Source organism: Jaculus jaculus, chromosome 16 (assembly GCF_020740685.1).
Source record: "Jaculus jaculus isolate mJacJac1 chromosome 16, mJacJac1.mat.Y.cur, whole genome shotgun sequence".
Taxonomy (NCBI): domain Eukaryota; kingdom Metazoa; phylum Chordata; class Mammalia; order Rodentia; family Dipodidae; genus Jaculus; species Jaculus jaculus.
The window spans coordinates 63,552,450-63,696,628 of record NC_059117.1 but is presented as its reverse complement, the minus strand read 5'-3'; positions in this window follow the sequence as shown (position 1 = coordinate 63,696,628).

Genomic DNA, 144,179 nt, shown 5'->3' with positions numbered 1-144,179 from the left:
TTGCCTTTTCAATAAACCACTCTACCAGGCCCAGCCCGTTGTCTATTCTTTTCATGCAAGCATTGGACCCACCTTGTTTCCAGAGTACCCCTCCTTTCCCTTGGCTTTCCCGCGACCTCCCTGTCCCTCAATCCTTCACTTCCACCAAAACGGTGAGCTGCACCTTATTTGGGATGTATTAAGTCCATCCTTTATTGTGTGTGTGTGTGTGTGTGTGTGTGTGTGTGTGTGTGTGTCCAACTCCACATTTCATTCAGAGCAGCCATTTCTGAAATATGCTTACTGGGATGTCCTTACAAGAAGCCCTCGTGCCTGAGAGGCAGAGATATCTGTAAACAGAATGTGTTGGCTAAATGTAACTGCTCCCAGAAGGTACACACAACACACTCGTGCGCGCGCGCACGCACACACACACACACACACACACACACACACACCTGACAATTCTCAAATTTTCATGTATTTCAGTCATAATTTAATTTCTTCCAATTAATTTCCTACTTTTCTCTTCCCTCCATAATCCCCTTTCTACTGAACCCCCTTGATGATTCATTTTTGTTATCAAAATGAGCTATTATTCTTTTCCTTTCCATTGCTAAATGTGTTACCTGGGCTCCCAAAGTCCCTGTATCTGCAATCAATGCAGCTTTTATGACTGTCGATCAGGAATCCCAGCCTTTCACCTGGCTGCCAACGCCAGCAGCAAGCTGGAAATAATCAACAGACAAAAAGGAGGTGGGCACAACAACAGGTGTCTCATGGGAATTCCGTAGGTGGTAAGGGTCACCCCTTTAATGTAGGAGCAGAAATTGATTTTTGGAACACATTTTGTTTCTAGAAATTCATGAAACCATCCCTGAGAGATCTGCCCAACACAGATAGGTATAGCTGCCTCTCACAATACTCCTGCAAGTGTGCTACAGCAGCCCGTGTCCATACAGTCCTCCACTTCACAATGGGCACAGTGTGGGGGAAGTGCTTGGATGCGTGCGGCTTAGATGGGTGGACAAGGTGCTCTAATGGTCACACCCACACTGACTCAACAGCAGTCATGAAGTGTGAAAATCATGCAGGTGAAACTCACAGAGCCTCCATTTTCTCCTCTGTAACATGAACACTCACTGTTTGTTTATTTGTTTGTTTTCTTTTATTTTTCAAGGACAAATTAGTATAGGCAGAGACATGAGCTGTACTTGGTTCTTGTAACCATGCATGACTATTAGCAGCTATTTCTAGTACTGTGAGCAGTGGCCTCAGCCCTTGCCAGCAAGCATTTGGTGGTCAGCTAGAGAAGTTTGATCACAGTACATCTTGCAGACTAATCCTGAATGTAATGCCCATAGCTACATACAAAATCTAATGACCATCATTTAGGTGATGAATCAATAACATGTATCTAGTCTCTGAATATTTTACATAGTGTGCATCAAGGAACAGAAATGATAAACCAAAATGTATGCCATTGCATTTACCCTTTGTTATTTTATCTTGTTGATTGCAGCCTGTCATCACTTTGAATCATGAGTCTGTCATGCCTGAGTCCTTCTGTCCCTCCACCCCTGCCTAGACAAGACAGCTACAAATCTACCTAGTACAAGTTACAATTAGCTGCTTTAAGCTGCTTGCAGAAACTTCACACCCAGAGGTCCTCAGTACTCCATACACACTTCCCACCCATCAGTCCTCAGTACTCCACACACACTTCCCACCCAGCGGTCCTCAGTACTCCACACACACTTCCCACCCAGAGGTCCTCAGTACTCCATACACACTTCCCACCCATCAGTCCTCAGTACTCCACACACACTTCCCACCCTGCAGTCCTCAGTACTCCATACAGTGGTATCATGTGCCCTGGGCACTGGATAGGTTCCAGTGAAGAGGAGAGGCATGCCACACAGACCCTGGCCACATGTCTACGATGCAATAAGCAGCTTCCCGAAGCCTGATGGAAGACAATGCTGCAGAACCAGACAAGCCATGCCATCCATAGTCCCAGGAGCAAGAGACAAATGCCCCTTCAAGCGAGCCACTGGTTTTTCAGGTGGTTTGTGACTCAATGTCATCATGCCAATCTGATTAATACACTCTCCATTATAAGCAAGGACGTCATAGGCTGTTAATAAAATGCTGCTGAAACTGCAGACATGGGCTCCTGAGCTACTCTGTTATCCTCTGTCAGCAAGAACTTAGAAACCTACTTTAATACAGAGGCCATTAAAGATAGGGGGTGCACTAGACACCCCAGGACTTCATCACCAGGCAATGCAGTCCAGTGAGTACCAGCACTTGGCAAAATTTCCCCAGTGCTAACATTGCATAGCCAGGGTAGGAGGTGTGCAGGAGAAGAGTGTTTCTGGCAACAAAACGGCCATCATGTCCCTATCAGGCCACGTGCAATGGACATATGGGGGTGTCCCATACATCAACATCCACACCATTTCACCCGTTCTCCACCTCTCACTTGGTAGAGACAAAGCAGACGCAAAGGTCTGAGGCTTGACGTTGAGATATTAAGTCGCTAAGGTGATTCCCTAAGGGAAGATCAATCTAAGAGGAAATAGTGGCTGGTGACTCAGGCAGATGGAGAGGTCTTTTAATCTGGATGACTTTTTAAAGGCTGTACTTGAAGATACCTTTTTTTTTTTTTTTTAATTATGCTGCCTCCAACTTTAAAACCTGAGGGAGTGCTATTTCCTTTTTGAATAAACAGGCAGTTTACAAGTTTTTCCAACCCATTTAATCTCCTCTGGGTACACTCAGACTTGTCAGCTGAGCCTCCAAGTAATCACTTTAAATAATGTTGATTGGAAACATATAAAACCTGACATTAAGCCTTGACATACACAGGATGTTATCCCAGGAAAACTGGCTAGAAGGAGGTAAGATAGCCCTTAGTCAAGAAGACCAGCTGTGTTGCTCACAAGCTGGAAGGTTTGGAAATTACTTTGTCCCCCTTCCCTCATGTCTGCGGAACCACTGCAGAATGGAGTTTCCCACCAGGCTGAGAGGAGGATCCTGTGCTGGTTTGAATGCATGTCCCCCACAGACTCTGGAGTTTTATTAAAACTTATAACTTGGATCTCCAGCCACATGGCCGAAGGAGGTAGCAGTGAAGGTGGGTCTTGGGGTCCAGCCCAAAGGTGTGTTTGGGGGCAGATCTGAATTCCAGCCCAAAGGTATGCAGAGCAGTGTGAGCTCTGGCCGGGCCCCTCTGCTTGCTGACTGTTGGTGTTTGCTAAGTGATAGTGGTTTTCCTTCTCTGCTGGATTTTTGAATGAGAACCAGGTTCTTTTGCCATAGATGGAACTCTCCCCCCACCACCCGATCTGTAAACTGAAATAAACCACTTCTTCCCATAAGCTATGTCTGGTTTGGATGTGCATCCCAGCAATGTGAAGTTATCTACAAAAGATGCTAACTGAGAAAATCCACATGCCCGGCTCAAAATAATTTTTAACTAAAAAATAAAGATGCAAAACAGGGCTGGGGAGATGGCTCAGCATTATGACGTTTGCTTGCAAAGTCGAATGGCTAGGGGTCAATTCTGCAGTGCTCACATAAAGCCAGATGCACAAAGTGGCACTTGCATCTGGAGTTCATTTGCACTGGGTGGAAGGCCTGGAGCAACCATTCTGCTTCTTTTTTCTTTTGCCTCTGCTTGCAATTAAATAAATAAAAATAGTTTTCAAAAATGTTAAAGATGCAAAGCATATACCAGAGAACTCTCTCTTTATCCACACAATCCATGCCAAAGCCCCCCGCCTGAGCCCCCAGCCAGGCATGGTGGCACACACCTTTAATCCCAGCACTCGGGAGGCAGAAGCAGTAGGATTAATGTGAGTTCAAGGCCACCCTGAGACTACATAGTGAATTCCAGGTTAGTCTGAGCTAGAGTGAGATTCTACTTTGAAAAACCAAAAATAAAAACAAGTAAATAAATAAATACCCCCCCCACATGGGGCCCTGCAGTTTCCTATTAAAATAATCTACACACATACAAACACACACACACACACACACACACACACACACACACACACACACACACACACACCATGGCCTTAACCAACTCAATAGAAGACTGTGGGGATTAAGTCTGGATTCAGCTACACTTTAAATAACGTTTTAGCTTAAAAGTATGAATGATTCATGCCAAATACAGCTTAAAGTAAATATAATTTTCTGCTAAGATAAATTTTCCCATTGGAAATGCTGAATAAAAACCTCCATACAAGCTGTTGTGTGTATTCTTTTGCTGGTGAACCTCAGATCTGTTTTATGTTGGGTAACCCCACCCCTAACTAAGGAGCAAGGAGGCTGGTTGGGGGGCACTGCTGTTAGGCTTGGGGTGGGCCCTTCTGTGAGGCTGGGGTGGGCACTGCTGTTTACATGTCTATTCTCTGCTTTCATGTAGTGTGCATAGAGGAACTTTTGTTCATTACTGCTGTAAGTGCACAAAAATGTCTTTACTAAGCCAGGCTCCCTAGTACGGAGACTCATTTTAACATTTATTCCATTTACACTGAAAGAAATATAATAAAGATAATAATATAATAAAGATTACCATCTGTAATCCTAGTTCTTAGGGGTAGGAACAGGGGACCCCTGTGGCAAGCTGGCTGGCTGGACCAGCCAAAGCAGTGAGTTCTGGGCTTAAAGAAGAGACCTTGCCTCCATCAATAAGGTAGGAAGCAATTGAGGAAGACATCCAATGTGAATCTATGGCCTCTGCACGCATGGGCACACACGTGCACCTGCACACATGCATGTACCCACCTGCAGTTAAATTGCATTTCATTTCAATCTTAACAATAAAGAATAAAATTCCATTTACTTGGGACAATTACAGGGCACAAATACAATAAACTCTCTCTATATATATTTTTTTTCATTGTTTTCATATATATTTATATACTTATGTGTACATTCATGTTTCTTTACATAGATATAGATATATCTATGTATGCATAGCTGCATTAGGTTTATACATACATACATACATACATACATACATACATACATACATACATGAACTGGGGACCATCGCAGACCGTAATGGAATAAACTCAACATACATATGTGTCACAAAGTTGGTAAAGAATGTTTCACTTGTGAAATAATATACTAAGCACATTTGTTGCAATGTGTATTAGCTATTGATACTTCTACAAAATCCTGTAGTGCAGGGACTTTTCCCACTAGAATTTTGTTCCATAAGGAATATCTGGAAATGCTTAGGACTATTTCTGCCACAACCCAACAACAGTGGCAGGGTTGGGAGGGATGGGCTGCTCCTGGATAAAGGTCAGGATGCTCAGGATCTAATTGGTCCAATTGTCAGTAGTGTCACAAACAAATCAACATGGTCAGTCAAGAGCTGGAAGATGAGGCAGCCCTGTTGGATTTTGAGGGATCTGGCTGTGTGAGGAAGAGGTGATGATGAATGAGTGGAGGAAAAGATATGTCCTTCTTTAAGGAAGAGAGCAGCAGTGGCCCCTGGATCATATTCTCCTTTGGAAAGACCTGAAGAGCAAACTTTAAATATCCAACCAGGTGAGTCAATGAAGGATGCACAGGTCATTAGTGGCATAACATTGTCCAGGAAACTCTGAAAGATGGAAGGATTATGGAATAGGAGTGATAGGAAGAGAACACTGCATCTGGAAATAGGGCAGGACCTGGTCTTGGTAAGGGTCAAACAGGACAGAAGTAGCGGAGGAAGAAAATGTAGGTAACGTTCCTCCAACTTGCCTGCATAGCTGAGGTGGTTTGGATAGAAAATGTCCCCTGTAGGCTAATGTGTTTGAACGCTTGATCCCCAGCTGCTTGGCAAGCTTTTGGAAGCTGTCAGTAGTGGTACTCTGCTGGAGGAAGTATGCCACTGGGGGTGGGGCTTGAGGTAATGTAGCAGTGACCCCTGTGTTGTTCTCCCCCTCTCCTTCCCCCCTGCTGATGTGATGGCAAGATGTCAGCTTCCCTCTCAGGCCTGACATTCCTCTCCACCATCGTGAACTCTACCTTCTGAAACTACAAACTGTACTAAACCCTTTTCCTACCACTAGATGTTAGTGATCAGGCATTGTGTTCCAGCAATAACAAGGTTACCGATACAACAATTACCAGAGAGAATGTTCCATAGAAACTGGAATGTTCCATAGAAACTGCCTGTGTACCCTGTTTTCATACCAAATGGAGAGAGCCCACCGAGATAACGGAAATAAGAAAAACAGAGACCCGAGACCACACCTGGCCCATGAAAGAGACAACGTGAAACAAAGAAGTAATGGCCACCGGTGCCAGGAGTTGAGGGTATTGGGGCATCGTTTTCATCTGCCAGAAAATGAAACGAGACAAGAATCTGGGTTACAATGATAACATTTTTGGAAACGACCTTATTAATGATAGTGAAATCTTCACAATTAAATGTTAAGCAGCCGCTACCATTTATTATGGAAGGATGGGGCACGGTCTGGAAAGAGGCTCGCGACACAGCTTGTCTTGCTTTGTGTGTTTGTTCTAATCTGTTTGTGAGCAAGAGGCCTGCTGTGCTGCCCATGTGATCTCAAAGTCCTGGGCCCACGACTGGCTTGTCAGCTTTACTTTGAAACTCAAACAAGGTGAAGGGAAGAAAGGCAACAGTAAGTACACAAGGACGAAGCAGTTTGGGAATTACAAACACCTGGGAGTTAAATGTCATCTGGGAAAGGGATGGGACAAACCGTATCTTCCTCATACCAGCAAGATAGTGAGAACAAGATGCTTGGGTTGCAAATATAAGTGCACCCACACCCAATTCCCACTGGCCTTCAGACTGCTCTGCACAGCCTCGTCATGTCACTTGTCCTCTGGATTCTGGCTGAGTTCTCCCTGTGCTGGGATACAGGCCTGCCCAGAGCTCCAGTTTATGCCAAAGTCCAAGCTTCTATTGCTTCTGCTGTGAGACAGAAGTTTAGCCTTGGTGGAGCAGACGTTTGAAGGAAAAGCTGGAGCAGAAACTACTGTGAAAAGTGGGGATAATACTGGCCTTTACTCATTTGTTGTGTTTCCTGATTCCACAATGGTACTCCTACTTTCCCAATCTCAATGATTCTATACAAAAATAATTCTAACTTTTATGGCATGTGGTAGTTTGAATGCATACCTCCCCCCATAGACTCCGGTGTTTTATTATACTAAAGCCTGTCACTTGGGTTTCCAGCCGCCTGGCTGGAAGAGGAGTTAGTCACTGGGGACGCACCTGAACGCCAGCCCTGAGGTGTGCTGAGAGGCCAGAGCTCTCCAAGGTCCTGCTTGCTGCAGTTCCTGCTGTTATGTTTGGGGTTTTCTGGCGGTTTCGTTGTTTCTCCACTTGGATGGATGGAAGCAGCTTCTTCTACCACTGACAGAACTTCCCCTGGATCTGTAAGGGATTTGTTTATTATAATAAATCCCTTCCTCCCATAAACTTTGTCCGATTTGGATAGTCATCCAAGCAGTGTGGAGCTTCTACAACAGGGCTCTACCTTATATATTATTATTACATTATACTGTATTAATTATATTTATTATGTTAATTATATTATCTAGTCACTTGTTTTGCAATTCGTTTTAGACATATTTTTGTTGTTTATTTTGAGAGAGAGAGACAGACAGACAGAAAGTGAGTATGGGCATGCCAGGGTGTCTTGCCACACTGCAAATGAGCTTCAATGCATGTTTGCAAGTGCCACTTTGTGCATTTGGCTTTGCAGGAGTGCTGGGGATTCGAAGCCCAGGTCATCAAACTTACAAGCAGGCACCTTTAGCTACTGAACTATCTCCCCAGCTCCCATTATACAATTATTAAATTTGAGGGCTAGAAAAGACATGTATATGGATGTTCAGTGACCCATATTGCTTTCCCATATTTCTTGACTATGTTCCCTTCATAACCTTCATAGAGATTTAAAAACAACTGCATTTTGGAGGAGGTTCTGCTACGTGGTACTGAACTGAAGAATATAGTCAGATAGCAGGGATTTCACTTTTAGAAAGTTAATACTAATGTAAAGCCTATAAGCAAACAACGTCTGCAAACCCAGTCATAAGTGGCTGCTATACCATGAATCCAATTGTCATAGCATTTTGCAAACAGTTTTAACATTGCTTTGTAGAGAAAGACCAGGTACTCAGAGCACTTCCAGCTTCCCCATTTGCGACACGGTAGTTCACGTCCAGAGCTGAGGGTCCATGGGTAGCTGTGCCTTCTATAATCATGCTGTTGCATCATGGATGGCAGTCCCTGCTTTGCAGTTATTAGCTTCTAACCCTTCTTTGTAATCAGATCAACATACTTTTCTATTACAAGGCATCAAATCAGTAAGTCACCTGAAGGAAATATTTTCCTCTTTAGGCAATATACAATTAACCTACCAGCCTCAAAAGTCTTTGAAGTAAATTGCTTGAAGTTCACTCTCAAATTAAAATCTGTGCCACTTGTTAAGCATCTAGTATTGACTGATTAGTTTATATGTAGCAGCATGCAGCAATTGTGATTCAGACACTTATTTATACATATTTTCCCCTTTAAATTCCTTCCTGGTTAAAATTTAAGCCAAAAAATGAAAGCAAGGGCCATGATGAAATAGAGGATCAAATCCTGGTCTCGTCACCTTCGTTGAAATAATGTCCCTCATGTTGTGTGTCATTATGCCATTTACTGCATCAGTATAGCTTCCTGAATTCTTATCTGGAAGACACTGTAAAATTCTTAAAATAAAAGCAAACTATAATTTTGGAGATGAGTAAGGAAAACAGGATGAGAGGGGGAGTGTGAGATGACAGTGGGCAAGATCTGTCAGTTGCCATGATACCAGCTGTCCACTCGGGATTAAGTGTCGCAAGGAGGTGAACTTGGCTGTTGTTCACACTGTATCCACAACCCCTGGACCACCGATATTATTTACTTATTTGAGAGTGGAGGTAGTGGGAAGGATGGCACCCCAGGGCCTCTTGCCACTGCACATATACTCCAGAAACATGTACCATTTGTGACTTTGTGTGTGTGGCTTTACATGGGTACTGGGGGATCACACCCAGCCAGCAGGTTTGGTGAGAAAGTGCCTTTAATTCTCTAGCTCCCCCATTTCTATAGCTGAGCAGAAATATCCTAAAAGATGCACCACAACTTACATGGTTTGTTCTTAACTGAAAGTTATACCAATTTTATGCTCACCAAGTAACTTTCTCATTACTTAAGTCACTTTCCACAGGGAAACAGAAAATAGACTCTTGGAGACACTAGTTATCAGAAATCTGTATCACCCATTAGTCAATTAACACTGTGGCACCTAGTTTCACCAATCAGTTTCCCACAAGTTTTACTATATATTCAGAGTTCTCTAGTACCAGTCACGTTCCTGCATTTCTAATGGTTCAAAGCTAAAAGCTAAACCTTACCTGCCTCCACCCAGGCTCAGAAACTCTGTTAGAGACCTGATGCACACACCCAGCCAATCATTTTCCAGTTTCGGAGCACTGACTAATTTTCTACATAAAAGCATAGGCGCAACAGTCAATAGGAAGAAGAGAGTTAGGCAAACAACACAGTGTGCTCCAAACTAAAGAAGCAAAGCTTGGCTGGGGAAAATCTGGGTTGTAGACGGCCTGTGAAGCTTTGTCATTCCACATGTCTTTAAACTTATTGCTTACTACGTCTTGTTCACAAGTAAATACACTAGCTATATTTTTTTTTAGTGATCGGGGTTGAGAACGAACAAATATTATGTAGAACAGGGGGACAATAACATTTTAAGACTTTTTTTTTCTTTTTACATCCGGGCTTCTTATTAACTTAGCTCAGTGGATCTCAGAATAGATACTTCTCTCCTCATCTCTAGAATCTTGGTTTTTCTTTCCCACTAATCCATTTCATTCAACAGTGTCATTAGCCTGCAATCTATTAGATCAAAATTCTCAAAAAAAGTGTCTTCTATAGTTCCTTCCCTTTATATATAAAATCCATTCATCATGAAGTCTTATCAATTATTAAAATAATTTATACCCATCCGTACCTATTTCCTCTTCGAGCATACCAAAAGAAGGCCTTATGGAGATGTGTCGGAGCTTGCAGCAGCAATAATAGATCTTGTGCTGGACTGGTTTTATTCACTAAGGAAAATGTAAGTTCTCCAACTTGCAAGTTTGTGTGTTTTTCTTCTTACTTTGAGATGGGACCTGATAGTCAGGAAATCAGAACAAAGAGCCATCAGAACTAAGTGTAAGTAACAGGTCAGGTGACTTTTAGGAGTGTCATGACAGAATAAGTCTTTTGAAATCTCTGCAAGTGTAAATTACTCCTCCTCTTTGCAAACACTGTGTTGGGTATTTGTAGTGAGAAACCCACTCCAAGGTGGCTTACTCCCCTGCTGCTTGTTGGAAGCCTCTGCTCTTGGTTAGAGGCCTCTGCACGGGAGGATGAGCCTTCTCTTGGTATGTGACAAAGCAGAATGTCTTTTAGGATCTGCCCGTGGGACGCACACACCACGATTTCTGCATTCAGACTGAATCTCAGTACATGGTGTGAGTTCCCACCCATGGAGCAAGCCACATAGCCCATCTCAGAGAGCCATTGACTACCCCATTAGCCTGTGTACCACTGTTGTACTGGTGTGAGCATCTGCCCTGGCTGGCTGATTTTGTAGTTTGAGCGATTCACTGCTTATTTATTCTATTGGTGACTGTTGCAGTTCCCTTCATGTTGCTAGGACAAAGCACATGATCAAACACAGCTAGTAGGAGGCAAGTATTTATATTGGTTTACATTCTCAAGGGGAAACTTCACGAAGGCAGGGGGAAAGCATGGCATGAGCAGCGGCTGGACATCACGCCTGCCATGGCAGGTGGACAATAACTGCAGGAGAGTGAACAGATCTCTGACAAGGGGGCGCTGGCTATACCACTCCTAAAGCTGGCTATAACAAGCCACACCCCCTCTAGCAAGGCCCCCATCTCCCACATTGCCACCAGCTGAAGACCAAGCATTCATGAGTTTATGAGAGACATCTAATTTAAACTACCACAGTGATTTGTATCCCCTAGCAGCTCACATAGCTGCTCCATTTTTTTAGTAGGTAGGTTGATTTTTTTTATTGCTTAGCTTTTTGAGTTCTCTGTATAATCGAGATACAAAATCTCGGCAGTATATATAGTTGGCAAATATTTTCTCCCATTCTTTAGGTTGTCTATTGACTCTATTGATGGTTTGTTTATCTATATACTACCTGTTAGTTTCATGAGATCTTAATGGCCATGTGTCTGTCTAATTTCCTTGGCTACTGGCACCTTACTCAGAAAGTCCTTACTTTATGGCTATATCTTGGAGTGTTTGTCCTAGTTTCTCTTCTAGTTGATTTAGAGTTTCAGGTCTTATACTGAAAGGCTTGATCCATGTGGAGATGATTTTTGTGTAGAGTGAGAGAAGAGGGTCTAGATTCATTCTTCTGATAAGCAGTTATCAAATTTGTCTAGCACCATTTATTAAAAATGCTGACGTTCCGCCAGTATATATATATTGGCCTCTTTGCCAATGATCAGATGGCTGTAGTTTCATGGATCTCTGTGTTTGTTTTTGTGTCAGCACTATGTTCATGAAAGAGGTGTATGATACTTTTAATGTGTTCTTGGATTTGATTTGCAAAAGTTTTCTTGAGAATTTTTGCATCTAAATTCATCAGAGACTTTGGTCCATAATTTTTTTCTTTCGTCTCAGTCCAGTTTTGGCATTAGTGTGATGCTGGCTTCATAGAGTCAGAAAAAACCCTCTCTCTCAATTTGGTTAAATAACTTGAGAAGCAGTGGTTTTAGTTCTTCTATAATGGCTTGATAGAAGTCAGTATTGAATTTATCTTGGTCTGGACTTTATAAAATATTTTATTTATTTATTAGAGAGAGAAAGAGGCAGGTAGAGATATAGAGAGATAGAGAGAGAATGGGCATGTCAGGGCCTCTAGCTGCTGCAAACAAACTCAGACACATGTGCCACCTTGTGCAGCTAGCTTACATGGGTATGAGGGAATCAAACCTGGGTCCTCAGGCATCACAGCAAGTGCCTTAACTGCTAACCCATCTCTCTAGCCTTAAGCTTTGTTTTCTAAATTTGGCAGGTGTTTAAATATTACTTCAATCTTATTACATGTTATATAATTTAATTCTTATGAGGCTAGTTTTAGTAGATTATGAGTCAAAAAATCAATCCATTCTAGATTTTCCAATTTTGCTGAACTCATTGGTATTCAATAGCATGTTCTTCAATCTCCAAATGTTGATGGATTTTTCTGTTGTTAGTCTTATTGTTGATTTTTAATTTTTTGTGTTGTAGTCCAAAATAATACAGAGTTATGTCAATTTGCCTGAATTTGTAGAGACATGCTATATGTCTTCATTCATGCTGTTTTTGAGAGAAGTTTCCATGAGCTGCTGAGAATAGGTATTCTGTGGAGTTTGGATGGAATGCTCTGTGGATGTCTTTTAAGTCCATTGGATGTGTGGTGTTTGGCTCCATTGTTCTCTGTTTGCATGATCTATTGGTAATAGTGAAGTATAAAGTCACCCACTATTGTTGTGTTGGGATTTATTTCTGATTTAACATCTAGTAGATTTTCTCTTTAAAATTTGGTACACCCATGTTTGGTGCATATATGTGTATGACTGGAATATCCTCCTGTCAAATTCCTCCCTTGATGAGTACAAAGTGGCCTTCTTTATCTCTTTTGATTACATTTCGTTTAAAGTCTATTTTACCAGGCATTAGTATAAACACTTTGATTGTTTTCTGTTTCCATTTGCTTGGAATATCCTTTCCCATAATTTCACAGTAAGGTAGTCTCTATCTTTAATGGTAAAGTGGGTTTCTTGAAGACAGAAAATGAATAGATCCAGTTTCAGCCTGTCTATTGATTGGGATTTGAGTCCAGGTGTGAGTTAATCCATGGCAAGGTGAAGACTTTGTAGGGTTTGGTTTTTTTCTTGATCTTCTTGATCTTGATTTGCTTTCACAACAGTTCTAATTTTGATTTTTTTCCCCCCATTCTTGTAGCCTCTTTGAGAATGTTTGCTCTTCTCGTCAGTGTGAAACATTCTATCCAGTCTTCCCTATAGGGCTGCATTCACAGATTCATAAAGCTGGCTTTCTTCATGGAAGTGTTTTCTCACCTACTATGAAGAATGATTTTGACAGGTATAGTAATTCAGGTTTGGTGGCCATGGTCTTTCAAAAATTTAAATATTTTATTCCAAGCCCTTCTGGCTTTTAGAGTTTCCATTGCAAAATCAGAGATAATTCTGATGGGCTTAACTTTGTAAGTAAAGAGCTGTTTCTCCTTATAGCGTTTAGTATTCTTTCCTTGTTTTCTGTGTTTAGTGTTTTAAGTGTAAGTGATATGGGGATTTTCTTCTCTGGTTTTGTATGCTATTCTGTATGACTTCTGTACCTGCATGGAATTCTCTTTGGAAGATTCAGAAATTTTTCTCCTATAATTTTATTGAAGACATTCTCTATGCCCTTGGCGTATACCTCTTCCTCTTTTTATGCCTGTGATTTTAATGTTTAGTATGAACATGCTCTGTTCATACATTTATTGAATTTGTTGACTTTTGCCTCAATCAATTATTTCCTCTGCCTTGTCCTTGAGTTCTGATAGTCTGTCCTCCACATGATGTATCCTGTTGGTGAAGTTTCCTTGGGAGCCTTTTAAATGACATATTTCGGTTTTGTTTCCCATTAGGTTTTTCTTCAGTGTCTCCATCTCTTTAAAAAAAATTTGTTGTTTATTTGTATTTATTTATTTGAGAGTGACAGACAGACAGACAAAGAAAGAGGCAGGTAGAGAGAGGAGAAAGGGCGCACCAGGGCTTCTAGCCACTGCAAACAAACTTCAGATGCATGTGCCCCCTTGTGCATCTGGCTTAAGTGGGTTCTGGGGAATTAAGCCTCAAACCAGGGTCTGTAGGCTTCACAGGCAAGCACTTAACTGCTAAGCCATCTTTCCAACCCCTCCATCTCTTTATTGAGTTCCATTTTAATTTCTTAGTTTGACTTTCTCACTGTATCTTGGAATTCATTCCACTGTTCACTGAGTTCTGTTTTTAGTAGAGTCTCAGCCATTTCATTCAACCACATACTGAGTTCTTTTTGATTCTCTTCCATTTCATCCAGCCATTTGTTCATAGCATCATGAAGTTTTTGAGCATGCTTATTGTAGGTGGGTTTTGGAATCCTATGTCTGGAGTTTCCTCTAAGTGGTTTTCTTTGGAGGCTTCCACTCTAGGACTAGGCATTCTGGGCAGAGATAGCTTGCCTTGCTGTCTTGTGCTATCATTTTGGACTGGAGCTTACGGAGGTGAAGACAGTCCTTTTGTCTTGCCGAGAGTACAGCAGTCGTGTCTCATGGAGCTGGTGTCGAGTGGCCCATCAGCCTGGATCCATGTGGACATGGGGTAGCAGTCTATCTGCAGGTCTAGGAGGGGTGCACTGGCAGCTGAGCCAGTGCCTCCCTGCTCTTGTGGTCTCCCTGCAGGTCAGGTCTGGGGAGTCTGACCAGCTCAAGCTCGGGCTGAGGTCAGTAGCATATGGGTCTGATCTCCCATCTGTCAGAGTGGGGGCCAGGCTGAGTGGGGAGAGGGAGCATTGGCCTGAGCCCTGGGAGGCCTGCTCTGGGTCTGTGGCTGGTGGGTACAATCATTTCAGGTGTCCTTCCTCAGAGCCCACAGCTTTTCTTTTTAGCCTTTGCTTATTTTATGTCATTCAAATGTACATATTTGTTGGTTCATTTGTTTGTTTGTTTTTGACTCAGGGTCTCTCTCTAGCCTAGCCTTGAACTCACAGTGATCCTCCTACCTCAGCCTCCCAACTGCTGAGATTAAAGGCATGAGCCACCATACCTGGCGTCAAATGCACAAATTTTAAATGTGCGTCCAAATGAATCCTAACGGACACACCAACTGAAACATGTCTATCAAGCATGAAGTTTCCTTGCTCTTCCCAATCTGTTCTACCTCTGTGGAAGATGGGTGGAAAAAGAGTTTTCCGGATAACATTCGGGACACTGAGGTGCAGAGGACCTTTGTTTAAGAAGAGCTAAAGGTCTCACAGCTACTGAGTAGCAGGGTTGCAAGTTAACACTTGAATCGCCACACTTCTCATAGTCCTGTTTCCTGGAAGGTGAGCAGTGTGGCCACCTGTGGTATTTGCTCCCTGATGGTTGTTTGCCTGGACGTAAAGGTCATGTAAGTAGGACGACCCTGCACCCTTCAGTTAGCAGAGAGGTCTGGAGGTCTATACAGGGCATTCCACGTGGGATTGGCTCTCAGGGAGTTTTGTTGTCGTTTAAATAAGATAAACCTAGAGAAGTAGATATTCCCCTCGAAGATTTTCAAGTATGAATAAATCAAATGAGATTAGCTGAAATCCATGAAATTTTCACCTCTCCCCAATGCTGTAAGAGATCAGAGGTAAACTATTATCTCTTGTTGAATGACAGATTTCTAGTGTTGCTGTCTCCACTGATTTCAAACATGTCATTAAGATAACTATGGCAAATAGCAGCCAGGCATTAGCTGATAATAGCTCACTTTCATTTGGCCTGGAGAGATGCCAGGCATGGACAGTTATGGAACCTGAGGGGAATGCTCCTAGAAAGCTACTGGCTCCTGAAAAGGATCTCTTTCCAGCTACTCTCACTAGACAGCATGGAATGTCTGCCCTTAAAGACTCTGCCTTTCCATCCAGCAGTAGAGCTAAATTGCTCCGGAACCGTTCATATTCAGTAGGGGTGCCAGATGTAGCCTGGCAGAATGATGCCTCGGGCATGAAGATGATGGTTTATTAACTGAGTCTTAGCAGCTCTGAGACACTGACATGAGGTTGTGATGGTGGATCACAAACTGGAAACAAAAATAATTGTCCTAGCCAAGCTTCCACAGCCAGTGTGAAGCAGATAATTAAAGCAATCATTTGGCAAATTCAAGCCCCAAACATAGCAGAAGTTTCACGTAGGAACAATTGTGCTCCACTGTAGATCACTGGAAGTCTGTGTTATACAGTAACACTTGAATAGCTTTTCTGTGAGTCTTAATTTTAGTCATGAGAAAAAAACTCTTCTGATGATTTATAGCTTCAAGTAGCTTCTTCAAATTCAGCATCAAGGCTTAGAGAGATGGCTTAGCAATTAAGGCACTTGTGTGCAAAGCCAAAGAACCCAGGTTTGATTCCCCATGTCCTACATAAGCCAGATGCATAAGGTGGTTCATGTGTCTGGAGTTCATTTGCAGTGACTGGAAGCCCTGGTATGCCCATTCTCTCTCGTTCTCTTTCTGTCTCAAATAAATGAATATAAATAAAATTCAACATCAGGGATATGCTGATGATTTACCTTATATTCAAATTATATGTGTAAATAGTAACCTTCTGATGGACAGTAAAATAAAAAAAGCAGAAAACATATATGATCTTTGACATTAGACTAAGGCAAAATTCTCGAAGGGAATATTTTGAGTTTGTCTCAGTGCTAATGCAGTAGAAGGCTAGTTGCGAAGTAGCAGTCCTGGACTCTTGAGTAACAATGGATAAGTCATTGCAAAGAGTGGAGGTCATTCATCTGGATTCTGAGGGCCTGCTTAGATCCAGGACTCAACATGTCACCCAAATTAGTCTTTTATCTGCATGACTTCATTTTGAGGGACACTCTCTGTAAGGAGCAAATACAGAAGCAGCAATTACTGCTTGCTGCTTGATTTTACTAGACATCCCTGAGGGACACAAAGATCTGTTTCCTAAAAGTCCTGACAAGAGTCTTGAGATGACCCAGGTAATCCCTCTGAGCCACACATCGACCCCGTAGGAAAAGGATTCTGTTGCTATTTGTGCCCACCCTAAACACATCCAATGTGAAACAACATTGCAAGTTGATCTCAAAGAAAAATTGCAGCCAGGCATGGTAGTACACGCCTTTAATCCCACCACTCAGGAGGCAGTGGTAGGAGGATCATCAGGAGTTCAAGGCCACCCTGAGATGAAACTACATATGAATTCCAGGTCAGCCTGGGCTAGAGTGAGACCCTACTCCAAAAAAAAAAAAAAAAATTGGGGCTGGAGAGATGGCTCAGCGGTTAAGGTGCTTGTCTGCAAAGCCTAACAACCTGGGTTCAGTTCACCAGTAACCACATAAAGGCAGATGCATAAAGTAGTGCATGCATCTGCAATTCATTTGCAGCAGCTGGAGGCCCTGGCACACTTATTCTCTCTCTCTCTCTGTCTCTGTCTCTCCCCACCTTGCAAATAAATAAATAAAATATTTTTATAAAATTGAAAGTAGCAGTCACTGAATTTAGTGGGCCATCATTCATGGAATATATAGTAATCCAAATCCAACAAGTATTTATCTTCCCACATTTCATATTTTTGTCTTTTAAATTCAAAAAAAAGATTACTGGTTTAGCTTACCATGCAAGAATTTATGACCTAACAAGGAAATAATACTTAAAATAACAGAGTATCAAAGACAGATTGTAATCCTATGCAAGACTTCAGAATTTATCCGAGTGAATAATTAATGGTGATAGAATATAATTACTCTATGGCCGAACAATTCCACTTCTAGATATTATTCAAGAGAAACTGTGTGTTCTTAAAGACATGGGCAAAGAAATCCCCTGGACTTATAGAACTACAGATGAACAGGTAAATGGAATGTAGTATGCCCACACAATGGACTATTAAATGGGAACAGATGGAACTTTTACAAAGAATGGCCTCGGGGCTGGAGAGATAGCTTAGCAGTTAAGGTGCTTGCCTGCAAAGCCAAAGGACCTCAGTATGATTTCCCAGGACCCACATAAGCCAGATGCACAAGGGGGCACATACATCTGGAATTTGCTTGCGATGGCTGGAGGCCCTGATGCACCCATTCTCTCTCTCCCTCTCTCTGCCTCTTTCTCTCTCTCTCTCTCAAATAAATAAATAAATATATACTTAAAAAAAAAAGAATGGCCTTGCATAAATAACTGTAAGATCATTATGCTTAGAGATAGAAACCAGGCCAAAATAAAACATGCTGTATCATTTGATTCAAATTACTACATAAATTGAAGAGTCATCAGTAGTAACAGAAACCAGCTCAGAAACTACCTGGCCTCAAGCATAGGGAATTTCTTCAAAGCAATGAGGAAAGCTCTTGGATGTGTGGTAGTTTGAATTGGGTATCTCCCATAAATTTGTGTGTTTGGAATATATATTCCTCAGCTGGTGGCAATTTGTCAGGCAGAGCCTTGCTGGAGGAGGTATGTTTCTGAGGGTGGGCTTATGGGTGTAAGCGTCAGTTTCCACAATGCCAGAGTTCTGTTCTCTCTCCTGCTGCTGTTTTCTACCTGCCGTGGCAGAGGTGATGTCCAGCCTCTCCTCTCATCCTTACCTAGCCTTCGTGAGGCTTTCCTTCAAGAGTGTAATTCAAAATAAACCCTTTCTTTCCATCTGCTGACTGTGGTCAAATGTTTTATCCCAGTAATGCAAAAGAACTGCAACAGAGTGATACTTGAAGGCTACACAAGGTTACACAAGTGTTTACATATGCTAACACTCATCAAGCTTACATCCAAAATAAGAGCTTTTTCTCTCATACAAATTATACCACAATAAACTGATTAAGACCTAGCTAAGAGTGGGATAGTGTTAGAGTAATCAAGGAGGTAGTATCAGATTTTATCCTTAAAAATAGACATTGAGGGCCACAGAGACGGCTTAGAGGTTAAGGCATTTGCCTGATAAGCCCAAGGACCTTTGTTCAATTCCCCAGGACCCACATAACCTTGATACACAAGGTGGCACATGCATCTGGAGTTCATTTGCAGTGGCTGGAGACCCTGGTGAACCCATTCTCTCTCTCTCTAAATAATTGATTAAAAAAATTTTAAAACTTTAAAAAATAAAATAAATTAAAACCAGACATTGGTTATAGAATGAGAGATTGGTATATTAGCTGCTGTCATGTGTAACAAACCTGGGCTCAGAATCCAAACACATTCAGATATATCTTCATTGAGATTTCTCCTTGGCCTTTCTGGCAGGAAAGTGATTCAATATCCATCATATGCAACCCAAACACAAGCCTACTCTCCAATATCAAGCTACCATCAATCATGGGGTACAAGAGGGCCTACACCTATCAAACTCTCTATCAAAAAAGTAAGTGTTATCTCAATTTTATGGGTGCAAACTTACTCTCCATTGGAGAATCTGCTTCTCTTTTTCAGATAGATGCAGATCCTAAGGAGAGAGCCGCCCCAACATACCTCAAGAGGGGCCCAACTGAAACTAAGGACAACTGGTGAAACAAGCAAGGGTGATGTTTTCCTGTGAACCAGATACCAGCACAAAGGGGAAGGAGACCAACGCAGAGAAAAATCAACTCCTACCAAATCAGAGAGCCAAAGCCTCAGATGCCCCCAACACCTCAGCACTGAAGCAGACCAAAAATGAACCCAACGTGGCTCAGGGAAATCTTGCGGAAGAGGGGCGGAAAGAATGTCAGAGTCACATGTTGGGTCATGATTTGCAGAGACATTTATCATACCAAGAACTTTGGGCTAACTCCGCAATGCACGACCCATTTACATCAACAAGGAGGGTCCAATGGGAGGGGGTAGATCACAGATGAGCCTAAACAATGGTACCAAACTGCCTGTATTTGCTGAAAAGAAAACTAATAAATTAAATTAAAAAAAAAAAAACTGACCACAGGTTGGTTTCTGTTCTCAGCATAATGCTTTCCGAGTTGCCTGTGTTATACCTTCTCTGCTTTCAGAGTAGAGAGCAATATTCCATTGTATGGATATACCACAATTCACTTACCTATTCACCTGTCATTCCATAAACAAACTGCTTAAACATTCTTGTGCCAGTGTCTTTATGACCACGATTTCATTTGTCTTGAATATTCTCTTAGATAAATGCTATAAATAAAAGATAAAGCTGAAATCAAATGGATCTGAATAAAAAAGAAAATACATTAAAATTATGTATTGTAACAAGAGCTATATTAGATAACATTGAGTTAAGGAGATAGATACAGATAAATGATAGATGGTTGATAGATAGATGGATAGATAGATGATATGGAGGTAAATGATAAGTGGGATTAATTATACTAATTTTGGCAAGAGGTTTTGTCATAATCACAAGGTCATCTCACACACAGAGGCACGTATAGCAGGTAACATGCTGCCTGAATACTCCTTGATCAGAAAGATAAGAGGAAACAAGTTATACAATTATTTAAATATTTGACTTCAAATGTCATTTTAATATGGCAACAATGAGACAAATGGGGATATCTCTGAAATCTCCAAATATGAACTCAATCATTTCTCATTCCTCTTTAACCATGATAACTATAGTCATTCTACGTCATACCATAATCATTACATCATTAGGTCATAGTAAGATAAATTATGATGAAAAGGCAGAATGGAATGTGGGAGAGGAGAATTTTGAGTTTGTACATACAAGGAAGAACATTTTGGGAGACACACCAGGTACTGATCTGCAGCAAGCCAGCTGACTTGCTCACTACAGGCACATCATGAGACTCCATGCTGCTCACAGTCTGGTCCCTGGCAGTCAGCATGTCAGAGACAGAGTCTCAGGCTCTGCCCAAGATCTGATGATGAAGATGAGCACCTGCCAGTTTCTGCATATGACTGTTGTGCAAACCACGGCATTAAGCACCTGCTCCCTTGCTTCATGAAAGGATGCTCAGGCTGGGAGAAGAACATATTCGTCTGTTGCAAACTCATTTATACACTTTCAATTGATGACTCAGAAATTCTTTTAGGTTTTTGACATCTTTAAAAAAGCAATCAGGGCTGGAGAGATGGCTCAGAGGTTGAAAGGGCTTGACCGAAAAGCCAGACTGCCTGGGTTTGATTCCCCAGTACACACATAAAGTCAGGAACACAAAATGGCACATGCATTTGGAGTTTGTTTGCAGCAGGAAGGGGACTTGGTGCACCCATTCTCTGTCTTTCTCAATAAATGATTTCTTTTTCTCAAAAGCAATTAAAAGAAATAATGTGGGCAGCAGTAATGGTAGTCTGGCAGAATTTGAAAGTGCTAGGGCCTGTCTATCTATTGTCTACCTCTCTCCCTCCCTCTCTCTCTCTCTCTCTCTCTCTCTCTCTCTCTCTCTCTCTCTCTCTCCCTCTCTCTCTCTCTCTCTCTCTCCTCTGTCTCTGTCTCTCTCCCCAGATAGGCTGTATTCCAGTGGCTAAGGCTCTTGACTTCCTGTAGCAAGGCAAAGAAGACTTAAAGAATGTAGACAGGGAGTTAAAAAGGGTAAAAGGAAAAAATAGAAAAATACTCCTGAGAATGGAAGCATTTCCTATAAGAAAGTGGAGGTTGCTAGACCAGAGACTTGGTTCCACAGGCATCCAAAGAAGAAGAACAATGGTTGCAGACACAGAACCCAGAAAAGAAGGCAGGTTCAGTAGTGAGAATCTGTGAGCTGCTTCTCCAAGGGAGGGGCTTCGAGAGGGTGTAGTGCATTGTGTCATTAAGAGGGTAACTGTTCCCCACCTCTTCAGCATGCCTGTAGGTAGCAGGTGGGGCCCCCAGGGACCATCCAGAGGAAGTGTCTCTTCCCTTTCTGATGTTACCAGGAAGTGGGTTCTTTTTTCAGTAGCCTCTAAGCCTAATGTCTGTCTGCCCACAACATATCCCCTTCAAGGGCTAAGCCCCTAAAATCATTTAGAAAATGGGTGCTGACCCAATCTAGCTTCTCCAGGTTGAAGCAGAGCACAGAGAGGCTCCAAGATTGCATCTTCTGGCAATCCCCACTTTTATCTTGTAGGGCAGGCGGGCATCTAAGTTCACCTGGGCCTGTGTCCCTAACTGACTACCTGTAAAAGATATTGCCTTGCTCCTAATCTCTATCAGTGGTCACAAAAGTGAAGAAAGCAATGCATGGGAAGAGAGATGTTAAGTAGGGAACGGCTCTGGGGACGCTGGCTCTTCCATGCACATTCTCTGTGAGCGTGAGAGCAGGCTGTCCTTTGGAAGAGGGGTGTATTCCTGCAGGGAGAGACATCACGTGTGTGCACCCTCTACTGCCACACCCTCCCATGCCTGAGCTTCTACTCAGGGAAACCAAAGGGCTGCATGTGTCAGCTAGAAGTAAACAAGAGAGCCGCTGAAAGAAAGCCTGGTGGTTCTGTCGTGTGGAGGTCTAAGAATACGTTTAAAGGTTTGGGTTCCTTCCATATGGGGTCACGCGGGGAGACTTCCAAGGGATTTGCAAGTTAAAGGGAGCAGAGTTGAACAATATATAAAGTATGATTCCATTTTTAACAATAATACACATAATACAACATTGCACACCTGTCTTAGGCCAAGAACCAGAGAAGTATATACAAACCTTTTACTGTTGTTTCCTCTGGAGGGGAGCCAGGAGAGTTGATGATAAGAAAAGTGTGTGTGTGTGTGTGTGTGTGTGTGTGTGTGTGTGTGTGTATGTGTGTGTGCGTGCGCGCGTGCGTGTGCGTGTGTGTTGTTTGATTGAGTTTGCAAGAAAATACTTGGAGAAGGAAATATTAATATAAACTTGTGTTATTCTGTATTTTTTCACTGAAGCCTCTATAGAAAATGTTTTACTATGAAATTGATCTTTTTTTACTTAAAGTGAAGAATACCATCAGTAGGGCTATCCTTTTATGGGATATTGCCTGTTTGATTGTTTTTTTTTTAAAAAAAAAAAAACGTTCTAACATCTTTACGCCTAGAAATGGAAATCGTTGAAAAAATGTTTCACTATAAAATTCTTGACATTTTCTGAAAGCCTTAAAATCATTTATTGGTCATTTCCTGCCCCCAAGATGTTAAAACACTGTGTAAAGTTAGCTTTCCTCAGAACTTTTAACATTTTCCAGAAAGCATACTACTGGATATCTGACATGTGTTTCTTCTTCAGACCCCAGGATTGCATCTTTCCTACATTCCCTGGGGTACATGATCTGCCTCCTCCAAGTCTTTTACCCATTCCTACCCATTACCACAGGACAGCTTTTCCATAACTCTCTCTCCTTCCTTTTATGACCAGTTTTCCCTTCTCTATCTGATCACTATTCTATTTGTATTGTGAAAAAACATATCAACTTTCCTTCCCTCTTACTCTTCCAGAGCCCCATTCCACTTGTAACAAAAACCCAAGAGTCATTTAGACTTTCTTCTACTCTTTCTCAAAACACCAGGTCTGTTGATGAGGCCAGTGGCCTCCCAGGTAACTCAAGCCTCTGGTCTTTCCTCAGGCCATATGGCTGGATGTGTTCACAGTGTTTGTCATAGGGGTCACTTGGGTCACTTTCTCCACCAGTCTGCCAGGAGACCACTAGCTTCCTGGCTCCCTCCCACCTCTGTGGCCGCTCATCTTTCTTTCCCTGATTTTTCCAGTCTGTATCTGTTCTCCAAGTGTTAGAAATGTATATCATATACATACTTATCCCTAGGTTGAGTTAGGAACAGGCTTCAACAACTATTGACTGTGAATAAAGAAAGTGTAAGGTTCGGGTCTGACCAAGGCCACGGAAACCACTCTGAGGCAAAGATGGAAGCATTTATTCAGGAAAAGCACGAGCTTCCAGGACTGACTCTCAAGAGCGGAGCACAGCCCACCCGAGATTCCACACGTAGTGGGCTTTATAGGGCTCTTCAGCTGGGGGAAGGTGAGGGAGGGAAAAGTTGTTAAAGAAGGTTTCTTTAGGGGAGATATAAGATAGGCAGGATGTGACACCAGAACAGTGACCAGTGACTTACAAGAAACCATGACCTGGGGGCAGGGGCATCTTCGGGCAAGGAAGGGATAATGGCTGGGTGGCTCCTTGAGGAATGTGGATAGCCCACTTCCTTATGTCTCTATCAACACATGGTGACTCCATTTTTAGAGCCTGTCCCAACCTAAGAGGAGGAACTGTGTATTCAGAACTCAGGACTCAGCCTCACCCTTAGTGAGGGCTCTGGGTGATTGGACTTGCTTGGTGCTGATAACTGAAACAACCTCTCGTGAACACACCCAAGGGAAGTCATCTTTGGCCACTCTGCCATCCTGACATTCTCAAGGAGCCATAGGAGATTAAAGATTAGCACAGAGAATTAATTGCAAGAAGAAGGATGTGGTTCCAGCAAGGCATCTGGTGTTTGTTCCCGCCCTGAGGTCAAGAGGGCCTGAGAGTTGGTATCTGCTTCATACCTGGTGCTAACTGCAAAAATACTGCATTTGTAATCATGCTTGCTTGCTCTTGCTAAGGACATTTGTGGGTGGGGGTAGGCTAGGGGGGTTTTCAGATCATTGTAAAGGAATGTGGTTTTTGCCTGCAAACTGTCACTGTGAAGGTAGGATGGGGCTGCTCTCCTCTTTGCTGTGAGGGGACAGTCGCCAACCGGCTGAATAAAGACTCTCCTTTGTAATTTTTAGTTTGTTTGTTTTGGTTTTTCAAACTTAGGTCTTGCTCTAGCCCAGGCTGACCTAGAATTCACTCTGTATTCTCAGGGTGGCCTTGAACTCACAGCAATCCTCCTACCCCTGCCTCCCGAGTGCTAGGATTAAAGGCGTGCGCCACCACGCCCGGCTCTCCTTTATAATTTTTTATTCGGGTGGTCTTCTGTTCATTTCTGGTCTGGCACTTGCTATACAACCATATTAACCTCTAGTCCAATTGTTAGTGTCTGAGCAAGGCATGTGCCTTGAGGTGCAAATGCCTTGTTAGTGCACTGTTGAAATATCTTTTCCTTTATTTTTAGTTAAAACTTCATGGTACGAGCTCAGCACGCAGTTCTGTCAACAGCTGTAATTTTTTACAGTGTGGTCCATGACTTTGAATTAAGCATTCCCCAAAATGTGCCTATGATCCTTTCTAAGATTATGACTTCAAACCAGCGTGCTTAAAAATTGACCCACCTCTCTATGAATATGGATAAGCCTCCTCAATGAAACACCCGTGCCTCCTGCCTCGTGGACGGCCCAGCTCTGGAGATGACCGGTGACGGCTCCATCTCTGCTACGCTGCGCTTTGGCCGCACTTTCTTGTCTTCGACTTCGCCCTCGCCAAGATGTGAAACCAACACATTCTCTTGTGTATTCCTGACTGCCCGGGACCTGTCCAGGGCTCCCGGTGATGATTTCAAAGAAGAGCACCGATGGACAACTGTAGAACAGATGGAGGTCCTCTCACCTTTCTCATGAGGAATTAGTGTCCTCAACTAAGTGGCACCTGATTCGCTTTTGCATATGTTAGTGACCTGAAAATTAGCCTCCAAACATTTCTTAATAGCCTCCATTTGCATGTTCCTGGTATTCAGGGCAGTGCTGGGTACAGATTAGACTGCAAAGGCTTACAGAAAGTCTGTAGCTGAACCCCTGGGCCTCCTTTCTGCTGGCATGCTATGCCCACCGGTCACGGTCTGTGGGCAGGGCTCTAAGACAAAACGACAGAGATCAGAAAATTCGAGTTACCAGACAAAGTGTTCTTAGAGTCTTATCCTATATTATCTCTCAGATTCTTCCTGTGGCTTTAAATGCAAAGCCAATGACAAAAGTAAATAGCGGGCTGGAGAGATGGCTCAGCAGTTAAGGTGCTTGCCCGCATAGCCACCCAAGTTGGATTCGCCAGTACCCATGTAAAGCCAGATACACGAAGTGGCAGATGTATCTGGAGTTCATTTGCAGCAGCTGGAGGACTGGGTGTATGCTTTCTCACTCTCTCTCTCTTTCTCTCTCGCTGTCTGTCTCTCTACTTGAAAATGATTTTTTAAAAATACCAAAAAAAAAAAAAAAAAAGTAAATGATTGCTAAGAGACGGGGACAAGAGGAGGAGGGGAAAGGAAGAGCCTGCCCTGTGTTCTGTTCCTTATTTCTCTAGCTGCCAGGCCGAGCCCCGCCCAGCACGCTGAGTGACCTGGGGCTGCCTTAAATGTCCAGGTTAGCAGCCCCAGCTCTTTCCTTGTAACAGTCCTTTCACTGGGAGCTGTGCCTTTGTTCTTTGTGAAACTAGATCCAGTTAATTTGGAATCCTTAAAGTACTACACTGAAGAACACCTCAGGGCCTGAGACGAGGAATTATGACTTCCAGATGTTAGAGTTAAGAATGGTAATCTGAAGAAAAAAAAATTTAAAAAGCATAAAACAAACAAAACAAAACCTGTCCCTCTGCCTCAGTCCTTAAGAGGGTGTAGTGAATAGTGACAAAATGCAGCTGAGATTTTAGAGAAAGTAGGTTTCTGAGAAAAACAGCTTGAGGCCTTGAGAACAGAGTGATGCTCAAGAATTAGCAAGTCAATGAATTTCCCCGAGCTTTGAAAGGACAGGAAATATTTGTCTATTTGTCACCATGACAATAGGAGGACGGCACTAATTAAAATCCACATAGCCACCAATTCTGTTTTTTGATACATTCCACTGTTTGTCCGCTTCAGTTTATTTTGGAAGGTTTTTTTTTTTTTTTTTTTAATGTATATAAGGAAGGAAAACCTTGCCCTGAAATACCCACCAAACCAGCCCTGTTTTTAGATGCACTTCTTTTCCAGAACAGTTTCTTTCACCAGAAGCACAGGGAAGTGTGGCTTAGAGGCATTTGCAGAACACTTGGCACTGAGGGAGACCACATCTATCTAGTAATGAGCTTTCTCTGACCTGCTTTTCCCAGCCCATCGCAGGGAGCCATCACTCACCCTTCAATGCTGCTCTCTGATGAGTTTGCAAAGAAATATGCACAAATAAGTCACAAATGTCCACAAAGCTCCTTTTTCATACTTTCATCATCACCATTTTATTCTCTATGTAACAAGGGAAAAATCACTCAAAAGCATTGGCTAAAACCTGTGGAGAAGGCTCATTAGTGCTGAGGGAGGCTCATCATTTCTCATTTTGAGGATTTTGAACTAATTTGTGCAGAGCTACTTTTCTTTTGCATCCCTCAAGAATTTTCCTAATTAATCTGGGGAAAGAGGTGCTTCCAAGGAAGCAAATCAGTGTTTTAGGAAAAGCTGGTGTCACCTTGGTTCTCATAAATGACAGGAGAGATGAGCTGAGGCTAAAGTAACGAGAGCTCAAAATGAGGTTCCCTCAATTTTATCTTAGCTCTACCACAAGTGCCAATGCAGGACTGCTGAAATGAGCAACCTTTAAATCAAGGGCCTATTTTATCATTGCTTTTGGCATTTAGAATTCCTGTATTTTATTTCTGTACAGAAGTACAATGTTGCATAACATGGCATTTAAATATTTGGGCTTCCAAAAGTTCTCAAATTAAAAGATGAGTTTCTTTCTTCTAGAAACTAGAAAGCTATTATTTTGTAGAAAGCAAGCCACTTGCCCTGTCCGGTTTTAGCACCACGGAATGTGGTAACAACTCCTAACTCCCTAGAGACAAAGTGACACAGAAGCCAGAGGCAATTAGACTGGGTCATTTGCTATTCTAGAGCAGAATTTCTTATTCCAATAGGTGAGGTCCAAGAATCCAGATGCATACGTTGCTCTCTGATTTTCTCAGTGTTGGATGGAGAGTAACTCTGACCAGCCTGAGAAAGGAATCCCTTCCCCCTCCCCACCAAAGATCAAAGATAACATAGACCAGGGACTGGACGGTGAATGGGCAATTATCAAGTAGCTGGGTGACCTCTGGATGGCATGGCCATCATCGTGGGCTTCCAGCTACAGCCTCCAGAAAACCAAGATGCTGAACTCTGTAACTGCTATTGTCCCTTCTGGCTTGGAATTTCCTTGGGATGGCCTGTCAGGTTAGATTAAAGTACTGGTGCTTGCAGACTTATCAGCCCCATAATATTTAATGCAACTATGACAAAATGGTGGCAGCCTGGATCAAGAAAATACATATTTTAAATGTTAATTAAAGTGCTCAATTTACTAAAATTTTCACAGTTGTCATTTGTCATTTTTGTTTCCCAAGACTATATATACACCACATGAAAATAGTAGAATCAGAGTCTATTGTTTCATTATAGAAATGGTGCTTTTGTGACAATTTGCTATCTTTGTGGTCATTGAGAAGGAGTGTAGAATTGGCTGTTAGTGTCAAACTTTGACATTAATGAGAGCTTTTACTTAATAGCTTACAAACTCACTCTTTCCTTTCTATAGTCTTATAGGGACACAGGAGGAAATATTTTGGAGCTTAATGACAGTTTTCTAAAATTACAAGTGAACAAGGAGTCAATCTCCCCCCGCCCACAGCCATCTCTCTCACTACTGCAAATAACCCAAGAGCCCAGTGGGCAAAGGATAGTCTCTCAAGACTGATGACCTCCAAATCAGCTATTTAGAATTATCCGGGTTTCAGGTATTGACAGAGCTACATAGAGAGAATACCCATCCACCTTAAAAGGACTAAAGAGAGATGCATCTCCTTGGGCTATGCTGCTCTATCCTCTCCCCAGAAAGCCTTGCTGGGCCACCAACATTCCAATGCCTGGCATACCTTTGTTAACATGACAACCCCAAGAGAAGAACCTAAATGCCCTGAGCCTCAGTTTCCCCATGTGTATGGAATGTCTGTGTGTAATACCATGCAGAAATATTTAATAGAAAATTATAGTCTGCTCTGCTACAATGCATGACTTTATATGTGAATTATTTCGAGCATGGTTGCTAAATAAGAGAGCTGTGGCTGTGTAATTGAAAAGTCATGTTGATTTATGGACTTTATTTTGACAATAAACTTTTAAAATTTATTTATTTATTTATTATTCGAGAGAGAGAGAGTCATACAGAGAGCAGGGGGAATATGGGTGCACCCGAGGTTCTTGCAAACAAGCTCGAGACACACGAGTCACTTTGTCGACTCAGGAATTGAACCCAGGCCCTCAAGCTTTGCAAGCAAGGGCCTTTAACCACTGAACCATCTCCCCAGCCCACTAGTGAACTTTTTTTTTTCACTTTTCTGCATACTTTATTTGTTACAAACATACAATTTTTAAATATAGACTGTAAAACTCCATTTGCAAAAGTCTGCTATTGTAAGGAGTGCACTCCAGCAGCCACTAGTGAACTTCTTAATGAAAGAATGTTGAAGAGTGAGCAGATGAATGAATGTGATACTGACATTGATCCAGGGGGAGCTTATTTCTACAGAACCCCATGAGGACGAGACCTTGCTGATATCTTAAAGAATGGCCCTTTTTAAAAATCACATGATAGCACTGAGTAACCAATACAGTTAAATTTAGCAAGTCTCAGAGGATACAGTCGTGTATGTGAGTGTGAGTGTGAGTATGTGTGTGTGAGTGTGTGTGTGTTCATTAGCCTGCACTTGTGCTTTGTCTCACGTGTCAGCCTGGGGACTGTTGGTTGAACAGCTTCCCCTTATCGACCGCCTCTTTGTGCCTCCTTGCATCGAGTCCCCTTTACCTTCCTGTAAATACCAAATGACTATTACTTTACTTAAGCTCAGGTTTGAAATTAGGGTTGTTACTGCAGGCATTCCTGAGTTCAACAAGTGGTGAGTAGTGTTGAGTAGTCTTTGCCAAGTCTCCTTTCCCCACGCTGCTGCTGTTTTTAGAACTTAACTTTATTGAATGAGCATTTGTTTGTTTGCTTGTTTATTTGTTTTAAGTAGGGTCTTGGTCTAGCCCAGGCTGACCTGGAATTCACTATATAACCTCAGGGTGACCTCGAGCTCACGATGACCCCCCATCTCTGCCTCCCAACTGCTGGAATTGAAGGTGTGAGCCACCACGCCCGGCGTGAGTGAGCATTTTCCCTGTGCACGATCACATGGCAGTAGAAACACTGTGAAGCAGACATCACAGGTGAAGTGTTGGCATACCGCCCACATAAAGATTCTTTTTTTTTTTAATTTTTATTAACATTTTCCATGATTATAAAATATATCCCATGGTAATTCCCTCCCTCCCCACCCCCACACTTTCCCATTTGAAATTCCATTTTCAATCATATTACCTCCCCATTACAATCATTGTAATTACATATATACAATATCAACCTATTAAGTATCCTCCTCCCTTCCTTTCTCCACCCTTTATGTCTCCTTTTCAACTTACTGGCCTCTGCTACTAAGTACTTTCATTCTCACACAGAAGCCCAGTCATCTGTAGCTAGGATCCCCATATGAGGGAGAACATGTGGCGCTTGGCTTTCTGGGCCTGGGTTACCTGACTTAGTATAATACTTTCCAGGTCCATCCATTTTTCTGCAAATTTCATAACTTCATTTTTCTTTACCGCTGAGTAGAACTCCATTGTATAAATGTGCCACATCTTCATTATCCACTCATCTGTTGAGGGACATCTAGGCTGGTTCCATTTCCCAGCTATTATAAATTGAGCAGCAATAAACATGGTTGAGCACGTACTTCTAAGGAAATGAGATGAGTCCTTTGGATATATGCCTAGGAGTGCCACATAAAGATTCTTGATGGCTTAGTGGTTAAGCACTTGCCTGTGAAGCCTAAGGACCCCAGTTCGAGGCTTGATTCCCCAGGCCCACGTTAGCCAGATGTGCAAGGGGGCGCACGCATCTACAGTTCGTTTGCAGTGGCTGGAAGCCCTGGCACGCCCATTCTCTCTCTCTATCTGTTTCTTCCTCTCTCTGTCTGTCACTCTCAGATAAAATAAATAAATAAATAAATAAATAAATAAATAAATAAATAAACAAAAAAATTAAATAAAAGATTCTTAAATATCAATCTCTCTGCTTTTCCTTCAAGACAAATGAGGGGCTGAGGAGATAAGTGCGTGATGACTAGGGTGTGAGTCCCCAACACCCTTGTAAAGTGCCGGTCAGGGTGGCCGACCTGTAATCCCAGCGATCAGCAGGAAGAGGCCAGCGGTCCTCAGGGCAAGCTGGCTGACTAGTCTAGCCAAATAAATGTGCACTGGGACCAAGTAAGAGATCCCGCCTGAGGAAATACAGGGTAACCAGAAGAGGCACTCAGTGCCAGCCCTTGGCCTGCTCATGCTTGTGCCCACACATACAAGCACAGATGTACATGTACAAACACAGGAGCAAGAAAAGAAACCAAAGGCAGACGAGTGAATCCAATGAAATGTAGGGTCTCCCAGGGCTTTGCAGCGTAAGTCTACGGAACAAAGCATGCTTTATGCTAACAACATTTGGTGTAGCGTGCCCCAGGAATTACCCATAGCTGAATATGAAGAAATCACAAGGGAACCAGGGAGAGGGCTCTCTTGGTTAAAGGGCACTTGCTTGAAAAGCCTGCCAGCCTGAGCCAGGTACACAAAGTGGTGCATGCATCTGGAGCTCCTTTGCAGCAGTAAGAGGGCCCTAGCGCAATTATTTATTCTCATTCTCTTCCCATGCTGCCCTTAGCACCTCTGGCCAGCAGGGCGCTCCCCACACGCCTGTGGGTTTTCCTACTATACCAGTAGCTGCACTGAAAGCTCCTCCAGTAATGGGTCTGATTAACAAAAGCCTGAAGTTCTGGCGGAAACTTCATTCTCAGTGCTATTCCTTGGACTCTTATACATCACCCAGCAAGGGATCTCGGGTGGCTGGCAGAGGAACTGCAGTAGGGCCAGCACAAGTCACTGGACACCCACAGCCTGGACATCAGCGACCAAGACAGTTCCTGGCCTTGGCTCCAAGCACCCAAATCCAATTTACCTCTTCCACTATAGGTAGGAGCAGTATTGACACAGAGGACCACTGCTCAGTGTGACTAGTACACTCACTCCATGCAAAGCTGCTAAAATGACCTGAATGTCACTCCGTACTTTAGGGGAGAGGGTGTAACTTCTCTCCCATCCTCTTAGCCCACAATGACCTTTACAATACACCATGCTTCAGCCGGAAACACAGAACATAGCTTAGAAACAGTCTATTATCAAACAATATGCACTAACACTTAGTTCCCCTACATGGGTTAAAAGATGGAGAGACTATATTATTGTAATGCTGGTTTTCCTTCAAACAGAAACAAAAGCAGAGAGAAGAATTGGGGCATGACTGGGCTGTAGTGCACTTTCCTGAGCGTGTGTGAGGCCCTGGGTTCAAACATCCACCAGCACCGTACACGCAAAAGTAAAGGTATATTACAAATAGTGATTGTTAATATGTCCATGTCATTTCTGGTAGGATAAGGAAACCTCAAACTTAACGCAGGTTTCTGTTAATTATGTTAAAATCTGATGTTTGTGACCACTCTTTCAAGGTGTAAGGGTCTGGACAATGAATTGTTGTTATTGGTTTTTTGTTTGGTATTGTTTTTGTTTTATGAGGTAGGATCTCACATTAGTCCAGGCTGACCTGGAATTGTCTCAGGGTGGCCTTGAACTCACAGCAATCCTCCTACCTCTGCCTCCTGAATGCTGGGATTAAAGGCGTGAACCACCACACCCTGCTTCTGGACAATGTCATTATTTTTACCCCTCTTTCTTTCTTCATCTCCAAATGGTACTGTTCACCTTGTCAATTATTTTCTATTAAAAATGTGTTTATTTGTGAGAGAGGACAAAAGAGAGTGAGAGAGAAAGTAAGAGAGAGCATGGGCAAGCCAGAGCCTCCTGCAAATAAACTCCAATTGTGTGCACCACTTTGTGCCTCTGGCTATACCCAGGAGTTGGGAAATTGAACCCAGGCTGGCCGACTTAGCAGTCAAGTGCCTTTAACCACTGAGAAGTCTCTCAGACCTAATTTTCTTAATAAAGGCCTAAGTCCTAAGCAGCACAGTGAGGCACGTAGCCAGCATCTTGCTGCCTGCTTTACTCTTAGCCACAGAATGACCATGGAGTTTTCAGTGACAACATGACCAGAAAGGAAATTAGTGTCATTACCCTAACACAAATGGACTTCCAAAGAAATATTCATGCATTTACTCAGTCACTGTTTATGTAGTCCTACTGTGTGCTTGAATCTAGAGACATAATGGTAAACAACAAAAAATAAATAAATAAATAAGGAGCCTTGTTCACAGTGGGTTTATCACTGAGAAGGTAAGACCCAAAGTATTCAAGTAATCACAGTGGCAGAGACAGAAGCTCAGGCAGAGTCAGTGACAGAAATGCATGTAGTGTCAGATGCGAGGTAAGAAATGCTTTCTTTTCTTTCTTTCTTTTTTGTTTGCTTTTGTTTTTGTTTTGTGCAATGTAGGTTCTCACTCTAGCCCAGGCTGACCTGGAATTCACTATGTATTCTCAGGGTAGCCTCGAACTCACAGCGATCCTCCTACGTCTGCCTCCCCAGTGCTGGGATTAAAGGCACATGCCACCATGTCCAGCCTGGAGATGCTTTCTTGAAAGAGTAACTTGTGCTGACATCTCTAAGGAAATCTGGAACTCGCCAGGCCAGGGGTAAAGAAAAGCAACTAGCCGTACCAAAGTTATCTGGTAGGAAGCATACAGGGTTTGTCAGCCATGGCGAATATATTGGTCATGATTTCAGAGCAATGTGGTGTTCTGAGGAAGACCCAGGTCAGCATATGGAAACCATACTATGGAATGTTTGAAATCCCATGAACGATGTCAGCTTTCTCCAGATTGAGTGTTCTGGAGTTGTTGTAAACCATATCCACACAGGAATAATGGCTATACTGAGCAAGGGAGGTCAGTGAGGGAAAGGAAGGTTCCAGAAAGTCCTGTTAGTTTTCTGAAATACACAGTTAAGCTCTAACTTAGATGAGGAAGTCTGGAGTGACCGGGTTTGAGAATTGGTAACAATGAAAGTCACTTGGGGCTTGTCAAATTAACCACCTCAGGGCAACCTAGATAAGGAAATTAAGTTGATAAATAGGGCATGCAAGTCTGGGTTTTAAAGAATTCTTCACTGGAGATAGCTATTCAAAAGTTACATTTTTGGGTGATAATTGATATAATAAAAATAAACTACATTGTGGAGAAGAAATATATAGAACAAGAGAAAACCATCAGAGATGGCTTAGCAGTTAAGCCATTTTACTATGAAACTAAAGGACCCAGGTGTGATTCCCCAGACTCCACATAAGCCAGATGCCCATGGTAGTGCATTTGTCTGGAGTTCACTTGCAGTGGCTGAGGCTCTGATGCGCCTATTCTCTCTCTCCCCCCCCCTCTCTCTTTCTCATTCTCTCTCTCTCTCAAAATAAATAAACAAATAATTTTAAAAATTCAAGGAACAGGCTGAGGAAAGCCCCAGTGTCCTTCTACCAGTCTCAAAAGGTTGAATAAATAAACAAAAGCTTCGTTTTATCTCTCTTCATGTTCCATTCTAAGAACCAAGCAGCTTGGTTACCTGTTTAGAGCTCAGTGGCTCTTTCAGTCTTCCTGTTGCCTTCTCTGAACTTGAAAGCTTCCATATTTCATGGACAATACACCCATTGCATACCCGTGGGACTCTAACCATTCTCACATCCCTGTGGTGCTTTGCATGTGATGGCCCCACGCCTCAGGTGTTTGTGGTTAAGCTTCCTTGGTAGTCTCCACATACTGGAGCATTTGGGGGCGGAGCTCTGCTGGAGGAAGTGTGCCACCAAGAGCAGAACTTGGGGAAGAGGCCAGTTCTGTGCGTTCAGAGTCAGCTTGTGCTTGCTGGTGCATCTGGGAAGGACAGAAGGCAATCTTAGGTGAAAGTTGTGTAACTGTGAAATAATGTTCTGCCAGGAGGTAAAAGTTCCATACTACAATAGCCTGTCCCCAAAATAAGGGCATTTATCTGTGATAGTAAGGACTACTTAACCATGCCGATTTTTGCCCTGTACCCCAGTTCTTTCTCTATTTCAACCGATTTTTAAGCTCATGTCAGTACCCTGAAAATGGATCTGGGCTATGGAAAACAGACATTCTACCTTGTCATACTGAGAACAAGGAACCATGAGTAGCAAAAGCCAGGCAATTTTTATTTTAAATTTTTGAACCTGAAGGATTGGGCGCCAACCCCCAAACAAAAGGCAGGTGCACCCTCTGAATACAGAACACAGTTTTTTCACTTTTATAAGTGCAGACTCCTTGCTCCCTTTTTTCCCATTGCCTGGATTCTCAGGGAGTACAATATTCTCAGGTGTAACCCTCCCTGTGTCTCTCAGTTTCTTTTTATAATTTTTAAATGTTTATTTATTATTTGCAAGCAGAGAGAGAGAGAGAGAGAGAGAGAGAGAGAGAGAGAGAGAGAGAGAGAAGAAGAAGAAGAAGGAGGAGGAGGAGGAGGAGGAGGAGGAGGAGGAGGAGGAGGAGGAGAAGAAGAAGAAGAGAAGAAGGAGAAGAAGAAGATAACATGGGCATACCAGGGCCTCTTGCCACTGCAAATGAACTCCAAGTACACATGCCACTTTGTGCATCTTGCTTTATATGGGTACTGTAGAACTGAACCTGGGTCGTTAGGCTTTATAGGTACATGCCTTAACTGTTGAGCCATCTCTCCAACCTTTTAGTTTTTCTTTCCTTAACTTCCCTTAGACTCAGTTCCATATTCTAAGAACATGGGGTCCTATCTGTAGCTTGTGGATTAATGATTACAGATCATGCATGTGTTTGGTCATGTAACAAGCTGTCAGAAATTCTAAATTCTGGTGCTAGATAAAGGAATCTGGATGGAAGGGGAATTAGTGCTTCCTGCTTATTTCTTTCTACCGTTGTAGTTTATAAACACAAATCTTGTGTAAGACGCATTTTTTTGAAATCTTCTAGAAAAACTTATAAGCATTCATATTAGCAGAGACAACACAGAAAAGATAAAAAAATATTTGCATGCTAGGACTAACAAGTAAATGATCTAGTTTTTGACAAAGCTATGTCTAAGATCAAAATTATTTGGTAAGGCATTTTTATACAAAAAATGGACAAATATTTCTTCTTTCAGGCCAGTGGAATACTTTATCTGTTTCTCCTCTCAGTGTGTACATTGACTTCTCTGCTTTATATCATTACTCAACTCTTTACTTGATGAATGGGGAAAGTTGGCTGAGTTACCTATTGGGACTTTAAGAGCCAGGATCTTGACTCCAGATTTCCAGTGACACTTCCTCACCCTCTGTCTACATGCTTTCTGGGTGTGCCATCTCCCAGTGAGCTACTTGATCCTGACTATAGTCTCAGGAACCTCAGCGGTGCATTCCTTGCATGCTAGTCAGAGGTCGTAGGTGACACTTGAAGGTCAAGGGCCCTCAGTCACGGTGGACTTGCAAGCAGCAGATCATGAATCAGCAAAGTTTCCTACACTTATCTGGATTCAAGACTAAGGAACTCAGACACGAGCTGTTTCTTGAGTCAAAGAGTTTATTTAATGCCAGGTGAAAAATGGAAGGATCTACAGCAGAGGAAAGAGGCTGTGCAACCTGAAGAAGGGGGAAGGTGTTGGTTTTCAGGCTTCTCTGAGAAGGGGAGGGGACGTTGCACTGAGTGCTGTGGGCTGTGAAAGAACCGGGACTTTGGCCACATGATCATGGTCATGACAGGGATGTTACTTCTCTGGGTCTGGGATTTATGGCCACTTCTTAGTGTTCTCTGGAATTCCTGCAGAAACTCCTCCAGAGAAGTGGGGTTCAGATTGGCACATCTATAGCCTGGGCTACAGGTGATGGCTAGGAGGATCCGTTATTCTTCTCTAAACCCTGAGGTAGTAAGGCTTAGCAGTGAGGATTCAAAGACCCAGAAACATTTGGGAATGCCTCTTCTCACTGGGAAGAGGGGAAGAGAGGCAGCTTTCTTAGAATCTAACACCCTAGAGATTGCAAAGGCATTTATAGAACTGAAGCCAAAATGGGTTGCTTTCAATTTGAGTGATAAATTTGCTTACTTAAAAGTGGCTCTTGCTATTTGTGACCTTGCTTATAGGTTTCAGTGGGCTAGTACAGAGGTTCTATGCAGTTATCCTTCGAGGGCATCCAAAACGAAGCATGTGGGATTAAAAAGTGAGATATAAAAATACTTGCACACTCTTAGCTTTCAAACTGATTGCCCGGGGAAGCCAGACATTTCTCCAACCAAAATGAACCACTAAGAAGAGAGTCAAGACAGACCTCAGCTGGGGAATTAAAGGAAAGGCTCGCCTAGCTTGTTTGAGGATCCATGCCACGCGGATACAAACAGGAAACCTGATTTTGTGAATTCTATCTGGGCTTTTGCATAAAAGCAAGGCATTTAACAGCAGGTGAATTCCATAACTCCTTTCAAGAGGATGAGGTTTTTAAGCATAGGGAAAAATGAATGGTCACCAGCATGAATATTTCATCATTCACTCCCCAGGTGCCCGGAGATCAGCAGATATAAATTACATGGAAACGGTGCCAAGAGGAGGCTGCCCAGAGCTTTCAAGGTTGGAGGTTCCGGAAAAGCACTTGAAATTCCAGTTGCCACATGACATGATTTGAAGACAGCTGGGAACCTTGGTAGGTATTCCAGGTCTTAAAGGGCACTCTAAACTTTAGGTGTCTTTACTTTTTGCTAAAAAAAAAATAGTCACTGAAGCTGCTGATGGGGGAACGACTTTGCATATGTCCTCAGCTCTTATTTTGATTTGAATGAATTATCACATTGAGGGCTGGAGATAATTGGTCTTAGGCTTTCCCCACCCCTGCAAAAACCAAACTCCCTTTAAATGATGGGCTACTAGTGGTAAAAGACAAGAAACCACAAGTGGATGAAAACTACAATGGATGGAAAATGAGGTGAAGAGGGGAGGTCATAGCCATCTTCCCCTATCCTAAACAGCCCATTTAACTGCAAACAGTACCTCGCCTAACTGACATTAATCACAGCAAACCTTATGTTTGATACATCACATATATCTTTCATACACATGATGTCATTTGATCTCAATATCTATCCACTAAAGTATGCAAGAAAAATATCCACATCCCTATTTGAAAGATAAGGGAAATGATTCCCCAAAAGTTGAGTCACTTGTTCAAAGTCCTAACGAGTGCACTGGGACCAGAACCCAGAGCTTTTGCTTCCTGGCCCAGTATTCCTCCTCTAAACCGCCTCTGCCCAGGCTGGCCACATGAGCCTAGCAATGGAGAGCTTCTCTGGCCATGTCTCATCTGTGGGGGGAAAGTGACAGTTGGCTCAGAGTGTGTCCCACAAACTGCTGCATGGGCCCCCTGAGACCAGGCCTGGAGTTCTCAGTTGCGTCCACTCAGTACGTGGACAACTTTGGGGATGTTATTCACCTTCAACCTGAGACCACAGCAAACTAGAAAGCAAAGGCATAAACAAAAAAATTAAAGGCAGAAGAAAAAGTTCGGTGTATCATGATGCATCTGAGGAAGAGGTTATATTCAAACCACAAAGAATCTCATAATCAGGCCACACGCCTTTAATCCCAGCACTCGGGAGGCAGAGGTAGGAGGGTCGACATGATTTGGAGGCCATGCTTAGACTACACAGTGAATTCCAGGTAATCCTGAGGTACAGCAAGACACTACCTCAAAAAAAACCAACAGAAATTTATACAACAATTAATACTATTTTTAAAATAAGCAAAATATCTCAATAGGCATTTTTTGCAAAAAAATGTTGTATAAATCAAAGTTCTTGGAGGGAAAATAAAGGCTGTATTAACAGCTTAGAATTTCAGTGATTGTGGTGAAATTGGAAGCTGGGGTCCATAGCCAAATTATCTTGGGCTATCCTAACCCCCTTAAGTGGCCATATTCTTCCCACCTTTGCATGTGATCTGACTTCCTGTGAACAGTAGCTAAATTCTGTGGAATGCACAAAAGATCCGTAGCTCTCACCAGCGAATGAGCTGAGAGGTCTCCATGGCCTCTGAGGCCTGCAGCCGAGACTTCCTGTTTGCTGGGACCCACCAACCTGCTCCTTCCACCAACGTGTTTTAAGAAAGTTTTTATGACTTCCTTTGTTCTGTTACTATAAAACTTCACCTAGCACAAGGGTTTTAATTTCTCCTGTAGCACAAAGCATTTTAAATATATTACGTGAGTGTGTGTGTATCAATATAAACACACAATTGTCACCTCAAAGGGAGTAAAATATAGGTTTATTCTGGAGTCAAATATGTGTGACCATGGATGGCCTAGGAACACATATTTAGGTTACCCCAAATTTCATGCTTTAGTGCATTAACAATGTCATGAAGTTATTATAATTACATGATGAGAGAAAGTTATAAACCAGGTTACTTTTTAAATCTATTAGGTAGGTGGGTTACAGCCAAGTGGGGAAGCTCTGCTAGAGCCTTTAGATGCTGTCTGATGATATGTGGGTTGGTGGAACCTGGTGGTCTCTTAGGACATTCCAAAAAGGTTTCCCCTGATCACCCAATAGTCACAAAGTCACCCAATTAGGTCACACACAGAGATAGGCACTAAGTGACTACTAAGTGGGATAAAGCTAGCTCAAGACAACTTGGCTCTGAATTTGCAAACATCCTTCTCTTCATAATGATAGACTTTCTATAAGGCAATCACCATTAAGGGATGTTTGGAATAGGTGTCACTGATTTGAGGAGCTTTAGGTCACAGGTATACATAGAATCATGTGTATCTAGAGAGAATCCTAGCATTTAGGAGAGAAGTATTCTCAAAACTTCTTGGCATTTGTCCCTGGGAATATCAGTGTTCATCCCTGCAGACCACCACTGTTATGTGCCATGCATGACCATCACTGATGAGCCACGGATGACCTTCCCTTCTGTGATCCTCACATAACCATCACTGCAAAGGGACATGCGTGACTTTCACTACTGAGGGTGTGTGTGACCTTCACTGCAGATGGACATGCATTACCTTCACCGTTGAGGGTATGTGTGACCTTCACTGCAGAGGGACGTGCGTGACCTTCACTGCTGAGGATGTGCATGACCTTCACTGCTAAGGGATGTGTGTGATCTTCACTGCTGAGGGATGTGTGTGCCCTTCACTGCTAGAGACGTGCATGCCTTTCACTGCTGAGGGTGTGTGTGCCCTTCACTGTTGAGGGTGTGCATGACCTTCACTGCTGAGGGATGTGTGTGACCTTCACTGCTGAGGGTGTGCATGACCTTCACTGCTGAGCAATGTGCATGACCCTCACTGCTCTGGACCGTGATAATCATCTCAAGGATGTCATGACATGGAATTCGCTTCCACAGATGAGCTTGGGCTCAAGCATTGCTAGAACTTTCCCACACATTCTACAAGTAATCACAAGAATGCTGAGACACAAAATCCTTATTCCTGGATTCCAGGAAGCCACATTTTCTCTGTAGGCATGGTGTATGTTTAGCTCAGATCTTCTTAGATCTAGAGACTTAATAATTTACAGCTACAGAAGCGGAAACCTGTGAGTTAATATTTGCAAAGTGCTTAGAGGTGTGTCTGGCAAATAGCAAGCACCATATAAGTATTTGTTAAATAAATAAATCTCTTTGGAAATTATGCTTGCCTTTTCCACAAACCGTTACTTGATTCTTCAAAATTCTGTGGTTTATTTGCACGAGAGCAAATCTCCTGAGGCAAAAGAAGGCAGCCTCTAGTGGACACTTTGCACGGCCAACTACATTGCTGAGTTCAGAGCCATGAGTGACAAGGTTCACCTTGGAAGTCCAGCTCATTTGGACTCTTAAGGCTCTTAGATTAGAGAAGGCTCTTGTCTGAAGGCTTGCATGAGCCATTTCAATGAGTTCATTTTTAAAAACTTTTCACTTATTTATTTTAAAGCATAAATAGGGAGAAGAGAGAGAGAGAGAGAAAGGGAGAGTGCCAGGACCTCTTTCCACTGCAAATGTACTCTAGACACATGCTCCACTTTGTGCATCTGGCTTTATGTGGGTACTGGGGAACCAAAACCAGGTTGTTAAGCTTTTTAGGCAAGTATCTCAACCATCTCTCCAGCCCTCCACAAATTCTTATAGCACTTATATTTAGTTATCTTGCACAGTGACATGAACTAAGTGAACACATTTTCTTCTGTAAGGGGTAGTAAGGCTCCCTTCTGTTCATCCCACATCCTCCCCATTGTGTGGTAGAAATGTGATCTGGGGTAAAACGATCCAACTAAGGACAAAATGGATCCAAACCAATTAAGAAAATTCACCTTTTTTTTTTTTTTTTCACAGTGATAGTGTTGGGAGAGTCCCATTCAGGAGAGAATAAAGACTTCGCATCAAATGGCTGCGGGAAGCTGTGCTTTCCTTCCCCCTCAGGCAAACACGGAAGCACAGACCTGAGTCTCACAGGCAGCTGGTGTGAGGAAGCCATTAGGAGATGGAGCCAAGGACAGACAGCGCAGGCAGAGAAAGGACTTCAGGGCAGTGAATCCAGGCCACAGGATTAGCCCAAGACCTGTTCCACCTCTGGGTTTTCAGTTAATCACACACACCTTGAATTTATTAATTAGTTGGGATTAAAAAACAATTTTTGTATTTTTTTAATTTAAAAAATATTTTTCTTTATTTATTTGAGAGAGAGAGAGAGAGGGAGATATTGGAGATAAGAGCATATGGGCATGCCAGGGCCTCTTGCCTCTCCAAATAAACTCCAGACCTGGGCTGGAGAGATGACTAAGTGGTTAAGCGCTTGCCTGTGAAGCCTAAGGACCCCGGTTCGAGGCTCGGTTCCCCAGGCCCCACGTTAGCCAGATGCACAAGGGGGCGCACGCGTCTGGAGTTCATTTGCAGAGGTTGGAAACCCTGGCACGCCCATTCTCTCTCTCTCTCCCTCTATCTGTCTTTCTCTCTGTGTTTGTCGCTCTCAAATAAATAAATAAATAAAAATTATCATGTGATATTTGTTTAAAAAAAAAAAAAACTCCAGACCCATATGTCACTTTGTGCATCTGGCTTTATGTGCGTACTGAAGAATTGAACCTGGTGGTTGAAGAGATGGCTTAGCAGTTCACGTGCTTGTCTGCAAAGCCAAAGGACCCAGGTTTGATTCTTCAGGACCCACATAAACCAGATGCACAAGGTGGCACATGTGTCTGGAATTCGTTTGCAGCAGCTGAAGGCTTTGGTGTGACCATTCTCTCCCCCATTCTCTTCTCTCTCTCCCCCTCCCTCTGTCTCTCTCTCTCTCCTCCCTTTTTCTCTTTCAAATAAATTAATGAATTAAAATTTAAATTAAGAAAATAAAAAAGAATTGGTTGTATTCCTATCAGGTTCTATTCTTAAGTACAAAATTCATAATTCTTTTTATTTACATTGCCTTAATAGCCAAGAAATAAATAATCAATAAGCCAAAAAGAAAAATTTCCATATATTTAGTGATTTCTTCATGACGTCACTCAATGACTCTAATCTTCCCAGGTAGAAAGAGGTGGTTCTGGCTGATGCTCCTTCCCCAGTAGCACGTCTTCTAAATATCTATTGTGCCTCTGAAAGAAAAGCCAGGCCTGGTGATCAGGAAGCTAAGCCCCACTGAGCTCCGTGTGCTCATTCAGTATTAAAAATATCACTCCAGGACTGGAAAGATGGCTCAGCAAGTGGTAAAGGCACTTACTTGAAAAGCCTAACAGCCTGGGTTTGATTCCCCAGTACCCACATAAAGCCAGATGCACAAAATGGCACATCCATCTGGAGTTCATTTGCAGAAGTTAGAGGTCCTGATGTATCCTCTCCCCTCTCTCTCTTCTTCTCTTTCTCACCTTGCAAATAAGTAAATAACTAAATAACTAAATATATTGTTAAAAATCACTTTAGTACCAATATGTTCACATCAGAGCTATTCTGAATTGGTTCACTGACGAGAATATACTGATGTTGAAAAGGTAAGACACCCGTCCTGCCAGAACGCTGACACAAAGTCAAAGCTCTGCTTCCTTATCCAGTGAGTAAGGGGTAGAGAGGCCAGCTAAAGGCTTTGTCATTTGGTGTTTTCTGGGTATCACACATCAGTGGTTAGCATGTAATTTCTTATTCTCTTGAATCTGCAGCTGGGCTGATTTTTCTCTGCTTTCAAGCTCTGCGTATGTCTCTGATCTTCCAGAATCACACCAGGATAAAAGTTCTTCCCACAGAGATTCCAGAGGTGTGGAAGAGATGTCCCAAAGGCCACAGCATATTTCAAGCACCTCCTCATGCTACATGCACTAACCCCCCTTGGCCAAGTTCAAAATCAACAGGAAGGAACACAGTGTTACTGGTAAAGGGCAAAAGAGGGGAAAAAAACGGAAGGGGCAATAATTAGATCTACTATCAATATAAACAGACCAAAGAATATAAGTTTTCTTTTAACTTCCTTAAGTAATGTCAATAAAAAACAGAAAGGTGGTTTGTTAAAAAGAGAAAAGCGAGACTGGAGAGATAACTTAGTGGTTAAGGCACTTTCTGGCAAAGCCAAAAGACTCAGGTTCAATTCCCCAGGATCCATATAAGCCAGATGCACAACGTGGCACATGTGTTTGGAGTTTGTTTGCAGTGGGTAGAGAAACTGATGTACCTATTTTCTCTCTCTCTCTCTCTCTCTTTCTCTCTCTCTTTTTCTTTCTCACTCTCTCAATCTCTCTGTCTCTCATCCTCACTCTCTTAAATAGTCACCTGAATGTGGCTCTTTCAGCTGGAGCTGAGTGTGACCATTGCAGCCTGCCCCTTATATATTAAACCACAGTGCTGTCCCCTAGTGAGCCTGCTTATCAATGCGCTGCATTCAAGCCCTCATGGGAATGGGAGAGACTGGCGCCCAGTGGTGTGTAAACACAAACTTCGCCAAGGGTAGATGGAAAACATCCCTCCCTCCAGTCTTGAAATTCAGTTGCAAAGGAATTTTCTGATTTTTCTAGGACCACTGAAATAAAACCATACTTGTTTTACCTACGTTTTAACAGTTTCTAATTCTCTCCTTATTTTATAGTACCGGGGTGGCAAAAGGTTTATGATGAAGAAATGGCCAGCCACAAGCAGGGGAAACAGAGCAAGCCAACTAGGGATGCCAAAGGGGCAAGGGAAGGTCATGGCAAATGTCACAGTCCCATCAGGGAACTTGGAAGTCACATGAGCACCAGCAGCTTTTCTGAGGCCCTTGCCACTGTAGCAGGACATTGTGAAAGTAGAAACACTGTTTCACGACAGTGGAAAGCACACCGGAAATCTACGTAGAAAGAAACAATGATTCTATTCCAGTGTTTCCATCCTGGGCAAGAAGAGAAGAGTAGCATGCCAGTCAGAGAGCAAAGCAGACCTAGATTTAACTCTGAATCCCACCATAAGAACAGGCCCAGTCCCCCACTACGTCAGCATAAACCTCCATAAACTTCAGTCTCCTCACCTGACAAACAAACCTAACTGTGATGGTTTGAAGGTAAAATCCCCCACGGCTCCTCACTTGATCCTCAATGGCGGTGCTCTTGGTAAGTTGTGGAGCCTGTAGGAAGCAGGGCCTTTCTGGACAAAGTGTGTCACTAGGGTTAAGTTAGACCCCTGCCCCATGAATTCTCTCTCCCTGTTTGCTGCATGGTGATGTGAGGACGTGACATACTGCTCGAAGCTTCCATGCCTTCCCCTGCCATGATGACCTGCTCCTTATGGACGTATAAGCCGAATTAATCCCTTTTCCTTCCATAAGTTGCTTCTGGTTGGGTATTTTTTGTTCCAGTAATGAGAAAGTATAGGTCCTTAAAAATAAAGATTTCCAAACATCTGATTCAATCACTTCAGGGAACCTGCATTTTAATCACTTCTGATTATTTCGGGGCAGATGGTCTACAGTGGGGAACAAAATCAAACAATATCAACCATGTGTGTGAAAAGGAAGTATTTTACAATATGTCACCAGGTGTTCATGGCACTCTGTGGCTTGGGAACATGTTAGAATGGACGTGAATTAGTTCAGGACATACTGTGCAAGAAAGGGAACGTGTGTAGTTCTTTAAAGGTGAGGGACATATGTTTCTTTGACATGTTCCATGGTGCAGTGCCATAAATAAGGATCATCTGGGGCCAGTGAAATGCCTACAGACGTTCTTCTTGGAAAATGATGGCACGAGTACTTTAAGGCAAATTGCCATCCCCAGTGCAGTGGGAGGGTCTTTTCAGTGCTGGGAGTGACGGGGAGGCTAGTTCATCGTCAGCCTGTTGGGAGACAGGTTGCTGCCAACGCCACCCGGCTGGGCTGGAGTAAGAACCACACTTATCTTAGTTAGGTGTCACCCTGTAGCCCAGGCTGGCCTTGAGCCCTTGAGCCCCCGGTGTGCTGGGATTATAGGCATGCAGAGCCACATCCTGCTAAAGGTATCTTCGTAGTTCTCTCAGCGAACCAGTGATATTCAGTCTAGTGCCTTGTGTCAGTGAATGAAGAAGAGTAAAGGCTTGCAATTTACTCCCAATCATTCTAAAGAGCTAATGAGAATTTTCTATAAGACATGGTGTATGACACAGGTGCCCTGAGGTTGGCTGGAAGCACCAAGATCCTAAGTTAGATCCCCAAATGGTCGCCTATCACAGCTATCTTATCACAAGATTCCCTATGCTGTGGTGGGTGGGACTGACTTAGACACAAAATCAAGAGGTCAAGGGGAAACCTATTGTTTTTTTCATATGTTTTTATTTATCAGAGAGAGAGAGAGAGAGAACGGGCATGCCAGGGCCTCTGGCCACTATAAACAAACACATGTGCCATTTCATGCATCTGGTTTTATGTGGGTATTGGGGAATCAAACCTGGGTTGTTAGGCCCTGTAGGCAAGCACCTAAACTGCTAAGCCATTTTTTTAGCCCAAGAAGAAACTAATCTTTTTTTTTTAATTTTTATTTATTTATTTGAGAGTGACAGACACAGAGAGAAAGACAGATAGAGGGAGAAAGAGAGAATGGGCGCGCCAGGGCTTCCAGCCTCTGCAAACGAACTCCAGACATGTGCGCCCCCTTGTGCATCTGGCCAACGTGGGACCTGGGGAACCGAGCCTCGACCCGGAGTCCTTAGGCTTCACAGGCAAGCACTTAACCGCTAAGCCATCTCTCCAGCCCTAAGAAACTAATCTTAAGAGAACCTGTCACTCATACCAAGCTGTAGATAGCCCACTACAATCAAGTTGCCCATAGCAACAAATGGTGTTTGCTGCCTGAACATACACATGTTCTGGCACCATAACTGGAGCAATTATTTGTGCATTTGTGTGTGTATGTGTATGTGTGTATGTGTGCAGGGCATGCACGCATATGTGTAGATACAAATGTCCTGTACACACACACGTGGTGACCAAAGGAGGACATCCTGTACCCTCCTCTGTTACTCTCTTGCCACATTGCTTTGAGGCAGTTTCTTGCACTGGACCTATACGCTGTATAGTGTCTAGACTGGCTGACCGGTGACCTCCAGCAATCTCCATGTCTCTGCCTGAGCGCTGTGTAACAGGCAGGCACAGGCAAGCTTACATAGCTTTGTCGTGGGTCTTGTGGATTAAACCCAGATCCTCATGTTTGCACAGGAAGCACTCTCACCCCCTGAGCCACCTCTCCAGCCCGAATCAGGCACTTTCATAATACGGTGATCAACTTTGATCTTTGGTTGAATTTAGATTGGTATTTAAATAGAAAACCAGTAATAAAATAATAATTGTTATTTAATGAATTGGTTCAGTAAAGAAACATTTAAAACACAAGACTTTGGTGACATTTAAACTATCCTGAAATTACTATACTGCATCAAGTCATCTCATGCTGAATGTCACAATTTAGGTCCCAGCACAGAAATTTTAAAATTCTCCAACTGAACATATTTCCAAGAAAAGATATCTATGAAACATTGCTGTTTAGATAGAGTTTAACTCTAAATTTAGAATGGAAAGAACATTTTTTTCCCCATTGGGAGCCCTACATTTTGAACAAGTTGTTTCAAACTTAAGATAAATATATCCAGCTAATTTGGATGTTTCAGACATCTAAATTCACCACAAAAGCATCACTACAGGAATTCCACATACTTATAGCCTCACATGCTATAGTACACTTTTTGGGTAAGTTGTTAGATCCACACTGAAATGAGTTACTCCTACTGACTTCCTTGTGGGGCGTTTTTTTTTTTAATTAGTTTATTTATTTGCAAACAAAGAGAAAGAGAGAGATAGAGAGAAGAGAGACAGACAGAGAATGGGCATGCCAGGGCCTCTAGCCACTGCAAACAAACTCCAGCCACACATGACCCTCGTGCATGTGGCTTACATGGGTCCTGAGGAATCGAACCTGGATCCTTTGGCTTCACAGAAAAATGCCTTAACCACTAAGCTGTCTCTCCAGTCCCCTTTGCTGGGCTTTTGTCTTTTACTCCAGTGGAAAGCTGTGAAGCCACCATCCCCATCGGGGCTTACTTTCTCTGATGGCTCATGAAGAATCACAAGACAGGAAACCATGCCACTAGCAAGAGAGAGGTGGTGGTTTTGTTTCCTGTTCACTAAGTAAAACAGACAAGAGGAAATGTCATTGTCTATCCTATGCTGCTCATCTATGCATTTCACGGAAATGGAAATGACAACCAGCCCATCAAGTATCTGGAGCCATTGCCCAGTGCAATCGTTCAGTTCTCTCGCATACATTCTTCTGAATTAAAACAAAAAACAAAAACTGTGCATTTAGATGTAAGTGTTAGAAATGAATCTAGGATCCAAGAATGACCACCCAATCCAATGTATATTGGCAAAGCAATGTTTACTTCCGCAGAAGGGGGCATAGCCAGACAGAGTCCAGACAGGACAAGCCCACCAGCAAGAAAGTAGCTGGCGTTTTTATCTTCAAATAAGAAGGTTCTGTGTCTCATTCTGGTTAGTCAGCCCTGAGCCTCACTCACAATTTCACGTGATTGGCTAGAATACAAAAATGATGCCATTTCTTGGGGAAACCTAAAGAAATGGAAGTTTTAGGGAACTTTTAACAACTGCAGAAATAGAAGCTTTGGTTTTAAGAATTATAAATTCGGGGCTGGTAAATGGCTTAGTGGTTAAGGCATTTGCCTGTGAAGCCTAAGGATCCCAGTTCGATTCCCCAGGACCCACGTAAGCCAGATACACAAGGATGTACGTGCATCTGGAGTTCGTTTGTAGTGGCTAAAGGCTCTGGCACACCCATTATCTTTCTCTATCTGCCTTTGTCCCTCTTTCTCTCTTTCTCAGATAAATAAAATATTTAAAAAAGAATTATTAATTCTGCTGGTCTCTAGGATGGCTGACTGAGGAAGGAGGACTTCCCACAGAATGGCATCCTTTCAGAATTGAGTTTCCCTAGTTTCATAACCCTTTGACAGAGATTGTATTTCTCTGTGTTTCTTTCTCTCTCTTCTCCTCTCCCTCTTTTTTTTGTGGTTTTTCAAGGTAGGGTATCGCTCCAGCCCAGGCTGATCTGGAATTCACTCTGTAGTCTCAGGGTGGCCTCAAACTCTCGGCTATCCTCCTACCTCTGCCACGCGAACGCTGGGATTAAAGGCGTGCGCCACCGCGCCAAGTTCCTCTCCCTCTCTTAAATATTTTTTGTACATATTGTTATCTTATTTCTTCAAATACATTTCAGCATTTTTATCCTCTTGATCTCAATTTCTGATTACTCATGTCAGCCTTCCTCTTCTGAATCTCATGATTTGTACTTAGGGTCCCAAATGCTAACAGCAAGCAAGTGAGCAGTACTCAGTGTTTTTCTCAGGTGAACCACTCCTTTAGGAGGCTATGAAGGCCAAGAGTCTCATGTCGGATGCCTCAGCCCATGCTCAGAGCTGAGCTAAAACCCCACAGCACCTCTGACCATGGTGTCATTCAAACTGATTCTGAAAAGGAGTGAAAGCTGAAAAAGACAAGGTTGCCCAGGGTGAGCACTAACTCCCAGCAGTGCCGAGAATGGCCCTGCATGACCAGTGTTAACACGCCATCCTCTCTCAGCTGCAGTTGAACTCAATCCTCAATCGCATCTACTGAAGTTATTTGGTAACAAATAACAACTTGTATTAGTTTTATTTTTAATTTTTTTAATTTATGAGGGGGGGGAAGGAGAGAGAAAAAAAATGGACATGCCAGGACCTCTAGCTGGTGCAAACAAAACATGCATGTGCCACCATGTGCATCTAGCTTATGTGGGTACTGGGGAATCAAACCTGGATCTTTAGGCTTTGCAGACAAATGCCTTAACCACTAAACTATCTCTCCAGCCTGTATTAGTTTCTTTTTAAGCCAGAAGATGTATTGATCCCCTAAAACAGCCCAAGAGAAAAGAATTGTGATTGGCTTTAGAAGTGACTGGTGAGTTCCAAGGTGAGAGAGCCTGAGTCAAAAAACACAATGGCCAGTAACTAAGGAATGACACCGAAGGCTTTCCTCAGGTCTACATGCCTGCACACAACCACATACACATGAGCATGCATAAACACACACACACACAAAGAATATCAAAATATCATACCTACATGGTTACATTGAGACTGAGCTCTGTCTAATTTGGGTAAATCCCTTATAGATTAGCACAAGAAAGCAAAATAAATTTATTTCTTTGCTTAGCCTAAATGAAATCAAGTGAATCTTTCATGGTCAAATGCCCCACCTTCCCAATATGACATTTTACATTCCAATAGTTCCAATGGAGTATTTAACTTATACTTTCTCTTTCTGCTCATTTTCCATATTCCAAGTGCATCTTATTGACACACAATAATTACACATACTTATGGGGCACAGTGTGATATATTTGATACATGTTCACAATTAGGGTAATTAGCATTTCCATCTCCTTAACCAGTCATCATTTTTATGTTAACAACATTGAAACTCCTCTCTTCCAGTTCTTTACAAAATGTATAATACAACATTGTGAACTATAGTTGTCCCACCCAAAAGCACATTTTCAAAATGTATAGCCAATCTACTTGTTTCTGGTCCAACACAGTGATAAACACTTACTGAGCACACATTAAGTGCCAGGCACGAACCTAAGTGCTCATCACTCATTTTATTCAGTCCTCACAATGGCTGTTGGAGTGACCTTCTGATTACTGGGACAAAATACCTGACCAAAAGCAGCTGATGGGAGAAAAGGTTTTTACTTTGGCTTACAATCTCTAGGGGAAGCTTCATGATAACAGGGGAAAGCATGGCATGAGCAGAGGCTGGACGTCACCTTGGCCACAGCAGATGGAAGCCATAGCAGGAGAGTGAGCTGAGCTCTGGCAAAGTGAGGGCTACTAAAACTCGAGGTCCACCCCAGAGACACACCCCTTCCAGCAAGGTTCCACCTTCCCAAATTGCTATCAGCTGGGAACCAAGTACTCAGAACACATGAGTTTATGGCAAGGGGGTCATCTGATTCAAGCCATCACAACAGTCCAATGAACTGACATATTCAAACCAACTAGCTGGGATTTTAAACATGTCTGTCTGGCACTAAAGTGGAATGCTCTTATCTAAAAGCAGATGTTACAAATGCTTCCATAGAACTTGAGTTGAAAAGCCAGGAAAGAAGTAAATATGCTTTTTCCCTCCTGCCTATCTATACCACACCCTTAACTCACATACACTGTTCTTTTAGAATTATTTTAAAAAGCACTGAAATATTTTTCAAAATTAAATTGCTACTAAGTACAGACCATCAATTAACTCAAAACTAAACACTGTAGGGGGAGACTACAGAGATTGCTCAGTGGTTAAGGCTCTTGCCTGCAAAGCCTAATGATCCTGGTTTGAGTCCCCAGTACCCATGTAAATCAAGATGCACAAAGTGGTACATGCATTTTGAGTTTGTTTGCTGCAGCAAGAGGCCCTAGTGTGCCCATTCTCTCTCTTTCTATCTCTTTGCAAAGAAATGAATAAATAAAAATAATTTTAGCCAGGTGTGGTGGTGCACACCTTTAATCCCAGTATTCAGGAGGCAGAGGTAGGAGGATCACCATGAGTTCGAGGCCACCCTGAGAATACATAGTGAATTCCAGGTCAACTGAGGTACAGAGAGACCCTACCTCAAAAAAAACAAAAAAAAATAGTTTTAAAAAACTAAACACTGGAAGCTGGGCATGGTGGCACACACACCTTTAATCCCAGCACTTGGGAGGCAGAGGTAGGAGGATCTTCTTGAGTTGAGGCCATCCTGATACTACATAGTGAATTCTGGGTCAGCCTGAGGTAGAGTGAGACCTTACCTCAAAAAACCAAAAAAAAAAAAAAAAAATCCAACAACAACAACAAAAAAAGTAAGCACTGGGGTTGGAGGAATGGCTCAGTAGCCAAAGGTGTTTGCTTGCAAAGCCTAATGACCTGGTTTCAATTCCCCAGAACCCATGTAAATCCAAGTGCACAAGGTGGCACATGCATCTGGAGTTCATTTGCAGGGGCAGGGAACCCTGGTGTTCTCTCCCTCTCTCAAACCTTTTCTCTCAAATAAATAAATATTTTTTTAAGAAAAGAAACTAAACACTGCCCAGGGTATGTAAGGGTTCATGTGCTCTCTCATTCCTAATGAGTTCTGGCCCATCTCAGCTGTTTCCAAAGCACAATGGTAAGAGGGTAGGCTATGCAACTGCTCTGAAATCCTCTGCCTGGGGGACCAGTGGTACACCAGGGAGAATTTTTTCAAGGAAACCTACAGAAGTCGTTGCTATCCTCTGTGATGCAAAACATTGCAAAGAAATTCTAACAAAGTGGAGCTGAGGTGTGCTTGACCTCAGAAAGAGCTCGGGCTCCTTCAGACAACTGTCCTAAAGGATGTTTCCATGTGGGACAGGAAGCTCTGAGGACAAGTGAGAACACAGAGAGACAGTTAATGGTCCAGACTCACCCCAACAACTAGACTCTGTTCAGTGGGTCATCTGTGTGATAATTTCCCTCTTCTGTCTTTACACTTGGTGGGCATGGTAGTTTGAATGGATGTCTCCCAGTAGATGCAAGGGTTTTACTCAAGCTTGTAACTTGGGGTCACTATGGATGGATCTTAGGGCCCAGCCCTCATGTGTGGGGGCATATCTGAATTCCCATCTAACAATGTGCAAAGTGCTTGAGTTCTGCCTGGGTTCCTAGACTGTGTTTGCTTGCTATAGTAGTGGTTGCTTTTCTGTTGATGTGGACCTTTGAAAAGGGGCCAGCTTCTTCTGCCATTATGGAATAATGGATCTGTAAGCTTCAATAAATCCCTTCGTCCTATAACTTATGCCTGGTTTTGAAGGTCATTGCAACAACTGAAGCTAACTGTGACAATGGGTTAGCTCCCACTGCCCACTGGATCCTGGGCTGCCCTACAGCCTGGTGTGTTGGTGCCAAAGGACTTACCAGTCCTGTTCAGTCCAGACTGAACATCTGTTGGGCACTTCTCATAGACACTCCAGCCTGGCTGGGACAGGCTGAAAGCATTCCAGCCATCTCCCTGCACGGAACAGGTCCTGTAAGAGCAGCGTCCCTCTGTGCAGTCGTCATTCCCTCGCTTGGACATTTTAGGCCACTCTTCTCATGATCTGCTGAATTCCCCATGTTTAACAGGCTACCTCCTCATCCGTCACACTCGACATGGAGGTCACCTTGGGCCATATTGTACACATCACAATCTTGGCACTTTTGTCACCTCCCTGCTCCTGCCTCTGCTGCCCCTGTTACCTGTCCCGTGGTGAAGGTAGCATCATCCTAAGCACTATTCTCCAATATTATTGGTGTTGAGTGTGTTTTTAGTTCTCATAGCAATTTCATCAAAAGCACACAAGTTCAGTGTAAAGTGCCAAGCCATGCGGTAAGCATCTCAGAGTGGCCCTCAGTTCTAGACCTGCCTGTGGTAGCCCAACAGTCTGGACAATATCCAAGGCAGGGAGATGGCAGTATTCCATCATGATGTCATCACAGTGATGTCTTAAAATTTTTATTTATTTGAGACACAGAGAAAGAGAGTAAGTACAGGTATGCCAGGGCCTCTAGCCACTATAAACGAACTCCGGATACATGCACCACTTTGTGCATCCAGCTTTATGTGAGTAGTAGGGAATTGAACCTGGGCTGTCAGACTTTGCAAGCAAGTGCCTTTAGCTACTGAGCCATCTTTATAGTCCTGGAGATATTTTTAAAAGCATGCAGCATGAGCTCTTTGCTGAATGAAGTTAAAGGCTACCTCATGATCAGACTTTAAATGGTGGTCCTTCATGATGGGCAAAATGGCTTCAGACTTTCTGCCCACTAACCACTCCATGATATGACTACCAGCAATTGAAAGGCAGGCATGTGTCCCCCAGCATAACCAACCAAACTCATGATTCTCCTGGCACTTGTGTTTAGCAGATGGTGGGAAGTGCCTGGGTCCTGTCCGGAACTGCAAGGTGCTTTTGTTGTGATGTGAGGATCACAGCGACTAATTCTTTATCAACCTTTCGTCTTTGGGTTGTGGAAGTGGAAGATGCTGTAAATGCTTGTGAGGAAATTCACCAGGACACACACACCCAAACCAATGGGCATACTCCCCCAGGGCCACCACCTGTACAAGCTCCTCTAAGCTGTCTCTACGGGAACACTTCAATGTCAGTTCAGTAACTATATATTTTATTTATTTATTTGTTTCAGTTTTTTTCAAGGCAGGGTCTCGATTTAGTCCAGGCTAACCTGGAACTCCCTCTACAGTCTCTGGATGGCCTTGAACTTGAAACAGTCTTCTTACCTCTGCTTCCCAAGTGCCGAAGTTAAAGGCATGCATCACCACGCCGGGTTTAACTATATATATAATGTCATACCACATCTTTTAAAAATGCTAACTTGAGGCTCTGTCTTGCGGAGACATCCAAGGCTTCAGTCCATGAAGCAGTGGGCTCTTCCAGAATAGAAATGGCACTTTCTGCTGGTTTGGTGCATTCCCACACAGCCTTAGGTATTTTTTTTTAAATATATTTTTTTAACTTTTTATTTATTTATTTGAGAGCGACAGACACAGAGAGAAAGACAGGTAGAGGGAGAGAGAGAGAGAATGGGCGCGTCAGGGCTTCCAGCCTCTGCAAACGAACTCCAGACGCATGTGCCCCCTTGTGCATCTGGCTAACGTAGGATCTGGGGAACCGAGCCTCGAACCGGGGTCCTTAGGCTTCATAGGCAAGCGCTTAACCGCTAAGCCATCTCTCCAGCCCAGCCTTAGGTATTTTTGATTAAGATTAAGCTTCCTGCTTAGGTCCCCAGCAGGCAAGAGTCCTGTTGGAAGAGGTGTGTCGCTGAGGGGCAGACCCCGAGTTTCACTCTCCCAGGTACACTTAGCATCAGATCATGCTTGCTGCCTGGACTTCTCTTTCTTGGTTGTGGATGGGTGCTGGAGTGAGCTAGGTTCCTCCACCATGATGAAGCTTCTTCCCCTGGAAACTGGAAGCCTGAAATAAGCCCTTTCCTCCCATGCGCTGCTTTTGACCAGGTGTTGTCCCAGCAATGCAAAGGAACCAAAACCTACATGAAGTCTTAAAACCATAAAAAACACCCAGTGTGCTGAGAACTTAGAAGGGAGTTCTAAAAGAAGTTTCAGAGATGTTTTTATTAGTGACAGCAACAATTGCCAAGAGTTTATCATCTTTCAGAAATAATGTTTTGAAAGCCTGGCCTAGGTGTTGGAGGTTTGCTTATTTTTTTTAACTTAATCTTATAACACTTTGTTCCAGAAAGAGTATAAAACAGTATAGAAAGAGATTTTGAAATACAAGAAAGAACAAGAATTAAAAGTGAAGTGAAAACAAGAATGAAAAAGAAATCCAATAGGGCTGAAAACTGACCAGTTGCGAAGCACAGTCGTGGAATTGTAGCAACAAACCCTGGAGTCATTTGTCAAAGAGTGGCGGGCTGTTTCCAGGACTGGAGCCTAATGATTGGAAAGTAACCCTCAGGGGTACCCAAGAGAGGGCTATCTGCTTCTTGCTTCAGAGCCTGAGGAAAAAGAAACAACCCTTGAAGTTCTTTAAACAGATAAACCCACAGAGTCTTCCATTACTATTGCTCTGGCATTGCTGTTGCTGTAGCTTTTATTAAACACCAAAAAGCAGCCACACATGAGCAAGTTGAATGTTGTCTGAAGAAGGGGAAAGGAACTCCTGACTTTAGATGATCCTTAAGCATTTGTCAGAGGAAGGGATTTAGGGGCATGACCTGTGGACTCTGCTGACCCATTGTGAGTGCGCGCGCGCACACACACACACACACACACACACACACACACACACACACGCCTTTCACAAATGTAATCACACGAGCCTACCTGTTGGCTTCTGCAGGCCTGTGGCAGTTCTGTGGGAAGTTTGTCACCAACCTCCTTGTCTTGAACACTCCAGTCGGCATTTCTCAGTCATGCATGCTAGTTGTGGATCAAGAATGTAACCAGACCACTGAGGAAATTAATAAAAGAGCATGATTTAAGATCACTCAGCACCTCTAAACATTGCTTTTCAATAGTGGTCATGTGTTCTGTTCAAAGGTACACCCAAGCAGAGGAAACCTAGTCACATTGCTTCACATGGGTGGACTACATGGTTGTCAGATTAACTTCAGGGCAGGAATTTACAAACATCTCACAGCAATATTCTCAGAAAAGTTATTTGTAAAGTCCATAAGAAAAATTCCTACTGTCATTTCCCCATAGTTCATTTATATTTCATTCTTATAGTTCACTCCCATAGTCTGTACTTACAGTTGAGTCCTATAAGAAACAGAGAATAAGAATGAGTGTTTTTAAATATGGCTACCACTGTGACAGCTGGTCGCTGGAAGCCAGTCGGAAAAGGAAGCCAGGTTGGATACACAATGAACAAGTTTGGAAGCCAGGAAGGAAGCACCTCAGCTTCTTGGGCACAATGATGTCACCTTCATCAGTTACTTTCTCAGGCAGGCCACTTAAACTCTTGCTTAGAAAATGATTTCAACTATTCTCTGTCCCAGATGACTAAATGAACGAGGCCCCAAATCCTGCTCCCTGTTGAGTCTCTCTGTAACACATTGCTCTGTGAATCATAACTTTTAAAATGTTGAGCCATGTGAAATAAGAATCCCATCATCATCACTGAGAAAAAATATTATCAAATACTTCCTAAAGGCACATGGCTGGGCCATTGTTGAATGCAACTAGTAAGTAATAAATCATCAAAATATAAGGAATGTTCATTTTTAGGGTGTTACAATGTTTTTCACATGTGTAGTAGGCCATTTTTTACTGCTATAGAAACATACCCAAGGCTGAGAACTTTATGAAGAAAAAAAGTTTGTTTAACTTACAGCTTGGGAGTGTGAGAATCAAGATGCTGGTCTCTCAAGGGCTTGGCCTCTGAGGGGGTCTCTTCCCCCCCCCCTAGTTGTACCATGTGTCATGGCACGTAAAGAAATAGAACAGGGGCTGACCACATGCAGAGGAACACCAGAAAATGGGGTAGTCTAGGTTTATAACAACTTGCTCTCATGGGAAATTCAGGACCACACGACACCCTCACAGGAAACCATTAATTCCCCTTAAAGGCTGAATACCTCTCTCTGGGTGCTACTCTCAGAATGGCCACTTTGGGGTGTTCTGGTACATGAACACTTGGAGGAAAAACACAAAGCCCCCCACCCAACATACAGCACCAGAGGAGTAAAAATGAGTTCCTGGTGCTTTCATTAGTGCTGTGGATGGGTTCTGATTCCTCCCTTAGCAATTTCTCACCAATCCCCACTGTTTTATTAGGAAAGCTATTGATTTTGATGTATTCATTTTGGAACTTACCACTTGGGTCATCACTTGTATTTTTTTCTAGTATTTTTCAATTGATTCTCCCAGAGTTTCCAGAGAGATGATTTCAGAACACTGTGCAATATGTGTACTTATAGTTTCATTTGAATTTTTTTGTGAAGGAAACAAAGAGAAAGTAATATGAATTTTCATCAGCAGGAAAATAAGAAACAGATTAAGTAATTTACGGTAAGTATCTGGTAAAGCACCCTGAAAACTCTGAAATTAAAGGTGTATGGAAAGGCAGCTGTATGAAAAGGGAAAATGTATCCAAGGAAGCGCAACTATTTGATCTGATTTGGCTCATTCATACCTAAAACATTATTTTCTCATATACAAAAAAAGAAAAGAAAAAATACAAAAAGTGGGACAGCTACCCAACCATGAGACTACTTTTTCCTATAAGGATTAACTTTCACACTAAGAAGAAAATAATGAAAGTTTCTTTCAGATCTGACTGGCGATGGCCGATTGTGCACAGCTGTCATTATCTAACACCAGCCTCTTACTGTCCCCACAATGCCATCATGGTCATGTCATTCTGGCTTCCACGAGCCAGTCCCTAGGGGAGCTGGGAAATTTAGCTAGCCAAACATGGCTCTTTCACTGGAACACTCCAGAAAGAGTGGTAATGAAGGAGTCCCAGGGAGCAACATCAGACAGACAATGGGAACAAAGTTCAGGCTGAGGAATCCACTCCCGAAGCTTTATAATGATGGAACATCTAACATGAGTACACATGGCCAGGCTGTCTTGAACTTTAGCAATGTACTGTGTTTCCCATAAATTATTCATGCCTTCTTGGCACAACCTGGGATGTCTTAAAATCAAACTTAGCTGAGTAAAAATAAGCCTTTGTTTACTATAATGTTATCATGTGCAAAGTTTTTTTGTTTTTAGAAGTGAGGCTTGATCATTTAAGTAAAGTAGCCCAAAGGGCCATATTTAGGGTATGGAATTTCCACTATTCTATAATATAAATTCTATAATATAAAAATTTATATATTCTATTTAAAATTCTATGATATAAAAAGTCTCAGAGAATTGGACACATGTGTTTATCTCAAACATCATCCATAGACACATATATATGATATGTGCCCTTAAATAAAATGAAATCACAACAGAATCTCATGTCGAAAACATGCTTTATTACTCAAGTGCAGTCAAAACCAAAGGAAGCTAGCAAGTTTTCTACAATATCCTCATATATAGTTAATCAGAAAGTCAGGATTTGGGCTTTAGAGATGACTCAGCAGTTAAGCATTTGCCTGTAAATACTAAGTACCTGGGTTTGATTCCCCAGAATCCACATAAAGCCAAATGCACAAAGTGTGATATGTGTCTGGAGTTCATTTGCAGTGGCTAGATGGCTTCATGTGCCCATTGTCTCACTTTCTTCTCCATATTTGTCTTTCATAAATAAGTAAATAAATAAATAAAATGTTTAAAAATTAAAAAGAAGAATGTCAGGACTCTTGTGGACTTGAGAAATGTCTATAGGCCTACTATGGAGAAAGGAGATGTGTTGATTACATTGTTTTAGAGACTTTATATCCAACACTTCATTGTATCTTTACAACAGACCTCTATGATGTTCACCATTATCACTAGTAGGAAAAGAAAATGTTTGTGTTGAGAATAGAACCCGGGGCTAAGAAAATGACTGCCCTATTATTTGACTGCTTCTCCTGCATCTAGTTGCTATGGAGGCGTTCCTCTGTGACTCCTAACCTATGCAAAGTAAAGACTCAACTATTCCGCCACAGCCTACATCTATCTTTTGAATAAAAGACAATTTGGTTGCCCCTCAAACTTATCTGCTAGGGGTTTAATTATTGACCAGAGTAATTTTGGTTGTTAAATAACCAAGAGTTGCTTCAGATTTTCCAAAACAATAAAGTCCTATCTCACATCATATGAAGTACAGGGTGAAGCAGCCTGTGTCACTAACTGCAACCCATAAAGTCCAGTCGTGGTCATGCCAGCCAGACTAGTCAACAGTTGTCCCCACCATCTGTAAACAGCTGTGATCGCTTCATTAGGAATGGTCCCCTTGATGCTTCTCTAGGATCCTGAATCTCATGCACACTTGAGGATGAGGTCATTCTCACCTTCAGTTCACCAGCTCTCCGAATCCCCATGGTCTCCTCTGACTCAGTCCTGCCTTCCCTATGGCCAGGCAGCTAGGAATAGTTTCCACTGATGAGTATCTCTGTTCCCTACAGCAAAATGCCATTCTTCCAAGCCAGGTACAGTGACACACGCCTATAATTCTAGCACTTGGAGTCTGAAAGAGGAGGATAGGTCAGTTTGAGGACCAGCCTATGCCACATAGAAAGGGAGAAAACAACCTGGAGTATAAGGCAACCCTCTGTCTCATAAAAGCAATAACCAAAACCAAAAATCTACTATTAGAAAAATCCATATTAGAAGGCCAGCATTATCAAAACTTGTGCTCAAATATCACTCTCATGTAGGAATGCCTCAAAAAAAATATTCACATTTCTTTTCTCTCTTGTCACATACATACCTATTGCATTAGTCGGGGTTCTTTTTGTGGAACAGAACTAATAGAATGAATTGAGTTAGAAAGAGAATTTATTGGATTAGACTACGGCAGTCCAATAATAGTAGACTGCAGGCTCAAGAGCCAGGAAACCAGGTAGCTGCTCAGTTCATGTGGCCAGACATCCCAGCCGCCACAATTCAGGACTGAAAAGCTGAAGGCTTCCTGGAGAGCTGCTGGTCTTAGTCCATGGTGTTAAGCAGAAGAAACTTGGGTCCAATGCTGATGAAGGATGGCTCAACGGGGTAGATGCATGTGCCAGTGAAGGCACTCACCTGCTAGCAGCTCAGGCAGCCAGGAGGGAGAAGGGGGCTTTCCTCCAGAGCTTCCTTACCTACTGCCCACCCCCAGGAAGGCTGCCTATTCTGGGGAAGGGCTCACTCTGGAGGAGGACTTCCTCCTTCAGTCAATCCTGCTTGGAAGCAACCTCAGCAACCTAACCAAGAGGAATGTCAGTGGATTCCTAATCTGATTAAGTTGACAACAGAACTGACCCATCACACATTTCTCAATTTCGCCTTGTGGCCCACTATCCTAAAACACCATTCTGTCCTTCACAGAGAAAATATCTCCACCTTGGAATTATGGAATCCAAAATAACTAGAGAAACTCTCCTATTCAACATCTTGATTATACAGATAAACAATGAATTCCCAGAGAAGGGCGGGCCCTGCCCGCAGCCCACCTCTGTGCAGCTGGAGGACTAGCCTCCCAGCTCCGGGTGGAACATTCTCCACAACCCAGCTCGGTGGTGACTGGAACGAGGCCCGAGTTCTCAAAGACCATGACAAGCAGACAACATGCACCATCTCCTTCACAGATGCCTTCACTTCTGCCCTTCGCTCCCTGTTTAATTTGCTGGAAACCCAACGCTTGGACGAAGTTCAGACCTCACTCTGTCTTCAAGCAAGCTCCTGAGGATGTTACTTGAGAGAAACAGCTTGGAACACGGAGGGCAGCCAGTCAAATGTGACCTGACTCAAAAGCCTGAGGAGAATTCCACAGCCTAAAGGTAACAAAAAGCCCTGGCCAGATCATCCAGTGTGACAGCTGGCTGTCACCTTTCTGCACAGCTGTACAGCCTGTCTGCAAGCTTTATTTAACTTTACTGTTTTTTTTTAAGGCCTTTAAAAGAAGTCTACGATGTGTGCTTGCAGTGCAGGAGGCCTCGGAGCTGCATGACTGTGTCCCAGAGGTCATCAGCTCTGTGACACCTAGTCATGAGATGAGATGGGAAGAGAGCTGACATGCTGGGCAGTTTTCCCTCAGTTCTCATGACTCATTCAAAAGTACATTGATTAGAAATACTTTCAGAATATTGGCTGCTATAGTAGTTGTGTTTGGGGACGTTGAAGTCCCAGCTCAGGTGTTTTAATAAGCCAAGTCAAGCGCACAGAGAAAGAGACAGATGGGTGCTGTTATAACTGAAAACATGATTCTCAGAAATGCTCGACGATGCGGATCATTGATTGTCTCAAGCTCAGAGGAAGGGCGCATGGCCAAGCATGGTGGGCTGGACTTGTAGGAGAATTTTAAAAAGCTCTCTGCTTATATTCCTGGCTGTATTCTTGTCACATGCAGCCCATATGGAGTGGCACCTGGAACAGTATACTTTTGAAAAGAGAGGCCTGGTGGTTGTGCCTGCTGGGGCTAGGTCTTGACTCAGCTTCTTTCCTTCCAACACACTCAGGTGAATTCTGCCCAGATGAACGGTGCTCTCCACAAGCCACACAAATATTGATAGCATTATTTGGCAAAACATCCAAGATCTGAAGCTTTGACAGTTTACTAAATAGATATATACTGTTTCAGGAGTGAATGAAATTTCTTCATCCCTAAATTGTCAGGAGAGGGGGGAGTGGAGAGCGTGGACAGTGACAAGGGGCAGGGAGTGGTGGGGAAGACAAAGCAAGAACCACAGGCCACATGCGATACTCTCCTATGGCTGGTTCCCACAATGCATCATGTGATGTTTCTTGGGCCTTAGCACATGCTCATTTTCTAAACAACAAAACAGAAGGCAGAAGAGCAAGTCAATAGAACCAACTTTGTCATCAAACAAGTGGGACTTGATTCCCAACTGAGTCATTAGCTAACTTTTAGGAGCCTGTTTCCATGGCATAGTAGCTAGCTCCCAGGTGATTCAAGTAGTTCAGTGGAGACTAGAGATTGAATCCTCCTTCCACAGGGATGTGGAAGGAGTCCTTTCTTGAGCACCCTGTGTTCAGCATCCTTGGGCACTGGGGTGCTCTGAAACAGTAGGTTCATCTTGCATGTCATTTGCCTACAGATTAAGAGCAAGGTAGCATTTGTAGGTACTCAGATAGGGACTAGTCCTCAGTGGATGTACCCTGCGTGCCCTTGTGAGACTAGAACTCTAGCTTGATTCAGTCTCCTGCAAGATGGCCAAGCAGCAGATTCCCGATTATTCCTTATCTTTCCCAGGCTTAGTTTCCATAAGTGGGCCTTTCTGAGTCAACAGTCCTCCTGTACCCGTCAACCAATTAGGGTTCTTCCTATACACCTGACCCTGGAAATGAGGCTCATTCTAATCCAATACCTAATTCATATAAATGGACCCGTGTCACTTGTGTGAGGGAGATTTTTTTTTTTTTTTTTTTTTTTTTTTTTGCGCAGAGAGGAATTGTTCTTGGCTTGAAACTTTCCTGATATTTCTTCTCCTTTTTCTAATCTGAAATAAATTCTCCAGAACATACTCTTCTCTGAGTCCATGTTCATGAATTTTTTACTAACTATGAACAAGGACCCAAAGCTCAGGAGTCATAAGCCTGGAGAATTCTAACCCTTCCCAGAGGTCCAATCCTGCAACAGCATTAGACCATGATTTTTATTAATTTCAAAACTGTTAGAACATTGATACGTCACACCAGTCTTCAGGATGGAACAACCCCATCCCATGTAACTTCCTTAGTCTGAAGCAATCTCATCGCTGGGACTGCTACACGTATTTTCTCCAAATTTCTTCAAACATTTTTTTTTTCAAGAAAATGGCTTATAGACTGCCTTACCCCAGCTTTCATTTTGTCAGAAGCTTAGAAGGATATTTCTCCTTCAAAAGTCACACCACAACAATAGAATTCTCAAGGTGGCCTTGTTAGCATAAGTCACTGGTTTTATGATTCCTTACTAGGCAGAACCATGTTATATCAATTAGTGTAATTTTCCCCCTTTGGCCATGCTGAGGATCTGGCCTTTGCACTCTAGGCAAGCACTCTACTATTGAGATGTGTTCTGACCCCCACTTGCAATATTTTGAGGGCTCCCTAATATTGTTCAGCTCTTGATCTGTCACCATCCCAGCTGTTCTTTAGAAACTGCTGCCAAATAAAGCCATCTTCCTTATTGTTACACCTTTGTTTAACTTACTTTTTTTAAAAAAAATTGAGCATGCAAGAGAGAGATACAGAGAAAGTGAGTCTGAACACATCAGGGGCTCTTGCTGCTGCAAATGAATTCCAGGTACATGCACCACTTTGTGTATCTGGCTTTATATGGGTCCTGGAGAATTGAACCCCCATATCTAACTTTTGTCGACAAATTTAGCTCATGAATTTTCTTTCCTCTCACAGTTTTCCTTTTGAAAACTTTGATTCATCATTCCAATTTGTTGAGAGAACATACAGAGAATTTTTATTGTAATCAACATTGCATGCATTCATCTCATTTAGCCAGTTACTTGAAAAAAGAAAAATTTAAGCCTAGTTGGGCTGGAGAAATGGCTTAGTGTTTAAGCACTTGCCTTTGAAGCCTAAGGATGCCAGTTCAAGGCTCAATTCCCAGGACCCACGTTAGCAGATGCACAAGGGGGCACACGAGTCTGGAGTTCGTTCACAGTGGCTAGAGGCCCTGGTGCACCCATTCTCTCTCTCTCTCTTTCTCTCTATGTCTGTTGCTGTCATATAAATAAATAAAAATAAACAAAAAATTAATCCTAGTGGTTGAGGCCTAAGGGCATCCATAGGAGACCTCTTACCCATTTGGAGAAATCTCAGAACCAAATTTCACTGTAGAAGGCTTTTCAGACTTCAGGAAGAATTCTGATAGAAAATTCTTCAGATGGGTCACCTCCTAAAGGTAGCTATAAAGAAACTGAGGTCAGCTCCAGATCACTTCCTCTTGATGTACAGAAAGGTGGTGATGGATTTTGCCTCTTTTATTTTTTTTAATTTATGAGAGAGAGAGAGACTGAGCAGGAGAGAAATTGGCATGCCAGGGTATTGGCCATTGCAAACGAACTCCAGGCACGTGCACCACCTTGTAAGTATATCACCTTGTACACCTGACTTACGTGGGTTCCGGGGTGTCAAACTTGGGTCTTCAGGCTTCACAGCAAGTGCCTTCACTGCTAAGCCATCCCTTCAGCACCAGATCTTGCCTTTTGTAAAGGAACAGGAACCATGATCTAGTTTGAAGTTTTGTAAGGTGTTAAATTTGAAGCTTGCCAGCTTAGAACACAAAGAGGTTAGCTTGTGATAATGGGAGCACTGTTTGACCACCTTCCTTTTTCTGGATCACCTTTGTGAGTTCTCAGAGGTGACTGACAATAACACAGGCTTGGAAATCTTATTTCTAAAAACTGAATTATATTCTAAAGGCATGACTCCTTTTATTGTCAGGTATTGAATTATTTCAAAATCTGTTAGATCTTCTTTTACAGGCTTGGCATATCTATGGCCATAATGCCATCTTATTCCATTTTTAATTTTCTCCTTCTCCATTGGAAAAATGTATGCCTTTTATAGATAATGAAACCTAAAGTAGGAATGGTGAGCACTTCTCTCCTGCCCCTTCATCCATCTTGATAACTCACATGTTGTTTCTCTGTTGTGGGTTTAGTAATTCCCACAATGTAATGTAATCTGTGGTACCCTGTGTCCCAGAGATAGCAAGAACAAGAATTTTCTTCATCTCAACATAGACAGGTCCATCCCTCTGTGAACACCTTCGAGAGGTAACAGACTCCAAAATATGTAGTTCATAGGAGTTGTCTTTAAGATCTGAAAATTTCCTAATGACATTTGCAAATTTCCAATATTTTTTCTATCTTCTTTCCTTTTAATTATTTATTTTTATTAGATATGGACATATTTTGTATGTAAATATCACATGTTGGTACCATCCTTTCCCTCCTCCCTGCCCCTTTTCTGAAGAGGCCTTCCTCATTGGGGATGCAGGTCAACCCCATGGGGATTGTGGGTCATGAATTGGGGGGAGGGGAGAAGCAATGTCACTGAGCAAAATGTCCCAACTTGTGGCTCTAACAATCTTTCTGCTCCCTCTTCCACAAAATTCCCTGAGCCATGCTGGGAGCATTTTAAGTCTACTTCAGTGATGGGCACTTAGGAGCCTCTGGATCTCTGGTTTGATAGATGTTGAGTGTCCTCAGTATCTTTCTCCATCACCCTTGGGCTGTTATCAGGTTAACAAAGAAAGCAGCACTCTTGCTAATGTTCCCAATTCCTCTGTGGTTTCAGCTAGGGTCTGGGTGGAGTGCACTCGGTAGTTTAGCTCCTCAGGTCCAGCTCCCACCTGAAAAAGAGAAGCAGATTCTCCAATGGAGCGTGAAGTCAGCACTGGTTGAATGGCATTATTATTATTATTTTCATGGCATTATTAATTTAGAGAGAGTTAAAAGGATTTATATACTCTTATAGTCTAAGCTTAGTGGGTGCTTGACAATGGAAAGCAGAATTATTATCTGGATATGATTCTGACCTGTTTCCTAGTTCCAGATATGGTTTCCTTTCCACTGAGCAGATTGGTTAGCCAATCCAAGAGAAGATGGTATTCCACCATGGTTGTGTGCCAGTATTGCACTTGGGTGAGCATCATGTCAGGTTGTTTGCTTCTGAGTCACTTAAACTTTGAGTTGCTTGGACAGATGTTGGTCACTTTCCCTTGGTAGCTTATGCACCACCTTCCAGCACTAGATGGGCTAATTGTCTGGAGACTGGCTCTCCTCTGGATTCCAACCTCTTTATGGTGCATGCCAAACAGCATATTGTGTCTTCAGCAGTAGGGTCTTACCATTAACCACTGATGGGTAATTAAGCTCTATGACAGAAGTCTGTCTTGTTTGTTTTGGGAGAGCTAGTAGGTCTCTCTAATCAACAGCTCATTGTGGATATAGACTACAGTTCTAGACCACCTGACTGCACAAGGAACTCCAAATTTTCAATATTTTGTAACTGTTTTATTGCCAGTTTTCATAATTATTAACAATAAACTATGATATTTCACTCCCCCCTCTCATTCTTGCCATCCCAAATCTACCTTCTATCAAATCCCCTCCCTCTTCCAATTATTCTCTCTTATATTTTGATGTCAACATATTTTCCTTGCATTATGAAGGTCTTGTGTTGGTAGTGTCAGGCACTGAGAGGTCATGAATATCAAGTACATTTTGTGTCTGGAAGATTGTATTGTAAGCAGTCTTACCCTTCCTTTGGTTCTTACATTCTTTCTACCACTTCTTCTGAAATTGACCCTGAGCCTTGTATTATGGGAACGAAAAGTCTCAGTGCTAAACACTCCACTGTCACTTCATCTCAGCAGCATGATGACTTTTGTGTCACCACAATGGTCACCACCATCTGAAAAGAGAAGCTTCTCTACCCAAAAGAGAAAATAGCATTAATATATAGGTATAAACATTTAAAGGAGTGCTTACAGGGCAGTTTTGTGGGAATAATATATGCATTTAGCCAGACAAGAGCAGGTGTTACTGCCTTAGAGCTCATGACCTCCCCAGCCATAAACTTTTGACTAGGTTTTCAGTACCAGGCTATTTAAATCCACCAAAGAAAATGCTGAACACAGCTTCTTAAACTGCAAGGTTAAAACAATGAAACCATGAAACAATGTTTGGAAGTTCTCAGAGCCTCTGATTGCACCAGTCACTCTGGTTTCTGGGAATGGACTAGTTTGCCTTGGGCCACTCCTTGCAAGTGTTTTCTAAGAAATACTGATTTTACCAGGGATAATTGCATTTTCATCCTTCATGGTTTATTTCTAGCTACTTTTATAACAAAAAAATTCTTCCTCTTTGAACTGGAACATCACTAAATGTACTTTTCAGTGGTATGCCCTTGTAATAAAGTCAACCGAGCAAAACCCAGAGGGAAAGATTCTTTCAAATGTCTTTTGAGAAGGAAGAAAACAGTCCACACAAAGAAGGGACAGGATGTTCTTTTGGAAATGGCCTCTGTGGCAAGATAGAATGCACAGAAAAGGGTAATTTGTGGCTCAAAGAGAAGACAGAACTCTCAAGCTTTCTGTTGAAGCATAAAGAGCTTATGATTCCCAGGACTGGGAGCTTCCACCATTTTCCCATCTCTGTCCAAATAACCTCTTTTCCTCTTGGTGACTCCAACATCACAATCTTCCAAAAGTGACAAACTCTCATTATTCTCCAAAGAATTATCAGGAAGTTTTGGCCAATTCTTAGTATTATACCTGACAGTAGCCCCTGGCCCAGTGGTCCTCAACATTAGCCTGTGTGAGAGTCATCATGAAAATGTGTATTTGTGCCCACGGGGCTGTGTTATATTGGGCTGGGCCCCATGACTTCACACTGTTAAGAAGTAGCACATAGGGTGCAGTCACATGGTTGACAAACCAGCTCAACCGTCCTGGGTGAAACGGGGAAAATCCTGCTACTGTGACCTGGTCATTTGGCTCAGCATCCATTTATATTGGTGGAACGTAGCACTTCTGTCTCTAGGGACAGATTGGCAGATGGATGATGGAAAATACAAAGCAGTGCCACAAGAGAGATTTATGCAGAAAAAAATGACCTGAGTGGTTGCTCACCAGAAAATCATTGTTTATCAGGAATATTCTGTTGGGATACTAAGCCTTCTTTTTTTTGTTTTGTTTTTTTTAAATTTTTATTAACATTTTCCATGATTACAAAATATATCCCATGGTAATTCCCTCCCTCCCCACCCCCACACTTTCCCATTTGAAATTCCATTCTCCATCATATTACCTCCCCATTACAATCATTGTACTTACATACATACAATACCAACCTATTAAGTATCCTCTTCCCTTCCTTTCTCCACCCTTTATGTCTCCTTTTTACCTTACTGGCCTCTGCTACTAAGTATTTTCATTCTCTGCAGAAGCCCAGTCATCTGTAGCTAGGATCCACATATGAGAGAGATCATGTGGCGCTTGTGAGCCTTCTTTTATATATAGTTAAAGATCTCTTTTCTCAAAAATAAAACTGGCCACAAATATAAATCGGTAGATAGATATCTTTTGTTTATTTATTTGACAGAGAAGTAGAGATAGAGAGAGAGAGAGAGAATAGGCATGCCAGGGCCTCCAGCCACTGAAAATTGCATTCCAGATGCATGTGCCCCCTTGTGCATCTGGCTAACATGGGTGCCGGGGAATTGAACCTGGTTTTTTGGCTTTGCAGGCAGACAGCTTAACCACTAAGCCATCCCTACAGTCAAACAAGTATATATATTTTAATCCCCTAACAAACCATGAGTTAACCATCTGAATATACATTCTGTCAGGTTCACGGTTCACAACAGAGGACCAAGGACTAGAACTGATATTTTCTTGGGTCCACAGTCTTCAAATTCAACACCAGGGTAGGCAGGTATGCTCAGAAATCAAAAGGGGAGGGAAGCTTCAATGAGAAGACTAAGACAGACCAATTCCCGGGATCTGAGACTTGACTGTAAGGGAGGAGAGGCAGGAAAGTGGGGAGGAAGGAAGGAAGGAGGGAAGGAAGGAGGGAAGGACGACAGAAATAAAGAAATAGGAGAAAACAGGTATGTACATTAGAGAGACAGGGACGGAGGGACAAAGAAAGGGGAGAGAGCAAACAGAGGAGTTGCATGCACTTGGAGCAGGACAGCCAAATGAGGAAAGAGAGCAAGTGAGAGCCAGGGAGAGGGTTTTATGGAGAGAAGAAAGAAATCCTTCAAGGATATCTTAGCCCAGCGATACCCTCAATTATTTTGCCAGCTAATGTGAGTCCTAGGCCTCACATGGGCAGGTGGTAAGGGAAAAGGAGGAGTATTGGCAAGAAATCTCTGAGACTAACTCTTGAAAGTGTCTTGCTCCCATTTTCCATGTCTGTCTGACTGTCCATCTTTAAGCCTGTGAGATAACCACATCCTTGCAAACATAGCCTGGGCACTGAGTGGTGTGATCCCACTGAGAGTATGCTCACAGCAGACTACTCCCAAGAGTCACCTGCCATCTGATTAGGTATTCTGTGTGTCCAGGCAAGTGATATTTCCACCTCCTATATGTGGCTGGCTTTCATTTCTCTAAACCTTGCTTTCAAATCCTAGAAACAAGCGACTCATGTGGGGATAGCTTTATTCGTTTCTGAGGTCTGAGTGCAGAGAGTCGCCAGGTGAGCTCACTATAAGTCATCTCCATCCTGAGCCCAGTCAGATATTGCTTTTCCTTCCATCCTACAAAAATGAATGAGATCAATTTTTTCTTTCGTGAATGAATAATGTATAGAAATAAAAGTACACAAATGGTAAGAAATCAGCTGGATGCATTTTCCCCAAGTTGAAAAGACCTGTCTGACCTACATCTAGATCAAGATTCAGAAGACTATCACATTATCGCAGAAACCTCCTCAGGAATTCTTACGTTACTGAGCCTCCCAGGATTAGGGTAAGGACATAGCATTACCTCTTTTTTGAGCCTTATCCTAGTATAGTAATATTTGGTGGACTCTTTCATGTCTTCTGTCATTGAAAACAAACCTACTGAAACTAATTGTAATATATGTGCCATCTGCTATCCCATAATAAAGGCATTAATGAAACATTTCAAAAGTGGTCAGAAGGTCAAAATAGCTTTTATTTCCTGAGAAATTATAGCAGTGGTCAATAGCCTAAAATGGCCAGAACCAACTACAGTGACACATGTGTCTGTCCATAAGGTCACCACAGATGCCTCCCAAGTGCCACACTCCATGAGGCTGGTGGCTCTGTATTATGACCACCGAGTACAAAGACTTGGCACATGTAGGAAGCATCCAGAATGTGTCTGGAGTAGACACTAAGCATAAAGTGACAAACAGTGCAAGGAGTGTGTGTGTGTGTGTGTGTGTGTGTGTGTGTGTGTGTGTGTGTTTTCACAGTAGTATGCAGTCTACACCACTAAAGAAAAGAACTGGAAGATGCTACTTGAATTTCAGCTCATGACTGCTTGAGTCACAGACTAATTATACAGTGAGTTACAGAGAAAGGAGCTGACACAGGTTCATTGCCAAAAGCTGGATTAAAAGAAAGATGGCAGTGTGCCCTGCCCCTTGTGGCCAGAACTACAACATTTGCGATATTCATATTCATGGCTGCAGGGTAGGAGCTGTTCTGCTGGGAGCTTGGGACCCAGCAAGCCTAGGTGGTCACAAAACATATGATAAGGCTCCGAAATAGGTCTTTTTGATAATATCACAAGAGTTAGATGTCTGCTTTTGCAAGAAGCTCAGTGCCTCTGAGAGGGAGTAGGCAGTTAGGGAGACTGGGTTCCTGAAAGTAAACAAACAAACAAACAAAAAAACACAGGAATGTTTGCAATTGCTAGAAATCAAAGATGATCTGACTTATTTTCTCGTGCCTATTCCCTAGACCTATTTTTCTACAAACAACCTGGGCACCCTCTTAGGAGGGAGATCTTTCCTAGATTACATTGTGGTTGGTCAAGTTCAGCCTCCAAAACTGGTCCAGGCTAGCCTTTTCCTGAGACAGCCCCTAGCCCTAACCAACAAGCTATCCTTCTGGCTCACCTGAGCCAGAAAGCAAGGCCAACAACCTTAAGGTTATAAATACATTTGCAAGAGGATGGCATGCCCTGTGAGCTACCTGATCACTTCAGCCTTCTGGCTATTGGTGAGTTTCCCCTTGGCTGGGACTGGTCAGCTCAGGCCCAGCTGGGTTAGCCGACAGGAGAGCCCCCTAGCCCTTGCTCTCAACATGGGCACTTTATTCCCTCCAACTTCCCACATGGCAGGATTTCTTTAAACTTTCTTTGCTCTCTTTTCTTTCCACAGTTGTCCCAGGCCCTCCACATGGGATCTCTAGCCATGTGGGTGCCTTTACTTGGCTCTGTCCTTCACTCAATAAATGTACTAATTTAATAATTATCCTTCACAGTCTTATTTTATTCAATTTCTTGATGAAAATTAGAAACCAACCTAGGTTTGGGGTTCAAGGAATTTACTGAATCCCAAGCACCCTGTTAACACATCTTTATGGAGTATTGGATTCACAGAGTCCAAGGCAGGCTGGTACTCAGGGCTCCTTAGGCTTGTCCTACAACATTCCAAAGAGCTTGTATGGTTGGCCCATGTCCAAAACACAATGATAATAAAATATTACTTACTAATTGGGTGGCCAGAACCCTTCCAGGCATTTATACATTAGCTGAACTCCTCATGTCCTAAGAGATAATTTTATGAAAATTACAAAAGATTAAATGGCTCAGAAAAGGAATGTGTCTTAATCTAAAAGCCATTGAGAAAGCCAGGTGTGGTAGAACCTGCCTATCATTCCAGCACGTGGGAAATCAGAGACCCTGTAACATAGCAAGTCTAAGACTAGCCTGGGCTACACAAGACTCTGTCACAAAATATAAATAAAGTAACAAAAATGAAGGACTGGGTATGCCTGATAATTACAATGTGCCAGTATAATCAGTAATTATATACTGTTTCACAAACCATAAGTTTTAAACTCTGCACCACTCTTAACCATTTTACACATCGTCTTACTCATTTTTTGGCATTTTGGCATGTGCGTGTGTGTGTGTGTGTGTGTGTGTGTGTGTGTGTGTGTGTGTGAATGTATGTATTTATGTATGTTTGCATGTGTAGGGACACTGGTCTGTGTGGGAGCACACATGTGCATGTGCACGCGGAGGCCAGAGCTTAACAATGGATGTCCACTTCATTTACTGAAGCAGGGTCTCTCACTTGAGCCTCGAGCTCACTAAATTGGCTAGGCTGGCCCGTCAGCTTGTCCAGGGGTCCCATGTCTCTGCCTCTGTACCACTGGGATTATATGGAGGCTACTGCACCTGCCAAAAATTTATCTGGGTGCTGGGGATTTGAACTCTGGTCCTCATGCTTTTGTGGTAAGTACTTTATCTGCAAAGTCATCTCCCCAGCTTATCTTGGTTCTTTTTGGCCCTCACAGTGAATGGCCACATTGAGTCAGCAAGGCCATTTCTGGGTTACCTCGGTTGTCAGTGGGACGATACAACTGAAGGCCATGTCTTCTGATGTTATGACTGACATTGTTTCCACAGAATGGAAAAGCATGCCTTTAACACTTGTGTCCATGTGGAAGGGATTTAAAATAAAGGTCCTTGAGTCATATGTGAAATACAAATCCAGGCTATACTCATTGATGAGGCTTCTTGGTAACCCAGCTGCTCAAAATACCCTTCTTCAAAGAGACTGAGGGGGACACGATTCAAATAGACCTGACATTATTCATTTCATCCAAATCCCAGACTTGTTCCGCAGCATGGAAATTTCTACATAAATGGCTTTGCCTGCATCTGTTTGAGGATAAGAGAAACAGAGGGAGATTAAACATGCAGATGATGCTGCAAAATTCATTACTGTGAATGCATCTGAATCCCCAGCCCACTGCTTCGGGGAGCCCCTGGTTACCCGGGATAAAGAAGAATGAGCATGAAAAGAACTTGGCAGGCTGTCTGAGACTCTGGCTCCCAGCCTGCAAAAGTCAGGGTGCATGCTTGGTCGCTACCCTCATGTGGACCAGGGCTCAGCAACTGTTTCCAGTCATGACCCCAGGCATAGAGGTGCATAAGTCAAACATTTACTGATGATTAAAAATCAGCAAAAAATTTTAAATAATTCTTCAGCATCCATTTAATTTTACCATTTATTCAAGACAAGCAACCTTGCATACTAATGAGATGGATGTGCTTGTTTGTTTTTATGGAAATAATTAACTCTTGGCTGAATATATTTGATACTGCAGAATATAGAGCACCTTTGGTAGGTTTTTTTAGAGTTGGTTGATATTTTGATTTTGTAATCATCCATGCTGAGAATGTGGCTTCACATAAATACATAGTACAAAATGACAGAAGTGTGTTTGGAATCATTTTGGAAATTATTGACACTTCTGCCTTAATCCTAGGCCACATTTCATTTAATGATTTTTTTTATGAAACTAGTCAGAAAACTAGGTATGTGGGAATATGCCTGGAGTACCAGCATGGAAGAGGTGGGATCAGGAAGATCAGAAGTTCAAAACCACTCACTTTTTTCAGTAACACAGACCACAACTCCCCAGCACTTCAACGCACACAGAGATAGAGAGCTGCAAATGAGATCTGTATCTGCGATGTCTAAGCTTTCCAGACAAAATGGACCCTTTCAGTTAGCTATGTAATGACCTTGGCAGCTGCCATGACAAGTTGAGCATCAGTATGTAAAGATGAATTGCAAGCATATTTGCACTAGAGAGAGACCAGATAACTGAAAACAAAAAGAAAGTAAGGTTGAGGCAAAAATAAGGCTGAAAATTCAAGAATCAGGGTAATTTGCCTAATAGCAATGATTTTCTTAAAAAATTATTTACTTACTTGCAATCAGAGAGAGAGATGAGAGACAGATAGATACACAAAGAGAGACAGAGAAAGAAAGAGAGGGAATAGGCTTACCAGGGCCTCCAGCCACTGGAAACAAATTCTAGATGCATGTGTCATTTTGTGCATCTGGCTTGATGTGGGTACTAAAGAACTGAACCAGGATTGTTAGGCCTTGCAGGCAAGCACCTTAACCTCTGAGTCATCTCTTCAGTCCAGCAATGATTTTTAAAATGTGGTCCTCGAGACACACCTAGAATGTTCTACAACTCTGGCAAGCTACCTGTCCTGTTGGTCTTGTAGACCCAGAGATTGCACTCCAAATCATTCTAGAAGAAGGGAGACAACCAAAAGCGATGCTCCCAAGGGAAGCCACATGTCTTGATGCATCTGAGAAGATGGCACAATGTTGAGACAGCCATAGAGCTCCTCCCATGTCCCCAAGGGTCACCCCTACAGAGCCACAGCTGACCATCAAAAATGCAACGCATCATTAAATTGTGGCTATGTGCATGATTTTGAGCACCAATCAAAAGAGTATAAACAAATAATATAATATAAACAAAGAGCTGGCCTTTCTTAGAGTTGGTGCTAACTAAAGATATTCACTTCCCTTGGTCCCATGCTTAAGGCTCACAACACTAAGCTCTCTCACTGGCTTATGTTGCCTCCTTCCAACAGGACAAGATCCTCTCTCACTGTCTTGGTGAGAATCACAACACTGTCAGTCACTTAATCTTTTACAAATGTTACCACGGTTCAAAAGGATGAGACAGAGAAAAGAACAAACATGCACATGGTGGCAAGACATCAGACTGGTTCTCAAGAAATAAAGCGACCTCCCCATCATGGGCCTTTAGAGAAGCTCATTTCTCAGTCTTTATCTTCCTCTTCTTTGGTGGGTCAGATGAGCTGGCTCCCTTTGGCTGCTTGCCTTTGTTGCTGTTACTTTAGTGGGGTTTTGTGTTGTTTGTTTTTTTCTTTTTGAGGTAGGGTCTCACTCTGGCCCAGGCTGACCTGGAACTCACTATGTAGTCTCAGGGTGGCCTCAAACTCTTGGTGATCCTCCTACCTCTGCCTCCCAAGTGCTGTACTTTAGTTTTTCAATGTAGACTGAAGGGATTGCGGTTGGGCAAATAAAAGTTTTTCTTCGGTCTGAATGTCAGGAAGAATACTACAGTACTGGTACGACCACTCAGGGTAAGTTATCATTCCTGCACTTTCCCAGCAGGCTCCAAATGCAAGCCCAGAATACTTAAGACCACATAGCCACTGGGCATCATGACGAATCTCTCTCTCCCAACTGCCTCAGTATGCATGCTTTCATTCACTATGGGTGCCAAATCTTATCAAGATTAACAAACCTAGAAGAAGTCATCATCTGACCCACCTAGCAAAATGAACCCCCTTGAAGAGAGAAAAGTCTGACTCACTCTTGTGAGACTTGTGACTCTTGAAGCTTAGGCTTGGTTTTGGGGATCACAGAGCTAGAAGGAAACCAGAGATATTCAGGGGTTTCTACAGCGTCAGCCTGTACCAAGTTCAAAGCAAACAGAACCATGTGTCTACAGCACAGAGACTCGGTCTCTTTTGATAAGGCAATCCTAGTTCCACAGACTATTATAGAAAAACGAGTAGATTATGTTTTTATGAGGGAAAGAGTACATGAAATAGCTTAAACTATGAGATTTTTAAGATCATTTAAACCACACAGTGAAATTTGTACATTGACTCATTAAGAGCTTTTCAAAGTACCAAGGACTTAATACCTTGAAAAGAAATTGCAGCTGTAAAACGTGTGCATCTCTAAGGATCAGCGGTGCTCAGAATTATGGAAGCACACTGCCAAGGACGCACTAAAATAATTCGGCACATTAACAGAGAGAATTTCAAACCTAACTTACATATTGTGTTACTTGGAAATCTCTTTTGCAAGCCTCTCCTTCTGACCGATTTAATCAGATAATGAACGAATTGAAGTTGTATTGGCTGCTCACAGAGCCGAGTCACCTGGAAGGCTGGGAAATAAGCAGTGCAGGGAATAGCCAGCAGCCTGACCACAGGATCTGCCCAGCAGGGACCCTGCAGCTGACGTTCCTGACATCAAGGCCCACAGGCTACAGCAGCTTCCACCCATGGTCCTAGACTCCGTGTATTATCAACAGTGCCCGCTACTCCTGGCCTCCAAGAAACAATGTCTCCTCTAGGACTGCTTCCAGGAGAAGATGGGGACGAATTGTTCATTTAAAATATCCAGGGCTGGCGAGAAGGCTTAGCAGTTAAGGCGCTAGCCTGCAAAACTTAAGGATCCAGGTTTGATTCCCCAGGACCCACATAAGCCAGATGCAAAAAGTGGCGCGTAGCATCTGGAGTTCGTTTGCAGTAGCTGGAGGTCCTGGAGCACCCATTTTCCCTCCCTCCCCCACTCTCTCTCATCTATCTCTCAAAATAAATAAATAGATAAATAAGATGGCACCACTCCTATTTTATGTTCAGCTGACAATTTGTGGACTTAGCTATACCCACTGACTGGACAGCTTCAGACAAGCCTCCAAAAAAGGCCACACAGGCAGCTCCCTGGCCTTCATGGTTCTCTGAAAGGAAGGGGCACCTGCTTCTGCTCATATGCACGCCCATGCAGCTCATGGACAGAACGGTCTGTGTCATGCTGCATTGACTAAGGAGCCCGCACAGTTTGATAATTTTAGAGGCTTGCGCAAACTGGGCATACACGCACACATTTCAGTTATATTCCTGTCTGGAATTAATGACAAATCTGGGACCTCTTTGTAGATCATTCTCTCTCCCTCTCTCTCTCTCTCTCTCTCACTCTCTCCCCCCCTCCCCCCTCTCTCTCCAATAATAAGAACACAGACTAAGAAAACCACCTGCAGATGGAACACTGGAGGTCATCATGGCAAAGGGAGAGCATGGTGAGACATGCCCTGGTTTTTATCTGGAAGGAGCACATGCCACATCAACATACGCTTCTGTGGTCAAAGCAAAGTGCCACGGTCACACCCAAGCAAAGGAGAGGTACAGGGAGCATGGTTCATCCACATGCTCAGAGAAAGAGGGCTAAGGATTTGGCAAGATGCACTAATGAATAGGATGTGTTGAGTCTGTAAATGTAGGAAAATGATTCAGACACCAGACGCCTCACACTTGGTAGGCATCCATTCCACATGAATAGTAGGTCATGTTGTATGAATGTCCCTGACGCTGACGCTCTCCTCTCGGTTGTCTTACATACATTATTCCATTAACTGGCTTGGTGACTTAGCTCTCACTATTATCCCCATGGGTTACAAGCATACACGTGTTAGAATTAATCAACTGGCCTTTAAAACTCTTACGTGGGCTGGAGGGATTGTTCAGTGGTTAAAGCGCTTACCTGCAAAGCTAATGCCCTGGGTTTGATACCCCAGTACCCACATAAGCAAGATGGACAAGGTGGCATATGCATCAGAAGTTCATTTGCAGTGGCTGGAAGATCCGGCACACCCATTCTCTCACTCAAATAAATCAATAAAATTAAAATATTATAAAAATTATTTTTAAACGCTTATGTTACTTGCACAACAGCTCACACCACAGAGGGAAGTACAAAGAGGTTTAAGTGATAGACAAGAATAAAACCCAAGTTGTTCCTGGATGAACTGAAGTTATAAGTTCAAGCTAAGATGTGGCTTTCCTCTATGGAGTTCCACATCTCTTCTGACCATCTTTTCCATCCCCTTCTCTTTTTGTTACTTGCTCTCACCGCCCCCCCCACCATGTGCTCAGCCCAAGACCCCTTCATGGAGGTTTTGTATATGAACTGTGTAGCCAAACACACCTGGACCAGGAGACCGGGGGTCTCCTACAGTACTAAGGCTGACACAGCTGGACCAGGAGACCTGAGGTCTATCTGTGCTCACCCTGTAGGTATTTCTCAGCCAAACTGAGTCTCAGACTTCTCTTGCTCAAAATAGTTAGGAATAATTGTAAATTGTGGGGTTGAACTAGAAATAAAATATGTCATATATAGAATTAAATATATATTAAAATGTCAATATAGAAACTATTTTCATGTAAAGATAGTGATATAAAGAATGTATTCAATGAGAAGGAGCATGTGAGAAACTGATTTAAAGTTTATAATCAGGGGCTGGAGAGATGGCCTAATGGTTAAGGTGCTTGCCTTGAAGCCTCAGGACCCAGGTTTGATTCCCCAGAACCCACATAAGCCAGATACACAAGGTGGCTCATGTGTCTGGAGTTGTGGCTAGAGGCTCTGGCATGCCCGTTCTCTCACTGTCAAATATAAATAAATAAATAAAAATAAAATATTTTTTTATAAAATGAAAATGTTTATAATTGAACAGATCAAGAAATTCTTAATGTACAGAAAGATACTTAGATAACTTCTTAGATTTTTATGAAGTAACAGCAGATAGACAAGGGCTCAGGGGCAATGACAGTCTCGCTCCTTCAACAGCCCCTTATAAGAGCTCATAGGGTTATTCCTTGACACTCTCTTTTGTATACAATTTCGAACCTCAACCATCAACTTCTAAGACTTTCCATGCATTGGAAGAGGTGCTTTCACAAACTAAGCTATACCATATTCATGGATTCCACAATGAGTGACGCTGATACTTGCCTTTCAGACAACACGCCGCCAAGTTCTTAAAGTGGCTGTGCACCTCTTGAGTGTGTCGTCAGAAAGTGACCATGTCTAAATTCTTTTCCTTTCATTGGCTTACACAGGTGGAGAGGTCAGTGTGGAATAGAAGGAGAACTGAGGAAAAGCAAATGATAATGATAGAAGAAAATGTAAATACCATGTATGTTTCCACTACAACAGCTCTGTCCTAGGAAATTTCCCCTGGGGAGAAGTGAACACAAGTCTTCATCCCTGGGGGCTCAGATGGCAGACCAAAGTACAATTACACCAACATCAGTTTTGTGAATCAATGAGTTTATTGGGGGGGGGGGTCACTTATAGATCATGGAGAAGGGTTAGTTATAGGAATGTGGATCCCCCAAAGCAGCCGCTCTGATAGGACTCACTGTGTCAAGATTACTGCTGGGATGCTGCTCCCTTAGCCTCAGGATGAGGGCTTACTTACTGAGCATCAGGACCCCAGAGCAGCCCCACCACTGAGAAGTCTCATCCCACCTTGACTGACAACTTCCCTGTAGCTGCTTCAAGGAGCGCCTTGTCCCTGTCCAGGAGTATGAGACTCCAAAGCAGCCCTGCCGTGGGGCTCACTATGCCTGGATTACCCCTGTGGGGACTCTTCCCTCAGCCTCTGGGTGAGGGCTTTATCTACAGAATTGGAAACTCCAAAGGAGCCATCTCAATGGAGCTCATTGTTCCTTGATCTTTTACCCTTCATATACCTTATACATCTCTATTACATGTATATATATATGCATATAAACATAAACATATGTAATATAAATATCCATAAATAAAGATATGATTTACATATCACCCCCCGAGGTTATGAGACTTTGTATGTTATTGCATATAGCTGTCACAGGGAGCGACTGAGACCCGGGGGGTTGGGGAGGGGGCGGAATCAGATGGCTTTCCCCACGCCTTCTCATATGAGTTGTTGTCCCAGCTGCTTTTGATAAAGCTGGCAAAAATTGTCCACTGATTTCAATGCTGAGGAATTTTGCCACATAACAACCTCCCATGACAATTGATCGTACAATTAGTGCGGCAAGAAGTGCCCTGGTCACTACTTTGAGCCCTTTAAATTAATTAAGATGTTTTTCTGGAGTCTAGAAATATGGCTTAGAGGTTAAGATGCTTGCCTGTAAAGCCAAAGGACCCAGGTTCAGTTCCCCAGGACTCACGTAAGCCAGACGCACGAGGTGGTACATGTGTCTGGAGTTCATTTGCAGTGGTGGGAAGATCTGGCACTCCCACTCTCTAAATATCTGCCACTTTCTCACTCTTTCTCTCTCAATTAAATAAACAAAAGTATACTTTAAAATGTTTTTCCATTATATCAATTTATATAGAATTATGTGTGTATAGCCACTCATACTCACAATATGTTTAAATTAATAAAATAATACTGTTTTGTCCAAAGTCTGCTTTGTATAAGGTAAATTTAGTGGTAAAATAGGGACATTTCTGAAGATCAGAGAGCTATGTTTGTTTGAAAACAAGCAGGAATTCTGTGCTTGAGAAACAGTATGATTTCTGCTCCCTTTATAAAAGAAAAGGCATCCATCCTTTGTCATATATATGAAAGATTTTTTCTTAACATAAGTAATAGAGAAATAAGGAAAGGAAGACTGCGGGAGGAATGTTTATAGCTCTCAGTGGCTGCTAGCTACATCTTCAGCCTTTGTTCCTCCGGCAGAACTCCTTGTTTTTTGTTTTTGGTTTTTTTTTTTGTTGTTGTTCATTTTTTATTTATTTATTTGAGAGTGACAGACACAGAGAGAAAGACAGATAGAGGGAGAGAGAGAGAATGGGCGTGCCAGGGCTTCCAGCCACTGCAAACGAACTCCAGACGCGTGCGCCCCCTTGTGCATCTGGCTAACGTGGGACCTGGGGAACCGAGCCTCGAACCGGGGTCCTTAGGCTTCACAGGCAAGCACTTAACCGCTAAGCCATCTCTCCAGCCCTCCTTGGTTTTTATATTGTTATTATGTGCAGTTGTGTGCGTGTGTGTGTGTGTGTGTGTGTGTGTGTGTGTGTGTGCGTGCATGTGCCAGGGTCTCCTCCAGCTGCAAACAAATGTCAGACACCTGCACCACTTTTTGTCTGGTGTTATGTGGATATTGGGGAGTAGAAGCTGGTCTGGAAGGCTTTGCAAGCACATGCCTTTAGTTGCCCAGTTCCCTTCCCAGGCCCTCTGGCAAACACTCATAGATTTCACTCATGTCTGCAGCAATGCTGAGAAGGTGCAACTGTCTTAACCTATGAATCAATTATAATTATTTTGCACCAGTATCAGATAATATTCTATTTCTCTGTTCTCAGATCTGGGTCACCATCACATGACTATAACTTTATGGTTCTGGCCAGAACATAAGGTCTTCAAAGAGAGGAGACTTTTCTGGAATATATTTTAGCCTCTATTGCTTATGCTTTACCGGGGTGCTAAAGAATCAAACCCAGGAAAAGCAGGCAAACATTTTTAGCACTGGGCCATCTCTCCAGCCTTTTCTTTCTTTCTTCCTTCCTTTCTTTCTTTCTTTCTTTCTTTCTTTCTTTCTTTCTTTCTTTCTTTCTTTCTTTCTTTCTTTCTTTCTTCCCTTGTTTCTTTCTTTCTTTCTTTCTTTCTTTATTTATTTATTTTTTATTTATTTGTGAGAGGGGCAAAAAGATACAGAGAGAGAGGGAGGGAGAGAGAGAAAAAAAATGGGTGTGCCAGACCTCCAAACACTAAACATTAACTTCAGATGTGGTGTGCCACCTTGTGCATCTGGCTTTACATAAGTACTAGGAAATTGAACCTGGCTCCTTTGGCTTTGCCAGCAAGAACCTTAACTGCTAAGTCATCTCTCCAGCCCCTCAAAATATATTTTTTGTTATGTCAGTTGTTTCTTTGGGGCAAAAGACACCCATGAAAGGTGCCTCTTGTTCCTTCTTCTAGTGACCTTTCTTTTTGCTGTCACTTTCCTGCCCCTACTTCCTCGCAGTTCTTTCTGTAAGTAATTAAAGTCTCAAATGAGAACATTGCACTTCAAGCTTTTGGATTCCTTGTTTCTGATTCTTTGTTTGAACTGTAAAGATGGTGCATGTTTATATTTTTAAAGGAAGACACATCACATTCACTTATAGAATATTACGGTTTCTCTTTCCCAGAGGTCTTTAATACCAAATGAAAAGGGAAGATGTCCTGCCCACTGCTCTCAGCTCAGCAGGTGGCCTGAGGTGGAGACATCACAGCAGCAGCCACACTTCTTGCTGAGAACAGCTGGGAAACGAAGGCCATTCCCACAGATTTGATTAACTGAAAATTTAGAGTTTCCATTTCACTGAATTTATGGAAGGTTCTTTCCTTTTCCTGCATTTACAATGTGTTTTCCCCCGCCGAATACTTATAATGTAATTCTTTAGAAGAAGCAACAGCATGAAACTTCTTTGAAACATCTTCAAATCTCAACCTTAATGCCATCATTTTCTCCTCTGAGATGGAGAGGTTGTAATTCAGGTTTTACAGGGTCCATCCTTATTGGAGAAGACAGTATGGGCCAACTTCTCATTAAAATGATATGTGTTCCACCTTGCACATGCCTTTAAAGGATTGACAATCGACATTGACTCTAACAATGATTTATGGTTCCCATAAGTTTTAAGACCAAATGAAGGAAGCCAAGAAGAGATTCACAGCACATATTTGGTCAATGATGGGGCGGGTCATTCTACCAGGAGTGAGGAAGCCCTCAATGTTTTCCCTACTTTCCTTTGTGGAAGGTAACATGTTTGTTGTTGTTGTTTAAACCAATTAAAATATGGGATTTCTGTTACAGCCAATAATCTCCAGATACATAATATAGTATTCTAAATTACAAGTAGCAGAATTCAGCTCTGTGGTGGTTTGAGCCAGATGTCCCCCATAAAGTCATGTATTCTGAATGCTTGATCCCCAGCTGATGGCAATTCAGGAGGCGGAGCTTCCTGGAGGAGGTGTGTTGCTGAGGGTGGACCTAGAGGTTTCTCAGCCCCTAGCTTGCCAAAGTTAATCAGCTCACTCTCTTGCTGCTGTTGCCAGTTGCTGTGGCAAAGGTGATATCCACCCTCTGCTCATGCCAAATTTTCCCCTGCCATCATGGAGCTTGAGGCTCTAAGCTTAAAATAAACCCTTTCCTCCCACTGGCTGCTTTTGGTCAGGTGCTATGTGCCAGCAACACAAAGTAACTACAAGCTCTAAACTACTTAGCAAAAGGAAGTAAGGGCTCAATAGAACTGATTACAGTTTGAGAGATCAGGCTGAGAAGCTAATAGAAATCCAGAAAATGACAGTAGCATGTCTGCTGTGAGTTGTCATCTTAATGAAATGCCCCCTCCTCATTCTTGGTTCCTTCGTTCAATATTGAATATCCAACTGGATGAGCTAAGGTCCCAGATGTACCATGCAGGTATATAAGAGCAGGAAAGAGGGGACAAATATGACTAACGAGCAGCCTCACTCCCAAAGTTTCTAAGGAATGCAAACTCCTAAAGATGGTAGTGTCATTAGGAGACATTAGGATGAATGTTCATTAAATGGAACTGACAAATGATCTAGCAAAGGAGTGTGCAGGCTTTGAAGTCAGACAGATTCATTTACTACATATGTGACCTCAGACAAATTACTTCCTCTCTATCTCTCTAAGTTTCAGCTCTCAAATCTATGACACGATAATGAACAGAGTGATGAAAATGATTTTCTGCTCTGTAGAATTCCTCCAAAGATCAAATGAAATAATGCATTAAAAAGAAAACCCTTGGCCCATGAGCCACCACAAAGCAGTTAAAATCATGGTCCGTGTTTTCCTTTTCTGACGGAGATGGGCTAGACCTGTTGAGACCAGTGTTTTCTTCATCATAGATGGCTCTTGTAAAAGCTGTGACTTCCATAGATTGTCCTGGAGGACACTGGAGCAAAAATCCACAAGGAACCCTTTAACTGCCTTCATCCCAGTATTAGATGTAAGAAAAATAATCCCATCATGCTTTGAAGTCAAGAACTAAACACCATCTGAGTGTACATCACCCCGGGTGAAGGGGTTTCTCTGTGTTGCTCTCAGGGAAGACTAAAGTCCTGCCAGTGGGTCTGGGCCACATCTGGTACTTCACAGCCAATAACATTCTGTGACATTGTGGCTCTGTTGCAGTCAGGTTCGCATTGCTGGTAGAAATCACCCATCCAAGCGCAGCTTGTGGGAAAACAAAAGGTTTATTTTGGCCTACAGGCTCCAGAGGGGAAGCTCCATAATGGAGGGGAAAACGATGGCATGAGCAGAGGGTGGACATCGCCCCCTGGCCCACGTAAGGTGGACAATAACTAGCTACAAGAGAGTATGCCAAACACTGGCATGAGGAAACTGGCTATAACACCCATAAGCCTGCTCCCAACAATACACCACCTCCAGGAGGCGTTAATTCCCAAACCTCTATCAGCTGGGAACTTAGCATTCAGAACACCTAAGTTTATGGGGGACACCTGAATCAAACCACCACAGGCTCTTAATTCCCTTGGGATGGTCTTGGTGACTCAGCACTGTGGGCTTCCGTGCTGGGCAGGACTCCTGGCCTTGCTCTGGCACATAGACTGTTCAGAAGTGGGAGCAGAGGGCTGTTTGGTGGATCAAGCTATTCCACCTGGAATCACCTATGCTGGGCAGGTGAGGACATCACTACATGAGTGTTGGCTCTACCCAAACCGACGCATAGCACTGCACAAGCATTTGTTTGCTAAATACATACATTTTCTCTAAGTTTGCTTTTCCTATGTGTTTTAAAATTTTTATGAGGTTATTACAAATGGGGGGTTATAAAGTTATGCTTATATAATACTTTTAGCGGTGGCATGCTCTCCACGTTCCTGTGCACATAGACTTGTTTTATTTCTTGTTGAGGAACAGTCTTGCTGTGTACCCCAGCCTGACCTTGAACTCCTAGTCCTCCTGTCTCATCCAACTTGATGTTGGGGTTACATGTGCATACCACGACACCCACCTAGATAGCTCTACATTCTTACAAACACATTTAACTACAGAGCCTTCTGAAGTCCAGAATTTATTCAGCCATGTGGAAATGTAGAGTTGTCAAGCTTTCACCATTCTGCCTGAGTTTGCACAGCAAATGACTTAGTAACTGACAGTACTTATGACTGTTCTATATTTTCTTATAGTAGTTTGGTGAGCGTGCCTCTTCTCTTAACACACAGCCCTGCTTGGCTACATGTCTGTGAGCATTTGCAATGTAATCTCCAGAAGGTTGAAATCAGCAGAGATTACATTCAGCAATTAGACAAAGCCTTATTTACCTATTGTCTCCTTTCCTCTGAAGGACACACCATTCATCTCTGCTGAAGCTGTCTGGTGGCATTATGTTGAAGGCCAAGAATGGCTGTTTATTGGTTTGAAAAGACACATGGCAGCTGGTGTCTAGTTTAGTACCAACCAAACCATCAGCCTTAAGGAATTGCTCTTGACATTAACTGATTTAATAGCAGGGATCGCCTTTTATGTCTCAAATTGAAAAACAAAGAACCAAAATTGTCCCACAGTGACTGATTAAAACCACCACTACCTTGAGCATCCCTGCTCCCTGTTGTACATGAGGATGCTGCGTGTCCTGGGATTCGGTGTGGCACACCAGACATACTAGGTGATGGCAGGTAGTTGGGAGATGAGGCAGTCCTGAGTTAGGTAATTCTACAGAAAAACACGCTAGAGAGAACAGTTTCAAGAAGGAAAGACCCAGTTTGGCTTATGTTTCAGAAATTCCAGCTGATTGGTCCTCTGTAGTTAGGACAGAACACGTGGTAGAGGAGACTCTTCACCTCATGGTAGCCCAGAAGCAGAGACAGAGGGGGAGAGAGAGAGGGATAGAAAGAGAGAGAGAGAGAGAGAGAGAGGCCTGGGAGGTAGTATGGCTTTGAAAAGCCTGCCCCTATGCGCTAATTTCTCTAGCTTGACCTCTCTTTTCAAAGGCTCCTTTGACTTCCAAACTATACCACTTGCTGAGAAGCAGGCACTCAACATGTGAACTTGTGGGGCACATTTCATATTCCATTCATAATACATACTTTTCATAGAATTGTAGAGCAACTCTACCTATGAGGAAAGATGCCCTGCAAATTCTGTGGAAACTTGTTCAGAAACTCAGCTCAGCCTCCAGTGAGGCCTGGCTTGTCATACCACCTTTCTAAACACTGCCACATTTTCCTGTGTGAGTCAGTTTTCCCTCTCTGTGACAAAGCACTGAAGAAAATCACCTTGAAGGAGGAAAGATGTACTGAGGTTCATAGATACACTCCCTTGTTCTTTGATCCCATTACTATGGGCCTGTGTTGAGGTACAATATCATGAAGAAGTGAAACAAGGTTCATGTAGCCTATGAAGCAGAGAGAGAGAAATGGGGTGGGGTGGGGGATGGGGAGCAGGCTGCCAATCTAGCCTAAAGAGCATACCCCCAGTGACCTACCTTTCCACACTAGATTCCTGTTGGGAGCTATGAACCAAACCTCAGCCATATTAACAGAAACCTCCATATAGCAAGTTAAGTTTCTACTTCCTCACCTAATATTCAACTACCAGAAACAATGGGATCATACACCTGGCTAAACACTCTCTCCCATCCTGCCGGTAGTTGATGAAGAAATTAAGGCATTGCGGTTTAACCAGTAACTCTGTGATCTTTGCCCTAACCACGTCCCCTTCCCCCTAAAACTCCTTGCCCTGACGATGTCCCCTTCCTCCTACAACTCCTTGCCCTGACAATGTCCCTTTCCCCCTACAATCCTATATAAACCTACGTGGAAAAAATAAAATCTCAAGGCCTTGACAAACACCTAGCATGGTCTCCTTCTTGTGTCTGTTTGCCTTTTTCCACTCAGGTTACCTTCTCCCCGAGGCCTTGTTCAACTCCCCACTGGCCGGGACAGATTCCCCCAACTCTTAAAGTTTCTACCACCTCCCCAGAGAACCACCAACTGGGCACCAGTAAGGGACACTGAGACAATATTTCTCCTAAAGTTTCACCTTCTCCTTACCTATCATTCTCAAGCATCCAATTCAATGCAACCTTCTTCAAGAAGGAAAGTTCGGGGCTGGATGGCTCAGCAGTTGAGGAGCTTGTCTGTAAAGCCTGACGACCAGAGTCCAATTCCCACATAAAGCCAGATACACAAAGTGGTGCATGCATCTGGGGTCTGCTGGGTGTGGCTAGAGTCCCTGGTGTGCTCATTATCTCTGTAGCAAGCTGCATACACCTTTAATGCTAGCACACAGGAGGCAGAGGGAGGAGGATCATAGGGCAAGACCCAACCTCAAGAAAGAGAAACACAAAAAGAAGCCAAGTTAAAGTCTCTTCCGCCCAGCACACTTTTCTCCTTCTATTTGCATTTGCCCTTCTCTGAATCCTAACAGTTCGGTGTTGTCTGCCATTGGCACTCTGCTCCATACTGTTTTGGTCTGTAAATGAAGTCTTGTTGTTTCTTGAGGTTCTGGGATCAGAAAGTCATGAGGATATCTGGACTCTGGTGGAGACCACATGTTACTGAGGATGCTACTGTGCTTCAGGGCTCCCTGGTTAGCCATGGCTTACTGTGACCATGAGCAGAAGTCAGTTTAGAGATTCTAGAGACAGTTTCCAGAAAATATCCATCACCACCACACCATGAACTCTGTTTGGTTCAAAGTAATTAAACTTTTCAGGTGTGCATTCCATAAGCATCAGGATGCTGTGACTACTGCACTCATCTGGTGAACATCTCGAGATGGAATATGCATTCTGATATCAGATGGTTTCCAGGTTCAGTTTTGCAGTAGAAACTCACTGCCCTCTTTGAAGATATATGGTGGATGTGATGGACCAGCACAAACCAGACTAAATCTCACTGTCTACATAATCATTGTCAGTTCCAATGAAGCAAATGAATTTACTCTCTCACGATTTTTGACTACAGAATCTGTTCCTGTTAGATTATGAATGTTTTATTAGTAAACATACTCTGAGATGAATGGAACTGAACCAGGATCTGATAAGACTATCCTTCCTCCTAATATGATATCTAGCACCATCTCATGATTAGTCATTTTCCATGTGGATAAGACATGTCTTGGGCTGGAGAGATTGCTAACAGTTAAAGTGCCTGACTGCAAAGCCTACGGACCCAGGTTTGATTCTCTGGTACCAATGTAAAGCCAGAAGCATAAAGTGGTGCATGCATCAGGAGTTTATTTGCAGCAGCTAGAGGCCCTGACGTGCCCATTCTCTCTCTCTTTTTTCTTCTTGCAAATAAATAAATACATACATATAAATCTTAAACAAGGAAAATACCAGTGTTATTCATGGTGGTGAACACCTTTAACCCCAAAACTAAGGAGACAGAAGCAGAAGGATCACTGTGAATTTTGAGGCCAGCCTGAGAATACATAGTGAATCCCAATTCAGCCTGGGCTAGAGTGGGACCATACCTCAGAACAACAAAAAAAAAAAAAAAAAAAAATGTAGGACAGGAGAGATGGCTTAGTGATTAAGGTGCTTGCTTAAAGCCTAAGAATGCAGTTTTGATCCCCCAGTACCCGTGTAAGCCAGATGCACAAGGTGGCACATGCCCCTGGTGTTCATTTGCTGTGGCTAGAGGCCCTGACATGACCTTTCTCTCCATCTGCCACTTTCTGACTCTCTCTCCCCCCCTCTCTCTCTCAAATAAATAAATAAAAAATATTAATTTTTTTTAAAGTCAGATGTCAATTTCACTGGAGTCTGTGACAGACATGACTAGATATAGGAAAGCAGTGTGGTGGTGGGGGGGGGCTTAGGGATGGCTTCAGGCCTCTGTGGCTGGCAGGCATGTTTATGAGAAAGAACACAGTGCCCAAGAAAAATGAAGACTGTGGATCTTATTAGCCTGCCCCACATTTATTAGTGGAGAAAAGGGTTTTTAACCCATGCAAATGAGTAAGAGCTGAATTGCTGACAAACCCATAACTAGATAATGTCTTACTTATTATAATGTAAAGTGCTACACAGAGCGCCAGTCTGTGGTCCCTTCTTTACTCAGTCACCCCTGGCTCCTTCTCTGGAGTATGCTGGTTGGATTCCTCAAGTATTGTGCTTAAAGAATAAATGTCTTGGGTCTGAGCTGCCAAGCAACATACAGTATGGTTTTTGGCCCATGCACAGGATGGGGTGAGAACAGAAAATGGTAGGAAGGGCTGCCCAGGAGGACACTGTGATATGGAAGTCATTTAGAAGTCATTAACTCCACTACAGAAAGGGCCAAGGTTATCACACTGAAACATTCTGTAGACTATCAAGGTGAAAGGGGAAATACTATTGTTCATTTTAGTGACCTGTGGTATTTCACTAAATGATTTTCATCACTGAGAATTATTATTTTGTATGTAAAAAATACAATGGTCTTTTAAGCCCTGCTGAAGATTAGTTGAATGTTTTTAAAAATATTTTATTGAGAATTTTAATACACGAAGTAATTATAATTTGATAATATTATAATCCTATTACCCCTCATTGTCACCTTTCCCCCAGCCATACTGCATTGAGAGCTCTCCTCTTTCCAAGTAGTCTTTTTTTCTGTTTTGCTGTCTCATTCTTTTTGGCTTCCTTTAAGTTCTGTCAGAATGTCAATTGGCTCAAAACTGTGCCTGTTTTCTGGGAATAACAACAAACTTCATGAATGCCCTCAGTTAGTTCATGTCCAGATAGGAGTGCCCCAAAATATCATTTCCCACCCTGAGCCTCTTACATTCTTTCCACCCAACTTCCTTAATGTTCTCTGAGTCCTAAGGGTATGGTAGAGATGTCTCATGTAGTGTTGAGATCTCAATGGCCTCTTGTTAGCTTGGCTGAAGATTGAGTCTCCTTGGTGCCATCTTCTCTACTGTGAGGTTCTCCACTTACTAGTGAGAGCAGAACTACCACTACCTCTGCAATATTGCCCAGCTTTCAGGTGTAATAGAGATGACCCATCCTGGGTTCAGTGCTGGGGTTTCTCTTCTCTCTCATCCTGATGAGGATTGGGTCACCCCAGTATTCACTGTCATCTATAAAGATCTGATGCTAACCTGAGCTGGGATGTTTATTAGTTGGGAGATCTTTGGTTACTGCTTTAATCTTGTTTCTTGTTATAGCTCTATTTAAATCCTGTGTCTCTTCTTAGTTTAACTTTGATAGATCATATATGTCAAGAAATTCATCCATTTCTTCTAAATTTTCCTCATTGGTAGAATACAGTTGTTTTTATGTATGTCTTAATGATTCTCTTGATTTCATTGATATCTGTTGTAGTATCTCCTTTTTCATCTCTTATTAGTTAGGGTCTCATCTCTCTTTCATTTGGTTAATTTGAGTGGAGTTTGTCAATCTTGCTTATCTTTTTGAGGGATCAACTTTGTGTTTCATCATTATTTAAAATTTTTCTTTATATTTCATTGCTTTCTGTCCTGATTTTGAATATTTCTTTCTGTTACTTGGGGGTTTGGTTTGTTCTACTTTTTCCAAGATTTATTACCTCTGTGCAATAATTGGGTTTTTTTTTAATGTATTTTTGTAATTAATTTTGTTTGAATCAAATGCCAACCATAAGCTCATGTGGTTTGTATACTTGGTCCTCAGCTGATGGCAATTTGGGAGGTGAAGCCTTGCTGGAGGAGGTGTGTTGTTGGGAAAGGGCTTAGGGGTGGCACAGTCATCCCCCCCTTGCCAGAGTTTGGCTCACACTCCTGCTTCTATGTTCTACCTGCTGCGGCTCTGCTCATGCCATGCTTTCCCCTGCCATCATGGAGCTTCTCCTCAACGCTATAAACCAAAATAAACTCATTCCTCCCATGAGCCACTTTTACTCAGGGGCTTTTTCCCAGCAAGGAGAAGGTAAATATAACAGAAAATTGGTACCAAATAAGTGAGGTCGTTGCTGCTAGAAACATGAGTGTGGCTTTGAGGCTTTTGGAACTGATTTTCAGGAGGAATGCAGAAGGATTTGAAACCTTCTTCTAAGACACTCCTTGCAGTGCTGGAGGCAGAGATTTGTGAACTATACTAGTCAGAGTTTAAAAACCTAAAGGCAGAAAGATGGTTGGCTTATGAGGGGAAGATTGGGCTAGAAGTGGTTTGTGTGAGAGGCTTCCTACATTCTGCCTATTTTGTGAGAACTTGTACAGGATTTAATTAAAAAGAAATGGATGGGAATGAGAAGAAGGATAGGGCACAGAAATAAATGAAATATTTTTGGGTGAAGACAGTGCCTGTTCAGATGCAGTTGTTTGAGAGAGTATCAGCATTGAAATTAGGCCACCTGCTCTGCACTGGGACAGCAGGAAAAATGCTGACTTTTTTGCAAGCAAGGGGCTTGAATGCTGAAGGAGTGTTTTGGTCTTCAAAGTTTGCTTTATTCCCTGCTGGATTAACAAATTTGGTAGACAACCTGATATTATAGGAGTATAACAAATGCAATAGAGAGAGGGTCATTGTATTTGCAATGCAGGCTGTTTTTGTCTCATGGCCACTGGGTGAGATAAAGCAGGTTGTTGGAGTTGGAGTCCCTGCTGGACATAGGTTGTAAGAGGAAGAGTTCTAATTGGAATCCAAGTTCTGGAACCTAGCACCTGGTCCAAATTTTGTCCTAGTCAAGATGGAAGGTTTCAGGTGCTGAGTGGTAAAGGGGAGGGGATTTTTGGATGGATCTGGCTCCTTTAACTTATATATTTGTCCCGAAGACTAATTTAATGCTCTTTAAATCATATTAATTGAATTTTTGTTTTCCTTAAATTAATTCTTATCTTTCTTTTACATTTTCTTCAATGCCATTACCATACTTCTACAAAATCTTTTTTAAACATACTGCATAAAATATCAAAATGTATTTTTTTAAGAAAATCTACTACATAAAAGAAATTATCAGATTTGATATCATTTTGGGGTTTTTCTAAAGCATCTGTCTAGGGGGGAAAAAAAAAAAACATTTTTACTGGTTTGAATTTTTGTGTGCATGAGAGATTACCGTTAATGGCATGTGAAGGCAGGCATCTCACCAGAGGTGAGGAAGAACATTTCTAAATTAGATTAGGGTCATTGCAGCCTGTGTCTACTCTAATTCCCTGAGAGACACAATGTCCAATTAACACTGAGAAGCTTGACAAACAGACAGAAGCTTTATTCCCCAGGGTAAGTAATGCCTTTACAAGGCAGCTCCTCAGCCTTTGTGCCATGCCCACTGTGATTCAGGTTCCCACTGGGTTCAAGTGGGTCTGCCCTATTGAGATCCAGCTTCCCCTGGACTATAGGGGATCTGTTCTGCCAGGGTGGGTCTTTGGGGGAAGTGTGTATCATTGTCCAGGCCCACTCATTCAACAGCTATTGAGTTAGGTCTGTATTATTAATGAGCTTAATATGCATTCCTACTACCCATAGACTGTTGTTAATTCACTCATCAAAAAGCCCCCACTGCACTGTGAACACTGGAGGACAAGCACTGTCCTTTATCACAGTGGCATTTCACACATCAGTGTTTAAATAAATATGGAGTGAACTGTTGACTCTCCATTTTATTGCTTGCTAACTATGTAATCCTAAATGGTCACCTGGTCTTCCTATGCCTCAGTTTCTTCATAACATAACTAGTAATATAATTAATATTGGGCTTTGCACAGTATTCAAAGAAAATAAATGGTGCAAACTATTTATTAACATGTCTGGGCCCTGGAAGGAGACATTGCCAACTTCAATTTTAAAACCATTCCACCTTCCGATAGATGTTGAATATGACTGCAGCATGTCTCAGAAATGTGTTTATAGAAAAAAAGAGCCTTCTTCCAGATCCACATGGGAAGTCTTGACACAATAAACAGTCTAGGGATGAGCATAAGACTCTATCACAGTTACTTAGATGAAAGAATGACTCAAGAGGACAAATAAAGTCCACTTTGACATACGTGGACATTTTTTTAATAAGCCATGGTCTTTATCTTTCTTCTTTGATGAGAAAGCTGAAATTGCTACAGAGCAGACAGCCCAAGGGACATGACATCTTTGAGTTGCAATGTTAACCAATCCTGAAATTGTCTCCCTGCAGACTTTTCAACATGTGAGAATAATTAAATATCCTTATTGTTAAGCCACTATAATTTACTATTTTGCTGTATGAAAGGGAGGAAAGCCCATGTAATAATATAGTCAACAAATGCCATTTATTTTAATTACTATTAATGGTTTCAGCCAATATGCACCAGTAACAAGGAATTAGCCTCTTGCCCCAAATTATGCTCTTCTCTGAAAAAGTAGGAATTTTATAATCCTAGGCTTTTCTTGTCTATTTAAAAATCAGACAAAGGAGTCTACCAAGGGTCTATGGTAGCACATGTTTCCTCACTACATCTCTGAAACTCCAGGGAAATTGCACAAGCAATGATGAAATTGTCTCATAAAGTTGTTCAATCTGTAACTGATTTGAGAGAATCCTGAAAGTTGAAGCCAATGCCCTGGGTCAAGTGCAGTTCATAGAAGTTGACTCTGATCAAGTCAAACCAATTCAACAAACTCTTCTCGGTCTGCCCTTGCTGCCTCTAGCTGCCGGGAGTGAGTTTTTACCTGTTTCAGGAAGATTATCTCCAAATGCTCATAGCTTTCTTGAGAGTTATTTACATCTATGGATTTCAACATTCCAAGAGTATCAGTTTCAGATTTCTACAGTTATTCCAACATGTGCACATCACACTGAGACTATTTACTTTTCCTGAAGTCCTCAGCAAAGTGTACCAAAGAGTCCAGTGTGAATGAAATCTTGGCATTACTATTTTATATATAGGATGTACTCATAATGACACATGGCAAAAGGTGAAGGAATGTATATTCTCATTGTTAAAGCTTTAGGATAAAAATGGTGCCCCCTACCTCATTCATGCCCTAAAGATTAGCCACTTCCAACAAAAAAATAAAAATAAAAATAGGCTCAAAATTGAAGAGTAAGGTAATTTGTGGAGGGTTTTAAGAGCTGTGCCTTGGAGGATGGTGCAGTTACCTTCATGTGACTGTGACAAAACACCCAACTAGCAGCAGTGTGTGGAAGTAAAGGGTTTATTTCAGATCACAGACTTAGGGGCAAGTTTTTGATGGTGGGGAAAGCATGGTAGAACAGAGGCTGGACATCACACCTTGTCATAGCAGGTTGGAGGAAGCAGCAAGACTGAGCTGCTCTGGCAAGGGGTACTTGGGCTATAACACCCCAAGGGGCATACCTGCTCCAAGGTTCTACTTCCTAAATTTCCACCAGCTGGGGCTGAATATGAGGCTTAATGACAAACACATGGGGAGCACTTCACATACCACAGAGGGATACAACCAGCCCAAGGAAGCTTCCTTCCTTCCTTCCTTCCCTTCCTTCCCTTCCTTCCTTCCTTCCTTCCTTCCTTCCTTCCCTCCCTCCCTCCCTCCCTTCCCTTCCCTTCCTTCCTTCTCTTCCTTCCTTCCAGCCTTCCTTCCATCCTTCCTTCCTTCCTTCCTTCCTTCCTTCCTTCCTTCCTTCCTTCCTTCCTTCCTTCCTTCCTTCCCTTCCTTCCTTCCTTCCCTTCCATCCTTCCTTCCTTCCTTCCCTTCCATCCTTCCTTCCTTCCTTCCCTTCCTTCCTTTCTTCTTTCCTTCCTTTCTTCCATTTTGTTCTTTGTCTTTCCTCCTTCCTTCCATTTTCCTCTACTTCCCCTTCCTCCTCTCCTCTGCTGAGGATCACATACAGGATCTCACATGTGTCAGGGTCCACTGAGCAGCAGGCCCAACCTTCCAGAGCAACTTTTTTTTTTCAAGGTAGCTCAGGCTTACCTGTAATTCACTATGTAGTTTCAAGGTGATCTTGAACTCACTGCGACCCTCCTACCTCTGCCTCCTGAGTTCTGGGATTAAAGGCATGCGCCACCACGCCTGGCTCAGAGCAACTTTGTATGGAAGGCTAAACCACCTCTGTCTTACTCTCCTTTTCTTTGACCTTGCATTGAACCCTCTGTTGATCAAATCCAATAAGAATTCAGAGAACACATAAGAGCTTTGTAAACAGCGATGACTGGCCTGGTCATTTTGTTCACTGAGTCCTAAGAAAGGATTCCAATGAAATCATAATATCTAAATATCTTGATGAGTGTAAAATAAGAAATACATAAAACGCTTCTATGCAGGCCTGATTTTCTTCCAGCTAATTAAGTTGGTGAAGTTCTCTCTGGTACCTCCACCCAGTGACTGAGTAGGTAGGCCTGTTGATGCCTTTTATAAACAAGAAATTGTACCTCAAAGTTAGAGGAGTAAGAAAGGTCTTTTCATTTTTTGGATAATACAATAAAACTTAAAAAGTAAGGGCTGGAGAGATGGATCAGTGGTTAAGGCACTTACCCACAAAGCCTAAGGACCAGGATTCAATTCCCCAGTACCCATAAAGCCAGATGGAAAAAGGAGTACATGCATCTGGAGTTTATTTTCAGTGGCTGAAAGTCCTGACAAGACCATTCTCATTCCTCTCTCTCTCTCTCTCTCTCTCTCTCTCTCTCTCTCTCTCTCTCTCTCTCTCCCTTTCCTCTCTTTCTTTCTGTCTTGCTCTGTTTGCAGATAAACAATTTTTTTAAACATAGAAAAAAGTTAAAAATAAAAATCCATAGTGAATGGAAGCCTTGATGTGAACTCCATTGGAGTTATCCTGGCATACAGAGAAGAGAAGAGAAGAGTTATGGAGAGGTCTACCTTAGACTCAAAACATGGTTCCTGTGAGAAGAAAGGTCCTCGAAGATGCATATAGCTTTTAGCTTTCTACCAGGAGTACAGGAAGATTCCTGTGTCTCTGAATCCCATCTTTTACACTGAGAAGGCTTAAGAGACATTTTTCTACCATGTTACTTTGGCCAAAGAATCTTTAGTGATTCCCATTTGAAATCAGGAAGTTTTACTATCTCTGTTGTGCTCAATACATAAGCAAGTTAAGGTACTCTTTTTCCTTCCTTAAATAAATTAAAACATCTGGTGGTGATCATAGTGTCTGTTTATCTGGCACCCAAAGTTTGCACACCACAGTATTCAAAAGAAGTGTGAGAGAAATGATGACTCAATCATGTTCCAGTAGTCGGTCTGAGACTGACCTGCACTCTTCATATGCCGGAGGGAGGTCCTCTCCAGGTGGACATGTTTCTAAACATATAACTCCATTCCTTTTGTCTCTGCAATCCAATTAAACATGAGCAAACCCAACCACTACCAGAAATAACTATAGAGAATTGGGTCAGTGCACCTCTGTGGCAATTTCTTCCGATGCAATTAGAGGGTCGGTCCAATTATTTTCTGTGATTTGAAGGATGAAAAACATCTATGCTTCAACCTTATCACTTAACAGGCTCCAGGCTAAGCCTGTGTAATATAATGTTGCTAACATGCACCAAGGGTACATCTCTTTGTGATCTGGGACAGGAAATCCTATTCTTTGTGGGTGAGCATTCTCTGCACACACAGAAAAATCCACCACAACAGGAACATCTTATTAAAAATGTCATGTGTGGGGCTGGAGAGATGGCTTAGCAGTTAAGGCACTTGCCTGCGAATCCAAAGGACCTCGGTTCAATTCCCCAGTACCCACATAAGCCAGATGCACAAGGTGGTGCATGCATCTGGAGTTCATTTGAAGTGGCTGGAATCCCTGGTGTGCCCATTTGCTCACTCTCTTTCTCTCTCTCTCTCACCTTGCCTTTTTCCCTCTCTCAAATAAATAAATAAAAATAAAAATTTTTAGAAGATGTCATATGTGGGGGCTGGAGAGATGGCTTAGTGGTTAAGCACATGCCTGTGAAGCCTAAGGACCCTAGTTAAAGATTTGATTTCCCAGGACCCACGTAAGCCAGATGCACAAGGTGGCACATGCATATGGTTCATGTGCAGTGGCTAGAGGCTTTGGCATACCCATTCTCTCTCTCTCTCCCTGTCCCTCTTTCTCTGTCATTCTCAAATAAACAAATAAAAATAAACAAAAAAAATTTAATGTCATGTGTGGTTGTTTTATAGTCAGATATTTCTCAAATCCTCCCATTTGGGTTCCTCTGACCCAATTATAGCCCTTTTGATAGTAGGTACTTTTTTTTTTCAGACATATTCCTATATGTTGACACAGTGCTACTCCTGATTTCCATGAACACAGGGTGATAACACAAACTCACATCCATCATTTTTCACTTAGTCATAGTTTATGAATGCTTTCCACAGGTACAAATACTTCTACTCAGTTTGCTTTTTCCTAACAACTGCACAGAGTTCCTTCATTTCATTCCTTTCTGATGAGGATTAGAGAAAGTTACTGGAGAAAAAAATGGGCACATCTTTTTGTTTCAGTCGTTTGCCTAAAGAAAAGGGATTGAGAACTGTTTCAAAGAAGAGTAGACTATCAAATAGAAAATGGAAATCATAAGGAGTGCAGAAGCATTGGAGGAATGAATTCTGTGAGTCCTGAGGTTGTTTGCTTAAAGTAGAAAGGTAAAAGATGAATGACACTGAAGAGTCAACAATGGGCATGTTGCATGTCATGTCTTATCTGGAGCTCAGGAACAGTCAGCTAAGCACCATGTCTCTGCAAACATGCTGATGCTGTCACTTAAATGAATGTAGTGGGATCACATTGAAACCCAGGGATGACTGTAGATACCCAGGGACGACTGTAGATTCTCTCATGTTCAGACATACTGTGCGGACTTGGGTTTCCCAAAGCAGAATTGAATATAGGAAAATCCTTTCTGTTACAAGATCTTCCGCTAAGACAGCTGCTTGATTTCCCTGATATTACCTTTATTAATAACGTTAATAACAGGAGCTAGGAGATATAGCTCAGTGGATAAAGTGTTTGCCAAGTTCAGATCCCCAGAATCCAGGTAGTGTTAAATGGGATGCTGTAATGAGCATCTGTAACCCCAGAGCATCTAAAATGAGAAAAGAGGTGGAGACAGGAGAATAGCCTGGAAGCTTGGCGGCCAGCTAGCCTGGTGAACGCAGCCATGAATGAGAGAGCCTCCCTCAATAAGGGGGAAAGCTAGGACTAACACTTGAAGTTGCCCTCTGACCTCCATGCATGTTGTAGCATGTACACAGCTGCCCTCACACACATGAACACACACAGTGCTCATAATAGTTAAATTCACTGTGGTGGTTTGATTGCTAATGGTACCATAGCCTCAGGTATTTCTTTTTTTTTAATATTTTTTGTTCATTATTTATTTATTTACTTGAGAGTGACAGACATAGAGAGAAAGACAGATAGAGGGAGAGAGAGAGAATGGGTGAGCCAGGACTTCCAGCCACTGCAAACGAACTCCAGACGCGTGCACCCCCTTGTGCATCTGGCTAACGTGGGACCTGGGGAACCGAGCCTCAAACCAGGGTCCTTAGGCTTCACAGGCAAGCGCTTAACCGCTAAGCCATCTCTCCAGCCCAGCCTCAGGTATTTCTTATCAAGCTTCCTACTTAGTCTCCAGCGGGCAGATCCCTGATGGTGGAGGGGTGTTGCGGGGGCGGGGGGGGGGGATGGATCTTGAGTCCAGCCCCAGGTGTGTGTTCAGAGTCAGCCCCTACTGGCTGTTGTCTCTCTGCTGTGGGTGTGTGATGGAGTGAGCCAGCTTCCTCCTCCATGAAGAAGCTTCCCCTGGAAACTGTAAGTCTGACATAAAACCTCTCCTCCCATAAGCTGCTTCTGGTCATGGGCTTTGTCCCAGCGAGGAAACTGCAACATCCACCCCTCAGTACTCTGAACTCATCAGAAAGGCCTCGGCTCTGGAAGGCCACTTCTTTAGTATAGCTGGCATGAACAGGGAAACAGCGCCATGCACCTGATTCGGGACTGGACATTGTGGGCCAATGAGTGGAACTAGATTTCTCACAGTTGGAAATTTCTAGGCAGGCATCATGGGAGAAAGTAACATACCATAGCCATCATTTATCCAAGAAGCTTCCCATGAGGAAGTTTTAAACCTATTCAGGAATCCTCTTGTATTAGTCAGGGTTCTGTAGAGGAACAGAACCGATAGAATGAACTGTATTACAAGGGAATTTATTGGATTAGCTTACAACAGTCCAACAATAGCAGATTGTAGGCCTGAGAGGAACCTGGTGGCTGTTCAGTCCACGAGGCTGGATGCCTCAGCAGTCCCAGTCCAGCACTGACGGCCTGGAGAGATGCTGCTCTTCAGTCCACGCTGGTCTTCAGCTGCTCTTCAGTCCACACGGGTCTTGAGCAGACGCCTGCCATCGGGAGGCACATTTTACTGCTTGTGTATTTGGTCGTGGCAGATTAGAAATGGTGATGCCCAAGGAGACAGGAAGCACTGGCTACTCATGGTAATGAGTCTGCATCAGCAAGCAATTCACGAAAGCAACAGAAAAAGGAAAGATGGTGCACTTGTTGCCAGGGCTGTGGAGCCACTTAGTGTGAGAGCAAATGGTCCCAGTGGTCTCAGGCCTGGCCGGAGGGGGGAGCGGGGGGAGGGGGATTGTTGATATTTCTTTCCAATATATGTAAGAAGTCAGGAAGCTACAAAACGCAATCTTAGAAAACTTTATTGAAATATTAAGATGCAGGTAGGTGTGTGTACATGCATGTGTTCACACATGCCTGTGTGCAGTGCGTGCCTAAGTTTTCAGAAAAAAAGAACATATTAAGGTCTAACTGCATGCGGTGTGGCCTGATGTGATTCTGTGCCACACCAGTGCTTATTTGGAAGGGCAAAGGCACTTTTCATGCCCGCAGCGGTGTCCTGTTGTGTCTCCATTTCCCCAGGACTCTCTAATTGGCCTGTTATAGAAAATATTTGTGGCATTGCATAGCTTCCCCCTGTGACAACAAATAAGGCCCCTGATGCTCAGGCCAACGTGTGTGCAGCATGAGGGGCGCGGTAAGGACGCCACAGCAGAGCTGGCTCACAAAGGGACAGCTGGCTCGTGAAGAGCGGCGGGGATGCCGGGCAGTCCCATTCACCCAGACTGCCCTGCGTGTCACAGAAAGCAGCAGGGTGGGTGGAGAGGGGCATCAAGAAAACAGGGAGTGCAAACGTTTCCACGTTGTGTTTTAGGGAGCTTTGGCTTGAGAAAGCTGCTTCCAGGGTGTTAGGACTCCAGGAGAAGTTGTAAAAGACTAAAGGGACACCCCAACATCCCCCAGATGAAGCCCTCTGATCCCGCCTAGCCATCATGCCCAATGGTCTATAAAATTCACTTTACACAGAGGGGTCTATGGTGAGAAACTGAAGTGCCGAGTCACTGTGAGCCTGATGCAGCAAGACGAAAAGGGCCAACTGCCCACACCCCGGGGGCAAATGAAGGGATGAAGGACAGCACTTGCGAACATTTGAACACACAAAGTCCGCACAGAGAATCAGTGGCTATTTAGGATCATAGTTTAAACGCATGGGTAGGTTGAGGAGCTTTCTATTTGCTGAAATGAAGAGCAGCTGAGGACCGGGGAAATGAGGCAAAGACAGACGGAAGAGGAAGGAGGAAGAGGAGTGGATAGGGCTGAGGAATGTGGCCACTGAGCCTAGAATCCAAAGGTAAAAGCGAACGCAGATGAACTGGTGCTCTGGTTCCCACAGTCAGGCTATAAGGCATCCTGCCCCTTCACTGCGCTGGCGCCATTGCCAGCCCCACCACCTGCCTGCCCACAGGGAAGGAGGTGTGACCTCAGGCACCACCAGTGAGAACCTGCCCTAGCAAAGACCAAGGGCCTTCCCCATTCCTAAAAGCCTTCTCGCCACCCAAGCATTATCTTAGTTTGAAGACAAACAAACAAAAATCATCTGGTCCAATAACCAGGGAGTTCTTAGCAAAATGTTGTGCCTTGGCTTAAGAAAAGAAAGGGACAATGTAAACACGCACCAAGCCGGCTGTGGGCTCAGTTTGCAAACACTCCCACAGCTCTGAGAAGCGCAACCATATGTCAGGAGACTCAGGAACTGTACAGAGAGTGTGGTGGATCCTCAAAGGCCAGAAACAATTGCAAATTCCAGAGGTACTGTGGGATAGCCTATTCTAGACTTTCTGATGTAAGGGAAAAGCAGCTGTAGATATAGCAGTTATTCCACCTAAAACTTTTTCTCCTAACAAATCTAAACCCATTTGTTCTGGCATATATATAGGCAAATATAAATGTATATATTTGTAGAAGGAGGTATATCTTCTTTATTATGCCTATTACAAAGCATTGCCTCTTTGTTTCACAACCAAATTTTCTTTTTTAAAAAATTTATTTATTTACTTCAGAGAGAGAGAGAGAGAAAGAAAGAGACAAGTATGGGTGTGCCAGAGTCTCTTGCCACTGCAAACAAACTCCAGACACATGTGCCACTCTGTACATTTGGCTTTACATGGGTACTGTGGAAATTAAAACAGCTAGCAGGCTTTACAAACAAGCCCCTTGAATTGCGTAAGCCATCTCCTCAACCCTAAATACCAAATGTCCTACCTTCCAGTGCACTAACTCACGGTGTGACAAGTCTGCCTTTGATACTTTGTCTTCTCAGCCTGGGTGTGGTGACGCACCCCCCACAGCCTGATAAATAAAAATAAATAAATAAATAATATTTTAAAACATAAAAATGGAATACAAATGACAATTTAAAAAAAATCTCTCTCTTTCTTAGTCTAAATTATCATTCAATATTTCAGATACAATGTGTTATAATGGAAACACTCTTACTATTCATTTTGACTCTCATTTTCCTTGGATCATCTTGAGAAGAAAATGTAAGGAATAAATTTCATGAAATCTTGGAAATTTTGTGAAGCCAATCCCTTGCTTATTTCCTTTCTTTTCATATTACCAGCATTGGAGTTCCCCACCGTGACTTCTTAGACTCGAGTTTATACTTACATTAGCCTAAGGAAACATACTGCTCATTTCTATCCCTGGTATGATTTTTACCTCATCCCTCTGTTTTTGAGATTAGGCCCTTCTTTCTCTATGAATTATTTGTTACAAGTGAAGCATAAAGCCATCATTCCCTAGTCACATCCTTCAGTACTGTAAGGCCTGGAGAAACACTGACTAGAAAGATTCGGTGCTTGATCATTTGTTTCAATAGTACCTTAAAGCTTAAATTTCAAACCATTACAAAACTGCATATTTTACAGCATAAAGCAAAGTCTGTTCCCATAGGAAGATGAAAAATTTCATCCAGTGTTCTCCAATGATTTTTCATAGCTGAAACATGCATCAAAATTGAATTTCTTCCAACATTTTGGGGGCTGGAGAGAAGGGCATTGTGCTTGCAGGTGCCACTGTCTGGGCGCCGACCCTTCCCAGGAGGATCCGACCCCATCTGCTAGTCTGTGGTTGTTCCTGATGCCTGTTTACTTTCATCTAGTGGCTCGTATGCACTGCTTGAAACTTTGGACAGAAGAAGATAAGTGTGTGTGATTTTCTTTAAAATGCACTTACCTTTGCCATGGATAGCTTCACAACTAATACTGAGGCAGTCTGTGAATCTGGGTTCCATCACCCACACATTTCTTTGAACACCTCCACTTAGTGCACTGGAGAGGCCAGATCAGCCAGAATCAAATTTTAGCGATAGGAGATTGAGCTCACAGTATTCATTGCATCCCCAAGTCATCTCTGGTTTGTCACAGCTTTGAGTCAAGAAAAAAAAATGATTGAAAAATTTCCCTTTCAATCTTTGTTGTAATATGAAAGTAACTTTGATATATTAAATTCATGGGTTGAGGTTGAAGTGAGTGTGTGTGCAGGCCAGGAATTTAGGAAGGGGCCATGCGATGGAGGGACAAAAGAAGGCCTGAAGCAGAGTGAGAATAGAACACGTTGGGGGGATGTGGAAGTAGAGTGGTAGAATGTTGGGGTGGAAAAGTCTCAGCAGGAATGAGGGTCAGAAGATAGGGGTAGGGAAGAGGAAGAGTCAGCGGGACTAGTAACCAAAGCTTAGGATTATGAGACGGCACATAGAAACCTACTACTTTATAAGGCAACTAGAAATGTAATTTTTAAGAGTTTGGATGTTTGGATAAATGAACCTTGCATGAATGGATAATGCTACTCCCAGAAGCCATAGATTATTAAACAAAAAAAAAAAAAAAAACAGTGCCAGTTGCAAGTTACCTGCCAGTTAATTCTTGGTCTGGGAGGTCCCAGAGATTCCCCCAAAACATTTATATTGCTCTTGGTTATACACCAGAGCTAGATAGTAAGAACCTATTGATGAAGATATCATATGTTTTGTTTGCAAGATACAGAGAAATCCAGCTGGAATTGAGGTGGGAGCTTTGTCTCTGCTGGCAAGCTTCCATAGTGCCAGAAGGTGCTCTGCCCCCTACTGGGGGAGAAAAGTCATCACTAGTCCATTCAGTAGTGTGTCCTGCAAGCCACAGTAATGACCTCCCAGGCAAGACATGCCCACTGTGGCAATAGTGGCATTACTGTTGTAGCACTAAGTCACCACTTTCTGATTGGAATTGAGGCCCCTCCACAGGAAGAAATTCATGCCTTGTAGTTTAAACCTGGTCTGAATCCCATGACTGGGAATGTTATAGGCCCTAGAAAGGCAGGTACTATTGTTGTTTGGATGAATGTACATGTCATGCCCATCAAACTGACTTCTAAATATTCATGTTTATGACCATAGATTAGTGATGCTCTTGGTGTTGGTCAGAAAAGCTTCTGTTTACAAGGGGCAGCAGTGGAGTAACCACTGGCGCTTCGCCCATGCTCATTCACAAAACTAACTAAGCTCAGTGGGTCACACAAAAAAATCATGGAAGTAGGAGGGAAACTAGTTGGGAGGAGGAAGGCATTGAGTGAGGATGGGAAAAGCCAGTAATGGGGGATAAATAACATCAAAATGCATATGACTTAGGGCTAGAGAGATGGCTTATCAATTAAGGCACTTGCCTGCAAAGCCTAAGAACCCACGTTGGATTCCCCCGTACCCACACAAACCAGATGCACAAGATGGCACAGGCATCTGGAATTAGTTTGCAGTGGATGAAGGCCCTGGTGCACCCATTCTCTCTATTTGCCTCTCTCTCTCTTGCTCCTTCTTGCAAATAAATAAATGAGTAAATATTTGAAACACTCATTTAAAATACATTATATACAGGTATGAAATTATGAAAAAATTAATTAAATTTTCACAATCAAAGTAGGATGACAGCTCATCTTTCCAGAGTAATAAAGCAAACAAGATTCTTGATTAATAAAGGGGGTCTGAAAGGTGGCCCAGTGGGCACAGCACTTGCTGTGCAAGCATGAACACCAATGTTTGGATCTCGGCGCCCGTGGAAATGCCGGGTGGGTGCAGAAGCCAGCTTGTAATCCCAGCAGTCAAGAAGCATAGATAAGAAATCCCCAGGCTAAGCTGACTAGCTAGACTGGCCACATCAGTAAATTCTGGGTTAAAGTGAGAGCCTGCCTTAGTAAATAAGATGGAAACTGAGGAAGACACCTGATGCCAACCTCTAGCCTCCCCATGCATGTGCACCTGTGCACATGGGGACCCATACACTCTCAAGCATGCATACACACACACACACACACACACACACACACACACACACACAGAAAAGAGAAGAAAATGTGAAAAGGAAAAACCATGGCAGTGTCTTAGAAGGGTTCACAGAAAAAAAAAAAAAAAACATAATGAACAAATTAGCAAGCAGAGTTAGGAGTGCAGCTAATATTAGGTATCATGGAATGAATCAAAAGCCACCATCATACATTACTTTATTCTACAACATGGGGTCAGTGAGGAGGCTTAGACCAGTAAAACTTGAGTAGGCTCTGAAGCTAATTCTTAGAGTTGAGGAAGCTGGGTGACTGCAGAGAAGAACTTTGTTGCAGCCACTGTAATTTGCACATCTGCGCAAAAGCAGAGCTAGGAGAAGGCCACCTGGCTGGGCAATTCGGAAAGCAGTCTGCCAGAGACTATCACTCAAATGAGCTTTTGTTTTTCTTTCTCTCAAGTCACTGCACAGCTCAGCTTCATTTCTCAACCTGACTTAGAGTTAGATAAGGGCACTGACTGCATTCTGCACATGAAATGAGAATGGGTTTAATAAGCCAGTTTGGGACCAAGATGATTAAACAAAAGTTGCTTGCTCTGTGCTCATTTTGATTTGAAAATCACACACTCCAAGGACCTCCAGACGTATGGAACCACAAAGTAGAAGGAACATGGGCCCTAGATAGGCTTCTGCTATTCTAAGGCACTGAGATTTGGAGCAGCATTTATCACAGCAGCTCACACCGCCTTAACCAGCAGATTGAACAACTGGCCATGCTTGGCTGCTAAAGAGAAGCATCAATAGACTTACTGACAGCGGCAGAGGGAAAGGTGAGAGCTGGGTAGAAGGATGTAGGAAGGGGTACAGTCTCCCTGTAGCTGTCCTGAAGGAACCATCACACTCTCCACCCGGATGTAAGCACCAGAAAGGAGAACGGCAGTGATATGTCCAGAAGAACTCAGAATTAGCTCTGTCTTTCTACGTGGAAGCTCAGTTCAAAAGAGCTACTTCAGGGCTAGAGAGATGGCTTAACTTCTAAGGCGCTGGCCTGCAAAGCCTAAGGACTCGGGTTCAATTCCCCAGTGCACACATAAGCCAGATGCACGAGGTGGCACATGTATCTGGAGTTCATTTTCAGTGGCTGGAGGCCTTGGCATGCCTATTTTCTCTCTAAATAAATAAATAAATAGTTAAAAAGATCTAATTCAGATCCAGGGCCAGGATCAGGTGAAGCAGACTTGTGGCTGTGAGAATCCTGTGACTTGGAAAAATACTTCGCAACCCTGTTTGTGAACTTGGTGAGTGAGTACCATCAACAGATATGTGGAAATCTCTGGAAACCCTTCTGATTGTCACAAGCTGTGGTGCTGGATGGGTCCCCTAGGTGGCTTCTGTCTATCCTGTGAATCACATCCCCCACTGAAAAAAATAATAATAATTGAGGACCTGGGGGGGATGGCTCAGTTGGAAAAACATTTGCCACATAAGCATGAGGCCTATAACTTGGATCCCCAGCACGCAAGTAAATGCTGGATGGGCATTGTGCCCACTGACAATCCCACCACACATTATAGGTCGAGACAGAATGTCCCCAGGGAAGCCTGCTATCTAGTCTAGCTGAGCTGGCAAGCCCTGGCCTCATGTGAGAGATTCTGCCTCTGTGGGATAAAAACAACTGAGACAGATATCCAACACCACCAACCAAGAGCTTCAACACGCACATGTATGTATGTCCACCCATGAGTCCACACGTTCACACATCCACACATACCACACTCAAACACTCACATAAAAGAAGTAAAAATGTCACACAGCTCAGAACACAAGATTCTGAAACCTAGTTTTTGAATATCCATGATTAAAAACTCACTTTATAATTTATAATTTTTATAATTAAAAAATGGCATTGCTAAGTCTAATTGGAAGCTAGTTTATCTTGACATTAGCCCCTTCTATTAATATACTTATTTTTTTTCAAGATCTCATTTTGGCTATAGTGAACTCATATGAGGAAAGACAAGCTTTCTAATAAAGTATGTATTGATTAAAGATAGACCCAGAGCACTTGGTCTGTATTTACAAAATTACATACTATTGAAAACTGAGATGTTCTGAGGATAGAAGTCACTACACAAATCAATAACTGCAGGTGACGAATTTAAAAAAAAAATGCTCAGCTCTGCACAGATATTCTGATTTTTTTAACCACCTGTAGAGGAGAAAGAGAATACCACCTACAAAAAATTACAAAATAATCGCAGAGTTTTCAGGATGGTGTGAACAACACAAAGACTGAAGCAGTCTGGCAGTCAGAGGGGGAGGAAAGACCACCCAGGGGCAGCAGCCAAGGTCAGCATTGTTGGACCGTAGTGCTTTCTTGGAAATGTCTACCTGTGATTTTCAAAGTTTCAATGTTGGACTGGGGAAATTGCTCAGTGGTTAAAGATGCTTGATTGCAAAGCCTAAAGGCCTCAGTGCTAATCCTCAGTACCCACATAAAGCCAGATACACAAAATGGTAAGAGCCTGCACTTGCAGTGGCAGGCGGCCCTGGCTGGCACACCCATTTTCTCATATATTCTCTATGTCTCTCTCTCCTCTTGTAAATAAATTAGTTTTAAAAATTTCTCTTGTTTATTGTTCAAGGGAGAATTTAGTTTTTCCTATCATTATTTTGTATTCATTTTCACTTGGAAGAAAATGATTCTATAGCCCATTAATGTTTTAATATTTTATTTTTATTTGTTTGACAGAAAGAGAGAGAGAGAGAGAATCAGCATTCCAGGGCCTCTGGCAGCTACAAACAAACTCTAGACTCATGCACCACCTAGTGCATGTGATTTACACGGTTCCTGGGGAATCCAACCTGGGTCCTTAGGCTTTGCAGGCCTTAACCAGTAAACCATCTTTTTATCCCAAGTCTGTTAATTTTGATAGGAGTATACATTTAAGTATCCTGGTGGACTTTGCATTCATTTTCATTCACTCTACACACGCACTGTCATGCACAGAGGTGAGAATTCACACAGCATTATTAGCAACACATTAGTTTTTTTTTTTTTCTGTTGACAGCTGCACAGGAGTTCCTAGGACCTAATAACTACTCTTTTTATTATTTTATTATTTTTATTTACTTATTAAAGACAGAGAGAAGGTGGGGGAGAGAGAGATTGAGAGAGAACGGACACACCAGGGCCTCCAACCACTGCAAACAAATTCCAGAAGCATGTACACCCTTGTGCATCCTGCTTACTTAGGACCCAGAGAATAGAACCTGGGTCCTTAGGCTTTGCAGGAAAGCACCTTAACCACTAAGCTATCTCGCCAAATCCCTAATAACTACTCTTACTTGGGCTATGTAGAAACTAACTGGAAAACATTTATAATTTGGCTGGAACTCACCAGATGCTTGCTTCAGACATATACCTTCTTCTTCTAGGCACCTCAGACTTCCAAATCACATCCTTTTGTAAAAGTGGACAATTGGCCACATTTAAAACATTTCTCCTGAAGTGACATCTAACAGTATAACCTCTATTCTGAGAAGGTCACTAGAAACATCAGTTGTTTGGGCAATATTTATACATTTTTCACAAATCTATGTCAAGATATTTATCCACTGATCCACCAAATATGGTTTATAGTTTATCTCTATGATAAATCCACTGTCACATTTAGTTTCAAAGTCTGTTGTTTTTCAAAGTCTGTTTGAAATGATTATTATGCAATACTATATGAAATGTCACCTTCATTTTCATTGTCAATCAACATGACTGTGATAGCAAAACACCTAATAAATAAAGAAGAGCCACTTCCTCCTGACCAAAGAAACAAAGTTCTCTGGTCCTTGACTAAATTACTCCCCTTAAGTCTTAATCCACTGGAGTCTCGATCATTTACCTGGTCAAGAGGCCACAGCTTACCTGAAGGCATACTACAGTTAAGATATAATGTCCTTAAAACCACAGGAGCTCCTCTGTCATCATAGTTGCTCACAACTGGGCTGAGCCTGCCCACTTCTCTGAGTTCTAATATAGAAAGCATAAATTTTCTTTCCCCACCCCTTTATTTTTTTGGATGTCAGTCAAAATCCTAAGCATGAGAGCCTTGGGACTTGGAGACCTTTCCACCTTTTTCTCTTTTGCATTCCACAAGCCTGTATGAAAATCTGCAACACCATCATGATGATCTACAATTTTAAGTAGACTTCTTTCACTATTTCTTAAAATCCTTAGGAATGGTTTCTTAAATACCATGGGAATCCTCTATTCACTACTCCCTAAAACTTCTTTTTTTGTTTTTGTTTTTATTATTGACAACTTCCATAATTGTAAACAATATCCCATGGTAATTCCCTCCCTCCTCCCATTTTCCCCTTTGAAACTCCACTCTCCATCATATCCCATCCCTATACTCCATCTTCCCAAGCCCACAATTAAATAAAAATCTCTTCTTCAGACTTCCAGTCAAGATGGTGGCCACCTAGCCACACTTCACCTCGCAGGGTAGGAAAAGAAAGTTTGGTGGGGTATGTAGTGTCTGCATATCTAGCATACCTTCAGTAGGAAGGCCATGAGAAGCAAAGTGGGAAATCTGCTGATGCCCACACTCTCTGGTAACCCCCACCCCCTCAAGTCACCACCAAAGCTGCCATGCCACCATGTCCTCCTACTATCTTGCAGGCTACATGGACCCAGCCCAGCCTGCTTTCATTCCTTACTCTCCCTTCCCACCACCAGGACTTTAGCCCCAGCAGAGACCACCGACCGAGCCTTCACCCCATATCCCCCCAGCCACATCACCCAACCCACAGCAGTCCCATCCCCTCACCCCACACATCACTGGACTATGCAATCCTATCCTCCCCACCCCACAGCAACACCAGACTGCTTTGCCCCATTTCCCACTACCCCTGGTCTGGTTGGGCCACCTGACTATGCAGTCCCATTCCCAGAACTATCGACCAACAAGCCCCTCTACCAGGTCTTTGGGCCCCCACCAGAGCTTTGTGGACTCCTTCTGTCTGAGCAAACAGGACCCATTGCCAACAGAAGCCTAATCGAGTCAAACATAAAAGGGAATAATCACTGAATACATTTCAAAGGTAGACTACAGCTTCCTCCTGAATTGAATAAAGATTCCCACACTGTGATGGGCAGACCACAGCACAAAAGAAGTAACATGAAAAATCAAATGGAAGTAAATCCAACAAGGTTGCCCAGTCCCACAATGAAAGACTGTAATCAAAACATAGAGGAAACAACATGATCAGAACCCTAAAATGAAGACACAAGCTTTGCAACTCTGGCCAAGCAATTAGCAGAACTTGCAGAAAAATCAGCAAAGGCCCAATAATTGTATGAATGCTGTCCTCACTAAATTAGACCTAATAGAAAAAAAAAAAATACAGGAAGTGTTCCAAAGACAGTTAAATAATCTGAAGGAGAGAGAGAGGAAGAAAAAAAAAAAGAGGAGAGGACCTCAGTAATCAGTTGGCTAAGCTCAATGCAGACATAAATAAATGCAAAGATGAATTCTAAGAAGCATTAAGAAAATCAGAAAATGATGTAAAAAGGGAACTTGACACAGGGATGGATACTATACATAAAAAGGCAGTAGAAAATACAAACCAAATTGAACAAGTCCAAATCTCTATAGAAGCTCTCAAGAACAGAGTCAGCCATATGGAGGATAGAAACTCAGATCTGGAAGACAAAACAGAAGAAACAGTTCATAAGTCCAAAACCTTGAATAAGTTCAAAATTTTTGTAAGCAGAACATTAGGGGACTATGTGATACCCTTAAATGGCCTAACATTTGGATCATGGGAATACCAGAAGGGGAAAAAATTCAGCATTCAGACCAAAGGCATAGAGAACTTATTCAAGAAAATTATCCAAGAACACTTTTCCACCCTCTCAAAAGAAAGTCCTATCAAGTTACAAGAAGCTAACAGACTTCCAAACAGACTGGATCAAAGGAGAAATTCTCCAAGACATATTATCATTAAGATTCTAAGCATCAGTAATAAAGAGAAAGTCCTAAAAGCAGATAGGGAGAAACAACACATTACATATAAAGGCAACCCCACCAGAATTACTTCAGACTTCTCAGTGGAAACCCTGAAAGCCAGAAGTGCCTGGAATGAAACACTGCAAAGTCTAAGAACCTGTGGCTTCCAATCCAAACTACTCAACCCAACAAAAGTACCCCTTATAATAGATGGTGAAAGAAAAACTTTCCACAATAAAAGTCAGCTCCACAACTATATGAACACAAAGCCAAACCTACAGAGAGTACTTCAGGGAATTCTCCACACGGAAAAGTCAAATAGCCCACCTCAAGTGCCTACAGGAAGCAGATCACAATAACAAAACTCAAAGAGGATGCAAAAACCTACAAAGTCTAAGAAAACACCAAACCACATAAACCACCACAAAATGGCAGGGAATAAATCAAACCTCACAGTTATTACCCTAAACATTAATGGCCTTAATTCAACCATCAAGTAACATAAGCTAATGAGGTGGATCAGAAAATTCGATGCCACAATCAACTGTCTTCAAGAAACCCACATCACCACCAAAGAAAGACACTTCCTTGGTGTGAAAGGGTGGAAAATGATATTCCAAGCAAACATAAATAAAAAAATAAGCACTATGGGCTGGAGAGATGGCTTAGCGGTTAAGCGCTTGCCTGTGAAGCCTAAGGACCCCGGTTCGAGGCTCGGTTCCCCAGGTCCCATGTTAGCCAGATGCACAAGGGGGCGCACGCGTCTGGAGTTCGTTTGCAGAGGCTGGAAGCCCTGGCGTGCCCATTCTCTCTCTCTCCCTCTATCTGTCTTTCTCTCTGTGTCTGTCGCTCTCAAATAAATAAATTTAAAAAAAAAATAAGCACTAATATTGGATAAAATATACTTCAAACCAAAAGTAATTAAAAAGATTAAAAATTCCACTTCTTACTTATCAAGAGAATCAACCAACAAAAGGTTATCATAATCACCAGTCTTTATGCACCAAACACAGGTGCTCCACAATTCATAAAACAAGACCTACATGACTGAAAGAAACTGAAATAAATACCAACACTATCATAGTTGGGGACTGAAGTCCCCACAATCAGCAATAGATATTCCACAATCAGCAATAGATAGATCATCCAAACAGAAATCAATAGGGAAATAAGAGAGCCCAACAACACCATAGATCAATTAGACCTAAAAGACATCTACAGAACATTCTACTCCAAATCTACAGAATACACATTCTTCTCAGCAGCCCATGGAACCTTCTCTAAAATAAATCATATACTAGACCATAAAGCCTGCCCCCATATGTTTAGGAAAATCAACCTAATTTCCTTCATGATATCAGATGACAATGCTATAATGCTAGAAATTAACAAGAGATGCACCAGGAATCCCACCAGCTCCTGGAAACTGAACAACAAACTTTTAAACCATAAATGGGTAGCATATGAAATAAAAAATGAAATTGCAAAATTTCTAGAATTGAATAACAATGAGAACACATCATACTAAAACTTATGGGACACACTGAAGGCAGTCTTTAGGGGAAAATTCATAGCACTAAATGCCTTCATAACAATAACAGAGAGATCCCAAATCAATAACCTAACCATCCACCTAAAGGCATTGGAACAACAAGAAGAATCCAACCCAGAAAGCTCCAGATGGAAAGAAGTAATAATGATCAAAGCAGAAATTAATTAATTTGAAACTAAGAAAACAATTATGAAAATTGATGAAACAATAATGCTTTTGATGTGTTGTGGAATTTGTTTAACATCTTTGCATCTAAGTTCATTAGGGAATAGGCCAATAGTTCTTTGAAAAAAAATAAACAAGATTGATAAACTCCTGGCCAATTTTATCAAGCAAAGAGAGAGAGAGAGAGAGAGAGAGAGAGAGAGAGAGAGAGAGAGAGAGAGAGGGATGCTTCAAATTAACAAAATTAGAAATGAAAAAGGAGATATCAAACAAACATAAGGGAAATTGGAATAATCATCAGGACTTATTTCCAAAACTGATACTCCACAAAATTGGACAATCTGGAGGAAATGGATGAATTCCTGGACATATACCATCTACCAAAGCTAAACTAAGAGCAGATTAATCTCCTAAACAAACCTATAACACCCATCAAGATTGAAAAGTTAATCAAAAACCTCCCCCAAAAGAAGAGTCCATGACCAGATGGTTTCTAAGCTGAATTCTTTCCAACCTTCATAGAATTGAAACCATTGTTTCTCAAACTGTCAAAAAATCGGAGAATAGGGAAAGGTCCCCAACTCCTTTTATGAAGCTAATATAACCCTAATACCAAAACCAGACAGAGTTGCCACAAAAAGAGAAAACTATTGGCCTATTCCCTAATGAACTTAGATGCAAAGATGTTAAACAAATTCCACAACACATCAAAAGCATTATGCAACTTGATCTAGTATGCTTTATCCCAGGAAAGCAGGGTTGGATCAACATATGGAAATTTGACACTGTAATATACCACATAAATAAGCTTAAACACAAAAATCACATGATCATTTCAATAGATGCAGAAAAGGCATTTGACAAAATACAACATCACTCCATGACCAAAACGTTGGAGAGAATAGGCATGGACAGTTTATATCTCAACATAATCAGAGCTATATATAAAGTTCCTAAAGCCCAAATAATACTTAATAGGAAAGACTGAAGGAATTCCCAATGAGATAAGGAACAAGACAAAGGTGCCCAATCTCACATATGCTCGTCAACATAATACTGGAAGTCCTAGCTCAAGTAATAAGACAGGAGAAAGAAATAAAAGGGATACAAACTGGAAAGGAAGAAGTTAAGTTAGCCCTATTTGCAGACAACATGATTCTATATATAAGTGACCTGAGAATCTCAATCTCAAAAGTCTTAAAGATGATTAATTCTGGGCTGGAGGGATGGCTTAGCAGTTAAGGCATTTGCTTGCACAGCCAAAGGACACTTGTTTGATTCCCCAAGACCTACGTTAGCCAGGTGCACAAGGTGCTGCATGCATCTGAAGTTCATTTGCATTGGCTGGAGGCCCTGGCGTGCCCATTCTCTCCCTCTCTCTCTCCTTCTCTCTCTCTCTCTCTCTCTCTCTCTCTCTCTCTCTCTCTCTCTCTCTCTCTCTCTTCTCTCCATTTCTCCCTCTTTCTCTGTGAAATAAATAAATAAAAATAAAATATTTTTTAAAAGGTGATTAATTCCTTCAGCAAAGCTGTAAGATACAAAACCAATGCACAAAAATCAGTAGCCTTTCTATATGCAAAGGACTAAGATACAGAGCAAGAAATTAGTGACATTGTCCCATTTTCAATAGCAACAAAAAATAAAATACCTTGGAATAACACTAACCAATGACGTGAAAGAATTATATAATGAAAACTTAAAAACACTCAAGAAAGAAATTGAGGAGGACTTGAGAAAATGGAAAGACCTCCCATACTCATGGATAGACAGAATTAACATCATGAAAATGGCAATCTTACCAAAAGCAATATATAGATTTAATGCAATACCAATAAAAATACCAACATTTTTCTTCACAGAGATAGAAAAAATGATCTCAAAGTTCATATGGAATGGCAGAAGGCCTCAGACACCCAAGCATATCCTCAGCAGAAGAAACACCTCTGGAGGCATCACCATACCTGATCTAAAACTATATTACAAAGCCATAGTAACAAAAATAGCATAGTATTAGCATCAAAACAGGAATATAAACCAATAGAACAGAATAGAATACCCAGACTTTGGATCAAATAACTATAGCTACATGGTATTTGACAAAGGCCCTAACAATGCAGACTGGAAAAAAGAGCATCTTTAATAAAAGGTGTTGGACAAACTGGAAAACCACATGCAGGAAAATGAAACTAGATACACACATCTTGCCATGCATAAAACCAAGTCCAAATGGATCAAAGATCTCAACATAAGACTGGAAACTCTGCTACTGCTGGAGGAAAAAATAGGAGGAACTTTCCATGATATAGGAGTGGGAAAGGACTTCCTGAACAAAACCCTAGTAGCTCAGGAACTTAAACAAGCACTCAACCATTAGGATCTCATGAAGCTGAAAAGTATTTTCACAGACAAACATGAAGCTCCTGTGATCACAGAGAGAGGAATATTACAAGTCAGAGACAAATTACCCCAGGCTGCCTTCAGCCCCTCAATAGACATTTATTGTCCACCTCTGTGTCTGAACTAACACCCTGGTGACTATCAGTTGATCAGGTGTGACCTTTTATGGAATGTGAAAACAGACCGTGAGCTTCCACCAACCCAAGGACTAAGAATGCCATCAGGGAGCATCTGAGGCCTGTGGTGGAGATCTCCCCACTTTACTGTAACCCACCTACCTGATGGTCAGCCAGTATATTTGAAAAGTGCTGTGAGTTATGACTTTCTTTTGTTCTGTAACTATAAAACCTTCATGGAATTGTTAACACATTGGAACATGGAATTAGGGGTAACCTAAACCTGTCTTCTCAGGCACTCATATTTGATTCCAGAATAAACTAAACTATCTTTTATTTCCTTAGAGGTGAGAGCTGTGTCTTTTACATTGACAATATTAATGCAAATTAACCGTGTGGTCCCATTGGCTCAAGATCCAAAGGAAATTGGTTATACCCTGAGAGTACAGAAGCATTATGAAAAACAAAAATTATTACCCAAAGCAATACTATTGTAATTCTCTGGGTTCCTAATATTCATTTCCATAGGATACATCATAGCTATGACAAACTAGGTAAATGTGGAAAGATCATGCTGGTTAACTTATTTTGCAGCACAGTGAAGATTAGAAAGAATGTATTTGAAAGATTATATGTGCTTACATATAGCAGAATTTCACAACTGCCTAAGTACAGAAGTTCTACCTCAATTAGCAAAAATATGAATTGTAAATAATAGTAAATTTATCCAAGTATATGCAGAATAACAAGCTGGATTGTAAAGCCCCAGAGGAGACCAATTTTCATGAGGAGAAGAGAAAGATTTTTCAATTAGCATATTCATTATTTTTATGGAAATTTTGACTCTAACAGCTACTTATCTGTGTTAAAAAGCAATTTGCTCTATTAAACAGTTTAAGCATTCTCCTTAAAGTCTTGTTTACCTGTTTAATTGCTGAACAATTCTTTCCTCAATCAAAATCAAAGAGAAAAGATGCAGGTTGCCTGCTCTGCTGTTATTTCTCCTCTGGGAAGATCCTTACTTTCTAAGGGATATACAGTGCTTGGTCGTATTGTTTTGGTGAATTTCTATCCTGGCAGTGACATATTTTTACAAGTGGAAAAATCATCTTTCTATACCGGTCCATTTCTCATGTTGAACCCTCCAATGATACAGTAAATTGAAAGTATGGTTTAAGACACAGTAAATTTATTCTCAAAGATGATTGGTGATCAACTGACAATGGTTTCCTTCTCACTCCTGATCTGATCACAACTCAGTCAGATGACTGCAGGAGTCTCCAAGGGCCTGGTATCTGCCTTCAACTCTAGGATGCTCTCATTTTCTTCTTAAAGTGTAAGTGAGACCTTTGAACAGAAAACCAAGCTATTGGACCCAGTGTTTCCTGTAAGATAGTTCATTGTCACACCATCGACTTAAGCTCTGAGTCACTTGGAGTTTGAGGGGTTGGGTTTAGGAGACAGGCTCACATTAGTGTGCCCAAAGAGGCGGGGGAAATGGGAGCTTCCAGAAGCAGAACTGAGTTATTACAAAGCAGTGAAAATTCCCTTGTGAGAAACTATTGAGAAGGAACAGAAATTATGTGGTGGAGGGTTATGTGACTAACAGATGAGAAGAAGAGAATATACTTAGGAAGAATCTATCCATTCATCAAACAAGAGAGTCTGAGGGCTTCTTGTGTGGTATCTCGTGTCTCTGGGTATATAATGTCACTACTCTGTCCTCCTGGCCATTCCTTAGGTGGTAGCCAGAGAAGGATGGTGACGCAACAGTGTGTGGTATGTGCACGTCCTGTTCCCTCACTGCCATCCCGGCTCCATGTTGAGAAGCCCCTCTCATTGTTGCTGCCATTGTAATTTCCCTTTTATTTCCGCAGTGTCCTGTGTTCTCTCTGTAGGAAATCCAGAGCTAAGCAGACTTTCAACCAGCACCTGTCAACACATTTACATGTGGGGAACAGGGAAATGAGTCATTATTGCCTCTTATATCTAAGGGTTAAGAATAAATTTGGGGGTGCTGGAGAGGTGGCTTAGCGGTTAAGCACTTGCCTGTGAAGCCTAAGGACCCTGGTTCAAGGCTCCATTCCCCAGGACCCATGTTAGCCAGATGCACAAGGGGGCGCATGCGTCTGGAGTTCGTTTGCAGTGGCTGGAGGCCCTGGCGTGCCCATTTTCTCTCTATCTGCCTCTTTCTCTCTCTCTCTCAAATAAATAAATAAAAATGAACAAAAAAAAATTTTTTTAAACAAAGAATAAATATGGCTCTGAATAGAGCATAGCTTACTGGAAGACCCTCTGGAGTCAGAAGTCCTTGGGGCCTAAGAATGAAACCAAGCTTGAGACCAAAGAATCAGAAAAGAGAGTCAGTTCTGAATGGACACCATTCTGTGGAAAGCTCCCAGTCCTGAGTCCTCAAAAGCAAAAGTGCTATTTCTGCATCTGGTACAAGGTCCCTATATCTTCTCTTCTTTACCCTAGAAACTGTGTTGTTTTTACATTTTAGACAATTATGTGAGAATGTGAGACAAAACTCTGACTCAAGCCAGGCGTGGTGGTGCACACCTTTAATCCAGCACTCGGAAGGCAGAGATAGGAGGATCACTGTGAGTTTGAGGCCACTCTGAGACTACATAGAGAATTCCAGGTCAGCCTGAGCTACAGTGAGACTCTACATCAAAAAAAAGGAAAGAAGGAAGGAAGGGAGGGAGGGAGGGAGGGAGGGAGGGAGGGAGGGAGGGAAGGAAGAAAAAGAAAACAAACAAAAATCCAAAAGCTAACTCTGACTCTGACTCACAGTAACACTCAGGACCCTAGCTGTACTAGGGAACATAGAAACACCAGTTTCTAGAACACCTGTTTTTGTGCACGCTGGTCAGAACTCTACAGAAAGCTAAGCGCCCTTCTGAAGAAGCAGATGTTTCCTTGCCAGTTCACTTTGGATTGGGTAGATTGGTTTTCTCAACATAGACTTATCTTTCACACAAACAAGCCAGTATTAGTTCTGGACACTGACTTAGATTTTTTCATTCATTCCCCCCGCACACACACACTCATCCTCTTCCTCTACCTAGCATTTTATCTAGCGGGCACACGCATCACCCACGGGGCCTTCTAGAATGCGGATTCTGAGAGAGTCTCGCACAAGGCCTGGGTTCCCAGCATGCCTCATGTGCATGAACTATAACAAGGATCCCTGGAGCAAGGACTGGTGAGTCCCCACTTTTAGTTTCAGGGTGCAGAAGTGATGATGATTGTGATGATGGAGGCAGCTAACATGTATATGACACTCATGTGTCTCTTAACGTCCCTCATATCTTGAAACTTTATACCCAGCTCCTCGGCTGGCTATGCTGGTTGGAGAAGTTGCAGAAACTCTCTGACCTGCAGCCTAGGTGCAAATGAGTCTCTCATAAGCTATTGCAGCCTCTGGCTCTAGCCTGAGCTCTCTGTTGGCTGGTCTGACCTCAGTAGAGCCAGCCGCCTCCCACACTGCTGCTACAAAGCCACTCTTCCTTCCTCAACAGACTGCGTGCTCCGAAACCATGAGCCCAAACAAACCTTCCTCCTTTAAAATGCTTGTCAGTTATTTTGTCATAGTAACGAGAAGAGTGACAAATGTGAAGACTGAGGTAGATGGAAAGGTTAACGTTTTTAGTGAGGAAGGCAGGGTCACGTTCAAGCATTCCAAATCCTGACACAACTATACTCTGGGCCAAGCCTGACAGAGGCCCAGGAAAAATGTGAGGCTGATGTTTTTCAGCCATTTCACCTCATCTTGCCTAGTTTTTATTCATAGTGGTATTTTGTTTTGTTGTTTTTCTATTATTCCCCAAACTCAAGGACTGGAGATGGCTCCATTAAAGGTACTTGCTTGTAAAGCATGCTGGTCTGTGTTTGATTCCCCAGTACCCATGTAAAACCAGATACACAAAGTGGTGCATGTGTCTGAATTTCATTTGCAGCAGCAAGAGGCTCAGGTGGGCTCATTCTTTTTCTCAAGTAAATAAAAATATTTTTAAAAAAACTTTCAAATCTCAACATCTGGTTCAAGTTGTTTTTTTTTTTTTCTGTTTCCTCCTATTTTTTTATTTTCTTATTTTTTAATTTTTATTAACATTTTCCATGATTATAAAATATATCCCATGGTAATTCCCTCCCTCCCCACCCCCACACTTTCCCATTTGAAATTCCATTCTTCATCATATTACTTCCCCATAACAATCATTGTAATTACATATATACAATATCAACCTATTAAGTATCCTCCTCCCTTCCTTTCTCTTTCTTTTATGTCTCCTTTTCAACTTACTGGCCTCTGCTACTAAGTATTTTCATTCTCACGCAGAAGCCCAATCATCTGTAGCTAGGATCCACATATGAGAGAGAACATGTGGCGCTTGGCTTTCTGGGCCTGGGTTACCTCACTTAGTATAATACTTTCCAGGTCCATCCATTTTTCTGCAAATTTCATAACTTCATTTTTCTTTACCGCTGAGTAGAACTCCATTGTATAAATGTGCCACATCTTCATTATCCACTCATCAGTTGAGGGACATCTAGGCTGGTTCCATTTCCCAGCTATTATAAATTAAGCAGCAATAAACATGGTTGAGCACATACTTCTAAGGAAATGAGATGAGTCCTTAGGATATATGCCTACAAGTGCTATAGCTGGGTCATATGGTAGATCAATCTCTAGCTGTTTTAGGAACCTCCACACTGTTTTCCACAATGGCGGGACCAGATTGCATTCCCACCAGCAGTGTAGAAGGGTTCCTTTTTTTCCACATCCCCGCCAAAATTTATGATCATTTGCTTTCATGATGGTGGCCAATCTGACAGGAGTGAGATGGAATCTCAATGTAGTTTTAATCTGCATTTCCCTGATGACTAGTGACATAGAGCATTTTTTTAGATGCTTATATGCCATTCGTATTTCTTCCTTTGAGAATGCTCTATTTAGCTCCATAGCCCATTTTTTGATTGGCTTGTTTGATTCCTTCTTATTTAACTTTTTGAGTTCTTTGTATATCCTAGATATTAACCCTCTATCAGATGTATAGCTGGCGAAGATTTTTTTCCCATTCTGTAGGTTGCCTCTTTGCTTTTTTCACTGTGTCCTTTGCAGTGCAAAATCTTTGTAATTTCATGAGGTCCCAGTGATTAATCTGTGGTTTTATTGCCTGAGCAATTGGGGTTGTATTCAGAAAGTCTTTGCCAAGACCAATATGTTGAAGGGTTTCCCCTACTTTTTCCTCTAGCAGTTTCAGAGTTTCAGCAAGTTTTTTTTTTTCCTCTTACATGTGCATAGCATGTGGTGTGATGTGATATGATGAGTGTGTGTGTGTGTGTGTTTGTATGTGATGTCTGTGGTGTATGCCTGTGTGTATGCTGAGAATCTCTTGGGTCCATGGTAAAACACACCCATCCAGGCTTCCAGACCTACCACAGCTGCTCCAGTGAGATGGAAAAATGATAAGGGGTAAGATTTGGACTCAGTTCAACTTATACTGAGACATGTGATAGACTTTCAGGATCTCTGGGCAAGTAATTTAAATCAGATAGAAATGCCATCAGTATGCTAGCTCTTTCTACCACAAAGCCACATTAACTCAGACAATACAGCATCTCTGAATCTTACTGTAAGATACACAGTGGGAGGGTTGGAGAGATGGCACAGCGATTAAGGCATTTACTTGCAAAGCCCAACAACCCGAGTTTAATATTCCAGTATCCATGTAAATCCAGATTCACAAAGTGGTGCATGTGTCCGGTGTTCAATTGTAGTGGCTAGAGGCCCTGGCATGCCCATTCTCTCACTCTCACTCTCTGCCCCCACCTTTCTCTCTTGGCTGGGTGTGGTGGCACACACCTTTAATCCCAGCACTTGGGAGGCCAAGTTAAGAGTATCTCTGTGAGCTAGAGACCAACCTGAGACTACATAGTGAATTCTAGGTCAGCCTGGACTAAAGTGAGAGTGAGACCCTAACCTCAAAATAAAAAAATGGTTTCCCACCAGGAATAGATGGTAAGACCCTATTGCTGAAGACTCCACATACTTGGACTGCAAGGTCACTGAGAAATCCTGCTGGAGCTGAGCTGAAAACTCCTCCATGTAGACCAGCTGACAGAAAGCTGGGAAAAGCCATGTTGCATGCAGTTAAATGGGAGAGAGAGAAATCACCAGTGAAGATACTCAACAGTGGACTCTGCAAGCCTTTTAATTGGCCAGCCAGGCCAAATGAGCCAATGGGTGCAATAGTGGCATGTCTGTTGTGGGGGAAACCAGCTGCCCTCTGATTTGATGGGAGGGCTGCTCCATGGGAGGGAATATATCCCTGATACTGAAAACCTACAACACGGGTAGTGATGAGCTCTAGGGGTGTAACGTCTACTGGTGTCTGACTAAATTTATATACTATGCTCATCAAACTGCCCAGTAAGCACTTCTCTTAATGTTCATACCTATATATTAATGCTACTATCACTTTTGGTTAGAGAACCTTCAATTCTCAGATGAAAGTGACCTTGGGATGACTCAGAAAGCACCATTGTGCTGAGAAGAAGTGACAGAGGAGTGCTCAGCACTGAAATATGTCTATCACACCCTCCAAGCCTCAGGATCCATTGTAGAAGAGGTGGCAGAAAGAATGTAAGAGCTAAAGGAAAGGTAAGAGTCCTTACAATGTGCTCCTCCAGACACAAGAATGGCCTGGATATCCATGACCTCACAGTGCCTGACACTGCCTACACAAGACCATCATAACAGGAAGAAAAGATCATGGCATCACAATAAAAGAGAGACCGATTGAGAAGGGGAGGGGACATGATGAAAAGAGGAGTTTAAAAAGGGAAAGTGGGGGGGGGGAGGAATTATCATGGGATATTGTTTATACTTATGAAAGTTGTCAATAAATAAATAAATAACCCACACACATTGGGAATCCCAACACGGCCAGCCCTGATCGAACCTTCAACAGGATTGTTGAGCTGTGAGAAGAGTAGAATGGCTGTCACCGCATCACTGCTACTGGAAAAGGCCAATGGTAGGACCTATGACCCAGAGCTGAACGCTGTGACGCTGAGACAGAGCAGGCCAACGGTGCCCGCGGTGCCCTGTGCCAATGCTGCCCCTGTGCTGTGTGGAAGACACCGGCTTCCGCAGTCTGCAGCCTGCCTCTAGGAGACCGTCGCAAGTCATTCCAGGGTCAAGACGAAGGCTTGGATGCTACCTCTTTAAGAGGCTGTGGCAAGGGCTACACTGTGGAAGGGCTTGTTGAACAACTCGGGACAATACCCCACCACAAAACAGAGTTCACACTGGACAGGGATGAATTCAAATCCTGCCTGTTACCTTTGTAATTGTGAAACTCTTTAAAAAAAAGTTAACCATCTCACAGAGTCTATTTCTTACTTTATAAACCGAAAATTTTACAAGCACTACTTCTCATGGTCAGATGGCATTCAACAAGAAGCTTCACAGGCTCAATAGGTGCTTATTTCCCACTTTTTCCAACAAGTTATATGAGAAGCCATGATCCTTAGTTGTAAACTAGGGAGGATAGGATGCTTCAATGAGACGCAGCTGACGTGAAATGAGTTCTTAGCACTGAAGCCTTATAGGAGAGCTGTAGGCAGGGCCATACCCCACATGAAATGATGGGGTCTGAAGCCAGGGAGCAAAAGGAGAGAAAGAGAGAGAGAGCACGACCAGAAAATTCAAGAAAGGAATTTTTTTTTTCAGTGGGGGAGGAAAAATTCTATGCCATGACTTAGCCTGCATGATCAGAGCCACAGACTCAATGCAAAGTAGGAGATGATAAAGGCCTGTGGTCCTTCGAGGTCTCTAAGCGGGGCGGGGGAACCTGTTCTGTTCTAACTTGCTTATAGTTATGACCCGAGGCCTTAAAACCCAGGTAGCCTTGGGTTTCCTTGGAAACGGGGGCTTGTTTTGTTTTCCCCGCTTGGTCCCAGGCAGCAAAGCCTCTTTGAAATGACCACACCGTGTTCTGACACTTACAGGACAGAGGCCTCCCCTTGTCATGCCTAGTTTCCACACATCTCTTTAGTACACCATCACAGAGCATGGGCCGGACATAGCATTTGCTAGAAATCAGCCCACATGAGCATCTAGTCTCTCAGGATCTGGTAGCATGAATCGATGAGACTCTAAAGCTCACTTTCCAAGGTAGTGTTCTATGTGAAAGTATAGCTACCGAATGGAGACTCTATTATCTCCTAGCAGGGAGTAAAAGTTAAATGAGCCCATGTGTAGTTCATTGTGAATTTTAAATGTTCACATTCCCAAAATGGACAGAATGATGCTTGTCAAGAGCATAGTAAGAGCACAACTTATATTGTAAATTTTAGTTATTTACTTATTTGAGAAAGGGAGAGAGAGACAGATGAAAGAGAAAGAGAGAGAGAGAGAATGGGCACACCTGGGCCTCTAGCCACTGCAAGCATACTCCAGATGCATGAACCAACATTGTGCATCTGGCTTATGTGTGTACTAGGGAATCGAACCCAGGTCCTTAGGCATTGCAGACAAGTGCCTTAACTGCTGATCCATCTCTCCAGTGTCACAGTTTTATATTTTACCTACTAAGTATAATTATCAAATGATAATGTATATTTTTGGATAAAATTTCAACTCCAGGCTTAATACATGAGGGCGGTTAGCTCATTAGGGTAGGCTTATGACTCCTGTACAATAATGTACCAGGCATTTTGACTGCCTATTGACCTCACACCTTCTTAAAAAATCTATATATTTATTTACTTGAGAAAGAGAGTGAGTGAGAGAGAGATGTTGAGAGAGGTAGAGATTGGAAGCTCCAGGGTTTTCAGCCACTGCAAATGAACTCTAGACACATGCGCCACCTTGTACATCTGGCTTACATGAGTCCTGGGGAATTGAACCTGGGTCCTTTTGCTTTGCAGTCAAGTGCAAAGCCCTGACCTGATGCCTTATTACTTTGATTCATTTCTCTCTCTCCCTCTCCCTCTCCCTCTCTCTCTCTCTTCCTTGCTTGTGGCATTGGGCCTCACACTGAACGTACTTTTATAGTCACTCATTTTCTGGGAACATAAAAATAAGATAAAATACAAAGCCTAGGCCAGCTTTACATGGAGCACTGCTAGCCTAGCTTTTCTTTATTTCTACAAATAAAGCAATGAACAGTGGTGGAAGTGGGTTTCCTGCATCTTGGCTCTCTGAATGTTCTGCAACATGGTAGGAAGCCCAAGTGAAATGATGCAGATCAGTACAGGTGTCTGAGGAGAGTCAAGGTACTTTCTTGCTGTTAATCATGAAACGGGCCTGTGTTCATGGATGATTATTTTTGCTGGAGACATAAAGTGGCACTGTTTCTTTGAAGAAAGAATAGAAAACTGACAATGACAGAGGCCCTAGATATTTTAGAACCTTTTCTTCATGAGACAATGTGGGTTCAGAACAGTAACTAGAGGCCAGAGAATGGTCTGAGTCATTAAAGCACTTGCCTACAAAGCCTAATGATCCAGGTTCAATTCCCCAGCACCCATGTAAAGCCAATATACAAAGTGGTATATGCATCTGGAGTTTCTTTGCAGTGACTGAAGGCCCATTCCTTCTCTCTCTCTCTCTCTCTCTCTCTCTCTCTCTCTCTCTCTCTCTCTCTTTTTTCTCTCTATCTCAGTGAAAATAAGTTAATTTTAACAAGTAACTAATGAATGAGTCAATGAAGAAATCAAGAAGGAAATCAAAAAATTCATAGAATCAAATGATAATGAGAAGACAACATACCAAAACTTTTGGGACACAATGAATGCAATCCTAAGAGGAAAAGTTATAGCTTTAACTGCTACATTAAGAAAATTAAGACAAAATTAATAAAATTAGAGATGAAAAAGGCACCATGATAACAGACACCAAAGAAATCCAGAAAATCATAAGGACATACTCTAAATGCACATACTTCACCAAGTTTGAAAATCTGAAAGAGGGATGAAGTGATGGCTCAGCAGTTAAAAAGCACTTGCCTGAGAAGCCTAAGGACCCATGTTTGGCTCTCCAGATCCCACATTAGTGAGACGCACAAGGTTGCATGTACCTACTAAGTAGTGCAAGTGTCTAGAGTTTGATTTCAGTGGCTGAGGCCCTAGCATGCTAATTTTCTCTCTCTTTCAGTCTCTCTCACTATTTCTCTAAAATAAAAAAGCAAATATGAAAGAAATGATTTCTTTGATTTATATGACTTACTCAAATTAAGTCAAGATGAGATGAACCACTTAAATAGACCTATAGCAAGTATGGAGATCCAAGGAATTATAAAAAAATATCCCAACTTTAAAAAGTCCAGGCACAGACGGATTTACTGGTGAATTTTACCAGACTTTCATGAAAGAATTAACACCAATCCTTCTTAAACTTTTCCTGAAATAGAAAAGGAAGGAATACTACAAAACTCCTTCTATGAAACCAGCATCACTATGATACCAAAACCAGACAAAAATAGAACAAAAAAAGAGAAAATTACAGATTGTTATTTGAAAAATTTCAGTGCCAAGGATGGGATACCTTCCAGTGAGTTGATGGCCAAGGAGGTCCCTGATTCCCCAAAGCATTAAGGCCATTGCCAAGGCTCTTGGTTTCCCACTAGGAATAGATGGTAAGCTCTGATTGCTGAATACTTCACAAACTTAAGCTGCAAGGTCACTGAGAAATCTTGCTGGAGCTGAGCTGAAAACATGTTCCCTGTAGACCAGATGACAGAAAGCTGGATAAAGCTGAGCTGCACCCAACTCTATGAGAGAGAGAGGTCATCAGTCAACAGTAGACACCTCAAGCTTTAACTTTGGCCAGCCAGGCCAAATGAGCCAATGGGTCCAATAGTGGCATGTCTGTTATGAGGGAAACTTACCACTCTCTAATTAGACTGGAGGCATACTCCATGGGAAGGAATACATGCCAGATACTAAAAGCCTATGACTGGAGATGTCATGAGCTCTATGGGTGTAATGCCTGCTGTTGTCTGCCTAAATGCATATATTATGCTCACCAAACTGCCCAGTAAGAAGTTCATACCCATATATTGATGCTACTCTCACTTTTGGTTAGAGAAGCTTCTATTTTCAGATGGTGGTAACCTCAGGAATGACTCAAAAAGCACCATAGTGCTGAGAAGTGACAGAGGAGTGTTCAGCACTGAAACATCTCTATTACACCTTCCGAGGCTCAGGGTCCAATGTGGAAGAGGTGACAGAAAGAATGTAAGAGCCACAGGAAGGGTAGGACTGATTACAATGCACTCTTCCAGACATCAAATGGCCTGGATATCCATGACCTCTCCGTGTCTGGCACTGTCTATATAAAACCATCATAACAGGAAGAAAAGGTGATGACAGCTGGGCGTGGTGGTGCACACCTTTAGTCCCAGCACTTGGGAGGCAGAGGTAGGAGGATCGCTGTGAGTTCAAGGCCACCCTGAGACTCCATAGTGAATTCCAGGTCAGCCTGGGCTAGAGTGAGACCCTACCTCGAAAAACCAAGAAAAAAGAAAAGAAAAGATGATGACAGCAAAATGAAAGACAGACTGTTTGAGAGGGGAAGAGTATATGATGGAGAATGGAGTTGCAAAGGGGAAAGTGAGGGCAGGGGGAATTATCATGGCTTGTTGTCTATAGTAATGGAAGTTGTCAGTAAGAACCAAAACAAATCAAAAGCCAGCTTTAGCACTGGGAGATATAAAGTCCAGAAACAGTGCCATCAAGAACATCCCCTGGCTGTCTCCTAGCAGGCCAGGAGCAGTCCCATCAATATACACAGTACGTGCAATCTTGTGCTTCCTTCTGAGGAAGACAGAGCCAGACTCCTCTCACTTGTTGGGTCCTGCCTCATCAAAGGTGTTGGCAGCCCTGTTTGCACAGTCATGCTGTGGCCTCACATAGACCAAGGATAATTGAAAGCTAACTTAGCGTGAAAATCTTAATGATATTTGAAATTATGGCCAAGTGCTTTGAGGAGATAACAGAGGAATAGTCAAATCAGGTCAGCAGGCCCACCAGTGACACCCATGCTTTCCCATAAGCCGGAATGAGCTCCATTAACCAGCTCATCTTAATCCATCCAAGCTGATACCTAACAAATGGCACCTAGTAGGTTGTTTGTAAATAGAAAGAACTTGTCCTCAGAGTTCTTTGGGTGGAATGGAGAAGTCCAGTGACAAGATACCAACACATCAGGTATCAGAGGTCCCATCTCCTTCTAACTTCACAAGGTAAAACAGCAAGAACTTAAGGCCGTCTATAATGGCATTGATTCTATTCACAAGGGCTCTCCCCTCACAACCTAATCACCTCCACAAAATCCAGCTTCCCAGGCCATCATGTTGCAGGTTAGCAATTCAATATATGGATCTTGGAGGAAAAGCTAGTAATGCCCTAATCAGCAACCTTCCCACACCCAAATGTCATCCAAAATGATTGATGCTATTTTTTTGTTGTTTGAGGTAAGGTCTTGGTCTAGCCCAGGCTAACTTGGAATTCGCTCTGTAGTTTCAGGCTGACCTCAAACTCACAGTGATCATCTTACCTCTGCCTCCTGAGTTCTGGGATTAAAGGTGTGTGCCACCACACCTGGCTGATTGATGCGCTATGTAAAAGGTATTTTTATTGAGCTGGAGAAATTGCTCAGTAGTTAAGGCTTTTGCCTGCAAAGCTTAAAAACCTGGGTTTGATTCCCCAGTACCCACAAAAAGGCAAACACACAAAGTGTTGCATGCATCTGGAGTTCATTTATAGAAGCTAGATATCCTGGCATGCCCATTCTCTCTGTTTCTCTTTTCTCTGAGTTTCTGTGCCTGCAAATAAATAAATAAAAATATTTTAAAAATAATTTTATTGAGGTGTATTTGATAAATAGTACTTGTATATATTTAAGGTATATGGCTTGATTTTTTTAAAAAAATATTTATTTATTTAAAAGAAATAAATAGGGGGGGGAGAGAGAGAGAGAATGAATGGACACATCAGAAACTCTAGCCACTACAAACAAACTCCAGACGCATGTGCCACTTTGTATACCTGGCTTACATGGGTACTGGGTTATCAAACCTGGGTTCTTTGGCTTTGCTGGCAATTGCCTTAACTGCTAAAACCAACTCTCCCGCCCTTGATGTTTTGTATATGTATGCATTGTAGAATAATCACCACAATCAAGCTAATTAACCTGCCCGACACTTGACTGAGTTTCTATCTTCTTTTTGCAGGTATGTTAGAAATACTTGCAACTGTGCTTTCAAGAATTTCCACATTTAATTTCTCATCTTGCATTACTGGAGGTTTGGATCATCTGACCAACATCACCCCATTTTCTTTGTCTCCCGTACCTTTGACAGCCACCATTGTACTGCTGCTGGATGAAGGTCTCTCCTCAGTTCCTGTCTTCTCAAGGGAAAGAATTTAGCCCAAGAGACGCATTTTAATCAAAAGTTTACTTAGCAAACTGAAGTGATCTCACATTCCAAGAAGAGATTGGAGAGGATTGACTCAAAGGAGCAAACATCCCACTGGACTCTGTGTTGTGCATTTAAAAAAAAAATGTTAATGTATATTTATGAGATTTTTATATTCATGAGGTAAGATGACCCTTTTCCAGATTATGGTGGACTGCATCTCTTCTGTACAGTAGCTCTACCCATGATCCTCGTGAAAAGCCCACAGAGGAGGTGAGTCAAACCTACCGTGCAAATGATATTTTAATGGAGGTAGGGTTTTTATGTGAACCCAGACCCTTCTTTAAGAATGCATTGTGAACTCTTTGTTTTCAAAATGGTAACAGTTTAGTTTTTTCTACCATGGTTCACTAAGCTCTATACCTATACCCTCAAAGAATGGGAAAATGTTTTGCAGTAAAATTTGCATTTTAAGTCATTAGAATGACCCAAGTTTTTTAAATTTTTATTATTTTTAGCATTGAATTAAAGATGCATGTGACATTACTTTACAGCAAACTCTCCTAAAGCCAGTGTCTCCCTTTAGCCTTCTTTTGAACACATTTTCATCACCTGAATTGGTCTGCTCCTTTTCATAAGCTTGTCTGACTCTGAGGATTTGCAGTGCACACTGATAGCGTGCTTCACTCCTAGCTGGCTCACTTGCCACACCGTAGATCCCGCTCAACAGAGCTTTGCTTAAGCATTTGCATGACTGAGTGCTTTGAAGTCAATCTTAAAGAATCACCAGTTATAAATACGAAGAAAGAGCAATCTACCAAACCTAACATGTACCCTGAACATTTTCATACTAAGAGTGTAGATTTCAGTTCTACGTTTATTGTAAGTTGATCAAAACATCTGGAAGAAAAGTGACTAAAATTGTTTGCATCTTTGTATGTACTTATTACTTAATATAATAAAGCTTATTTTCATTTAAAAAAAAAAAAAGAGTGCATTGTGGTAACTGGGAAAGCCTGAGCTTTAGTTTCCGATATCATGCAGAAACATGACCGTAACCTCTGGGTGTTTCCCTATAACGTGGTATTCTGACCATTAAGAGACCCAGCTACCAAAACACAGCTATAGTTTTTCTTGGCTATCTCGTATCCTTGGGCCTACCCAGTTTCACTCCTACCTTCTGCTTTTATAAGGTCCCTGTTATAGCTTGCACAAGTGAGATGGTGCAGCAAAACAGCTTGCTTATTTTACTGAGAACAATATCTTCCACAGTGGGAAGTGGGACCAGGAGAATCCAGAGCCTACAGACCAGCTGGTCTGCCATTGCTTTGCAGTTTGGCAATTGTTTGCAGCTGCAACAGGCCTTGTTTCAAGGAAGACAGAGCACAGACGATTCCAAGTTGTCCTCTGACCTCCACACATATGCTGTGGTATGCACAAAATACACAGAAATAAATTAAAACATAAATAAATAAATTTTGGAGACCAGTTTCATTCTTTTGTCTATGGATATATTTTCTGAACAACATTTACTGAAGAAATTATGCTGGCTCTTTTGTGCATTCTTGGTACTCTTTGAAGATCAATCAAGTAAGTGAATGACTTCAGTTAGGGATACACTGTGCACTTGTGTTGGACTCTGTCTTTTTTATGTCAGTGCTGTGTTGTTTAGATTACTACAGGCTTGGAGTCAGGAAGTTTGATGACTCCAACATTATTCCCTTTTTTCTGAGATTGTTTCAATTGTTTTAAGTCTTTGATGGTTCCATGCATATTTTGGATTATTATAAATTATGGTTTTGATAGAGGTTTCTTTGATCTGTAGTTTACTTTGGAAAGCATAAGCATTATAACACTATTAATTTATGAAACATTGAATTACTTTCCATTTTATGTCATCTTTAATTTTTATCAATACTGTATAACTTTAGGTGTATAAGTCTTTTTCATGACTTTGAGGATTCCTAATAATTTTTATCAATTGGATGCTATTGTAAACAGAATTGCTTTGTTAATTTGTATTTCTGGTAGTTTACTGATAGTATATGTATATGTACTAGTTTTTCTATGTGATTTTTATCAAGCTTTAATTTGTTTATTAAATAATTAATTTATTCTGACAGCTTTTTGAAATCTGTAAGGTATATGATCTTGTCATATATAGATGAGATTGCTTCTTTTTAACATGAATATCAGGTTTTTCTTTTATTCTCTCTCTCTCTCTCTCTCTCTCTCTCTCTCTCTCTCTCTATCTCTATCTCTCTCTCCCTTCAGGCTAGTTGCTTCTCAGTGCTATGCTGTGGTAAACTATTTCATAGGAAAAGCTTTCAGATTTTTATTATTAAATATTAGCTATGGAATTTTCATATAATTGTTCTTGTGTTGTGGCAAATTATTTCTATACTTATTTTGTTGAGAGGTCTTTTTATCATGATAGCTGGATTTTTTTCCAACTGTATTTTCTATATCTACTGATATATAATATGTTTTTTTGTATTTTTGTGTAGGTGGCACATCATATTGGTTGATTTGCTTTTATTGAACCATCCTTGCATCCCTGAGACAAATCCTGCTTGTCCTTGCTGTCTGGCCCTCTTTATATGCTGCTGAATTCAGTTTGCTAGTATTATTATGTTGAATTTTTTTTGCATTTGTATACACCAGGAATGTTGGGTTGTACTTATGATATCTTTGGCTTTGTATCAGAATGATGTTGCCCAGTGAAAGGAATGTCAAAGTGTTCTATCTTTTTTCACCTTTCTGGATTCTATGAAGACTTAGTGTTAACTTTTAGAACATTGGATACAATTCAGCCATAAATTCAGACTCTGGATTTTTCTCTCTTGGGAGTTTTTTCATTACTGAGCCAACCTCCCTGCTTATTAATGGCCTACTCAAGGTTTATATTCCTTGTAGGTTCAGTGGTTCATGTACGCAAATGTAGATATTTGTCACTATAACCACCCTCTCAGTAATTACTATATGCATGCTTTTCTGTATCTCATAAGCTTTAATCTACTGTGTTTTCATTTTCCTTGACATACTTTTAAAAATTCTCTTTTGATCTTTTCTTTTACCAACATTTGTTCAAAAGTGTTTGGTTTCTATTTATTTGTGAATTTTCCCATCTTCTCCCTGTTTTCAATTCTGGTTTTATTCCATTAACATTAGAGAAGACAATTGGCATAACTTCAAGCTTCTTAAATTTGTTAAGATTAATTTTGTGACTTAACATGGTCTGCTTTGGAAACTGTTTCTGCATGCTTAATGTGTTCTTTGCCTGGTGGGTAGAAAGCTCTATATTTCTGTTAGGTATGTTTGATCTATAGTGTTCTTTAATTAATAGTTTCGTTATAGACTGTCTGACTCTTGTTTTGTTTATTTGGGAGAAATAGAGAAAGTGGCAGAGAGATGAGATACACAGATAGAGAATAGGCATGCCAGGACCTCCAGCCACTACAAATAAACTCCAAAATCATGTGCCAACTTGTGTATCTTGCTTCTGTGGATCCTGAGGAATCAAACCTGGGTCCTTAGGTTTCACAGGCAAATACCTTAACTGCTAAGCCATTTCTCCAGCCCTTCTTTATAGACTTTCTGTTAGTATACATTATTGTCAGTGCATTATTGGAAGTGAGATAATCATGTCTCCTACTATTATTGCTTTCCTATCATTTTTCTTCCTTCTGACATGTCAATACTAATTTTAAATATTAAATACAGCATATTTTCATGTGCTGATGTTGGGTACACATTGCCATAATCATGATGTATAATGATCTTTGAACCAACCATAAACCACACATATGTAACAGTGGTTTCATAAAACTATATAATGGGGTAGAAAAATTCCTAACATACACATTATTGCTCAAGTGTCTGTAGTGACACTGGCATAAACACACACCGGTATGCTTCCAGTCACTTACAAACATAGAATATACAGTTTGTAACTATCTGTTAGCATACAAAGTAATAGGTTTCATGATAGCATTTCCATACATATATACCATTGTTCACTATTATAACTCATTCCCCCTCTTTACTTCCCTCTCTGCCTTCCTCTTGATGACCCTTTTCCTCCCCCAAAATACTCTCTGCCTTTGCTTTAATGTCACATGTGTTTCATTGCTATTTCTTTTGTTTCTTCATTCCTTTCTTAAGATCTGTTCTTATCTTCTCCCCTTTCTAGTTTCATGATGATATATACATATACATATACATATACATATACATATACATATACATATACATATACATATACATATGCACATACACTTGAGTCTAAGTTCCTCATATGAGATAAAACATGTTATATGCCTTTTGAAGCCTGGCTTATTTTTTGTAACAATAAATATGTCATAACTTCATTATTTTTCCCTTGAATAAAATTCCATTGTATACATGGAGCATATTTTCTTTATTCTTTCTTCTGTGTATGGGCATCTAGGCTGGCCCCATTCCCTAGATCCTGTGAATAGTAGAGCAATAAACATAGATGTGCAAGTACCCTGTGGCATGCTGATTTAGAGAGTCACTCGGGATGGTATGGCTGGGTCATATGGTAGATCTGAGACGCTGCCATACTGATATCCACTATGGCTAAACAAGTTCACATTCCTGCCGGCAGTATATAAGACCCCCACTTTTCTCACATGCTTGCTGTATTTATTGTCATTTTCTTGATTATAACCATTATGTCTGGAGTGACATGGAATCTCATTTGCCTGATAACTAATGATATTGAACACTTTCTAAACTATGTACTGGCCAACTCATTTATTGATAGGGTGATTAGGGTTTCTTGGTATTTAATTTTTGCACTTGTTTATATACTCTAGATACAAATACCCTGTCTGTACATAGTCAGTAAGGTTTTTCCCATCATTAGGTTATCTTCAGTCTGGTGACTGTTTCCCTTCCTGTGCAGAAGGGTTTCAGTTTAATAAGAATCCATTTGCCAGTTCTTGGGATTATTTCCTGTTCTTTAGAGTCCTTCTCAGAAAGACCTTGCCAATTTCTATATTTTGAAGTATCTCATCTACATGTTCCTTTACAAGTTTCAAATTTTCGCATCTCATATTGAGGTCCTTGGTACATTTTGAATTCATTTTGGTTCAAATGATGTATTTTATTTATTCCTACCCATGAAAATCATTCTTCCAAATTTGGCATAGGGGTAGAGGTGAGGTAAGGGGAAGATTTTCCTAAGCATTCATAATTGAACACAAGACGGATAAATAAATTTTGCCTTAACTTTGAAAAGAAAACAAACTTACCAAAACCTACAGTGGAAAATTGCTATGTAATAAATATGATGAGTCTCATTTATGTTTCATTGCTACTTCAACTAAATCATCTCTCTCTCTCTCTCTCTCTCTCTCTCTCTCTATCTATCTATCTCTCTCTCTCTCTCTACCTCTCTCTCTCTCTCTATCTCTCTCTCTCTCTCTCTCTCTCTCTCACACACACACACACAGTGCTATCTTGCTTAGACAACTAACAGACACAGGAACTCTTTTGAAAGTGTTTAAATGTTTGATCCTTCCACAAGCAAGTGACTCATTTGTTGAATCATTTTTCTTTTCTTATGGAAACCAAAGTAATATCAAACTACTTCCACCAGAAGACAAATATTCTAGTGTTTCAAGCATTGCTACTAATAGAAGTGGCATGAAAGAACCGAAAGCAAATTATTTTCCCTGTTTACATTTCTACTTCATCAAAAACCACCCAAACTTCCTTTACTATAGGCATTTTAATCTAAAAAATATATATTCCTCAGTATATATATTTCAGAACCCTGTAAACTAGGGTGATAGATTATTTTCAAGTAGTAACACTATTGCTGATAGCAGCAGGGTTTAATCTAACAATTAATTAGCTTTACAACTAGCAATGTATAAATATAGTGGCACACTAAAAGGAAAAATTGCTCTCATTTCTCTGGTGTGACTATTAGTAATATTTTGTTGGCCATACGTAGAAACGCATGCATCATGATGATATTACTTTGCCAAGAGCATCTGAATTATTGAGAAACTACTGAACTAAGACTGTGCTTATCTAACTATTCCTTCTAAGTTTAAACTATTTTCCTAAATGTTATGATGGGGAACCCTTTTAGAGGTCAGTTCCTGGTTCCTTTTAGTTCTCTTCATGATACAGCCTTAGCCTACTTCCTATCCCCATATTACCTGTGTATTCGTTGTTTTTTTTTTTAATTTCTTTGACAAAATCTCTACAACAACTTAAAGGAAAGGGTGTCTTTTGGCTCACAGTTTGAGGGGATGCAGTTCATCATGGTGGGGAAGGCATCTAGGGAGGGGGTCCCATGGTAGCATTTGAGTTAACAGCTCACCATACCTCATTTGAACAACAAGAAGCAGAATGCCTGCCCAGAGACACTTCCTCCAGCAAGGTTCTATCTTCCATAGGTCCCACAACCTCCTAAGACACTACCACCAGCTAAGAACCAAAAGTTCAAACACATGAACCTGTGAAGATGTTCTACACTCAAACAATAAGACCCCGATTTGCTACTCTGGGGGCCTCCAGTGGGTCGTGCTCCATTCCTACAACAGCCTCTTCTATCTGAGACACTCGCTTCTACCGTGAAACCATCACTGGTGTTAATAAAATCCTATCTCATCCACCACATTATGGGACTCGATTTGATGCCTTCATACTATTTTATGGACTTGATTTGATGCCTTTATAGTACTTTATATTTCTCCTTGTGTAAATTATGTAGCTCTCATGCAGCTCATAAAACTCCATTTATGAAAAGAAACTTGTCTGTTTAGCTTCTTACTGAATATCCAACCTCCTACACAGTAGCAAAGCCTGTATGAAGTTCAGTAATGATCTGTTGAATGGACACACAGCTTCAGTTTTTGAGAAAATGATTAATAGTCTGGCATTTTTAGAAGTTATGCTAGATACATCTGCCTAGGCAAAAATGAACAAGTTACTAATGAATATTTATGAGGTATTGTAAGGCTAGTTTATCTCCTCTGTTAAATGTATGTTTTATGTAATGATATAAGTTGGGAGGGGGCATAGGTCAAGATTTTAAGCATCCTATTTCCAATAGCAATAGAATTAATTGTTGTATAGAATAGAATAAGTTGTTCTATAATAATATCTGATATCTACAAGGAGATAAAATATAAAATTGAAATGGGAGAGAAGAATCACTTGACCCATACTCACTGATTTGCAGAGCACTATATGGTCTCTAGGAAACTCATAAGGCAAAATCTAAGAGTTCCTAAGAGGAAATATTCTGCCTGCAAGAAACTTATCACTTAATCATATGGCTGCCAGATGTCTCTTTGACAAGAAGTAAAAATTGTCAGACTGGGGGCTGGAGAGATGGCTTAGTGGTTAAGCACTTGCCTATGAAGCCTAAGGACCCCAGTTCAAGGCTCGATTTCCCAGGACCCACGTTAGCCAGATGCACAAGGGGGCGCACGTGTCTGGAGTTCATTTGCAGTGGCTGAAAGCCCTGGCGTGCTCATTCTCTCTCTATGTGCCTCTTCCTCTCTCTCTCTCTCTCTCTCTCTCTCTCTCTCTCTCTCTCTCTCTCTGTCACTCTTAAATAAATAAATAAAAATGAACAAAAAAATTTTTAAAAACATTGTCAGACTGGGATCTAACATTTTTGGTAGACTTGCCTCCTTACACTACAACAGAATGAGTTAAACACCATCATTTAGCTCTCTTCCTTCCTCTCTCTTCTTCTATCTTTCCCTTTTGGGCTGCCTAATGGCATATGTCCGACTCTCCAGATGCCATACATGCCAGGCACACAAAGGTAGGCAAGTGCAAGGTCACACATGCCCACTAGATGGCACACACATCTAGAGTTCAATTGCAGTGGCTGAGGCTCTGGCCTGCCGATTCTCTCTCCATCTCTCTCTCTCTCTCACTTTCTCTCTGTCTAAAATAAAATTTAAAAAGAATAGGAAATGATCTCGCCCTCTCTTTCTCTCTCACACACAGACTTCCCCACACACAAACGTTTCCCTTTGTCTTAAAATATCTGTCAAGTGTCTTTGTAGTTCTTTTCTTTGTACCACAAAATGAGATTCATATCTACTAACCTTCAAGAAATATGTCTAATGTACAATAAATCAAAAAAGCTGAAAAAATACATACACATGTTATAATAGAAATGTCTAAAATGATTAAGAAGAAATTTATTTCAGCTTCACAAATCTCTGCTGCTTTCCAACATCATAGAGAAGTTAACACAAAGAAAATACTTCATGACATTTCTCAGAAACTAAAAACAATAGAATATAAATTTCAAGATAACAAGAAAGTGTCATTAAAGGAAATATTATGCAAAAGTTTTAAAAATAGAACTCCTGAAACTGAAAAATAAATCTTTTTTGTGCTTCAGTAACTGTAATGATCATGTCCAAAATGAGAAATAACAGAGTAACTCACTTGAAGATTGTGAACACCAAGCAAGATATTCATGGATAATGTACATATTAATAAAGCCACAACTAAATATTATATAAATTTTTTGTTATCATCATTATTCATTATTATTTTTATCATTATAACTTTTTGAAACAGGATTTTACTATCTATCTCAGGCTGGCCTCAAACATACAATCTTGCCTCCATCTTTCATATGACAAGATGTCAGCTATGGCCAACCCCTCCTGCTTCTTTTAAAAAGTAAAGACAGAAAGGGACAAGAATACCCTGTGCCTTTTTTCTTTTCCTTCTTAGTTTTATATACTATAAACTACGTAAAAAAAAAAAAAAAAAAAAGCCGGGCATGGTGGTGCATACCTTTAACCCCAGCACTCCAGTGGCAGAGGTAGGAGTTTCTGTGAGTTTAAGACCACCCTGAGATTATATAGTGAATTCCAGGTTAGCCAGCCTGAGCTAAAACAAGACCATACCTCCAAAAACTAAAGAAGGAGAGGAAGGAGAAGTAGAAGAAGGAGGGAGAGAAAAAGAGAGGAGAGGAGAGGGGAGGGCAGGGGAGGGGGAAGAAAAGAAAAGGAAAGGAAAGAAAAAAGATAACACTATGGCTTTAAACTCTTTCATCTAATCTTAATCACGTTCTCCCTAAACACAGGCAGAGGTGATTTCTAGATTATTTTCTTATCCAAACCTGCTTATCTCCATTTGAGGTTCTTTTTGGATTTCCCTTGCTATGTGGAATTGTTGGAAAGAGAAGAACTGGACCTTCACAGCATTGCATAAAGGCCTTAAACCTAAAGGCAATAACTCATGACAGTCACCCACAGCCACAGAAAGACAAAAAGAGCACCAGAAATGGCAAACATTAATACTTTAAAAATATGTAAGTATTTTTCACATTTATTTCTTTAATTTCTTGAAAGACATGATTGTATGCACCAATAATCATAAATTGATAAAATTTATAGATATGATATATGTAAAATATTTGCACAAGAGTGTGGAGGAAAATATATACACTAGAATAAAATTTCTGTATTTTACTCAAATTAGCTTAGTATGATTCTATATGAGATTGTAGTAAACCTGATATATTTTATAGTTCCCACAGCAACCACTAAGAGAATTATCCCCCCAAAAAATTAAAAGAAAAATTATAAAATAGTAGGCTAAAAACTAAAAGCACCTTTTTTCAAGTTAAGAAAGCTTTCTTTTAGAAAAGAAAGTCAAGTAGAAGAGCTCCTGAGGTGGGATGGGTCCTGCACAGGTAATCTAAAAATACTTTCTTAATATAAAAAAGATGTCAGTAAAAGAATAGAGGAGCAGGGCTGGAGAGATGGCTTAGCAGTTAAGGCATTTGCCTGCAAAGCCAAAGGTCCTTGGTTTGATTCCCCAAGACCAGATGCGCAAGGGAAAGCACGTGTCTGGAGTTCGTTTGCAGTGCTGGAGGCCCTGGTGTGCCCATTCTCTCTCTCCCTCTCTCTGCCCCCCTCAGATAAATAAATAAAGACAAAGTAAGAAAAAAAAGAATGGAGAAGGAGGGCTGGAGGAATGGCTTAATGGTCAAGGTACTTGCCTGCAAAACCAAAGGACTTACGTTCAATTCCCCAGGACCCATATAAGCCAGATGCACAAGGTCACACACACATCTAGAGTTTGTTTACAGCAGTTAGAGGCCCTGGTATACTTAGTCTCTCCCTCCTTCTCTCCTTCCCTCCCCACCTCTCCAATGAATAAATAAAACTTTACAAAAGAAAATTTAAAAACAAAGAATAGAGGAGCAAATTAATGGGCAATTCAGCAGAAATGGTGACATATTTTTATACCCAAGATTCAATCATTGGTAGGACCTCTATATATTCAGTAAAACTGAGCAAAATTGTCAACCAACTCAAAGTGGTTGTTGTCATTTCACTCAGGGAATGAAGAATTCATCTCTTTTGCAAGCGACATTTTCCAGGATTACATATGGTAGAACACAAAATAAATACATTAAATAATTTAAAATACTTAAAAAAAATTGAAGTCATACACAGCATGTTTCCAACTATGATGGAATTTTTATTTATTTATTTATGTATTCGACAGGAGGGAAAGAAAGAAAGAAAAAAGAAAGAAAGAAAGAAAGAAGGAAGGAAGGAAGGAAGGAAGGAAGGAAGGAAGGAAGGAGAGAAAGACAGAGAGAGAATGGGTGTACCAAAGCCTTTTGCCACTGCAAATGACCTACAGACGCATGTAACAAGTTGTGCATTTGGCTTTCCATGGCTACTGGGAGTTGAACCCAGGCCTGCAGGCTTTGTAAGAAAGCACCTCTAACCACTAGGCAATCTCCCCAGCCATAGAATTAACTTAAAAATTAACAAATCTAGAAGCCCTTCAAACATATTGGAAGTTAAGCAACACATTAGCAAGTTAAAAAACGAAAACAAAAACAGTTCTTTGAAAAGATAGACAAAATTGGCATATCTTTACCTATACTAAAGAGAAGAATATAATTTTCCAAATTCAGAAAGAAGTCACAAAACAAGAATTTTTGGCCCTCTAAAACATATCAGATTTATGCCACTCAGTGAAAGTAATGCTAAGAGAAATATGTATAGCTTTACAGGCATTTATCAGAAAAGAAGAAAGCTTTCAAATTAGAAACCTGTGTTTTTACATTATAGCAACAAAAATAGCAAACAAATCTCTCAATAAGCCAAAGAATGGAGATTAGAGAAAGGTAAATATGCCCCTCCCTAGAAAGCCAAAGAAATAGCAAACAGTTTATGAATTTAATGGGTGTTTCTTTCAAAAGATGGACAAAGTTGGCCAATCTTTGACTGAACTATCCAAGGGGGATAAGGAAAACCACGTTAGGGCTGGAGAGATGGCATAGCAGATAAGGTGCTTGCTGGCAAAGCCCAAGGACCCAGATTCAACTCCCCAATACCCATGTAAACCAGATGCACAGCATGACACATGCATTTGGAGTTCCTTTGCAGTGGCTAGAGGCCCTGGTGTGCCTATTCTCTTTCTTTATCTCTCTCTCTCCTATCTCTCTTTTTCTCTGCCTCTTTCTCTCTCTCCTATCTCTGTCTCTGTCTTTGCCTCTTTCTCTCTCTCAAATTGTAAGTAAATAAAATACAGAAAAACATAAGTTGGGCTGGAGAGATGGCTTAGTGGTTAAGGCATTTGCCTACAATGCCAAAGAATCCAGGTTCGACTCTCCAGGACACACATAAGCCAGATGCACAAAGGGGAACTTGTATCTGGAATTCCTTTGCAGTGGCTAGAGACCCTAGCATGCCTATTCTCTCTCTCCCTCTCTCTATCTCTCTCAAATAAATAAATAATATTTTTTAAAAAATGTAAGTTAACAAATCTCAAAACGAATGAGGAGTGCAGGGATTATGAGGGGATTTGCATACACTATGCCAAAACATAAGGCAAATAAAATCAAATAGATAAATTATGAGAAATAATGGGTAAAAGATATGACTATTCAACACACAAGAAGAAGATAGATCAAATCTACATACGAAGGTGCTTATTATCAGTAGTAATTTGGCAAGTACAAATTGAAATCATAACACATAACACACCACACACTAAGAAGTACTTCATAAAAATAAATGTACGCCAAAATGCAGACCAAGTTGTGGAAGAACTGGAACCCTTACCCGACTGTTGGTATAAAAGTATAGTGAGGGGCTGGAGAGATTGATTAGCAGTTAAGGTGCTTGCATGTAAAATTTAAGGACACAGGTTCGATCCCCCAGAACCCACATAAGCCAGATGCACAAAGTTGCACGTGAGTCTGGAGTTAATTTGTACTGGCTAGAGCTCTTGTGTGCCCATTGTCTCTCTGACTGTCTATTTCTCTTTAGTAAGAGAATAAATTTTAAAAAATAAAGTAAAATGAGACTGCTGTTTTGCAAAACAGTTGGCAGTGTATTATGAAGCTAAACATAAACTTACTAATATTACAAGCAATTCTTTAGACACCAAAAAAGTTAATACACTTGCCCACAGAAAGATTTGTAAGTGAATATTCACAGCTATATAATTTATAATAGCCTCAAACTGGTGGTCACATAAAGGTCCATCAACTGATAAGGAAATAAATGAAGTACAGTAATGCAATAGATGCTATCAAACAACAGCAGCAAAGGAATGAAAGGTTAACTGGGTGTGCTGATGCATACATTTCGCCCCAGTAATCAGAAGGCTAAGGTAGGAACATGCCATGAGTTCAAAGCCAGCCTGGGCTACAGAGTGAGTTCCAGGTTAACCTAGACTACAGTGAGACCCTGCTTCAAAAATAAATTTTAAAAGAAGGAATGGAATTCTAGCAACAGAAAGGCTATGGATGTACCTAGAAGTATGTACTGGTTGAGAGACCTGATCCAAAAACCTGCATTTTGTACAATTCCACATTATGAAATAAATATCCATGCAAGGGAAGTTTATAGTCAGAACACCAGTAGCTCAATGGTTTCTTAAGGCTGAGAGTGGGATAGGAAATTCCTTGCAAGTTGGTAGGAAATCATTACAGAACTACAAATTTGCTTTAAAAATAATTGAATTGAATTGCACACTTGGCATGGGTCTATTTTAAAGTATATAAATTATATGCTAATAAATATTTTAATGGTTAATAAATAATTTTAAAAGGAAATGCAAATAGCTCTGCTTGATTGAAAATACTTGATTTCTTATAAAAAGAAAATGTAAGTTAATAGTATAAGAGAGTTTTGCCACACTTTTGTTAAGATTAAAGGTTTGTCACGCACTCAATTAATAATAATATGGTCAAAAGCTACCTTATTTATGATTGGCAGAAATATTACTTAGTGCCTTTTTTTCTATGAGGATAAATTTGGCTTTATATATCAAAGCTTAAAATTGTGAGTTTCCTGACTCAGTAATTATACTCCCACTGATGGCAAGTAATGACTTTCTATATTAAGCAAAAGAATACAAACAGCCCAAAAGTCCTTCAATCTGAGATAGATGGTGCTATAACCATCTCATGCTGGTGTGAAAATATGCAGGTCTAGGATATTCCTGTTCACACATGGTGTGATATAACATCTAGAGACCTCTTTGAAGTAGATTGATTGAACTAATACATTCAGCAAAGCATCAATGAACAAGACCAACACACACACACACACACACACACACACACACACACACAAGATCAGTTGCATTTCTAAATACTAACAATGGACAATCTGAAGAATAAATTACAAAAGCAAGTTCACTTATACTAGCTTACAAATACCAAGGGATTAAAAGATAAAATATGAAGAAGATTGAAACCACAAAACACTGCCAAAGAAACTCCCACAAAGACACAGACACATAGTAATAGGTGCCATGTTTATGCATTGGAAGAGTTAACACCATTAAGAAATGATCTAAAGGCATGATACAATCTCTATCAAAATCCTAATGGTATTTTTCCAGAAATTGTATATTAAAAATAACAGGGCTGGAGAGATGACTCCATAGTTAACACACTTGTCTGCAAAGCCCAACTCCCTGAGTTTGATTCCCCAGTTCCCATATAAAGCCATGCACAAAGGGGCACACGCATCTGGAGTTCATTTACAGTGGCATAAAGCCCTGGTGTACCCATTCTCTCTGTGTCTCTTCTCTGTATATCTCTCTCTGCTTACCAATAAATAAATTGTAAAAAAATAAAATAAAATAAAACTAATATAATAAAAATAAACCTGGGGGCTAGGGGATGGCTTAGCAGTTAAGGTGTTTGCCTAAAAAACCAAAAAAAAAAAAAAAAAAAAAAATCCCAGGTTTGATTCCCCAGGACCCACATTAGCCAGATGCACAAGGAGCTGCACACATCTGGAGTTCATTTGCAGTGGCTGGAGGCCCTGGTGCGCCCATTCTCTCTCCACCCTCTCTCTCCCCTCTTCTCTGTCAAATAAATAAATAATAAACCTGGAAGACTCACATTTCTTGTGTTCAAATATAAGCATCAAAAGTAAGCATGCTGGGCTGGAGAGAGATGGCTTAGCGGTTAAGCGCTTGCCTGTGAAGCCTAAGGACCCCAGTTCGAGGCTCAGTTCCCCAGGTCCCACGTTAGCCAGATGCACAAGGAGGCGCACACGTCTGGAGTTCGTTTGCAGAGGCTGGAAGCCCTGGCGCGCCCATTCTCTCTCTCTCCCTCTATCTGTCTTTCTCTCTGTGTCTGTCGCTCTCAAGTAAATAAATTTAAAAAAAAAAAAAAAAGTAAGCATACTGCAATGCTTCACTAACCAAACCAGTCTCCTGCTGCTTGGAAACAGACATACAGACCCACAGTATGGATTCGCCTACTCAGAAATTAACTCTCACGTATCGGGACAGATGACTTTTCACAGAGAAGGTAAAGGACAACCAGCGTGAGCCACGTGCAGAATGACCCTGGGACTTGTGGGCAAGGTGGCGGATCAGAAGCCCCATCAGTGGGACCGGGCGAAAGAAAGCAGACATCAGTCTCGATTCCTGCCAGAGGCAGCAGCCAGTACACAGCACGACCCCCCCCCCCCTTCTCCATCACACCCAGCGCCCAGCCAGAGACATCAGTGTGGGAACTGAGAACTCCGCTGCTTAGCTCCCTACGGGTGTGCCAGAAACCCAACGCACCAGGTAATCTGTTTGAACTTCCCTGGGGTATCGCGTCCGCCGAATCCGCTTTTGCAGATCCAAACTGGCCTTTCAAACTGAGCCTTTCTCCCAGTGCACTTTGCTACACGAAGAGGAACAGAATGCAAAACCATCCCACCAAGGCATTAAAACCACCGAGTGAGGCCCAGCGGGGTGGCACACACCTTTAATTCCAGCACTCGGGAGGCCAAGGTAAGGAGGATCACCGTGAGTTCAAGGCCACGGCGAGACTGCGAGACTACATTCGTAGTGAATTCCAGATCAGCTTGGGCTAGAGTGAGACCCTACCTCAAAAAAAAGCAAACAAAAACCTGAATGAGGCATGCATATTTGTAATCTAATGTGCTTTTATTATACATTGTCATTTTTTTATTTTTATTTTTGGATGGTTTTGCTATTTGTATTTTATTCATCACCCTTGCATAAGCACCTCTTAAGAGTCTTTGTTTACAGGTTGCTGTGTTAGAGTTGATCACTGGTCTGCCTGCGCCCCCTCCCCATTCTACCCTGCGGTCCATGCTCTGTTCAGGGAAGACCCGCAGCTTTCCCTCACCTTGTTTCCGCTCTCTCCCTATCTCTTCCCATTTCCTCCACGTTTTACTTTTTAACTATAATAACCTTCCATAGTTTTGATAATTTTTAAGCTCTGTGGACCCTAACAGTATCTTAATTTCCATTTTCCAGATACTTTCCCAAACTTCATGGTTTTTTTCTCTCAGTTGATTGAATATTAATGCCTGTTCTTATCCAGTGTTTTCCACTCTGTTCCTAACCTTAGTAACTCATAGTCTACTACACAACATACTATTTTTGTTCCTTTATCCCCCACCCCATCATTGTTTAAGTTAAAGAGATGACCATTTATTAAATTTTTATTTATTTTTTATTTGAGGGGTGCAGCTAGAGAAAGAAAGAGAATGATTGCTTAAGGGGCTCCAGCCACTGCAAACGAACTACAGACGTGTGTGCCACTTTGTGCACCTGGCTTATGTGGGTACTGGGGAATTAAACCTGGGTCCTTAGGCTTGTTGGGCAAGCACCCTAATGCTAAGCCATTTCTCCAGCCGAGGATGATCATTTTTAATGGGCTATTATGACATTTGCATGGTCAACCTATTCAACCATTATGGTTCTTTCTACATTAATATAGAGAATCATGCATAGGACCTGAGCATGTGGGCTGATTTTACAAAATTTACAAAGCTAAAATTTAAAGTGAGATAAGTCTCTTAAAAGACAATGATGTAGAAAATAGACTAGAGTATGAAACCCAACACATAATTGCTATATGTGAGCTGAACTGTGTACAAGTTTCTAAATAGATGATATAGTGTGGATCTTGAATGTCCCTGCATTGTATAGCTATTTCATCAGAATTGAAGTATTTCTTCCTGGTAATAAGAGGGGATTTTTCTAAATAACACCTCAGCTTGCCATCAGCCTTTACTGGAATCAGTGCTCAGCTTCCACATCTGGTAAGATGCTGTAAGGTTTCTAAAACAGCTTCCAGTAAAAGCCAAACCTGTTGATAGGACACGCAGTTTCCTTGAGTCTGTGTTATAACTGATCATTTAATTGGTTTCTCAGTTACCAGTGAAATTTTCAAGAAAAAAAAAATTGTCATCATGTGTTGTCCATTTGATTTCTTTCATTTGCCTTTAGTCACAATGTCCTGGGTCCTGAGCCATGTAAGACCCTAAATAAAGCAAGTGGAAGGACCTGTATTCATCAGAGAGCCTGTGAATCTTGTGGGCTTCTGAACCTCAGGATATAATGTGGTATATTTTAGCACACAGAGAGATCCAAGCAAGGTGCTTAACTTGTTTTCTCACCTCCAAATGTGGAGGAGATTACCTGCCTCAGAGTGATCACCTGAGGACTGGACAATTTATTCTTCATCTGGGAACCATTTTTTTAATATTTTATTTTAATTTATTTATTTAAGAAAGGGAAAGAGGGAGAGAGAGAGAGAGAGAGAGAATGGGCATGCCAGAGCTTTCAGCCACTGCAAACGAAGTCCAGATGTATGTGCCACCTTGTGCATCTGGTTTACATGGGTCCTGGGGAATCGAGCCAAGGTCTTTTGGCTTCACAGGCAAGCGCTTTAACCGCTAAGCCATCTCTCCAGGCTTGGGAGCCATTTTATAGTTGATAACTTTATTGTATGAACATCTTACATATTGTTTATATTCCCATTGGGCTATACTCTTAAGTTCCCTCTCTCCTGCCCCTGTGCCAGTGAGAACCCTCCTCAGTGGGGTTATCAATATTCACTGTGGGGCTTGGTGAGGGCGTTCATACTGTATTTATTCACAGTATGCAACAATGATGCCTCAATCAAAGCTTCTTGACAACAGCAACAGCAATCACTATGGCCAGATAGAAAATGGCAAGTCTGGGGTCTGAATCAGGTGGCACCTGGCTGTAAGCCTCTGCT